The following is a 144,179-nucleotide window of genomic DNA, read 5'->3' as shown; positions in this document are numbered from 1 at the left end:
GTGCAAAATGTGAAGAGCACAGAAATACAGGAATCTGAATTATTGAGTCTAGTCCTTTGCTATTACAACCATGTAATATAATACTTCTGTATCTAAGCACCTCTGTGAATTCAAACAGAAGACAAATTGCTATTTTACCTGGGTTATTTGCAATAAAACTCAGGAACACGCTCTGAAGCTTTATCTATGGGAAGGTGTGCTACAGAAGCACTGCATTAAGAGCAATGAAACTATTCATGAGAAAAGAAGAGCCAGCAACAAAAATACCAGCATAGGTCATAAATCAGCCAAGAAATGTATCACCATACAGTGATCAGAGAATTGGCTCCATGGCCAGGCTGCATGCAATGTGCTTACCTTGAGGAGACCAGAACTCCCCTGCAGAGGTCACCTTGAATGCCTCAAGGGAAGCTGAAATTAGAATAGCATTTCAGAGTAATTATCATTGAAACACAGAATCATACAGGTTGGAAAAGACTTCAGGAGCTCTCTAGTCCAATCTCTGCTCAAAACAGGGTCAGCTGTGAGGTTAGATCAAGTTGCTCAGAGTGTTTACTCAGTTGGGTCTTGAAAACCTCCAAGGACAGAGACTGCCTAGTCTCTCTGGCCGCCTGCTCCACTGCTTGGTTGTCCTCACAGAAGAGAAGATTTTCCTTATACCCAGTCAGAACCTCTCTGGTTTCAATTTGTGCCCGTTGTCTCTCATACTCCTGCCATGCACCACTGTGGAGCCCAGCTTCACCTTCCTGATAACTTTCCTGTTGGTATTGGAAGGCTACCAGTTACTGGTCTCCTCAAAGGCAGCTCTTCTCCAGGCTGGACAAGCCTAGTTCTCTCTGCCTCTCAGCAGAGTCTTACATCCACCAAATATCTTGGTGGTCATCTGCTGAACTCAGATTTTATAAATATATATATTTTATACACACACACATATATATTATGTATATAATAATATATTTATATTTATATATTTTAATATATATCAGGTTTATTGATGTCTTTCCTGCACTGGGAGCCCCAAACTGGATGTAATCTTCTAGAAGTGGTCTAACAAGTGCCAGGGAAAGGGGACCAGTCACTTCTCATGATCTACTGACTAAGCTGTTACTACACCCCAGGATACTGTTGGCCTCCTTTGCTGCCAGAGCACATCGCTGGCTCATGTTCAGCTTACTGTCTACCAAGACTCTCAGGTCGTTTTCAGGAAAGCGATTGAAAACTAGCACTTCCAGTATCATGCTTTTCCATCAAACACAGGATTTTGCCTGAAATCAGGTAGTCTTGCTGCTTACTTGAGGGTTTTAAGAGTAGGCCATGATCACTGCCTTGATCTTTACCACTTAAAGCCCTTCCTTCCCAATAGGACTATCACTCTGGAAGAGTTGATAGCGTTGAGCCTGGCACATACCTGCTGCTTCCTTTCCTGTGGCTGCTACCAATAATTAAGTAGTTACTCTCCCTCTTGCTCCCCTTAATAGTCTATCCCAATACCACAATCACGACAATAGGTACAGTTTTCCTCACACAATAGGAAAAATAAAGGTAGAAGAGGATCTGGGGATAAATAGAAATAAAAGGATGGACTTTCTTCTTCTTAAAGGAATTCCCTTATTTCTTTTGAGAAAAAGAATAGCTGACTTTCTGCCACTGACACATGGTAGAACATATCCCGATTCTGAGCTTTTCCGAACCCTAAGCAGCAGCAGTCTGTGCTACTCACTTTTGGGTTAACATCTTGCATATACGACGTTTAGTATCATTATCCTTACTAGACAAAAGTATTAAGGTTTCTAAGACAAGGTGAATAATTTGCCATCCATAATTTATTCGGAGAGTTTTGCCTCTGTCTCTGTTTACAAAACTGTCCTCAAAAAGATGATATTTTTTGTAATGAATGCATTAGTTGAAATTGTCTGATGAATAAATTTGTGAATCATCCTCAGGCTATAGCCTCGTCTTGAAAATTCTTACCTCTCGGCTGCATAGATATCTAAGTTCTGTTTTATGAGAGATAAATTTACACTCTTGTTTTGTTTGAAAAGTGAGAGGTGAAAGGTGCTGTGAAGTTGAAATACTTTGTTTTGATGGCAGCACCGCTCCTGCCTGCAGAATGATGCTGGAATTATCTGCAAAAGCCAGAGAAACAGTAGAAGAGGATTTCAGTGTCAGCAATCAAAGGAACAGAAGGAAAAGCAGCCACAAGCTGCAAAAGTAATGAAAGTGGGATTAAATTTTTTCTCTGCGGCAATGCTAATTCCTCAAGGAGCACAAAGTGGTAGATTTACTCCAGGAGTCCTCAGCCAGTTTGCCATGTAGTCAGCTTATCACTACAGAAAAACCGTTAGTGTGCCACTTGTTATCTTCAAGGGCAGGTATTCACTTTCATTTTTCATATGAATTCAGTGCTCATGAAAGATGAAGGCACAACATGCGTGAAGAAGACAGACCTCTATTTTCCAGAACAGATATAATATTGGCTGCAGCCAGTGACCTCACTCTTCACTTCTTCCTCCTACCAGAAGTCAGGCTCTCCACAAAGTTGTTGACCTCACTGCTGAATCTGCCAACAAAGTGTCCAAACAAGGTGACCTTTTCCATGGTCAGAACCAAGCCAGCTCCAAAACACCCATATTCATGCTTGATCATGCAGAAGTAACAAGTTTCTATTATTATTGCCCCAAACAGGGCAATAGTTTCTCTCATTATCTGTCTCCCTGAGCTGCCTGTGGATGCCATGTACTAAACCAGATGTTAAGGAGAGACTGATCCACACAGCAGGGACGACAGATACCCATTATATTTTCTTTACAAATTCTACCAGTCTTTACTACAAGCTATATTCCTTCTTAGAGACAGTATTTTTTTTCTTTTCTCAGAATAAAAGTATTAGTATGTCATATTCTTATAGTAACAAACCAGTGTGCAAGTCAGCACAATGATCCTTAAGGCTGCATGCTTTTGAGAGGTTTTCTTTAAGGGTATCAAAAATATTTAATAAAGTGCAATCATCCACTGTGTATTATGCTAAGATAACTACTCTCTCCCTTCCTGTTTAACGGCCTTCCACCAGTTGGATGGAGCTGGAGAGAGATATAATAGATGGAGAAAATATGATCTGCCTATACACCAAGAATAATAAAGAATACATCCTGGTCCTTGTCCCCATTATTTTGCTGCCCTGTAAAAAGCTTACAGTCTTGAAGACCACAGGTTCTCAGTACCGAAGGAATCTCCTAACTGCATTTAAGTAAATTGCTTTTTATCCTGCCATTGATGGTTACAGAACAATTGATGGTTGTCATCTTTCTTAATGTGTTTATACATTTGAAGACTGTTGCTATGACCTGGCTCTGTGCTTTCTTCTCCAGATGAAACAATCAAATTCAGTCTTTCCTCACAGCTTATATTTCCTAAGCTTCTTAGAATTTTGGTTGCTATTCTGCTATCTTGTTTGCCTACATTTTTCTTTAAGTGTAACGCTTGAAACTGGCTAGAGTGCTTCAGCTGAGTCTGACTAGTTCTAAACAGAACAGAAATAACTCCCTCCGATGTCTTACATATGCTCCTCCTGTTACTAGCGTTCAGAACTGCACTCGACTATTTTGCAACACTGCACAGCCTGTGATCCACTATAATCTCGAGATTCGCTTCTGCAGTATTTTTGCCTAGCCAAATAGTCCTCATTTCAGAGATGATCTGCCCTCCTAAGTGCCACACTTCACACTTGCCCTTCCTGAATTTTACCTTATTGATTTTAGACTGGTTCTCCAATATATCAGGATCATGCTAAATCCCAGTCCTGCACTCCATGGTCGGAATCATTGCAAATGTTATAAAAGTAAATTCCATTCCATCACCCAAGCTGTTACCAAAAATATTGACGAAAACCTGTTCCAAGACAATCCCCGGGGAGAGCCTACTTGATGTGTCCTGCCTCTTGACAGCAACCATCAACAAATGCTTTTTAAAAACAGGTTTTCACTAACAAGCCTTACACCAGAGTCAAAACTCTTTATAAACAACTCTGGGCAACTATTAAAACCAGTTGACTCCCTTCTACAGATAAAGGCTGACAGAATCACGGTAAGAGGTTTTCTCAAAGTCACATAAAAATCGTATGCAGTATCAGAAGTAAAAAATAAGTTGCCCAGCTCACAGCCCTTGTCTCACCTGCTGTTTAGCAGCTACGGATGGAAAATATAAGCAGCCTATTCCTGTAAGCCCACACAATTCTGAATTACAGTCCAATTTTATTTAGAAATAAAAGGGGATATTTTGCTAAAATTACCATAGCATAGGTTTTTATTTTGTATTACCATAGCAACAAAGGGCCTTACTTGAAATGAGACCCCTCTCTTGTTCCTGGCACTCCTAATAAGACAGTTCCTGACCCACAGAGCTTTCAAACCGCTATCCCCAGTCTGCATCAAGGTGCAGGAGTTCATCTGCAGGAAGTTCCTTCTGAGACCAGGGCTAAACAGGTACAAAAAAATCGAAGTTTAGAAGTAGGAGCGTCTCTGGGCCAGCTGGGGGGCGACAGCACACAGGCTGCGAGCCGTTTGCCCACAAACAAGCCTGCGACTGAGCTCAAGCTGCTGGTGTCTCCGTGGGGCCAGCTCGCTGTCCGGCTCTGGAAGCACGGCTTAAATCCCTGCTTCAAAACTGAGCTCAAATGCGCACGGAGAAGCCTCCACCTAGACGGCAAACGCATGCACTGCTCGCCAGAGCGCTCACACCTAACACCAGCTTGGTAGTTGTCACCGTACTTTGCAAGGACGCCGCAGGAACGAAGCGCACCTTTGGCTCCCCTGCAGCGGGCCGTGGCCAGCGACGGGCACGGAGCGGGGGCTGCAGCTTGCACTTTAGCTGACACCTCCCATGACTATTCCTCGGAGCGCGCACGCACCACCCGGCGGGGAATGGGAAAAGCACGATAAGTTTTAGGATTGATGACCGCGGTCCTTGACGCCCCCCGTGCTGCCCGCAGCACCGCCCGGAGCGCTGCCGGGGGACGCCGCGGAGCGAGCGCGGCGCGGCGGGCTGCGCCCCGCGCAGAGCCGCTGCGCGGAAGCGCCTGCCGCGGAGGAAACCAGCGCGGGCGGCTCCTTCCCGGCCCTCGGCCAGGTCAGCCCCGGCCCGCAGACGGCGTTCGCGTGGAAAGGGCTCTGCAAAGCGGCTCGGGGCCGGGGCGGCGTGCGCGGGCCGCCGTCCCGCCCCGCGCCGCGCCGCGCCGCTCCGCCCCGCCCCGCGGAGGGCCCCGCGCGCCGCCGCAGCACGCGCCGGCTCGGGGCGCCGCCGCTCCGCCGGCAGCCGCCGCAGGGGCCCCGGCGCCCGCCGCGCCCGCCCGCTCCGCACATGCGGCCGCCGCCGCCCGCCAAGCACGGCCCCATGCCGCGGGGCCGCCGCCCGCCGCGGGGCTCTCCCGGCGGCCGGCGCCGGGGCAACTTCCAGGCAAGTTTCCAGGGAACTTTTCCCCCCTTGCTCGTACCGCGCTCCGGGAGCGGCGCGGGGCCGGGCGGCCGCGGCGCGGCGCGGCGGGGAGGAGCAGCGCGGCGCGCCCGGGCGGGGGGCCGAGCCGGGCGCCGGGGGCCGCCGCCGCCCTGGCCCGCGCCGGCGGGCGCTCGCGCGAGGCCGCGCACGGCTGCAGCAACAGGTCTTATCCTGCAGCGGGGATGCGCGGGCGCGACCGTCCCCCCGCGCGGCCCCCTCCCCGCAGCCGGGTCGCGGCAGCGGCCGCTGCTCCCCTTCCTCGGCTCCCCCCTGGCCGCTCCTTGCGAGGCGGCTGGCGGCTGCCCGGGCGGATCCTTCAGCGCGTCCTTGCTCGCTCCGCGCCTCCCCGGCTCTCGCTCGCTCTCCGCCAGCTCCGGGTCTGCACCGTGCGGGCGGCAGGCTCGCGCTTCGGATTTTTTTTCTTTGCCTGCTCCAGAGGTCTTTATAGCGCTATTTTTAAAAGAATTGCCGCTTGTCTTTTACGCCGATGTATTTATGGACTTCAGTTCATTAGCAACTAACACAAAGTTAACTATTCTGGGTAGGTAGTGGATTTCTGGCAGATATTTTTCGCTGGAAAAGACTTCGGGGGGGGGGGGAGAGAACACAGAGTAACTCATTTGTGGCTGTGTGGCTCTTTGCTTCAGCGGCAAAAGGTGTATCTACATCAATAAATTAAAAATCCTTTACTTTTAAAGAACATGTTTAAAAGATTGTTTAGGGTGTGATTTCTTAAAATTGGTGTATTTCACAGCAAGAGAACAGCTGCATTTATTAGTTATAATGAATTTCAAAATATTCTTTGGGGCATTTAAGTTTTCTAGCAAAGTTATTTCACTTTGGATTCTTACTGGCAGTATAAGGCTCAGTAACAATTGTAAATAAAACAAAAAACTTGAGTAACATTTGTCATAATTCAGTTTGTAGGTTGCTATAATATGCCAGAAAGCATAACACTGACCAGATCAAGGACAGCAGTACGCAGAGCTGAGTGTAGTTTTTTTTCAGAAATGTTTTTCAAGATAATTTTGTTTTATGTTATACATTGACCTTTATAAGTTTTATTTTGATTTGGCTAGAAGTTCACTTTGTAAGCAGAGAGTTGACGTTTGACTGTTACTGCATAAAGAGCTGCAGGAATACAGCTTGAAATATTTCAGCAAGGTGCCCAAGTGGTGATGCAGTGTGGAAGCGATGTGTCAAAAGATGGGTGAATTCAATTCTGCTTGAAAATACTGTCTTTTTAACGAAGGAAAGACTACAGGAGGAAAGATCACTAAACTGCAAGGCAGTTTCTTGTGGAAGGAAGTCTTTCAGAAAAATCACTATATTCATATTCACCCTGGACTGAAACTTGTTTTAGCAGATCTACAGACCGTAAAAAGCAATGGAGACATTCTAGGGACTAAAACTGATGCAAGAGTCTGGGGGGAGTCATGTCTCTCCCCTGCACTCTTGTTATGACCCAGGCACAACTTTGAAATGTCTGCATCACAGAACCATATCAGGACTCCTTGCGGGAGCTCTGATTACATCAGAGATGCACTGCAGAATTCAAAATACTGCAGAGGATGCTGGAGGGGGGGGAAACAACACTTGAAGTAGAATTTTAGCATGTTACTCATGATTTCTCTTTCTTTCCTTCAGAGGACATCTCTAATATTTTTTTCCCCATTGTCTAGGAGTCTGGCACTTTTCCTGAATTTCCATTGAAAGTAAGGGCAGTACAGATTTCTAATTCAGTATCTTCACCAGACATAATGAATATCATCTTGTGCAAGAGAGATTCTTGAGATGTTATTTCTTGCTTCACATGCACGCTCTGCCCTTTAGAGTCTCCAACGTACCATACCCTTGCGAAGGATCCGTTTTTCAGTATTCACTGTAGTTACTAAAAGCCAGAACAACGATCAGGATTTTATAATACGCTAAGAGACAGTTCTTGCCCCATAAGCTTACAAACAAAATAGGACAAGAGGAAAGGAAGCTCAGAGAGAAGTGATTTGCCCCAAATGAGCATACGTTATGAGCAGGAGGGCTGGGAAGAGCAGGGCTTCTCTGACTCCCACGCAAAGGGCAGAAGGGTACCTCAGACAAGGAGTAGACTTGGTAGGATTTTACCATTGGCCCTTACACAGCGCAGTTTTATTTGAGGATTTTAATGTTGCCGCACACCCTTAAAGTTTGCCTGGTGTAATTGTTGGGAAAACTGTTGCTATAGGCTAGCGCATTTGTCCGACTTTACGTTCCAAGGCAGTCTGTAATCCTTAAGGCATCGCTTGCAACTATCCACACTGTCATCAGTCTGCACTGTATGGATAAAGCAATTTGCTTGTTGTTCAAGCTCACTAGCACAAAACCCTTCCATTAATCAGGCATCTTCTGTCTTAAAGCAGTGCTGATCATCATTCTGCAGAAGTGCCTTCGAAGGGGAAACAAGAAACATGGAGAAGTACACTGCTTTATTTTTTCTCCTTCCTCCTTTCCTTCAAATCAGGCCATCTTTTTTATTGCCCTTTATTTTTTCCTCCTCTTCTTCCTGACATACGATGCTAAGTGTATCGGAGGTAAAAATATGTAAATAATGTGTATATAGCATCAAATATTGTCATTTCTATGTGGAGTCTGTTGGCTTGCCAGTTCTGATTATGGAAAAAGAAGGACCCACCTTTTGTAACTGTAGTTATTCAGTGTGTTTCATGGGATTAATTTGTCCAGTTTATTATCTTGCACAGGTTGAGAGGCTGGAAGCAAAGAAAGAAATTCCCTTTTTTCACTCTGTTATTTCACAGTTGATGCCTCAGTTACAGTGTGCATCTGACACATGCAGAACATTTACATTTCCCTCACCCTGTTTCTTCCCATCATGTCAACAACGGACATGGTAGGAGATCAAACCAGCTACAGAGAGGAGCTGCCTCTTCGTTCTTCCTGGCTGAGATTCAGGGCATGAGTTGTTGTTAACTGACATCATCTGGCATAGCAGAAGGGAAGGTGGTTAACTTAGGTCCCATTTATCCACAGTCTTCCATTAATCATAATCTTTATTCTCCCCGGGCCAGCCCTACCTTAGACATTGCTAAGGCAGAGAAGAGGAAAAGCTTGTTTCTAAATAAAACAAGTTACTCCAGGGAAAAGAGCCCTACTTAAACAAACATCAGGGAGCCCCATTTTCCCCACATCTAACATTAAACTCCCAGTGGTATTGTTTCTATAGATAACTTAGCATCCTGGGAATGCTTTAATAGAAGCCTGGCTTCGAGCTCATTAGGAATGCTTCATGTGATGGGACTATCTGCCAGGGTAATTGCCAGTTCAACCATTCTTTACTTCTGCTGTTCAGCGTGCTCTAGTTGTCACTATCTTAACTGGCTATCATCTTCCTCACATTTGTTTACGTATCCGAGTTCCGCAGCTTTACCAGTAGGCAATGGCAGAGTGCCATCATTTGTCACGAAGCTCCACTGGTAATCCCGGCGTTGGCTCGAATTTCCTGGAACGTGGCTTTTTAATACGATTACATTTCATATTAATGTTCTTTCAGAAAACAAGACTTTTGGATCCGTTCGCCTTTGCTGAGTTTATTGCCGCTATTGAAGCGAGGCATACTGAAATCGATAGGAGGTTTGAGTGTGGGTCTGCACGTTTTTGTCATTGTTCACGCTGTGTTGGGTTGGAACTGCCCATCTCCTGCTCCAAGGACTTCCAGGCCCTTAACTCCAAAGCAAGGGAAGAGCAACTCAGCTCTGTGAGCAAGCACATAGCGATAAGGCACTGAGAGTTAATTACGCTTATGATTTTGGCATAGGGAGTAGATTACTCTCCAAATAACTGCTCTAAAAATCACTGGCAACAGCAATAGAAGTCCCACTTTGGGATAGAAGCAAGACCACACAGCTAGTATTTTCTCTGCTTACCTGAGGCAAAACAATAGTTCCTTAGCACTTGGACATTATCCATTCTTGCATTTTCTAGCAGGCTTTCTTTATCCCACCACGTGCCCTAGAGGTAAGTAAATGAATGATTTCCTTTTGTACCAAGGAGTATTACAGGAGAGGAATCGTGAGATACCACTCCACAGAAAGCTCACTGGTGGCCACCTGTTTGTAAGGGCAGGAAAGGAACTGCTCTTTTAAGAGTATTCCCTCTGTGAAGTTTCAGAGCAGGACTGAGATAATATGTTATTGAAGGCAGCATTTTAAGTCCCCTTGCAGCAAAGATGGTCTGCTGCACTTCAGTTTAAATGCAGCCATGTTTTAAGTATTTTATTGTTGCATATTCATGGATTGTATTTTTTCTCTTTTGTCTGTAATAGGTATGTAACACAACTGATGTGGTTTATAAACCCCAGCTTCTGAAAACGACTGTTCTGTGTTTAAAGAAGTTACCCTAGTGGAGGCATATATCCCCAGGGTGCATATCAAAGAGGAGGTAAATACAACTATATCCTGCTCTTGAAGTCAATGAAGTAAAATTCTAATGTTTACTCACTTTTCAGTGAACTGAAGCTAGAAAGTCAGAATATTTTCATATTTATTTATTGTGCAGTCTTCTTGATAAATACTCATACCAATAAATGAAGCTCTAAGCCATAGCTGACCACACAGATGAAAGATCTGGAACCAGTACTGTACATCTCCCCATGCAGGAGCTGACTTCCAGATTGACTTTTAAAATCCAATGAGTTAGGGAGAGGAAAAAGTTCGACATTTCCAGTACCTGGCTTTTGTATCCATTTGAAGTCTGTGCTGACTTCATTCCACAGACCTTGCAGTAGTGCTGTGAAATAGTATTGCACAAGCAGAATTTGAGCCCAATTTGCAAAGCCATGTCTTAAAAATTTGTTTAGTTTTCTATAATGACAGATAGTCATCTTTGCTCTCAGCTACTATTCCACAGATCAGTAGCACAGAGATCTGTTGCTGTGTATAGGATATCATTATAATTGAAATAATATTGCAGTTTGTGTAGAAATCATGTTTTTCTTAATCTTTTGTAAATGAGTCTGTAAAAAGGAGATGCCATGCCATTAAATGTATGTACATTAAGCGTATGTACAAACATTTTATGTGCGTTTTTTTTTTCCAAAATTGTTTCCATGTGGCTTTTTAAAAAATTGTCTTGTAGTAACTGTTTTTAAAAGTGTGTATTTAGTGAATTACAACTTGATTGATACAAGTTGTAATTCATTACTGAGTATATACAGTAGTGTATATTGTACAGAAATACTCAGTTGTATTTCTGTATAGTTAATGGGTACTACAATACTTATTTTTATGTATAGTAGTTAAATAGATTTCATTTCCTTTTCTACAAAACACACAGGTTCTGTGTTTTTATGTGATACTAGCTAAATGTTTATATTTTGCTTCTGAACCAGGAGAATCCTGCCACATGCATATCATTATTTTCTCTGATAAACCTCCCTATACCCACTGGAAATCAAGACCTCTGCATCTGAGATAGGAGAAGCCTCCTGAAGTGACAGACATGCCAGGTGGAGCTTCTGGATGAGGGAGTAGCTGTTTCCAGTCACTTCTGCCCAACAGAACCAAACCAGCTTTTCTGACCATATTCAGCCACCGTTTCCCTTTCAGTTATCTCACCAACCTGAAATATTTTCAAGCTTCAGTCACTACATTTTTTTCAAAGCTGAAAAATGCCAAAAGCTCCGTAAACCCAAATATCTGTTCTTTGTTCCAGAAGACACTTGCAGAAGTGGCAAAGTGATGTGAAGTTAACTTCCAAGATGACTCTTCTACCGGGAGAAAATTCTGATTATGACTATAGTGCCCTGAGCTGTGCTTCAGATACTTCCTTCAATCATACATTCTTTCCAGAAACAGAAACCCTTAAGGGAGTCTTTTACCAAAGAGCCAGACTAATTCACCCTGAAGAGGATCTCCTGAAAGGCATTCACTCGGATGATCGGAAGCGTCATATTATTATAAATGTTGGGGGCATTAAGTATTTGCTTCCATGGACCACGCTTGATGAATTCCCATTGACACGTTTGGGCCAACTGAAATTCTGTAACAATTTTGATGACATTTTAAATATCTGTGATGATTACGATGTGACATGTAATGAATTCTTTTTCGACCGCAACCCAGGAGCATTCAGAACAATCCTGACCTTTTTGCGGGTTGGGAAACTTCGGCTCTTGCGTGAGATGTGCGCGCTGTCCTTCCAGGAGGAGCTGCTCTACTGGGGAATTGAGGAAGACAACTTGGACTGGTGCTGTAAAAGAAGATACCTGCAAAAAATGGAGGAGTTTACAGAGATAAACGAAAGGGAGGATGACCTACTAGAAAGTGAAACTCCAGGTGAAATAGTGGAGGAAACGAAATTTGGCCTGTGCATGAAAAAGTTACAAGACATGGTGGAAAGGCCCCAGTCTGGCCTCCCTGGGAAAGTGTTTGCTTGTTTATCAGTTATATTTGTAACTATTACAGCAGTGAACTTGTCCATCAGCACCATGCCTGACCTAAGGGAGGAGGAGGAAAGGGTAAGTTAGATTTTTGGGATGGAAAATAGTATGTGCTGGGAAAAGCAGAACAAACACACAGTGTGATTCTGTTAATTTGAATGAGGATTTTGCAGCTGTCCTCAGTGGGAACACCACGAGCAATACTGGAGATCTTACATGACTGTATTCAATTACTTGCAAGAGAATCAACCATATCGAGTTTTCTGTCTAAAGAAAATGTTGTTAGCATGCATTCTTCTGTACAACTGTATATTATCTTTTTAAGCTTTGTATATGCTATTAGAAAACCTGAAATAACTCAGTGATGTCTTCCGTGGAATAAGTATAGTTATTTTTTTAAGTTTTGCAATTAGCTAGCTTGTAGTTGCAGTTTGTGAGTGTGTTTTGCCACTCGTACAGTTTCAATTCCTTTAACATTTTTGTTTTTAATAAAAAGAACCTCTTCTCTTCCTGTCACTATACCAACTAAAATAGTTATTATCCAAGTGCTGATTACAAACTCCTTCTCTTTCCTGTAGGGTGAGTGTTCCCAGATGTGCTACAATATTTTCATTGTGGAGTCTGTCTGCGTGGCATGGTTTTCGCTGGAGTTCCTGCTAAGGTTCATCCAGGCAAAGAGCAAGTTTGCCTTTTTGAGGAGACCCTTAACCCTGATAGACATAATAGCCATTCTGCCGTATTACATCACTTTGCTAGTAGATACCACTTCAGTGGGCTACAAAAAGCCAAGCTCCGGGAGCATCTACCTGGACAAAGTGGGTCTGGTCCTCCGCATACTCCGTGCCTTGAGGATTCTTTACGTCATGCGGCTGGCCCGGCACTCCCTGGGCCTGCAGACGCTGGGGCTGACAGCTCGCAGGTGCACCCGCGAGTTCGGCCTCCTGCTGCTCTTCCTCTGCGTGGCCATCGCACTGTTTGCACCGCTCCTGTACGTCATTGAGAACGAGATGGCGGACTCGCAGGAGTTCACCAGCATCCCTGCGTGCTATTGGTGGGCCGTCATCACCATGACCACAGTAGGCTACGGCGACATGGTTCCCAGGAGCATTCCCGGCCAGGTGGTGGCACTAAGCAGCATACTGAGCGGCATCCTCCTCATGGCATTCCCGGTCACTTCCATTTTTCACACGTTTTCACGCTCCTACATTGAGCTAAAGCAAGAACAGGAAAGAATAATGTACAGGCGAGCACAATTCTTATTAAAATCAAAGTCACAGATAAGCAATGCATCACAAGGGAGTGATATTTTATTCCCCAGTATCTCTTCTGAGACTAGGGACAATGAATGAAATTTAAGTTACTATTTCTCCTGATGTCAAGTAATGTTTTGTTGTATCGGATTCCATCTTCTAATTTGATTTGAAAGAGTTTTACAGAGATAACCATATTAAAATGAAGAAAAGGGGCTATTAAGTAGGAACTGATGTGGTTTAAGAAGTCTGTTATTATGCTGTTTCTTCCTTTCCTCACACCCCAGCCCCCTCAAGCAAAATGTATAGTTAGGACAGCTCTTTCCGTGAGATCACAGAGTGGGATTTTGAGACTTAAAAGCCCTCTTGCAAAAATAAGAACAACATATAATTATGTTCTTGACAGGCTGCATTATCATTTGTAATACACATTTTTTCAGCCAAATCAGAATGTATGTAATCATTAAGCAGGCTGTCCCTCTTTTTGTCATTATATATAAATAATGTAAATAGAACAAAATCAATGGCTAAATTCTCTCCAAGTGTAATACCATTGAGCATAATGGAAATAACCCCATATATTTGTCCCATTGTGCTCTTAAAAAGCATTAAGCAAGATTTGTGTTGTTCAAAGGCAAATGTATCTTTCTAAGTCAGCCCTAAACGTAATAGAAAAAAAGAATTGAGCTGTTTGTATCACAAGGCAACCTTGCTAAAAATGTAAATAGTCATAGCTCACCAGCTTCAAAATTTAGATGAAGATACGGTGTTGATCCTATGTCATTGAATACAGTGTTTCCAGGAACAGAGTCTTTGAGTTTTGTATCATTTAATATGGTTATCAAGGGGTGACTAGCTGCAAATCAAATGAAATACGCCTGATAAGATGCCAGTCGTTCCCTACCATCTGTTGCCATGTTTTTTGTTTTACCTCAGATAGAAACAGAATCAAAAGAGGACTGTTTCCAGGGGACACCCTACGATTACTTGGCAAATCAGTGCTGCAGCTACCCGTTCACATTCAGCATTTGGTTCCTTAAAGGAGCGAAAAAAAAAATGGTCGTGGGAAGTTGCCAATGATGAAAAAAGAAAATATCATTTGAGTCATGGGGTGGAGGGATTGACAGCTTTACACTTTACTGGCCTCAATCATGAGGGACTTTAATTAACTGTACCTTTACCATCACTACAGACATCATAGCAACTGAGAAAATTTAGTATAAGATGCATAAAGGTAATTAAGTGCCCAAAACACAAGTCTGTATTCTTCATCCACACATGTGTCTTGGTCCAGGTTCCCCCGCTGAAGTCCGTGGGAGTACACAGCTGAGTGAGACAGTCAAGTTTGGCACCTGTTTCTAGGGAGATTAATGACAGACCTCCCATTTAGTTTAGAGGGAAAGAGCTTGGGTTGCATAACGGCTCCAGAGACAAAATCCAGAAACTTAACAGAAAAATCAAATCCATTTGTTTGAGTGCATGTGTTCTCAGAGGTAAGAAAAGCTAAACTTAAGAGGCTTTTTGTTTTTTTTTTTTTTCTTTTAAGTAGCTTTTACTCATCATTAACCTAGCTCTTAAGAGCTAGGAAAACATTGGAGCTTCCATCACATTTACCAATGCCCTAATTTGCAGAATTATTATTGTTCACTGGCATTTCTTGAGCGGGTTGCTAGAAATGCCAGAATGTGTGATAGCTCTGTGATTCACATTTTTAAAAGAGATGGGATTATTTCATCAACCTATGCTGTATGGCCAAGCCCATGGTATACTGATTTTCTTTTCAAATGTCTTTAAAATAACATTTGAAGGTATTTTGGTTTGCTTATTCTTTAAGCATCACCTCAAAACTTTTCAAAATTCATTTTACAAATACAAATAATCAGGACTCTAAGAGTCTTCACCCTGTCATAAGAGGCCTATCGAACATTAGTGCAGAGAGTTAAAATATATAGGCTGAGCTCTTGGCAATTAATTACATGCCAGAACTAGGAATGTAACCAGCTTTTCACTCTCCTTCTTCAGCTTTAATTAGAGTTGGATAAAAATCAGGAACACTGTGACAAAAAAGGGACGCATTTTTCATCCAAAATTTTCTAATTTCAAAAATGTTTGATCATCTGCAGCATTGGCTTTGACACAAGTACTACACATCCTTCTACCTTTGTGTCAGCATTCATTATAAAAAGAACTGGTAATTAGATTAGTCCTGTGATTAACAGTGAGTTATATATTTTTTATGGATTGGGCCATAAATGAGAAAATATAAGGAAAAATGAAGGGTTACTAAAGCTAATATTACTTCCATTTTATGCTGGGTAACATATGTTGAAGATTTGGCCATTTTCTCAATATCTTTTCACCAAGTTAATGCTTGTTTATTTTATAGATAATTTTTTTAATTCTAAAACTGTAGTTTGATTCTTCAGCCTTTGTCAAAACAAACAAACAAACAAAAAAATCACCCTGAAGCAGGGTGTTGGTTGAGGCCTGAAAGTATCTTGCCTCTTGGGAGCTCTGCCGAAGTCAGGAACAAATCAGCCTTTCAGGATGTACCCCTTTGTAATTTTGTACTTGGCAACACATCTCTTGTAAGAATATCAACATGTTTTACTATGAATCATTGTAACAAACTTGCCTATGTTTTACACGAGGTGATACATACTGTAGTCCTAATGCTAAATAAATCCAGCTATGTGTCTTAAGAGCACATTAGTATGAAACCCACATGCTGTGTTCCAGCTTCTACTGTGAAGGCTGAAGGTTTAAGATAATTATGTCTCTTTACAGTACATTATCTCAAATTTTAGTCAAATTCATGAAAATTATGGTTTGATTCAAAAGCTGACTGTTTCCACTGACACAATTGACAGCCACCAAGTCAGCTATCATTCCTTTCTTGTTGTTTTGCCTTTTAACAGCATGTGCAGTCAACAAGAAAGTTCTAATAAAAACAACTCTGTGCTTTTATGAAGTCAAAGGAATTGTTTGAATTGCCACTGCTAGGGAGTGATGCATGTCTCTAACAGAGATAGGATTGCATTGCTATTTATATTATCCTGCATATACTGCAGTAATATGTATAGTATGAAATCAAACAGCAGTAGCTGTATTAATTTTGATTAATAAAGTTTTAGGCCTTTCATTTTCATGTGTTTCTTATGCATGAAAAGACTGTCACCATGTTATGGGCATGCTTGACAACCTGGAGTCAATATGGAAAGTGGCCAGCAGCTGAGGGAGAACTTGGCTACGCGCATCACTAGCCAAAGCAGACTAGCTGTGAAAGAAAGCATTTATCAAAAAAAAAAAAAAAAAAAAAAAAAAAGAGAGAGAGAGAAAGAAAAAAAAGAAAGAAAAAGAAAAAAAAAAGAAAAAAAAAAAGGAAATCATCTAAGTATCCCCACTTCCTCAACAAGAATCACTTGATGAGTGTAACACTGGCAAATTGCAAAGACAGACCCACAAGGCTTCTCTTTAGCTCTACACCGAAGAGCATGTTTACAAGGTGAGTTTGACACAACCATTCACCACAGGTCTTAGAGAAAATTCTCTTCGGGGAATATATAGGGGTTGGCTCCATCTGTCCCTTTATTTTTTTTCCACTGTAATTCAGTACTCTAAGTTTTCAGAGTCAGGAGCTTTAGTAGTGTCACTGAATAGTCACAGGCTTTAGCAGTGTCCAATTAAATTAAAAAAAAAAGAAATTATGCAAAACTGAATCATGAATTTACACATCAGATATTTGTGTCTGAGAAGGAAAACTGGCATGTTCTATACATTCATGACTTGTGTGGGTAGAGTTTAACTGAGTATTCAGGCTGACGCAAATGCAAAAACTGTTGCAGTAGAAGGCACTTGTTCCTATTGCTAGTTCTCTTCTGTAATTTAAAACAGGTTTTGTAGGAACCTCTCTGTAAGGAGGACCTTCCCATCCACAGGCTCCAGAGCAAGACCTGGAGTCACCATAATTAATATTGGGTACTTACCAAAGTGCCCAATGCAGCCGTCTAGTTGTCAAAAGACCTGAATCACCACTGGGGGAGTGTATTCTTCTCTCTCTTTCCCCCTTCCACCTCCCATTTAGAGGGAGCCTAGAATGAATTACATCCTTAATTCAGGTGTCTCATTAAAAGCCCAGTGGTAGGTTAGATGAATCACAGCCATATTCTTCAACTGCACAGAACCACCAACATCTGCCACTGCTAACTCTCCTTCATTTGGCTTTTCCACATCTCATTCACTGCATACTGGGACCAAGGAATATGAAGCAGCACAAAGAGTCCTGATGCAAGGTCCAGAGAGGCCAGCTTGGCCTTGATCAGGATCACCAGTTCACACCTGACTATATAGTAGCTGTGTTCTGCACAATTACTGAATATCTTTTGCTAAGATAAGAAAAAAAAATAGATAAAACAACAGGAAAGCAACAGGTATTTTGCACAACAAAGCTACAGAACTTCATATCCCACTCTTGGCTTTGCAACAGGTTGAAAATTAGACTGGATACTCCTAAATCCATACAGATTTAACTGATTGTGTTTAATCAGAAATTAAATTTAAAAGTGACAAATGTGACTTTGAAGACCAGGACACCAGTCTGCTCACACATCAGTCAGTGGCATTAGCCAGCTGACCTGAGCAGTTGACTCTGGCCCAGGTGTCAGAGTTCACTCATCATTTTGATTTACATCAGAAGTTGCTATAATATTATATAGCCTGTCTTGTTCTGCTATTAATAGCTGCTATTAGCTTCCTTACTAGAGATTTTACAGCAACTTTAGTAACTGTTTATCCAAAAGATGGCATGGGTACCAAAACAGCGGGGGGGGGGGGGGGAGGGAACAAAACCAACCAAAACACATTGTCTGAAGCACAATGCAGATTGCGGTATGAAACGGTGGAGCGGTGGTGTGCCAGCGGCCATTCGGAGACCACAATAGAGCAGCCTGCAGAAACCAGATGGACTGAGAACGTGAAGCTCAAGTTCACCACATGGGATCAAGGGATGAAGGGCACCCTACCATGACCAAAAGTAGTCTTCAAAAGTTCTGTTGCTAGATTTACCCACTTACCCGTTTACCATTTTGTCTACGGCATTTTAACAATCCCTTTTCAGCAGTGCTAATGATCTCAGTGTTACTAACTTAGCAATGATCATATAAAAACCTAAAGAGAGAAAGGGAGAAGACTGATTTTAATCTGAAATCTGAAATTCACTAAAGCACTTTGGCTTTGTGCATGTTCATCTGTCTTGTCTTCTTACGTTAGAGTGTAAGTCTTTGGGACAGTATTTCTTGTTTGGCATCAGCCAGTAAGTGTATAGCACTATGTAAAATCGCACACCACAAAGATAAATTCATACACCGCAAAAAGTCAAGGAGAATTCTGCCTGCACTGCCAAACTGAAAAAGTTCAGAGGTTGGCTTACTGATTATTAATAAAATTATAACTTCCTCCTCTTGTGGTCAATGTTTCCTTTATCATTTCCAGTATTTCTTATCTTCTGTAACCCTCCCTAAAAATGCCAAAGATATCAAGAACACTATTAGCCGTGCTGAACGCATGGCAAAGAAAGGACCATAAGATCAGGGAAAAAGCCCAACAGGGCTTTTATTTTCTCTTTGCCCATGGGAACTATCCAGAAGCACATTCCACTTGAACTGAAATAAAGTTGTGCCATAACTGGAAACACAGAGGGCCAATTAGGATAATTAGAGAGTATTTGTTATACTTCATAAATATTCATTAATTATCCCTGTAGCCCTTTTGACATGAGCTGAACAGCCTTGTGCAATGCTGAAGTCAGCGAGGGCATGCAAACACATGTGGCACTGTCAAGCTAAAGTTTCAGCTTCTCCCTTACTGGGCATCCTTTTTTATAACTGCAGTTTTGTAGCCATACTTAATTACAATCACAATTTGATTCCTACATCCATTGTGAAGCCATAAAAAACAGGGTTGAAAACTACATTATTAGCCTGCTCGAGTGCCTGACCTGGAATACAATTACCCAACCATCATCTAGAGATTAGAACTAAACAACCAAGGTCATTTATTTCTGAAACGAGACAGCTAATTTACAGCCCTCAGTCATGCAAGTAAAATGGTCAACAAGTACAATAACGTTTATCTTTCTGCTCAATATAACAATATCATTGTTATGGGGTGTCTATCATAAGAACAAAGTTGCGTGGACTAGCATATGTTTCTATAGTTAATTATATATAGAGATAATGTTTTGACACAATTATTTCAATTCATCCTTCAGCAATGCAGCTCATTTTCATTAGTCACCTACTTTATATCACAAAAAGCCCAAATTATATCAGCCAGAAATTTCATAGTGGTAGTAGTTCTCAGGGCAAACAAGGAAATACTATCCTAAAGCAAACCAAACACCGTGGAAGTGCAGGTATCTCAAAAATTAGAGATGTTTCGGGGAAAAACTTGAGTGGGGAAGGTTCAGACTGCAAAGTCTCATGCAGCACATAACATCATCTCATGAGGGATGATGTTATTTTTTTAGCGAGGTGAAAGTAGGGAGCACAGATTCAAAACTGGCATCACGGGATGAAAAGGAACGTCCTTGACTTGGTGGAAACAAGGAAGAAGCAGCAGCACCAGCAGCACGAGTTAAAGCTGGCACCTCATCCCTATACAGTGGTATAGGCTTCTGTATGCCCCAAAATTTCATTAATACAACTTTTCTCTTAGTGAGACTTGTACAAGCCTAGACATACTTTTTCCCCCTCCCCCCCGCATTGACTCCTTCACTTCCATACACACTCTGGTCCACAGCTAAGGTAATTAAAGCACTTGCACAAGACTACAACACACATTTAAGTTTTATGCATATTACTGATATGCAAACCAAAATATTAATAAAAGTCCCTGTAAATTGAAGTTTGTGATTATTTGCTGTACTTGAATATGACTGTAATAGTTTTAGTACTCAAAATGCATGATAAATGATGGAGACTGCCTTGGTCATTTCTGCAAAAAGAGCTAAGAGTTACTGAGAAACATTGTAAATTCAAGCTGTGTTTCAGTGTTTTGGCTAAGATAATGGTTTGCAGCAATGCACAGGGGAGAAATATCCCAGATTCAAGCATCTAACATTGCCATCTATGGGCCACTCCTGGCAGTTCACTTCAGAGCCTTGGACCCTGTCCTAAAGTATCAATCCACACCAGTCAAGTCTTCAAAAAGATGTAGGAAATATTTTGAAATTTTGTTTTTAAAATATAGAGGCAAATATTGAAACCCCTGCACAACTTGGCTTCTGCATATGTGGCCTCTCATTTGCCAGGCCAGGTTGTTAGATCTGCAAATTGTTATATAGGTACTGTCTTCTTAGTTTCTGGAAAGTGTGTAGCACATATTCACACTGCATAAACACCAATAAACAATATTTACACAGCATTTATTTGCCTGGTATACTGGGAAGTGACAGTGTTCAAACTGTTAATGGGACTTTATGTGATTAAAATTAACAACCTTCAGGATCCCATGAGGAAGATGCAAACACTTAAAATGCCTGTGTAACAGCAGTCCGATCACTGACCAGTTACAATTTAATTTCTTTAGAGGAACTACAGGATTTGCTTAAAAGGAAAAGATGTCACTCAGTTAATTACATTTGTGCAACCACTTAATGTTTAAGGAGTTCAGATGTGCTTCACCTAAACTCCTCTGCTGCCACATTGCAAGGTAGCCACAGAGACAGTGGCATTAGTGATTCCCAGGGCTGCGATTCAGCTCATGTAACAGCAGTCATTCACAGATGTTTTAGGAAGCAGGACAGGTTCAGCAGTCACAGCTCCTCTTTGCCTTTCCTGTCTTTCCCCCTTCAGAGCTGCTCATTCCCACCTCACACTTCGCACCGCACAAGCACAGGCATTCCTGTTGCTGCGTGATGAACTGGACCAGGAAATTCATCCTGCTGAAAAATAAACCAGAAGAAATGATTCCCTGGCCCAGTTCACTCTGCAGTTGCACAAATACACATACCAGACCAAAGCAAAGGGCAGTGAGAGGCCAGCGAAGGCCTAAGCCAGCACTGCTAAAAAGTTGTTTGTGAAACTTCACTTAAAGTGATACATCTCACCATCAGCCAGTTGACTGGGATCCAGCAAGGCTTAGTGGTTTTCCCAGCCATCTCCAACACTCTTGGTAAGCTGGGATCAATCACCCTGCAAAGGAGAGATCTGTTTCTCTCCTGGACTACAGAGAGAACTTGAATCTGACAGCTGGTCTAACAGCTAACCTTTAAATGTTTAATACCAGAAGAAAGTAATCCCATTCAGAACATCTTTTCTAATATAACCTATGAAATTGTTGCTTGTTCATTGCCAGAGGATCAATCTATTTGTCAAACTTACAAGATATTTGTGCAAATAGTGAAGACATCACTGCATTAGGCTCAAAAGAAAAAAGAGCTGTCGCTGAACACTGATCTATAGACAGGCACAGCATTTCTGATGATGGATAGGCCAAACTCAATAGAAAGAGCAATCAAGTCTTTCTGTGCAGCGAAAGCAGCTGTAAGTAACAACAGGGCCTGCACAAAGCAAAGGGCTGCACAGTAGGTAAAAGTTAAGCCTTGTGGATCCCAAACCTCAAAACACAGGCACTACGGTGTAAATTTGTAGCTTGAGGTGCTTCTTCACTGCAGTCCAGGGTTACCTAACCCACCACCTCCGGAGTCTTACCCTGCCAGTGCCAGCCAGGAAATCCCACCCACGCTTTCTTCACAGAGGCACTGACACTCCTCAAACCCTCCAGCAATCACATCTTCAGCAGGGTAGGTTTTCTCTTTGCAAAGGCTCACGGAGGGATCCAAGTGAGAGTTGGTATCTGCAGAAGGAAAGGGTGGAAATAAGCAGCTTCAGAAGACAGGAGGGACAACGGCAGCACAAATGTAGAAAGACTTAATCTGTTGATGAATCCCCATGGATCCCCATGGATCCCCATGGACTGTGGAGAGAGAACTCTAGGACAGGAGCTGGGAGGAAATAAAAATACAGAAATCTGAGCCCCGAGTTCATGGAAGCAGCCACTGGGGTATTCTCTATGGTGAGAATTTGCCTGCCTTTCTGGAAACATGGACTTTCACGTTCTTTCCAGTAAAGAAGCAAGATGGCACCAAGGTGTCAATCCCCACTATTCCACCCAAGGATTAACAATCTTGCAAGGTTCAAGTTCTAAACTCAGCAGTGGTAAAACTGAGAATATTTGCTTGCCTGTTCTCTGGAGCCAAAAAATGAAGAAAAAAAAAAAATAAAAGAAAAAAAAGGGGGGTGGGAGGGCGAATCTATTTCCAAAAATGCACTAGAAGTTTTAAGGAAGGGACAGTATTGTAGCTCCTGCCCCCTCAGATAAAATGTTACCATGTTATATTTCTGTGATGGGTAGTTCATTTACACAGGTACATGTATGGATCCACAGTATAGATGCACACATTTCCTGTACTGTTCATTAGTTGGAAACAGACCAATCAAAAATTTCTGCATGTAATTTCTGTATGTGATTTTGGCTCTGAAGTTGTATCAGTATTATCACTTTATGATTTCAGTAGCTTTAACACTCTTTCTGTTTCCAGACCCTCAGAGCTCACTGGAATGAAAAAAAACAGGTAAAGAAGAAGCAGGTAGAAATGCTGAACAGATAGAAAGTAAACGAAAAATAAGAACAATTTTCTTGTAATGAAATTGCTTACAGTGCTACTCACCAATGCCTATCTCACCTTCTCAGCTGAAAGTCCCTGGCAGACATCACAGCAATAGTGAATCATAAGGAGAGATGGATAAGAGGGTATGATGCCTTGCAAAGTGGAAATTATAGACTTTGTGAGCAATGCTTGAACAAGAGCCTCTGCAATGTCAACACAAGCATGGGAGAAAAAGGCTGTCAACCTCTTACTTTTATTGACACTTTGGAAAGGGAAAAATTGAAAATAAACAGTCATATAGTCATCTCTAGAAAAGCATCTCCAATAAGAAAGCACCCATTCCTCCAAGAGGAAAAACACAAAGCTTCTATCTTCACTTGAGAGAGCACCAAGTGCAGATGAAGCCTGCACAGCCAAGAGACTGATTAGGGAGAAGAGAGAGAAAGAAGGCAACAGATGCTCTGTGGTCCTTTTCTCTTCCTGCTAAGACCACACTTAAGTATCCGTCCATAGCCTTCTTTAAGCCTTGCTGTCTTGTAAACAGAGCCACATTTACTGGTAAGCAATCAGAGCAGGTGCTTAATACTCCTGGTTAGGCTGGGTTAGGTAGCAATGCAAGGTATCCAGCTGGATATGGAAAAGAGGAATGTACTTGTACCTTCATCTGTTCCCCAAAATCCCAGGACTACCAGCTCAGCCCGGAACAACAAACCAATTATCAGCATTACTTGCAACAAATAACAGGAAGACTTAAAGGAAGCAGATTCAGAGCCTCTTTGCAATCTTCTGGAGTCCCAGGATAAGCCACATAACTTCTTCCTTTTGTTCAACTACCTCTAGAATTGATACAACAACATTCAACAGCACCAGGATGTTATAAAACCGCTTCTGTCAATGTCTATATTCTGAGCTCCTGCACAAAAAGTTCAAAGCATTGATATTCTTAGAAATTTTCACATGTTGTAATTATACATACATATATATATATATATATATATATATATATGGGGAGAGTTAGAAGCATTGAACATCAATACTGTCCTTTTTTAAAAAAAAAAAAAAAAAAAAAAAGATGGAGGCAAGAAAAATAGGACAGGTGATGAGAAACTATAAAATATGACGGATCAGTACTGAAAAAGGCTAAAGAGACGATGACATTACATTTAACCTTACACTATGAAAACTGAAGGGTGTGAAGATGGAAGTAAGCACATACAGGAAATAACAAGAAATTTAATCTAATTGCACTCTGAATGGACTGCAGTAGACCACTATAGACACAAAAAAATAAAAGAGGAGATTAATAATAATCAGGGCAGAAGATGAGGAGGCCCCAAAAGAATTTGGGGCAGAAGACAAAGGAGGAGAATTAAATTATTGTTTAAAAGTGTAAATAATCAGATACATCCTGGGTCAGTGACGCAAGAAAATGGATTCAAAGATGAGTGTTAAGAGTTCTGCAAGTGATTTCTATAAATTCTACCTAAAGGTGAAAAATCACTAATGGTTCTATCATATAATACCTGGAATATGCCTGTGTTCTCTGTGTGTATATGTATACACAAGCACGCGTGCACACACACACACACACACATCAAAAGACAGTTTAAATCGTTTAATGTCTTTGTTTCATACCCTTACATTGTGATACTAGAAATCTATTTCATAAATTAAGAATTTTCCTTTACTTCTCATGTGCAAGTGAATGCCCATCAGTAAATCAGCATTAATTTCCTAGTTAAACATGAGAGGAGCCATCTTAAAATTGGAAACAACCTTCTTTCCAAGCAGAGATTTGGTCTCCTAGCAACAGCATGAACACCTTGTGAATAAAACAGCTTATTTGCACAGAAGGGCCTCCTGCCAGAGGCACAGAGATCCCACAAGAATGTTCAGCTGCCTGTTTCTTCCTTCAGTGACCCATGATGAAGGATCATGTCAGCAGAACCTACAGCAGATGCACACCTCAGGGCCTCCGTGATGGAGGGATGCTCTCTCCATTGCTCCAGTATCTCAGCACCCCCCGTCAAGCAATATCAATAATCTTTTTTCCTTCCTAACTTACTAGAACTCACTAGTGTCAAGAACTTACTAGAAGGATGAAGAGAAGCCACGGATTTTGGACCACACTCCTAGAGGGGTAAAGTCCAGTCATTCTCGTTTCTTGAAACATATAGCCTTTGTTTTGCATATCATCATAGGCTGCTTCTATACCGATCAAGTTCTGCTGTTCCAGAGGACAGCAATCACCACGCCAGAGTTGGGCTGGCAGAAATCCTCTTCCCAGGACTATGGCTGAATCCATGCGCCTCAGGCTACGGTTCAGTTTCTTCAGCCTAGCAGGTCCTTCCCAGATTTTGGATCTCAGTTCTGCAATTCCACAGCTACAGCCTGATTCTAGTTGTCATTAGAAACTACAATTTTAAGTAGGCCTGATGCAGAAGAGGAGTAGGTTCTTTTCCAGCTGGAAAAATCAGCACCCAGAGTGCCACAGTAGGACCAGATTAAATTTACATGATTTTCCTTTTCTGATAAGATTCACAGATCAGATATGGTTCTGGATGGAAGCTATCTTACGTTCTATACTAGTTTTATCATAAGCATGAACTATTAGAATTGCAAATACTTTTTAAAGAGAAGGAAACAAGAGGTCAGAGCAGCACCATCACAGATGTATTTCAGTGGGCTTTAACAATCAGCTGGGTCAATGACATGAGATACATTGTGAAGAGAAGGTTAAACTAATCCATCCAACGATAAGACTAGAAAATTAAGCAAACAAGGTCCAGACGGCCTTTTTTTTCCCCTTTCCTGCTGTCTGGACCAGAATATGACACTTCCATTTCTTCACATAGCAGCAGAAAAGCAAATATACAGTTGTTTAACTCAAGCTTGTGAGTACATAAAAATGGCCATAATGTATTTGTGCTGTAAGAGATCAAACAGTTCTTACTATTTCCAGCAGAGCAGATGCAATATCCCATTCCACTGTCCAAGTCACATCATCTATGAATTTATTAATTCTTAGAACTGTTTAAGAGAAAAACTTGTATTAAAAGACTTCCATGGGATCTGATCACTCGAGTAAAATTTAAACAGCACACAGATCGGAGAAAAAGCGTCCTGCCCAGGAGCACAAGTAAAGTGAGCAGAAACTCTGGATTTCTTCTGCCTTTTGCCTTATTCATGAAATCATTACTCTTTTGGACAACACCGAGTTATTTTAGGAGACAGCTCTGAGAAATCTTTATTCCTGTCTCCTTCCTAACCACGGGTTCTAAGTATATGCTGCTTCTTTTCCTGCGCTCTATTTATTTTCCCCCAAAAGATCTCCAAGACACAGCATAAGGTAAGCAGTGGGTCTAGTATATTTAAATAACGGCAATATAAACCACAGCAGGTTAATACCACAAACCACTCTGTGTATACAGATACATTTTTTTTCCTGTGGTTTACATTAGTGTTTCCTATCTGCGTTCCAAATTTTGCCACCCTAATACACATTAATATTTTACTCTTTTAGTAGCCTGCATGTTGGAGAGAATTTATGCCTGTACGATGCCCACTAGAAATTCTGGTACTACCTCTGGTGAAAGCTAGTTAGTGTCTAGCTAGATTGATTGCAATCTTTCTTCTTCCTTCGCCCACTCTTTCTTTAGCAACGTAACTTCATCCAGTTCAAATCTGGCATTTCAAAACTACTCAAGTAGCCCTTGACTGAGGTCATGGAACGAAACCAAGCGGCACAGTTTGTACTTACCAAGTTTGTTCTACCATCACAAGCTGACTTGGCTCCACCTTTGTCATTCAACATGGGTCCAAGCTTTGAAGTAACCTGCTCAATGGGGGGAGTGACTGATCCTTCCTTCCACCTCGAAATGGATCTGCGTGAGAAGGGAAACAACAGGCCAGCATAAGAAAAGATGCTCTTGCTCTTTTTTCAGTCAACCACTTCAGAGCATTAGTGAGTCTTACAGTCACATAAGGGTTTACCTCACCTGAGCAACTATTGCAGGACTGAGTGTTAGATATGTTTATAAAGATCCACAGCTCCACCACTGTGAGGACTTTTCACCACAGCTGGGACTGTGAAGCTGCACTTTGCTTTGCATTCATTAAAATGGACCCATATTTCTGATGCCAGTAAAATAGGTAACTTTCATTGTCTGAGAAATCATCCACTCACAGGCAGCAAATTTTCACTTTACTAAATGAGTAACTGGAAACAACCTCCTAAAACTTAGCCCGTTTGCCCCCAAAACTTTCAAGGAAACAATTCATTGCCTACAGCCGAAACAAACAAGTGAAGCTGAGCAGTTTCCTTTCTAAGCTTTCTATTTAGCTTATTTTTTTTTCTAACCAGCAACATTATTTAATATCTGTGTATTTACATGACAGCCACAAGCCCGTAAGGCATTACATTTTACGAGGTAATTGTTCTTTCTGAAATACACGGAAATTCACGGTTTGTGAATGAAGATGACATTGTTCCTCTCCTAGTCTCCTCTCACTCAGATGGGAGCGCTTCTCAGACGATCTCAGATGAATGTGACCTGCTGTATAGGTCAATCCATTTGCCTTCTCCCACAAGAAACAGCTGCCACCTTTCATTAGGATTAAGTGATCACATGGGAATAAAAGACAGAAGCTTTCAGTGTCATGCAGAAAGGAATGCAGGGGTTGAATACATACTTACTCCAGAAGAAAAAGCAAATCCTTGTTCATATGCTGATCTATAGCTCTTCCAAGTGAATTGTAACTTTTCCAAAGACATCAGTGAGCCCTAGTAGGGGATCTTTAGATGAAAATTTTGTAAAAGAAAACTTCACTAGTCTTGCAACATGGACTCTGACAGGATGTTGTCAGGTCTCAACTTTTCACACTGTGAAACTGGTCAGCACAGATTCTACCAGAGTAAGAATCAATTCACGTAGTAACTACCTATTGCAAATACGTAAATTAATGGACAGCTATCTGTTACACTTGTACATTGTAAAAGAACTTCCTGAAAGAATATAATAAAAGTAATATCTGGTGCCAAAAATGCAAATATTTTTAATTTAGAGGGAATTCCTTTTATATAGCTAGCATCTACATAAATCTTTTTATAAACTTCTTTCTGCATGAACAGAAATCCTTTCTCTTAGAGAGTTCAACATTTGTCTTTTTGTTACTACCAAGTCATCCAATAGCAGCAAATTTTTTTTTTCCTGGAGTGGTAAACTATTTTACTGTGTTTTGCTCAAATGCACTGGAATGAATGCACTTTTTTTTCCCCCGATCACTTTAAAGATCATCTTCCGACATCTTATATGCAACTACTATTTTACAGACCACCAGCTGAATAACACTGCCCTAGACTACATAAATGGTTGAACCCAGCTGGCAATTTTATTAGAGCATTATAATACCCATCACTCTCTTCTCTCTCAGGTTTTTAGTTATGCTTCAAAGATAGTAAGACTAGTAACTCAGAGACACACACATAACCAAGTGACACCAATAAAGTTCATGCTAACATTGTAATGACTCAACTTTTTCTAAAATACACAGTGATAAGCAAGCCTTTAAAATTTAGTGACAGAATGAGTTAGTTTCAGGAACAACTCACCTAATCAAATAGGATATGATTTAAGCAATTTCATATCAAATATTGTGATAATCTACTACTAGAAGTAGCAAATAGGCCATTTTTTCATTTCTACTTTGAGAACAGTATCTTGATTTCAATTAAAGTTACAACTACTCAAACCAATGCAAGTGCTATGACTTCACAAGGTCTTTCGTTATTATTTATACTCTTGCACCAGGATGTTTGTTAAAAAGTATCCCATACCTGAAGGTAAAGATTTTAAAGAAACAAAAGAATTTAAAGCTGTTGTAATAAATCTGAAGTTAAAAAGAAGTTTATTATTATAGAACCTTCAGATAAATTAATGTATTTATCTCCTTGTTTCATCACATTTGTTACCCCGTTTTTCTCTGGAGTGCTAGAAGATGCATTGTAACTTTTTGCTTTTGCTTACTGAAATTTCTGTGGAGTATGTCAGTTTATTGTTAGAAGGCTCCATCATGAGATCTGCACTGAGCACACTTGCAAAATTTTTTAGGACTGAAGACAAACATCAAAAACACAGGAACACTACTGAGCTCTAAGCACAGCTATTTCTTCAGGGTTGCTCTGATGCATCAGGTCTGCCAAGTTCACTTCTTGCTTTCCAAAGACTTTCATACTTTGTTCTACGGGGATTTTTTGGCTTTGAGGACTATAATTGTTTTGGATTTAATTCCGCAAGTCCCATTTTACAAAATAATATGGACAAAAACAAAGTATCTTTGCCTTTTCAAAGGAACTGCTCTAATCAAGTTAGAAAATCTGCAGTGTTACAGAATCTATCTTTTTAGTAATGTTAAACATGTACCAGCAGGGACTCTTTGCAGATTTAGGATTTATATTGAATTTTGTGCCAGTGCTTCTAATAATCCTTTTTTGTACAGTTTTCCATTTTGGCTGCAAAAGCCCTTCAGGAAGGCAAGTGAAAGAAATATCTCAGGTTAACAATGCTTTAGAAATCCATGCTTTGAAAACTTACCATAGAAAGATCGCTTTTTCTTTTTGATTATTGTGCTTACTATTAAATTGCCCTTCTTCATTTTATTCTAATTTTCTTGTTTTTTTAAAAAAATGCACAACAATGCACTTTTATAAAGGAATCTCAGCCCTTACTGAGGTTGGATTGAATCTTTTATAACTTAGGGAACAATCTGGTTTATAAACTTGTAGTGCCACCTAGCAAACATCCTTAAAATCTTTTTTCTGATATAGTTTTAAAAAGGACAACCTACAGCTTTCATATCTTAAGAAAAAAAAAATAGACAAACTCATGCTTGCAGTATTTCAGTATGTAGTTTTGTTTTGAACAGTTTTCACTAGAAATCATACTTACAAACAGGATAATAAAGATACATTCAAGAGATCTAAAATTCTGTTGTACAAACTTGAAAACTAGTTTTAGACACATCCCATATGGACTTGTATACCAAATAGTTCTATTAAGTTTTAAAATTTATTAGGTCAGTGCAGAATTTGTTGGAATTTTCAGATGAGAGACTCCTGCCACCAAAAAAAAAAAAAGGAGGATTCTAAGCTTATCAGGGAATGTTAGTTCTTGCAGATGCCTTTTAGACTTGCATGAAAGGTAGACCTGTTCAATTTGCCTTGCTTTAAAACAATAATCTGATCCCAGAACAAAATCAGTTTAGATATTTAACTCCGTCCCTGATTTGTGATGCTATCCCATAAACCTACATGTGTGAGGCATTCAAATGCAGCAATTCAGAGTATATGATGCAATCATTTTCTATTGTCCTAAACATCAAAAAGGAAACTGTTTCCTGTTCAGTTCTGTGCCAAATCCCAGTATGCTATTTTAATTTAAGAGAATGTAACCAAACAAGCAAAAGGCAATCTCATCACATGAAATGATAAAACATTCTGCAGACTGACCTCATCCCTTCTAATAAGCACCTCAGACCACCTAGACTTAAGTTCCTTGAATAAAGGAGCATACCTTCATTTGCAACATCAGATTTCAGGCACACATATAAAAATTAATTACCAAAATTTAGATACGACTTGTTTCTCTTAGAATTTCTGACTTTTGTTATTATACTTCCTAAAGAATGAGGAAATCACCATATGTTTTATAGAATAAAAGAAATAAAGCAAGTCAAAGCAAAAGATAACTTTACAATACTAACTATTCTTTTGGCTTAGGTAGGTTGTTATAGCCCTGGATTTTTCAGAACATGTTTGAAGAGGCCAGTACTGCCTGAGGACTGTGTTTAAAGACTTATGTATTATTTCAGCAAGTTCATAAGCAGAAATAAGGAATTAATCTTTTCTGTAGTTCTCAGTGGAGATAACCACCTCAAAACAACAGTATTCTAATACGCACGTGAGCACTGAAATATGAAAAAGGCCTAGAATGTAAAGAACAGAATTCTGACAAACACTACAAACCCCATCTTTAGCTACGATACATGGCAGAGGTTTTCATGTTTGCTAAGAATTTAATCACTACCCTAAGCCAAGCAAGGGAATACTTTTCTTTTTTTTTTTTTTTTTTTTTTTTCCAAAGAAGCCTACATTTTACATGCTTCCTCCTTTAAAATCAAACAGAGCCACTTTCTTTTCAGAATAACTATCTTCAAGCTGTGTAGTCCACTATGCTTTGCATACAACTCCAGACTCCCTGTACTTTTTCAAATTCATCTCTCAGCAAAGATTAAAAAATGCATTTCAGATGCTGTTCTCCTATGGAGGAAAAAAAAAAAAAAAAAAAAAAAAGACAAATCAGGGATCTCAACACCTGCAAGTTCACAAGAATGGTCACTCCCAAAGTAGTTTTAACAGTAAAGATCTTTGCAAGTCTTTATCTCCTGTCAGCCTGCTTTGGTGTATTTGCTCTTTTTTTGTCAGTTCTGTCATCTTTCTATCTTTTTGGTCCATTTTCGTTCACCTCTAGCACTGTTTTTCCCACAGAACTCTTCTGACTCTAGAAGTGTTAACTGTTTTTACACAGCACAAAGACTATTTAAAGATCCAGTTTCCTATTTGCAAAACGTGATACAGGAAGTCCAATTATAAATGTGTTCCACACAAAAATAAATAAATAAAATAAAAAAAACCCACACACACCATGCAGGCCAAGCTTCAGCATCAGCTCCTTTTTCTCTGAAGGCATTTGTGTTCATTTGCTGCTAAAATATTACAACAAAAACTATGTTGGATTTACAGTCCCTGGAAATAACACACAGATCTAGAATCAAAAAGGCTTTCTGCTCCCCTTCTCCCTAAAAGCAATGGCAAAAAGTTCATAGATTCGGTTTGCTTTGAAATACAGAAGAGGAGTCATTCTTTCAGGTCAGATGGGCATTTGACTTTCCATCAATGGCTTAACATAAAGAGGCTGAGTGTTAAAGTCCTTTGTTTCACTCCAGGTCTCTTCTTGCTATTACAATAAATAGAGAAAAATGAAAACACAGGTCATATATTTCAGAAACCTCCCTCTGTTTTGAAATTCTCAATGACTGCAACCCATCAGAAGACAGATTTGCTGACTGAACAAAGCCTCCACAGCCTGCCTTAAAATGCTTTGACTTTGAATCTCACAATACACACTACAAAACATTAAAGCTTATTCTAAGTCATTCACATTCTGTGATTCTGTAAGTCATGACCTTGAACATTTTCACTGTCCTCCAACCTGCAAGAGATTTAACTCTGTATTTATAAATTCACTGAACTGTTTCATTCACAAGATATTATTAAGCTTAGTATTGCTAGGAGCCATGGCATGTTATAATAAAGTAGGCGGTGTAGACGTGCTCCCATTTATTCTACTAAAATATGCTTTTATGACTATAAATTATAACGGTACTATTCTTTTTCATCCTTGTACAATGCTAAGATTAGTCATGACAGGTGATGTTTCTCTCCTCAGAAAGTAAAAGAAATCCATACCTTAATTAATATAATAGAAAGAAAATTACTATGCATAAGTGATAAGGACTCGAGCAGCTCTCTGATGAGAAGCTGTTTATTTCTCTTTTTATTCAGTTCCTGCAGAATAATTGTTTAGCAGTGTATAGCTCTTCATGCCAATTAATAAAATAATGCAGCACTGTGGAGAATATGCAACTATGACAACAAACAAGAAAATTTAGAAGATGTCTTCATACTTGCAGAAGAGAAGCCACATATCTATTTGTCTTTTCTTCACCTATCAATCTGTGAAAGCTTCCAAACCTTCACAGAAGTGTTTTCTGTATGTTTTACAAACTTTCTGGGCTAAATGTTTATCCTATTAATAGTTAACCACTCTGTACACAGGTTGAAGAATATATTTGTCAGCAGTCAACCTTCAAAGGATAAATGGCTTTAAGTTCTTAACAGGTAAGACTAAAAAGTATCTCAAATATAGCTGAAACTTTATAAAACAGTCACAGATTAACATCTGCATAAAATCTGTTTTTACTCAGACATATCCTTTACGCAATTTCTTAAGACTGTGGACACTACTATCACAACTACCACAATTCAGATGAATTGAGTGTACAAAAATCACCACACAACCAATACTACACAGTCAGCTACATGCAAATTCCTTGTGCCTGTACCTTTAACAATCCTTTGGCTTTCATTTGCCTACCTAAACCAGACAGGTCAACCCAGCATAGCACCACACCACAGAAACGCCACAAAATAGGAAGTTTGGCTTTGGCTGTGCTCCAGTTTTTCTGTCACTGTAACAGTAGCACTATCTTTACTTTGCCACCAGTAGGGAACACTCCTTTTTCATAAATGCACAACACTTCCACAGAGAACAAACAGAAAAAGATGCTGATCAAAACAGTTCCTGTCAGCAGGAACTTTTTCTTGGCAATTTCCTGTCATAGCCTTAATACTGCTAGTGACTATCTTAAGACTATCAGATTTCTTTTTTCTTAATCAGTGGGCACCGTTTCAATTTTTTGTATGTTAGACAGCTAGGAGACTGAGTAAAAACTTTCAAAACGAGTCTGGTGCTTTGTCACTCTCAAGACTATAATTACTAATCAGGAGTAATTCTCAGTTTTCAAATGCACAAATTATTTCAAATCTCACTATTAAATAATAACCAAGAAACGTATTTCTTTCTATTTCCATTGATGGCTTCATATTTTTTATAAAGACAGAATTTAAAGCATCTACAAAGATACATGATTTTTTTCAAAAATTACCATTAAAAAAGCAACATGGTATTTCTATCTCCCATTTTATCCATATGATATAGTAATTACACAGAGAAGATGAAACTCTATGGCGTTTACAGTGAGTAGGCATTCTCTTTCAGCAATAGGTAAATTGCTAATACTGAGGAAATGCTGGGTCAATTTTAGTGGCCCAAGCCATAAGCCCCCCTTTAATATCTTTCGCTAACACAGAACCAAGTTCTTTAACAGTTAACTCCTGCAGAATTCTTACAGCCTTCTGGGAGTCATTTCCTAATTTGCAAACAACGTATACAGGAAAAGCTGTTTTGCCATTAGTTCCCTGCTTTTCTTCACAAATTCTCTCTTCCAAATGTTTCAGACATTCTTCATTTTTTTCTTCCAATTTACTCAAAGGAATATGGACTGCATGCACCAGGCGACAAATATCCACTTCTACCTGAGGACGAACATCTAACAACACATGAGGAATCTGCTCATCCAACACTTTTTTGTATTCCTCTACAGAGATCCTGTCTTTACTTGACAGCAGACGTAAAGTCCTACATTTGTCTGTCGCAGAAGAACCACAAAAGGCTTCATAATCCTGAAGGCAAGTGACGGTCGGACTGTCACCGCACACAGCGCAGTCTGGTTTCTTTGTTCTTAACTTGATGTTGCGAAACCTCCCCTCGCGAGCATCGAACATCAGCATGAACTGACCGAAGGAGGAGCCCATTCCTGAAGCTATCTTCAGCACTTCCAGGGCCTGGATGCAGCCCATGATGCCGGGCACAACACCCAGCACTCCCCCATCTGCACAGTTGGTCACCGTCTCCGGCGGAGGGGGCTTGGGGAAGAGACAGCGGTAGCAGGGCCCCCCCTGGTAGTTGTACACGACCAGCTGTCCCTCCAGCCGGAGGGCGCTGCCGGACACCAGCGGCTTCCCGGCCAGGACGCAGGCGTCGTTCACCAAGTACCGCGTGGGGACGTTGTCGGAGCAGTCGGCCACCACGTCGTACTGCCGCACCAGCTCCAGGGCGCTGCGAGGGCTGAGGGCCCCGCAGTAGGGCACGTACTGCACCGTGGAGTTGAGCAGCCGCAGCGCCGCGGCGGCCGAGACGGCCTTGGGGAGCCCGCGGCCGGCCTCCCCGTGCAGCACCTGCCGGTGCAGGTTGCTCGTCTCCACCACGTCGTGATCCACCAGCCCCAGGCGGCCGACGCCGGCCGCGGCCAGGTACTGCGCCAGGGGGCAGCCCAGGCCGCCGCAGCCCACCACGAGCACGGAGCAGCGGCCCAGGCGCAGCTGCCCCCGCACGCCCAGCTCGGGCAGCACCAGCTGCCGGCTGTAGCGCAGGATGGCGGCGGGGCTCAGCGAGGCCTGCGCCGCCAGAGGCGGCAGCTCGCCGGCGAAGGTGGCATCGGCGGCGGCGGGCTCGGCGGCAGGATGCTCGGCCGGCGCCGCCAGCACGGCAGCCAGCCGCTCGCGCAGCCCGCGCAGCTCCTGCTCCCGCCGCCCGATCTCGGCGCGCAGCCGCGCCGCCTCCGCGCAGCCGGCCATGGCCGCGGGCGACGGAGACTCCGCCGCTTCCGCTTCCGCCCGCGGGGCGACCCGGCGGCGCTTCCGGCCGCCCGGCGCAGGCGCGCGCGGGGATTGGCTGCCGCTGCCGCGCGCCCCGCCCCGCCCCGCCCCGCCCCGCCCCGCCGGTTCCGGGAGTCGCGGGGCGCCGCCATGGCCGCCGGTGGCGCGGACAAGGTGTCGGTGCTGCTGCCCACGTACAACGAGCGCGAGAACCTGCCGCTCGTCGTCTGGCTGCTGGCGCGCAGCTTCGAGGCGAGGTACCGAGCCGCCCCCTCGGGAGACCCGCGAGCGCCGGCCCCGCCGGGGCGGGCGGCGCCTCGGCCCCGAGGCCGCCGCCGTGCGTAGCGGGGCCGCGCCGGGAGGGAGGCCCGCGCCTGGGGAGCGGCCTGGCGTGCGGATCGGGGTCACCGGCGGGAGGCCGCGCCGCGGCCCGGCCTGGCGGGCGGAGAGCTGAGGCCCGCGGGAGGCCGCGCCGCGGCCCTGCGGGTGCGGAGCGGGCGGCTGCGCACGGGGAGGAGCCGCTTCAGCTCCCGCTTGAAGTGCCCGGCTCTGCCTGGGGTGGAGGCACGGGAGCTGCGGCAGCAAAGTGGCTACCGGAGTGTAGAGAAAAATCCGCCCCCGAAGAGCTTGATGACTCTGTTAACAAATAGGCTTAGAAGAATCTTCAAGTCTTTCTGTCCTTGAAGCGTTGATGGGTCTGAGAAGTTTACAGAAATTATTTACAGAACTGGTTAATATATATACATAAAACTGTAAAATGATGTGATAACTTAGGAAGGCAGTAAAATTATCCATGCTGTAAAATAAATAATAGTTTTCTGACAGTGATGGAGAGTATATAGGCAATTGTATCTAACCTGTAGCTGTGAAGAGCAGAACTTTTCACTGGTATTAGTTATGGAAATGAAATTCTGCTAATCAAAGTCTTACACTTGCTCTAATCCATTCTGCATCGCTGTCTCGAGAAAGCGTTGCCAGGTAACCGTGCAAAGTCAATTTTAGCTTTTCATCTCTCACAGTCGTGAGGCTAGAAATGAGCACAGTATGTGAGAATGATGTGATTTGTATTGCTGCAATTTACTGCGAGGCAAGCGCAGCTTGAGACTTGCACAAAACAGTGACACTGAAACATGTTTCAAATAACTACAGCATGTACCTCTAAGTGCCAGAAAATCACTTGGTATTTTGTTCTCCTGTTTCATGACTTACCAAATGGCATAGTCAGAAACTGTATTTTCCATGTATTCATTTAAAAATAATTCTCATTTCAGTGGATACAACTTTGAAATTATAATCATAGATGATGGAAGCCCTGATGGGACACAGGAAGTTGCTGAACAATTGGTAAAGATATATGGATCAGATAAAATAGTGAGTTACGTATTTTGTTTATTTTTATTGTACAAGAAAATACTATAAGTTTTTAGAGGACTGGAACCAGAGTCCCTAGTTTCTAGACTGAATTTCTTTACACCCTTAGGCAGGTTATTTAAGCTTTGCATACTACTTTAGCCAAATGTAAAATTATGACATTCCTGCAGCTGCTTAGCAGTATTACGAATTAATAGGAAGAATCATGAATTAACATTTTCAAAATGTTTTCAATACTTTGTGCATGTGCTGTATTCTATTGAAAAATGAATAGTGGCTATTACTGTACTTTGTGCATGCCTGAGGGAAAGATGAGGTTTTAATGAAGTTGAGTTTCATTTTCTCTGGCTGTAGGAATAGGGAATTAGAAAGATGAAAGCTAGTCTGGTCTTGTGATTTATTTTTAATATATTTGGTTGTATTTCTCAGGAACAGGACTATTTTCTTTTGTGTACATAAATGTAGAACAATCATTATATAACAAGATACTGTCATTTACTTTATGAGCTTTTAAAACTATTCTATTTGGTAATAAAACTGTTATTACAGAACAGTATGAAAAACAAAAGTTAAGTTTGACAGACATTTGTGCTTTAAGCAGTGTCAGACTTTTCTTTCTAATCCATTACTGTGTAATTGTAAGTTTTTAAAATAGTATTTGTTAATTAAGTAGTATTTATAAAGATCATTTTAAGGAACAATGAAGATATGAAGTTTTTGAGTCTTTATTTTTTTACTGGCACTAGTAATAGGGAAGTTTAAGATGGTTAGCTAAACTTTCTTTGCTGCCTAATAGCTTAATTTTGTGGTCTAATATGTGTACCAACCCCTGTAGCATTGTAGAGTCTAGCACACTTAAGTGGAATTGCATATAGGCAAGGGACATCATGTAGCCCAAAGCAATATTACTGCAAAAGTCTGAAAAAAAATCAGGTATGATTTCTGATGAGGTCAGTCTTTTCTTCTTTCCTGAAATTACCTGTAAGTAGTAAGCAAAGTCATTGCTGTGATTTGTGTTCAGGGGTCTGCATTTAAATAACTTCTGAGGTTCTTTCTTACTGTATTACACTTACTCAAAATGGTATATAGTTAACTTAGTAAGAGGCCAAAATACTGAAGGAAGTACATGAGAAGTCAAACCAGTTTTTCATAAATTTTCAAATATAGCTATTTATTAAATAAAAATCTGTGGAGGGAAGAGAACAGAAACCAAAATGACTAAACAGTAGAAGTATTAATGATTACTGGCTCTTTCACGTCCTTGTCCTTCTCTGACTTTCATTGCAGTAATTATGATCTCTCTGATAATGCAACAAAATTTTATTTAAAAATAATTAAAATTAAAATTTTAATTAAATTTTAAAATTTAAATTTAATTTACAGTCATGATGATCTAAAGCTATTTTTCTCTTTTGATGGCAGTGGTTCTCCCCAACAAGTTGGCATAGGAGCATAGTTCTGTTTGTTGCTGAGCTTTTATCTGGCCCTGTAGGAACTGCGGATACTTGGCTGAGGTTTTAAGGCCTGGGTCATTCTTATTTTGAAAAATTAGTAATATTTTTGTATGACAGTTATTCAGCTGTGTAACATCTGTACGCACATGAAAATCTTCAAATTTATATACAATGCTAATGACATGTTAAATCACTTCAGGGAACTTCTTAAAATATTTACCAATAGTATTTTTCATTCCTTAAAAATAATGATGTTGAGGAGACCTTTGCTCAGATTTATAACTGTGTATTTCAGATAGTGGAATATGAGAAAACTTTCCACTATTGAGATAATGGTTTTTTTTGTTGTTGTTTTGTTTGTTTGCTTGTTTTACCACAGGATTACTAATGTAAGCTCAGAATAAATTTGTTTCTAATATGATATGATGAAATTCATATTTAATATAATGGCTTTATTGCTCCTGTGTTTTGTCAGACAAATTTGTTTGTATGTATTATCTATGTATTTAAAAAGTATTTTCTAAAATATTTTTATACCTTGATTATATAGAATGTCACAAAAAGTAATTAAAAGCTGTATTGTAAGTAATATATGCATATTTTACAATATCCTGCAGCTTTTAAGACCTCGAGCAAAAAAGTTGGGCCTGGGTAAGTTCTTACTAACTGCTGGTGCAGTTTTTTAAAAAATCTTTTTTTTCATGTCAGTGCACAAAGTTACAGAAGAATCATTGTAAAACTGATGATTAGAAATATGTTTTCATCAAATTTTTATAAGCAAGCAAACTTATAAACCACACAAATATCACAGTGAATTTGTAACAAGTTTCCCACAACTTCAAATCTGCATATTGTGGTCACTGTGATTCTGTACAACTGTGCTTTCCTGTTAACCTCATGCTGCCTTTCCTTTCCCCTTCCCCTCCTCCCATACTGATAACAGAATCAGGGGCCTATATTAAGACAACATGCAGCTTCTGCAATTGTAACTGCTATTTTTGTGTGGAGACTACTGACATGGAGAAGATGGTGCTTTCTGTGAAATCTGCCTGTATGCAGGACTCTACAAAATTAGACCATAGGTTTTTGCAATCTTGAAGGCTGGGACTCTTTTTTGTCATTATTTGGACAAAGCTCTTTACAGTTGCCCAATTGCAACACAAATTACAAATTTAATTAAAAAAAAAAAATTCTGACAAACGTCCAGTAGTCAAAGTGCTAAGTATTGTCTCACCTATTAACTAACGTGTAAGTTGAAGGCTTTGAAGCACATTACAAAAGTTACTCATTTGTGTTCTAGAAGCTCTCACTAATTTGGGAACCAATCTTTTATCACTGAAATTGATCATAAAATTCTCATGGAATGATGCAGAACTGCAGCTCTGTTGCTGTAAATCAAGTCTGCCAATTTTTGCCCTTTTTTATAAAAGTAAGTACGAGGGCAGTCAAACATTTAAAACTTGTAGTAATTAAATTATCCTAAAATAAAGTGGGGGAGACATTTCAATGATTAAGATTTATGTCTTTTTGTCATTAATTCTCTTCTCTCACAATTGAAATGAAGGTATTATGTAATATCTTGTTTCATTTATTGGAAATCAGTATCTGCCTTCCTTACTAAATATCTTGACAACTCCCATATTTGAGGTGTCTTGTACACTGACTACTGCAGCTAACTACCTTCTCCACAGTTAACATTAACTGTATTATGCACCATTCCACTAAACAGGAATGATACTCTAATGTTGATAGTAACTGTCTATTTAAAGTCACCTTTCTGTATTTTTTTTCTGCAGCTGTCATTTGTCTAAGAAACTCTGAAAAGCTTACACTCCTCTCTTCCAAATTTTTATCCTGACCTTACTTTTGATCCTTTGTCCTAATTAAAGACTAGTGTTGCTGATTAATACTAACTTTAATTCTTCTATGCACCATATCTACTAATTATGCACAACACATGGATTTTTGACACTCATAGAATTTAATTTTACAAAAAAAAAAATGTGAAAGAAAGGAAATACAGGTTGTTCATTAACCAGTAGTTTAATTTCCTGAGTCAATGCCAGCTAACAACATCTTTTGCAAGTATTTTGTTTTTAGTGCCGTTTACTCCTTATAAAGTAAAAACTGCCATATACTCCTTAATCATTCAAATTATTTTTGAGTCTTTCTTTTAAATCTCTGTTATGCTGTCTGTGGTGTTCCTGGAAGCAGTGTTATCTTCGAATGATATGATTTGAACCAGAAATTGGTTCAAGGAAAATTTTAATAGCAAAACTTGTTCCAACTCTTTCAAGATAGCTAAACCAGTTCATGTGAGATGAATAGAAGCAAAAAGTTAAAGTAAGAAAAAAAGACACTTCAGATTAGGTGCCACAGTATTATTCACGGTGTCAAGAAAACAAACCAATGCTACTAATAGTAAATCTTGAGTCTAGAAAGCATTTTTTTTCGTAGATGTCTGTTAACATTATGGACACGTTAATTATGTCCATTATTTATAGGCATTATGTTGTTGCCCGTGTCCTATTCTTAGTTTTATTTGGCTCATAACTGCTTATGGCATTACTGAAAAGGTTGCTTCAAATAGTGACCCATTTATTAAGTCATGTTTCTCTGGTTATTCCTATTGCAGTAGGACTTGCCAAAGTTTACATTTATAAAATCCAATGCTGAAATTATAGGGGAAAGGAGAAGTAATTTTATGTTTGACAATTGCTGTATCATTTTAAAAATAAAAATATTTAGCTAATCCTTTTGTAGTATAATTTAGAGATTTTTGAATATAAGTGAAGACTAGCTAGAAGACTGCATATTTTAAAACAGTGATGGAAAACATTTCTGTACTGTTTTCATTAGGCACTGCTTATATTCATGGAATGAAGCACGCTACTGGGAATTTTATTGTTATTATGGATGCTGACCTTTCTCACCATGTACGTCTGTATCTTATGTATTGTATTTTTATACTGTTATAATTAATTTTGTATTGATTTCTCCCCCCCCCCCCCCGCTTCTCTTTTCTCATCTGTTTTCCTTCTATTTCAGCCAAAATTTATTGCAGAATTTATCAGGTAGGTGCCAGTTCTTATATATGAATGACTTATGAGCATTTATAATTTTGTAGTAATATTTGAAAGCTTTATAGTATTGTATAGCCAGTTAGCTGCAGTAAGAAAACTGACAAGGCAGGAATTCAAATAGAGGTTATTGAACCTCAATAGATTTGTCCTAAAATAATCCAGAACATACTAGTTCCTAATTTGAGCTAAGTTCCCCACCTTTAAGGAAACAAACAGTATGCGTGGCAAAGTACTTTTCTTCCTCCTTTAATGGTCTATCTGCTTTCAAAAGCATATATATAAATGGCATCTTCTAATTCTAATGCCTTCTTTATGTGTGCATGTAGGGATGTGGATTGAAGGAGTAAAGAAAATATTTTTTCTGAAATTTTTTTATTTCTGCTAATTTTTAGGATTGAAAAACAGGTTGGATTCATCTCTGTAAGCCAACATGTTTAAAGTATTTTGCAAACTAATTGAAATCAAGGAGATTTCACAGGTATAAGTGAACATGGAATTCAGTTTGAGGGTTTTTCTAGTGGACAACGATGCAAAAGAGAGAGGTTTTGATTTCTACAGGGCTAGCCATTGAAACCAACACTACACATTTCTTTATTTTTAAGATGTAAAGATTTTATAAGGAGTAAGTGAAATATAAGAGGCATGAAGCTTCACATGCAGTTACTTAAAAAGTAAGACTGTACTTTAAGGGTAATTAAGTATCATTGAAGAGCACCATCTTAAAGACAAGCACATATGCAATCATCACATAAGCTAACAGATTCAAGACTCAAGCCAGATTGTACTCAAATAATTGATTTAAAAAATTCAAATTTAGCATTAAGGAAATTAATGTTAAAGATAATACAAGTATGTAACTACAGGATAGTGCAAAATCCTTGCTTAGTGATGAAGTATTTCTCTCCTCACTGTCTATCTCTTGCCGTTCTCTCCCAGTAATATTTCAATTTGTGAGAAACAATCAAATTTGTTTCAATTACCTTGGAGGCTAAGGGTAGCAATCTACATAATTTTCAACTTTCTTGCAGCAGTACTGGAGATCTAAAATTTTTAGGTAGGGTTCTGCAGCAGTTAGGCATGGTGTGGACTAAGGATAGTTCCAGGCTTATTATTTTTCATTACTATGAGTTTGTGTAAATTAAATATTTAAATCTATATTTAAACTTACCCTTTCTTTTATATTAGAGAGACTGCTTTTTTGCTTTAAAATACTTAAGTAAGTCTATATAAATTATTTATGAAGCAGTCTTTGAAATCCTATGCCATAGTTCGTAAAAGAAAATCATAAGATATTGAAACAATTCTTCATAAGAAGAGAGGAATTACAGGTTTTAAAACACATGATGTTTATAACCATCATACCTATTACTTTCGTGCCTTCCTCTGTACTTATTGTTTAAAGGTTTGTACAATATAGATTTTTCTATTAATGCAGTGATTTTTCTTGTTGTACTGACTTCATGCAATTAATCCTTCTGTTTTTTTCAATACAATCAACTTCTTACAGAAAGCAGAAAGAAGGCAATTTTGATATTGTATCTGGAACAAGATATAAAGGAAATGGAGGAGTGTATGGCTGGGATTTGAAAAGAAAATTAATCAGGTTAGTATTTTTCTAGTTATTTGCATATAAATTTGTTGTTTAGAAGTTCTCAAGGCTTTCAAGTGAAGAATCAAACAATAAATCACAATGCCATCAATCCACCTCCAGGAGTGTTACAGACATCTGAATTAGCATTCTGTGTGAGCTAAACAGAGCCTTTAGTGAATAGTATTTGTTACTGCAAAACTATATTAAATAATAGAGTTATTGATTGCAATGAATGATTTGCAAATTCTTCAATTAAAGAAACATCAAAAAATAATGATATGACCAGTTTGGTGAAATTAGGTGTAACAGCAGGCGAATCTGCACTGCATCAGTTTGGGACAGTTCTTTGGCTTCATCATAAAAAGAATATGAGCTGAGACTGTGACACTTTTCCCAAGTTTAAAGACATATTTAGTTAGAGTTAAAAGTTGTAATGGTCTTTTTTCTCAGCTGTAAATCACTTGCAATGCCCCTTTGTTGACGCTATGATTTGTCACAAATTAAGAATTACCTGGCGTCATTAATCTCAATTAATCGTTACTTAGACGTTGCTGGAAAACATTTGCAATGAGCAGTAGGAAAAGGTTTCATTCAAAAACAAAAGAGGCAAAATGTTACATCAGGGTTATGTAAGCACATGGCGGCTGGGGTTTACGTGTATTGAGTAATTCTGACGTTCATATTTCCTTTCACAGTCGTGGTGCCAATTTTATAACTCAGGTTTTGCTGAGACCAGGTGCATCTGACTTAACTGGGAGTTTCAGGTATGGATCTGGTTTGCAAGGTATAAAGCTTGTTAGAGATCAAGAAACTTTTAAACAAAAAATAGAATAAGAGCAGACCTTCTTTACTGAGCACTATGAAATTTGTTTTAGATGAAGATGAAAAATCATAGATTATATTGCAAGAACTGTTGTTCCTACAACTTTGTTATTGAGTTTTTAAAGTAGTAATGATATAAGTGGTTACAGTTTAGATTCCTGCACGTACTATCTTGATCTCTGAAGTTCAAAAATTATGCCACATTTTTCAATTTCTTTGTAATCATTTACAGGTTATACAGAAAAGAAGTCTTACAGAAACTAATGGAAAAATGTGTTTCTAAAGGATACGTGTTCCAGATGGAGATGATTGTTCGGGCTAGACAGTTAGGATATACTGTTGGAGAGGTATAGTAGAAGTATTGATAAGTGTATTGTGTTTTCATTTAAATATACATGCAGATTGCTAGAAGCCTAGAAAATTCTGACTACTTCCAAGAGGAAGCAGGATTTTCAAAACAATGTAAAGAAATTACACATGTTGAACTTTACTTCTTCCAACTTAGCTGAATGACAAATCTGCAATTCCACTTACTTATTCCCCATGTCTAATAAGCTTCTTGGAGCTTTCCTTCTTCCTCTTGTTATTTCTTTAGCTGCATAAGATTCTAGCAGGGTCTTCAAAGGAAGAAAAAAAAAGTCAAAATATACCATGAACCTGCTCTGAGCCTTTTCTTTTAGTATCCAGACATCTCTAGTAAGTTCTTTTAAAATCATTTCACTGTTTCCAGTAACCTGACTCTGTTTCTGATTTATTCTGTCTTGTCATTCATTTTCTTGTTCTTTCCCAACTTGCCAGCTAGCACACCTTTCCACTTCTAAACTCTCTGAATTTGAATACAGTCATTAAAGAAGAACTCCAAACACTAGTTCTATCCTATACTCCCTGCAGTCTTGATTGCTGCCCTTCAGATTTCATTGAATTGCTCTTGCTGGTGTCTTTAAAGATGATTCACTAGAATTCTCTTACAGCAAAATCTCAAACAGCTGTTGTTCATCATTTTCATGACTGAATTGTCAGAGACTCTGTTGCTGGTACTTCTCTCTGTAAACCTTATTATAGCATTTCTATACCAACACTGGGTAGAATACCTCTACCCAATAAAGCAAGCTCTTTTCCTCTATCCTTTCTGCTCCTGGGGCAACATCACTATCCTGCATGTAGCTTGGGTTTGAGCTTAAATCACATCCAGTTGCATCCATGTTTTGCGGTTTTAACATTGCTGAATTAAATCTCACCTCTCTATTTATCCAGATACTGAAACCTGGAAAGAGAAAATCTTTATTTATCATACATTCTGAAAACAGTAAATCCACTTTTCTGTGTTTTTTTTTTAAAAAAATGCAGTCTTGTCTTGCTCATCTCTCTTCAGGGTGCTGCTGTGAATAACTTTTTTCTGCCTATTATTTGATCCCACCATTCCTTTCTTTGCATGCCTTCTCTAGCTGTATAGCATCAAATACAAGATACTTGTCTTCAGGTTCAAAGCCTGACAACCTTGATCTTCACAAAGATGACTGTCTCCCAGTCACTGAGACCTGACCTCTGTTCTGTAATGGGTCAGTTTTGCTGTCCTCCACAACTCATCTGTAACATTCCCAAGTAAGCACCTTATTGCTTTCTCTTCTGGTTTCTCACATGTGGCAAGAGTTATCTCCAAAATCTAAAAGGTTGCTTCATTATTTTGGTTCACTCTTGCCCTTAAGATTTCCTTTGCATTATCTGTAACAATCTTGACAGTGCTCAGACTGCTGACATGTACCTATACATAAGGCTACTGTATTCTTTCTTTTTACTTTTCCACTTAACTGTCTCCATATTGGAACTTCCTGAGGCAGAAGAGTTTTCCATTATATTTAGTCCATTGGTACTGTGGGTCCTGATCAGTAGTTACGATTCTTAGCCATTTTGTAATTACCAAAATGATAATACTGCAATTCCAGAAATATTCATGCATACAAATCTAATCCACAGTGTGCAAGTGCTGCTGTTGTAACTCTATTGCCAGAACAGGAATTTTTATGCAGATTTAAAGTGTAAATATAGTCATTTCTTAAAGAATGTTGAAATTGGTAGGTCTCAATGACTTTCAATCTAAAAGAAACAACTAGGTGATGAGATGAATGCAAACAGGCTATACCTGAACAGTATTATATGCTGTCCTTATGTACCATATGTGAAATTTACCTTAGTGTGTGGAATATAGTCTTCTAACGTAAGGCTGAAAATGCCTCTTTTAAAACTAATGATACAACGTCTTATGCAAGAAGGGCAAAGTGCAGCAACTACATAAGAGGTTAACTCCAGTACTAGGGAAGACTAGATATAAACCATTCATTCATCACTAGTCAGAAAATGTCACTTCTGACGTCCTGCACTATCTGTGTCTTCAGCGATTTCTGTCCATGCCTCTTAGATCAGCTGTCCATTGCTGTTAGGATGCTTTTTAGGATTATCAAAGGGATCCTACTAAGAAAGCCAGGGGCATTGCTAAGTCATCTGGATGCCTTTCTAGGTATTTTCTTGTTGCCAAATACCCTGGTTTCTCTTCTATCATACACCAATCTGCTTAGAGTTGCAAGAAATCCTCAGTCCTAGCACAGTTGCAAGGGTGTGGTGTTCTTATGTGTTCCACTTGCCAGCTGATGTCTGGTTGAAACTTCCAGCGGAATGCTCAGCCAATTCCTTAATGACTTTTGCAGTTTTTATTTTTTAATTGTAGTCCCTGAAGTATCTTAATTTCACAAACAAACTTACTGAAATTCTTGAATACTCGAATATAGTATTGGCATAGTGAGCTGCTAAAGTATTTCCTCAAGTTACTGAAAAGCAGTGAATCTGGACAGTATGCATACTTAATGAAATCAAAATTCTTTTGATTTTATCTTTTATCTTTTATTATCTTTTATCTTACAAATAGTCTATAAAATGATTGAAGACCAACAAAGGTAGGTATACTTGTAAAACATGCACATGCATTAACTGCCACATTCAGATGTGTTTTCTAGACAGTGGCAAGGTAGAGCAGAATGCTCTCTCATGGTGGCCGAGAACATTTTGCCTTATTAAGGCATTGACTCAAAAGTACTGAATTTAGCTAAAAAGGAAATAGGTGAAGGTTAATTTTGAACTTTAGTGCTTTTAGTGCACTTATGCTACTATTGAGAATAGTTTATTCAGATTGGTGTATTATCCAGCCACCCATTAATGGCTTTAGGTCATCTTTAGAGGTGATAAAGCAAATACTCTCAATGCTTTCCAGCTATGGAGCATCGTTAAAGCAAGTGGTTAGAAGAATGGAGACCTTGCCCTCTTCCCCTTCTAAATATGCCAAGTTCAAAGACTGTGCTTCTGTTTACAGAATTTCTCATTATTTAGGCCTTGAATCTTAAAATAGTTTTGCTTGTTTCAACAGGTTCCTATTTCATTTGTGGACCGTGTCTATGGAGAATCTAAACTGGGAGGCAATGAAATAGTCTCCTTCTTAAAGGGACTCTTGACTTTGTTTGCTACAACGTGATAGTTTATCCTAAATTAACGTTTTTAGAAAAACATTTTCTAAGATCTGTGAAGTTTTTAATATATTGTAGCGGAAGCTTGATAATTTGCCTGGTTACCAGAAGACTCACTGCAAACTAACAATTAAATGGATCAACAATAGTAGAGCAAAGATATTGTATCACAGAATACTCCTTTCAAAATAAATGAACTGTATGTTAAACTAGTCAAAATAGACTAATGCTCTATGCTATTTTTCTTTAAAAGAAAAAAAGTCTTAATAAAGAACACAAATACACCTAAATGATCTTTTGCATTTAGAAATGAATCATTATTCAGCAGGAGGTAAAGATCATTTTGAAATAAAGAAAAGCAAGGACAAAAAAAAAAATACAGAATTAGTCTTATCTTTGTACTGTGGTTTGCAGATAGGATTTTCAATACATATATACTAGTTAGTTCCCTTTCTTTCCTGAACAAATATATACATGTATCTCAATGCATATGTAAAACACTATTTCTGCAAAAAAATGATAAAAGCTTGTGTAGTTTAAGAGGCAGTACAGATGAGTACAGTGATTTATTCTTTGCTCCTAGACTGGAATGATGTAATACTCTTTTAAAGAAACAGATACATGTGTGGAATAATTCTGTGAGAATTTTTTTGTGACTAGGTACAGATGATTTTCTTTTCCTATTTTCTTTAGAATCTAAAAGTACTTAGAATATATAAAACAGGAGGATAACATCCCGCCCAACATTAGCATGATAAAAGGCCCAATTCACCTCTCTTTAAAAACATCTAAGAAATTTAACTTTCAGTAAAATACAGACTTTGCAATCTATACTTCTAGATCTTGATGAAAGAAATATGAACAATGTAATGCTATTTTTTGTCTCACTGTTTGATATCATCAGTCAGAACTTGAAAATTATGAAAACCTTGCAATCAAATAAGCATTTGGGGAAAGGGGAAGGAAGCAGAAGAATGTAATTATCCTGATAATGGTTTCATCCTCATTTTGGGGGAGAGGAGAGTACTTCTATGAATATCCATATCTCAGAAAATTAATGTTGGGAGAGGAGAAACAACAAATTATTAAGTAACAATTAATTCTACTCAGCTTTTATTTGTTTGCATTCCTTTTAGTACACTAAAGGCACTTGTTGATATAAAAAATCTAGGAAATCTATTGATAAAACACAAATTCATATTTCAGGTAGTTATTTCCAAAAATTTATTCCTATCAGTGACAAAAAAAATAGAGCTTTAAAACAAAATCCTACTCTCTAGTGGGTTATTTTAATTAGGGATATTTCCCTTTTTCTTTTTTTAGTGAAGTTGTACAGAGTCTGATATATTTTTCTTCTTTTTTTAGTACTTAGAGTATTTAACTTGCTTTAAAATAATAAAAAATGCAGCTTTAGGTTTTGAATCTGCCTGTAACTGGATTACAGAGACTTAACCATACATTTTGTGACGTTTGCCTGACTTAGTGGGCAAATTCCATCCACACTTCTAACAACAGAGACCTACACAAAATCTATTTCCTCAGACTCAGGGAACCAAGTGACTCTCCCTACTGTTCACCAGGATACTCGTTTTAGTTTTACTGAGATAGTTAAGCTATGAAGTTCATGAACAAGTTTTTGAAGCCATGAGATTACGTCATCAACATGGACTTTATAATGAACAGATGCTTAGCTCTTTTGAAGTATTATCACAATTAAATCTTAGTAATGAAAGGTTTATTTTTGAGGCCCTGCTGCTAGATCTTGGAAAGTGAGAAGGGCCAAGCAGATTGCATGGCACAGACAACCCAGCTGCTTTTACTTAAATAGCAGTTGTTTTTACCCTTTCTTGTTTCTTCATGATGTATGAAAAATGCCTCTAACGGTGAAGAGCATCATTAAAAATATTTTTCAAAATTTTTACATTAACAGAATGTCTTATTTAGCCCAAACAATAGTCTGCAAAAAATTAATAAACAAGAAAATCCAAAGAATAAAAATTGAGCAAGTGAGGTAAAATCATTTTTGTTTGGGTTTTTTGTGTATGCTAAGATATTTCTAAGTAATTTCCATTTATTTAAAAATCTTTCACAGATATTACATTGCTGCACTAGAAGTGTGGTAGGTCACAATATATATCCTTGAAACCATCCTTTCTTTCTTTCAAAAAAGACTGTTTATATCCTTCAAAAAAAGAGGATTGGGCTGCTGATAACACAGTGGACGTTAAACATAATTTCAAAAGTTCCTTTTCTGCAAGTTTTAAAAGCTTGAACTTCAGAAGTAGTTCCTATTTGTATACTGACCCCCCGCAATGCGTGTGTAGAGCAGAGACTCATAAAACAGCCTGCTGTTAATGTTGATTAAAAACTCAGAATCTGCCCCAAAACTGATGTAAATAACCTCTCCCTTCATCCTTCCCCATGGCTTAAACTGCAGTACTTACTTTCCACTCAGTTTCTCCATTAAAGTGACGAAAAATATAGGTGATTCTAACATATTCTCTGTATTTGAGAACTTAGATCCTGCACCACAGAGCCTGACCAGCACTCAGTGTGTTTTCTGCATAAGAAATCCTGCCAAAACAAGCTCAAAAACTAATTTTCTGTTTTCTCTTGCATGCATGACTGTGACAGTTCATTGAAAAAACCACAGTAGTAATTTTAACCAGTGCTCAGAGCTAATAGATGTACTTCTTTCAATAAAGCCAGTATCTTTTACCAAATAAGGGGATGAAATAGCCTTCAATAAGTGCTATTTAAACTATTTTTGCAGGTTTTTTAATTAATATAAACTCTTTGAGTTACTTGTATTTATTGTCAACTTCTTTTAAACAAGCCTCTTTGTATTTGAAGACCAAATATATAAACTCTTAGCACAAAACTAAAAATTATAGATGAATATGTATTGTAAGGAAAGAATAGCGTATAATGGAAGAAGGAAGTTGCGGAGAATGGCCATACTGCCCCTTACAGTGCTCAACAATGGGTGCAGAATGAAAGCAAGCAATAAACAGGACTAGTACGATCTTTACTCACACATACCAACAGTCAGCAAGAGCCACATCAAGAAGGTCTGGACCTTTTAATGGCTTCTGGTGTCCCTCCTTTCTAAGGATTTGTCTGATTGCTCTTTGAACCCATTTATAGTTTTGGCCTCTACAACATCCTGCAGAAATTACCTCAACAATTTAATGTATGTATTATGTGAGGCATTTTTCTTTTATTTATTTTTAATCTATTGTCTGCTTGCTCACTATTTCCTTTTTCCTATATATTATTTTTTAGACACAGGTTTTCCCCTCATCATGTTCAGTCCTGTTTTTCTAATTTCCTCAGACAGAAGCCACTCCATACACCTTGCTGTTCTCAAAATGTTAGTAGCAGAATACAATTCTGCTATATTCTATATTCTTTAGAGATCAGGTGCCTAGAACTCCATACAGTGTCTTAAATACTGGTGTATTAGGGATTTATACAGTGGCAGTTTAGTTTTCATTTTCCTTCTTAATACCATTGCAATATTCCATTTGCCTTTTCTTGGCCACCACAAAACACTGGATTGACATTTACAGGGAAATTTTCATTTTATGTCCTTGGTTTTAGTTACGCATACATCAGCTTTACTAAATTACATCCATATTCATTTCCAATGAATGCACAAATACTCTGCTAATGTATTATACTTTTTCTATTATAATTTCTTAGGAATCTGTGCCTGCAAGCATTCAGTCATTTGGCAAGAACAGGAGCTTTAATTCCTTCATGACTTAAATCAGAATATATCATAGATATGTTTGGTAGATACTTCACGAAGAAAGGGAAGAAGGTAACTTGCATTATGCATCAGTAACATTCACTTTCCCCTGAAAAGCAAACTGATTACCTTCACTGGCAGACTGCAAAGCTCTGGGAAGGAGAGCTTCTGTTCTTTAACTGTGGGCAAGAAATTCAGTGTGATGGCTGAAAAGATGCAGCAGGCTTAGTTGTGGACTTGAGTCCACTGAACAGTCAAAGAACGTGCTAAACTTCAAGCATGTAGTCCCAACAAACTTAAGTTACGGAAGTACGTGTTTGAGGAGTTAAGCGTGAGGTTTTGCATAACATGCCATAAGATTATTCTTGACCTAAGTGAGGTACTTGCGGTCTATGTAGTTTTTGAGTAATTCTGAACACACATCCCTAGTGAGAGGTGTGCTGAATGACTCAACGCTGGCCATGGAGCGTGAAGCTTTTTACCAGGCGGTCTGAAGCCCCTGCTGTGCGATGAAAGATATTATTGGGGGCTGCTGGAAGTTGATACTGCCCATTGTCCCAAGACTTGACCAACCATACCACATGGCAGCTGGTCGCCTTGCACCCCTGACATCTTTATGCAAATTGGATCCATACCCTGAGATATGGATTTTGACACACTCAGTCATACAAAGCTTTTGGTATATAAGGTCAAGCAGTTTAAACCCTCTGATCTAGATCATTATGATATTGAAGCTAGGATACCCACTTCAGACAACCAAGGCCATTTGACGCATATTCCCAGTTTACATTTCCAGCTGAAATGACTGAATGTGAAATTAGTATCATAACAAGATTCAAAGATCTCTCCTTTGGCTCTCGGGGGGGTAGAGAACTGGCTTCAATTTTGTTTTTTAAATAAAGACCTACAAAAATCCAACTACTTTTAGATGCCACAAAAATGAAAAGTTCTTTTTCTCCATCTGCTGTCTTTGTCAATCTTTTTTCGCTGACACTGACATTTCAAGTTGTTTAGAAAATAAATTCTTAATATCTATTCAAAACATAGGGGAGCAAACTCTGTTAGAAAAAAATAATATTGTTTGTTGCAAGGCTTCAGAATCCTACCTAAATAATAACTCTTAGCATTATTTAATGTCTTGAGTCTTCTTTGCAATAGAATGTTTCTATGGGACATATCCTTTTAAATGTATAGTTAAAAAAGAAATTATTTTACCTCTTTCTTGACTTTCTCTTCGTAAGTCTGTGTCAAATGCTGACCTTGTGGTTAAATATCATTAAGCTTAGAAATACAACACATGGGAGTAAATACAGATGTACTACCATAATTTTAATCTGAGCCTGCAATAAAGATATGCCTAGTTGCCAATATAAGCAATATAAAATTACTACAGTATTTACCAATGGGCTGTGTGGAAAGCCAACTGCAAGGTTGCACAACCTTCTGTATGACAACAATAAAAAATAGTGATGGCTAATCAATAATATTTAATAGTGGGTCTGTCAAGATTACCAGTGTAAGCATGGCTTAAAATCTTGGCACAATTGAATTAAATGACAGATTGCCTACTGTTCAATACATTGATGACTTCAGCAACAGCTTTTAAATGGTTACATTCCAGAGTTGTGGGCAATTTTTTACATTAGAATCAATATGAATAGAGTATATGCAAACAAGAGGATTGCTTATCAAACTTTATCTTTGTTCATGACGTATTACCTCTAAGGTACCATGCTGTAAGAGATGTAACTTAGAGAAGGTAATCATCAAACTTTTGTAAAGCATGCTAACTTTTTGAACTTTATTTCCTCCTCTCTGTCCTTGCCACATTTTACCTTTTATTTCAAGCATGGTAGCCACTTATAAGCTCTTACAGATTGTGATTATCACTGTTCACAGGGAAGTATGTTAGGACTGGAGACAGGGAAACTGAATTTCAGCTATTAATCCAAAGTGAGATCTGAAAACTCAGCCTTTCAGAGAGAGATTTCAACAAAGCAGCAGGGGGCAAAGATAAAAAAAAAAAAAAAAAGAAAAAAAAAGAAAGTTTTTTTCCCTGCTAGGCTATTTGCACCCACTGTTCAACAGAAATTCGGATTAATTATCATCCTAAAAACTTGTATTTGGCTCAGTCTTTTCCCGTTTTGACTTTTTGCAAGCCCATCACACCTCTAGGAGGTCAACCTAGACAAAATCACACTTGAAAACTTAATGTTCTCTGGGAAGCTCAGGAGGGAATGAATCCGGGTACTTAGAACAGGAAATATTTCAACCAAGCTCCTATTGGCACTGCTTGTGAATGCTCTGGGGCCCTCTGGTTCAGTGCTTCTGTGCAACAAGCAGGGGGATATTCATGAAGAAAATAACCAAACTTACCATAGCACATGCTGAACTTCATGTCAGGACTGAAATGTGTTCAGAGAGCTCTTTATCCATCTAGCTTTCCATTCTGTTTGCTTCTGCAAAGAAGGCATATGACATGAAGTCTTTTTAATGGGCTGATCCTGTCAAAGTAATTATATTACCTATTTGGTATTACAGCTTCAATGTACAGGAGGTAAAAAACAGAAAAGCTGTTTGTTTGAAAATGGTCAATTATCAAAATACTTAAAGTAGGCCTCAGGCATTTGTTTAATTAGGCTTTTTTTTAATGAACATCTTTCACTAAATAAATCCACAATCTGAATTCAGGGTTTCTGAAAGTGTTGACAACAAAGAAGACCTCAATCCTATCCACAAAAAGAATACAGTTTGTCATAGCAGTGCAGCATCACTTCCAAAGGACATAGCACTTGGCTGACCCACTTCTAAGTGGAATTTAAATGTTGGCTATAACAGACAAACTTCTAGCTGGCCTGGCTAAGGGATCAACCCTCCCTCCCAAGTTATCCTAACCTGCTAAGCAAATCTATCTGAAGCAGCTCTAAGCACAGACTGGCTCAATCCAAGTGTTTTGTTTTTTTTCTTTAAAAAAATAAGAGGAAAAGGAGGAGGGTGCTCTGTGTGAAGGGGTGTATCTTCCCTACTTTCATCTTGATAGAGACTGAATTTGGTTCCTGGTGGCTTTTGCCAAAGTCATCTTCATGGAAGAAGTTCAGGAATGGCTGAGAGATGATGAAGTGTCTAAATGACAAAGCAGCTGGATAGCTTACTGGGTTTCTGTGAGACCAGTGATCTTAATACTGCTGAGATTAACAGAAATGTATTTATTATATAATTAATTATGTTAGGTGCTTAGAGCCATTGATAGTTGTCTTGCATTATTTTGCATCTAAATGAAAAACAAATATAGTATTCTTGTTAAACTGGTACAGTTGTGAATGTGGGCACAATTTTGACCTAAATCTGTAGCACAACACACCTTCGATTATATCCATGCAATTGTCTCCCCTCAGCTGTTAAGCTTTTAGTCTCTTACAATTCTGTGATTTCACTGACTTACTAGTTGTCATAATCTGTCATGAGGAAAAAACCTCATATCCCTGGTGTAAAAGTCTATTAAGATTATTATCATACACTTTTCTTTCATTTTGTATACATCACTTTGTACATACAGCAGACAAATGGGCTCAACACTTTTTATTCCTTCTTCCCCAGCTCTCAGATTCTATCTTTAAAATCAATCTTATAAAGCAAACTGCGTTATTCTCACCCTCCTTTTGTTCTAACTGGCTACGTGTTGACACTAAACAAGAGCAAGATCTTGTCCTTCCTTTGAGGATTGCCTTCTGTGTAACACTCCCCAAAATAAATCCTCCCCAAAATCTTTTCAGCCCTGTTATTGCAGACTTCACCCCAAAGCAGGCAACAGCTCCCATTTACTCAAACTTCTGCTGCCACGTTGTCTTTCTCTCCTGTTGTTCTGCCCTTTGCTTTAAAAAAAAAAAAAAAAAAAAAAACTCTACTATGTCTGTGTCACCCATCACCCATCTTGTGCACTAAGCGTGTATTTCTGCCTTCTGGTGCTCTTCTGTTCTGTCCATATCTAATTTAATTTTCTCTTATCTCGAATTTCAACTTCTAAACTCGTCCAAAATTGTTTTGTATACTCTTTTGGCTTTAACTCTGGACTAGGTACCATCATCATATAGGGATTGGAAAGCAGTTTCCCACTGGAAATTCCCTGATATTGGCAGATGTTGAGGAAGAGGTTGGAGAACTCTTTGCCTGTTGCTGCCAGCCAAGCCTGAACACCCTTCTGGTAAGTCACAAGAAACTACACCAAGATTCAAAATTACTGTTACTCACACCCAAAATCTAGGACATGAGAAGATCTCCAAAAGCCTGTTTGGTTCTCCTATCTGTCCAGCCATTTCAGCTCGTGCTGTTGTATCCTTTGCACCTATTTGCATGTTGTGTTCATCCTCTTGAATATCTACCAAATCTGACTTCTCTTTCCAATTATTCTATCCTGCTCCATGAAACTTAGTTTTTCTAACCTTCAGACACTTCTCAGCTATTTCAGTATTCAGCCTTTAGAGTGGAAGCTCTGTGGGTCAGGGATTTGTTTCTCTGTTATTTTTTTTTACTGTAAAATCTAGATTAACTGACTGCACTACATAAAAACTAGTAACAATTTCTAAAACTTTCTGAACATTATACTATGACCTCTAGTGTTAGTCTTTTCATAGAGAGACATTTGGTTTTGTTTTTCACAACATAAACTATCACTCAGAATCCCTAGAAAGAGAGGTTTAATATTTGTACTTCAAGCCTGATGTCAACTGAGAAAGTGAGAAGTATTTTTTTTTCTATGTGTATTAAATCCAGTGTAGAGCCCTTAAGTACGGTGGTGCCAAATTCAGCCAGTTAAATGAGACACCTTTTCCAACCTTGCACCCTTCCAAATGCCCCAAGAAGATCTTGCAGTCTCAAATCTAAAGTAGTGCACGCTAACTTCAATTTCTCTTTTCTGTTACTACTATTCATTCTCTCAGTTAAGCGTTCTTCTGTACAACCAAAACCATCAGATGAACTTACAACTCACAGTAGAGTAGGCAACTGCAAGTTATCATTCTTCACTAAAGCTTTTAAAATTGTTTATCATCATGCTTTGTTTTTGTCTTTCAGCAAGAAGTTTCTGTAGAGATACTGTATTGAAAGCGTTGCAAATAGTTGTCCCTTTCTTCTAAGATTTTAATTAACTTTAAAAAAAAGCTATAGGTCAGATCAGTAAAAGAGAAGTCAGGAAAATAGAAGTACATGTTATAATGCAGTATCAGTAAGTGATCACTAAAACGCCACTGGTGGTAAAGTGTTAAAAAAGGCTTTAAAATACAAAGGCCCTAGGGTTTTTGGGGGGTTGGGTATTTTAATCCATTGCAATCAAACTGGCTTAAGTGGCCTTCAAGTTGGCTGATGGCTTCTGAATATGTTACTGATTTAACAGTTTCAGCAAAGTTTTCCAACATATTTTCATAATTGCACCCTAAAATAAAGTATCTACTCTTGCAAGGCAAACGAGCTATGTCGAAAAATCAAAGCAGCCTTCTCCACTTTCCGTAGCTGAGGCTTGTTCCACGTGTCACACAGGACAAGGGGACACAAGGGAACTTCCAGCACCAAAGCTCCAGGAGCTGTTTTCCTGCTGAAGCACAAGCGCGTTCCTCGGGTCTTGCGGTCGTCAGTAAGTTGTGCGTATGCGACGGAACGACCCGTTTCATGACTTACTGATTCTTACGACCGCCACGATGAAGCTACCACAGAAGCACATGGCGAAATGAAAGCGTGATCTGAAAGCAGGGACAAGCTCAGAGTAGCTCCAAATCCCACAGAACTAGAAAGTCTTGCAGAAATACCACAGAATTCCCCACAGAATTTGCCACTTAGGCAAACGGCGCCGAACCCCGCCGGCGCAAACCCCTGCGCAACGGGAGTCACTCGGCAACGCGAGACGCGCACGGAGGCTCCGAAGCCGCCCGGCGAGGCTCTCGGTGCCTCGGCCCGCACTCACCGCCGCCGAAGGCGCGTCCGCCGCGGCCGTTAGCCCTCAGCGCACTCGGGCAGCGCCCGGGAACGGCCCCGCGCGGGCGCCGCTCGGCCGCGCCCTCGGCCCGCCTCACGCAGCGTCCCGCCGAGCTCCGCCGTCGTTTGTACCCCACGGGGCTCCTGCAGCGGCCCCGCCGCGCGGCGGCGGCACCTCGCCCCGCGCGGGGAGCGGCCCGGCCCGGCCGCCGCCGCCTCGCCCCGCCGCCGGGCAGGCCCGGGAGCGCTGTCCATGGTGTGCGGCGGCGCCGCCGCGGGGCGGGGCGGGGCGGGCTCCCGCCGCGGGCTCCCGCCGCCGCGGGCTGGAGGCGCCGCCCCGCCCCGGGGCAGGGCCGGGCCGGGCCGGGCCGCGGCGCGCGGGCGGGGCGCGCCCCGAGGCGCCGCCGCCGCTGCCGGCTCCCGCCGCGGCACCAGACCCGCCGCTCCCGGGCGCGCGGTCACGTGCGCGCGCCGCGGTCACGTGCGCGCGCGGCTCGCCAGCCCCGCGCCCCCGCCCCGGCGGCGGCGGAGGCCCCTCAGGACAAGATGTAGTCCCGGCTGGGGGCGGCGGAGGGATAACCGGGCGGCGTCAGCTCCCTCCCCGGACCTAGCCGCAGGGCGCGGCGCCTCCTAGCGGGGCCGGGGTAGATCCCGCCGCCGCCGGCTTCCCCCCCGTCTCTCTCGCGAGACCCTCCCCCGGTCTGGCGGGGTTATGTAACCTGCCCGCACCCCCTCCCGCCCCCCCGCGCCGCTCCCGGGCGCGCCCCGCCGAGCGGGATGGGGGCCGGGTCGGCGGGAACCCACCGGGGCTGGGGCCCCCTCCCCCCCGGGGCGCGGCCCCCTCCCCTCCCGCCGGACAATAAGTCCCGTATGCTAATGAGAGTCTCGCGTCACTTCCGCTCTTTCTCGGCCGCCATCTTGGCCAGGGCAGGTTCTGGGCAGGAGGGACCCGGCTGTATTGTCTGCAGGGCGCCCAGGGAGCCCCCCCCCCCCCCCCTCCCGGAGCCCCGCGCCCCCCCGCCCCGGGGACTGCGCCCAGCGCCGCCGCCGCCCCCCGCCCCCGGGACCCGCTCGCCATAGGCCGCCCCCCGCACACTCGCCCCCCCCTTCCCCCGCCATCCAGCCCCCTTTGTCTCCCCCGCGCCGCCGCCGCCGGCTCCGCTCCGCCCGCCCGCCCAGGGACCCGGGCGGCGCCAGGGAGGCAGCTCGGCGCACCCCCACCCCCCGCCGGCGGTGCCGGGGGCGCGCCCGCCCTCGCGGCTGAGGAGAGCCCTGGTCAGGTAGGTGTGTGCGCGAGCCCGCGGTCCGCCGCCGCCGCCCGGAGCCCCCCGCCCGCCCCGCGCCCTGCCCGCCGCAGCCGGCGGCCCCCACCCCACCCCTCGCCGCGGCCGCGCGTGGGGGAGGCTCGGCTGCCCCGCGGAGGCCGGCTCCGCTCCAGCCCGCCGGGAGCGGCCGCGGGCAGCGCTGCGCTGCCGGCTTGCCTGCCTGCTGCCCGGGCCCGCGGCCGCCGCCCGCTCGGGGGGGGGGGGACCACGCGTGGACGTGTCCCGGGAGCGGCGGTACCCGCCCGCTCCGTGCCCGGTGCGCGGGAGGACGGGGCGAGCGGCGGCGCGGGCCGCCAGCCGGGCGACGGCGCCCGGGGGCAGCGTTGGCGCCGGAGCGAGGTCGGAGAGCGGCGCTGCCGCGGGGCGATGAATGGGGAGCAGCCGGCCCGCCTGCCCCCGCGGCCGTGCCCGCTGGAAGAGGCGCGATCCCGAGCGCGGCGCCGGCGCCGGCATGGAGTGGCGTTGACTCACCCGTCCCTCCCTCCCGCTCCTCGGGCTCTAGCTCCTGACACCCGCGCCGCAGACAAAGGCGGGCGCAGTCGCGCCCCGGAGGCGGCTCTGAGCTGCCCCCCAGCCGTGCACCCCCTCCGCGTAGCGCTCGGAGCGGGGCTGCAGCCCGGGGAGGGCGAGACCCGCGGTGCAGGTGATGCCGAGCCCCCCACCCCCCGCACACACCCCCCTCAGCCTTCTCGTTTGTAACCCCCCCCCCCCGGGTAAATCCGTATTGTTGCTCCCGGTTTATGGCCGTGGAAGAAAAATACCAGCCCCCACCCAAAATGCAGCGCAGCCAGGCCGGCGGCGCGGAGGTGAGCGCTGGCGGCGGCAGGGGGCGCCCCGCGCGCGCCGGGCTGCGGCGGGGGAAGGGCGGCAGCGCGGGGCCGGGCGGCGCGGGCGCGCAGCGCCGTCTGCCGCCGCCGCGGGTCCTGCCTCCCTCGCGCGCTTCTACCCCCCCCCCCCTTTTTATTTATTTATTTATTTTGGTGGCGGGTGGGGGTGTCGGCGGCCGGAGCGCGCTCTTGGCACCCGACCCGGGCTCCCTGCCGCCCCGCTCTGCTCCGCGCCGGGGGCTGGGCAGGATGCGCGCGCGCGGAGCTCGCGCTGGTTGCGCGGGGCGAGTGCGGGAGCTGGAGCACATGGAGGGTGTCTGACGCTTTTACGAGGCTCGTACGCGGAGCTCCGCGGCGGGCATTAGTTATTGTTTGGAAACTTGCCGGTGGCTTGAGGTGCCGCTTGCTTTATAAACTTGCATGGCTTTTTACACACTCTGAGTGCATGGCGGCAGCAGTAGAAACTTCAGTGGTGTGAGGCATTACTAAAGCATTGAATGCTTTGTCTGTGGCGGTAGGCAAGACCCTGGGTAACTGGACACTTTGACATTTGGATACACTTCGTGTACTGGATGTATGTAAACCATTTGATAGGTGTGAAAGAAGTCTTGATTCTTTTTAGAAAAAAAAAATAACCATTACTTTTCCAGGTTGTTTTTACTAGCTATGCTCTTACTCTTTTACTGTTATTTCATGCTTTTACTTGGAGGAAAACATGCGTTTGAGATGATGGAGATGCGTGATTCCTACCTGTGAACACAGTATGGGCTAATACTAGTGTGGCTACTGAGTAGCATTTTCTGTCATGCAGGCTACCAGCATTCAGTTTCCTTTTTCAGGACCTCAACTGAACTATTTGGAAAAACTTTCACTTGGGGAGGTTGGTAACTGTAACAATTGCAGGGGTTACAAAGCTTTGTCACAGTTACCGTCCTTCCAGGTGAGAAAGATGGGTCATTCCTTTAAAGAATCATTTTTTTTCTTTTAATAACAAAACCAGCACAATCAATGCTTAGTTCCTTTCCAGATGTGCGTTTATAAATGTTGGGCAGTAATTTGATATCAGCAGCTCTACATCAAATGTGATAGTTGTGAAAATCTTAAAGCATTAAAAAAAAAGGACAGAGGAAAAGCATACTCTTGCTAGTAAAAATTGCACATGAGGTTGACTTGTTGTAATACATGGTGGTTACATCTTTGCTGAAGATGCTTACAGTAAACACTTAAGTCAAAGAGTTGTCCTAATAACTTGCTATGCTCCAAAAATAAGTTTATTTCTTTGTACTTGTTTTAAACAGTAAACTGCCCTTTACTAAAATTATTTGTTCTTAATTTCTTTTTTTTTTTTTTTTAACTTTTTGGTATCTAATAAAAATTGGGACAACTCAGATGTTTGCAAATTGCTACATTTTTAATGCTCTTTTTTAATGCAGTTATTTTAACTTGAGGTGATGGCTCATGAGAGAGGTTTATAGAAAACATCTCATTAAGGGTGCTGCCATTTATGCTTGAAAGTAAATTGTATGGAGCTGTTAAAGTTTAATAGTCATTAAGAGCTTGTGAGATCATTTTTGTTAAGTTTTACAAGGGAGATGTCATTTGGGTATGCAAGAGATGGGGAAGGTAAAAGGTGATTGCGTTTGCTTGTAGGTAACAGAGAAGTTGTGAGCAGTGTCCGCTGCTCAGTATGCTTAGGAATGAAAAACCTTCCAAGAGAGGAACTTCTTGACTGTTTCACAAAGTGTGTTCATTACAGTGTTAAGCACTAGCTACATAAACAAAATGTAGAGAAAGACTGTATGCTCTTCAGGATGAGATCAATAACTTAATTTTTTTTCTGTATATGTAGGATAGAAGTTACCAGTTGTCAGAAGATGCCCATTAGCATTTTCAGAATTGGTATGTGTCACTTACAGTGGTATATTACAACAGCATTTTAATTAAGCGCGGAAATAATTTGGTGGTAGTGCAAAGTATCATTTGTTAGGTACTTAATAAACTGAACTCTACAGTTTCTGAATTGACCCTTAAATTAGAAGGGAATGCCAAATGAATTTCTCGATGAATGCAAGTACAAATTCTCTGCGAAAGGTAAGTTGTGCTTTTGACAGATAGTAGTGTGAATAGATAATTATTCCCAACGTAGCTTTAGTACGCCATAATAATTGTACATAAATAAAACAAGTATTAACGTTTTAAAGCAGCATTTCTGGAATACATAACCATATAAGAACCATATTGGTAGTCAAAATTCATACAGTCCAAAATGTGTATTTTACAACTTTTTATTAAGATAGCAGCTGATTTGAAGCTTTATGTGAAGAACAAAATTGGAATAAATGATTTACTGGGAAAAAAGAAAAGCACTGGCTCATGTGTTACTGCAGTTGTTTTGGGGAGGCTGTAAATAAGATTTAGTAGCTAGGCAGGGAATGTATCAATCTTTTTTTTTTTTCAGAAATAGGAAGTTATCTCTGTTTCAGTACTTGAAGTTAGGTTGAGGAAGACTAAATTTATACATCGGGGATGGACAAAACAGTATTAGGTATGATGAGAATGATCATAGCCTAAAGTCTCCAGGACTTCAGTACTAAAAGAGAAAGACATTGAATAGCTATTTGACTGAAACTATTCAACTGATTGGTGTGGTCCACAGGTAGCACTTGATTTGCTTTATCTGGAATGGCAAAGAAGTGGTATTTTTTTCGATTATTAGTTCAGCAGAAGTTGTATTTAAATAATGCTATGTTTTGTTGGGGAGTTTTGAGACACACGTAACCTGCTTATTTAAAGGAGTAACAGCTGACCGTGTCGGAGTGCATCTAAACAGGCATTAGATTGGTTTTGATTATGTTAAATTAAGATCTGCTCTATGAGCAGATTTTTTTGCTATATCAGATGCGATATGTATTAACATAATTGTTAATTGTTATGATGTACAATTGTTAATTGCAATGATTAACATAATTGTTAATCATTAATGTGGAGGTAGTTCTTATAAGTATGTTGATACAAGTATATATATTCTCATAATAGTATAAGTTGCAAAGATGAAAATGAAGTGTATTGCTGTAAAGATAATTTAATGTAAATAAGTGTATATGCATTGGAAGAAAAATATTCTGCTTATGTTAATAGAGTTAAATAATAATACTTCCTGTAGGTGTGGTAGGTTTGTTTTGACTGACTTGACATGTTTTGGGGAAATGCACTTTCTTTCCTAGTCAGGATGGCCAATTTGACTTGTTCATTTTAAGCTTTCAAGACTTACTTTAGATCTAGCATAACATAATAAGTGTTCTAGATCTGAATAAAGAAGACGTTTTTCAGAGGGGATGAAATTCTTATCTACTTGAGGGCAACATACCTCAAAGAAGAAAAAAAAACTATATTGTTCAGAGCTAATGTTGAAGGTAAATATGAGGCTCAAATTTAGTATCTTATTTGTCTTATTTCACATTAGTACTTTTCAATGTTAATGATGGTTGATGGTTTTGAATAAGAGTAGAATAAATATCATTTTTTTTCCTGCAGTGAGTCACATTCAGTTACCACCATTTATATCCTTATTTTAAAAAACTTGGCATTAAAGATGGTTTGGATGAAAACTGATACTGGCTGTTGAGTCCTAAACCTGTGTAATTATCTCTGTGAACAGATCAGACCTGCAAGTTCTTGGCTGTCTAGCTCAGGTGGCAAACTATTTCATTTAAAATGTACTTCTCAAGTAGTATCTAAAATACTTTACAAGAAATAGAAGTCACATAATTGTGCAAACAGTTTTTCCACTGAGGTAATACTCTGGAGTAGGGCCTTTAGCTCATCCAGTCATTTAAAAGTAGGAAAGGGCATGCTCTCAAGCCTAGCTTCCGTGTTTGATTGGTGTTTCTTCCCCACTCCCCATCACCCAACCATGCTTCCCTCCTTCAGGGTTCAGCTTTCAACATTCTTTCTTTTACCCTTTCCTGCCTCTTCTGAGTACTGCTTTCTGATGTGGCTTTGGATCTGTTCCTTGCTCATGCTGCAGCTTGGCTAAAAAAGTTGTTACTGATGCAGATTCATAGCAGCAACAGTAAGGGGGGCAAAATGTTTCTTAAAATCTAAGTAGGCAAAATGTTTGTCTTAAAATGTGTTTTTCTAAGTGAAACATAAGTTTGTGATTCTTTTTTTTTTTCCCCTCCATTCCTGCTGCTGCTGTTATGAAGCCTTTTGAATATCGAAGGTTCCTGAGTCAGTCCGAAGACAGCAGTAGCTGAGGTGGATTAACGCTGGAATGTAGTCAGGGACTTGGAACACTTGGGAACTATGCTTAGACAGAAAGGGAAAGAGGTAAGAAATGTGGAGTGGTAAGACTGATTTTAAGCTCATGTTCACAGACTTTACCCGATCATTTAATGCTAGCATCTGTGCATAGGGTATGTGAAGAGGTAGTGCAAAAGAAAAACAAGCAGAATCAGCCTACTTCACAAGCTATTTTTACATTTTAAATACTTAGGTGCTAGCCAGTTGGCGGGATCACTTCAACATCTAATATGTCTGCTATCTGAGAAAATGAGTATTGGCAGAGTTTTGGATGAGCTTGTAAAAGCATTTGTATGCTCTTTTGTTTTGTTGATTTGTTCTGCTACTTTAACAGCATGCAAGCAATGCATTTTACTGGTTAGGACACACTAATGATGAAGTTTCACAAGTGGTTTGTCCATGTTCATGCTTCCACTGAAAGTGGTGATACAAGCCCCACTTTACTTGCCACCTTACTTGTACCAGTCCTAGCACTTCTGCCTGGATGGGTGTAGGAACTGCTGTATCTGAAAAAGTCTTGTTTTCTGTTGGATCAGTTCTCTACTCTGGCTGCTGCACAAGTGCTATTGTGGACACAGTTGGTGGTATTGCGAAAACATGAATGGGAGAAGATAGGACTATCATTTTTGCTTGCAGTCAAGTCTTTGATTGCAGTTTCACAATCAGTGTAATCCAGTCATAAATTACATGTGTATTGATTATATGCTTTGTTCTTGCACATTTTATAGAGACTCTGTACTACTGTTTTTATGAAATTTTTGGATTGAAAATTTCAAGATGACTCTTGGTTCAATTTAAACAGTAACTGTGAATCAAGAAGTATGCTTATATTTCCAAAATAATTTTTATTCTGGAATTGTTCGTTTTTAGCTACAATCCAGATGAGGATTGCTTTGGAAATAGTAAAGTGTTTTCATGCAGCCTTCTTTCCTGATCACTGAAGTGTGGATATCATGGTGTAAGCAAATCATATGCTTTGTGCTTCAGTGATCTGTGATCTTGATTTCAAATTTCAGTAAGATGGGCAGACTTTATTACATTTCAAACAAAAGGCTTTAAGTAATGGCCCTAAGCAAGCAAGACTATCATACTGAGTATGTATATTACATATTGATTTCACTGTACATATATAGATGCATATAAATATTTATCTTTGGAGATCTTGAACAGTCACAAAAGATACTAAGATAGCAGTAGATGTGAAAGCCTACTTTTGGAGCTGCTGATGTCCCTAATTTAAAAATTCCTATGCACTGAAGTATAGCATGTTCTAGAGAATGGAGATAATTTAAAACTGCATTTCAGAATGCATTATTGATTGCCAGATTTGCTGTGATTTTTATCATGTGTGTCCAAAACCCCTTCTTTATGAAACATTCAAATTCAGTTAAGTAATCCTTGTTCCCCCCATGTTTCAGTCCATATGGTCAAATAAAATGTATAGAAAACACGACAAAGTCCCAGTAGTGTGTAAAACAGCAGATTATTCACCAAGAAATTAGGAGTTATGGTTCCCAGAGCAATCAAAATTTGTCCATCTTGTGTTTGATATTAGGGCATAAAGACTATGCAGTGCATAAAACTTGCACTTCTTTGCAAAAGTTGATATCGAAATAGTTAATTCTCTTACAGTTATGCAGTTAGTATACACACCCACCAGATGGAGCTTCTGGCACCAGTGGAAAATTCCAGAAATCAAGCAAGAATAAGTAGTATGTGAAAGACTTAGGAGATCCCAGTCTGGTGAACTGCAGAAGGTATTTTTTTAACCTTTAAAAAAAATGAATGGAAAGTAAGATCAGCCTTACTGATTCCTCTCACTGGAACCCTGGTTGTCTTCCACTGTTGTCCTTCCTCTGTGACGGGACGTTGGAGCTCTTAAAGTCACCAGGTTGAAGCTAGAGAGTAAACTCCCCCAAAAAAATCTGAGATAAAACAGAGAATTTCATAAACCCTTGCTGAAGATTACTGTTGCTGTGTGTATGTGCATATTAACTTTTCTGTTAACTTCCCTGCAAAGTGATTTTCTTAGGTGGGTTTTTTTTAGTACCAGATTTTAGATGAACTTAACATCTCCCTGCCCCCAAAGGAATATTTACATAGTATAAAAGTCAAAAAAAGGACAGCCTACTAATGTCCAGGAAGGCAGGGTGAACTGTCCTCCTTTTTTTGTTTGTTCGACGCACAAGTTTTTAAGATAGCTGACTTATCTTCAAAGTGATTTTTAAGTCCTCTTTTTAAAATCTTTTTTGATGAAGAGACTTTTCTGAGAGTTTCTCTGAGAGAGGGGAGTTGAGGGCCATTATGTACATAATGCTGTAAAAGTCATAAAATGGATTGGCCAGATGCTGAAAAACATTTATGAATTTCCTTCAGTTCCAGTTATCTTAGTTCTAAAACTAATGTCAGATTTTGGTTTTAGACGACTTGATTTTGGGGTTTCAGTTTATATCTTTCTAAAGTGCCTAGTTCTGCTCTGAATATAGTTACAAGTTAAAGGACCATCAGGCCTGGGACTTGTGCTCAATGATGTGCCACCACCTTACATGTCTCCTTAAGTGCTGCATCCAGCATGGCAGCTATGCACACAGAATTATCTAGTTGGAGTTAAATGTGCTTGGGCATAAGTTAGCTTAAGACTGTGATGTTACATGGGCAGATGCTTAGTGTTGCAGGTGCTCGGGCTGATGATGATGAGAAGGTGCTCTGCGTTTAAAATGTCGCCATGAGAATAGTGTGCGTGCTGTTACAGCCTCCATCATAGGATTATAGCAGACTTTAAAAAAAGGAAGCATTAGTTTTCTGACAGTTCAGATGTGCTGTGTAACTGTAAATCTCATTACTTTCACAGGAGATGTGGGTGCACAGCCCCTCTGAAAATTAGGCCAGAAATGCTTGAATATGGAGCAGAGACAAACAGAAGAAAGAGAAAACGCTTGATGTAAGCCCGTGCTAGTTGTGCCAGGAGTAAACTATTCAGTCAGTGTAGGGCGGGGAGAGATTCAGGTGCAGTTCTTACTATCTCAGGAGATTTTTGTCAATTTTTGGTTCTCCCAACTTCTCTGTTCTGGCTGCGTCTCCCTGATGTTTCTGCTCCTATTATTTTTGATCTACTTACTCTCCCTTGTGCCATTTTTCTGCTCCCTGACTATCACTCTTCCTTGCGCAAGTGTCTTGGAATTTTCAGGTCCCAGAGTCCCACACAGGGGTAGGCTGCTAGTTTCCTCTTGTGAATATAAAGTATTATATAGTATCATTTTATCTCCTTATGTGAGAGAGGATGTAATTTCTAATGCTGTGGGAACCATAGGGGTTTCTTTTTTTTTTTCTTATGGTTTTTAAAAACCTCACTCCTGTTGTATGAACAGACTTCTATGCAAATCTACTTTCACGGCTGACATTTTAGAGCACACTACTGAACACAATTAACCTGGCAAGTCATTAGAAGCAGAACTTACTTTAAATGCAGTTAGAACAGGGAGTCTTAAGTAAAAAACAATGTTACTTCATTGAGCTGAGGAACATGCAGCTGCTGTCATCTCTGATGCAGGTTATTATGTTGCACTTTTATATGTAAGCCAAGAACTTTAACTTAAAATACTAGCAAAATGAACATTAAGAAAAAACTTTTGGATTATACAAAGTCAGAAAAATGCCAGAAGCTGAGTGATCCTGTTCTGTAACACAATGCCAGGATAACATATTCAGTCTTTGGGAGGCCCAGAATGCGATAAAGTACTTCCTTGTGCTCAATATTCATATCTTCAGTGTGCCCTAATTGTCACTAACTTGTTATCAAGTGAGTTCGGTCATCATCTAGAAGTGTGCTCTCTGCAGTGAGGGTTTAGTGGGAGAGGGATAATTTGGACTTGACAGAGCTAGAGGGATGTGTTTTCCTTCCTATCTGGGAGATAATCCATTATGAAGGGTTCCTGCAAACATTTTTCTAACATAAGGTAACACATCATTCTTATGTACTTGAAGATATGACCAGTGGTCTTGTTAAAACATGTGCAGTGCTCATTTTTGCCTCAGAATGTGATTTTTTTTAAGGAATATTAGCTTTTTAAATTTCTTAAAACATTTTAGTATTATCTGTTAAAGCCATACTTGCTAAAGAAAAATCATCTGTACTTCAAGCTGTGGATGCTCTCAGTCTGAATGATCTATTGAGAAAAATCTTAACAATTTTAAACTAAAAATATCTATTATTTGGAAAACTAATAATAAATGACTCAAACATTGCTTTTATAAACTTTAGATTTGGTTGTTCCTGACTTCATGGTGCTGAAGTTGTTTTGTGTTTCCAATCTGTCCAAAACTGAATTTCCATCCGTGGATGATGGGAATTGAAGAGGTATCGGGCATCTTCCTCTAGAAACAATAATTTATGTGCCATTACCCCCAGCAGTTTATTTCAGATCTTCCTACTAGCTGCTACATAACTGAAAACTTTCATCCGAATACTTCCCAAATGAATCAATTTCCTTAGGGTTGTGGCTGACAGCCATGTGACCTGTTTGATCTCCCACAGTCTTGTAATTTAAGGTGGGACTGTGTTTGTACATGAACCTTCTAGGAAAAAATTACCTGTGCAAGGAAGTGCTGTTGATAGAGTGTACTTCACCTATACAGAGTGCAGCTGGGCTACAGCTGTGCTGCAGGTACTAGTAAATCAGATGAGATGTGAACTGAGGCCCTAACCATTTATGTCAAAAGATTCTATGAAATATGAGTAGGAGCACTTGTCTTGGTATCCTGCGGGATTTTTGGCTTGAGTATCAGTATGCCTCAGGCAGCATCATCTAGAGGAATCTGTTTAAACCATAAACTTGCTAAGTTTCTGCAGCACTGTTAATTTTGCTGGATTACACGTCACAGTAGCTCCGAGTCAGTAAAGGTACCGTATATGTGGTTTATAATGAGCTTTGTAGTCCTTCACAATGAAACGTACTTTATAAATGTAAGATTGCCCTTATTACATTTCTTATCTCTTGTCTTTAACACTTTGTTTTGTACAGCAGGATATGATCCTTCTTCTATGTCCGGGCTTTGGCCTCACACAGTAGGTGTAATATAATCGCTGAGGTGGGCGTTCTGGAAGGAGAATTATTTTTGGAGGCTTTTGCATGAAACTTGTCCAATGAGTCTGAGACGCCCAAGCACCATTAATTTTGGAGGTAAATGCCTCATAATATATACTGAATAGAATGGGAAGAGTTAAGATTTTCACTTGGTGAAGTATGGGCAAAAAAGTAGTTGAAAGCATAGTTCTGTTTACTTTTGACATTTACACATGGCATTTAAAGGAACACCAACTTGAACTTAGAAAAATTGGGGATGAGGGAGACATTGAGCTTCAGATCTCCCTTGCAGCTTCACTAGATTGTAATTAGTTATGTGATTTCAATTTTTTCCACTCTCTTTTGGTTTATTAAGACCAACAGAGGCAAAAGTGAAAGATAATTTTGACTACAGGAGAAATGGTAAGACTGCCTGAAGCACTGCCTCATGTTGAAATAACCTGGAAAGAAGTTGTGGCTTGTAATAAGAAAGTTAGAAGAAAAAAAGGTTATTTAAGTTGGATGTCCCTTTAAGTGTTATTCCTTGGAATTTGAAATTTCTAATTTGAATCACAATTTAAATGTTTAATTTTAGAAGTTTAACTAAAATGTTTTTATTGAGATATTTTCTATCATTTGTATATAAATTGGTCTGTCAAAGTGGGCTGGAATACCTCTAATGGAGGGGAGGGAGGAATACTGTAGTTAAACAAAAAAGCCAAAAGAAAAAAAAAACACAAATGAAAGAAAATACAACAATTATTTCCCAAAAGGATTCTAAAAAAAGACAAATTTTAAATGTCAGTACTTGCCTTAGAAAAGAATCATTTGCATGGAATATATGATTTAATTAAATTTTATTCATAATATTGTTAATGGAGCAAGAACAGATTACCAGTAAAATTGTAAAGATGATGTATGTTTAAAAGTTAATAAGTTGTTTGATACAGTAAACAACAGTAATATAGTATTGGCATACAGCCAGTAGAGAAATTAAATTATCTTAAAGATTTGCAGTGTCTTGAGTTGCACTGATAATATTGATCTCGAATTTTCATTGCTTGCTAATATCAGTGATAGCTGTTACTGAGAAATACTTAGTATTTCTAAACAAGCTGACAAGCAGAGAGATATTTTGTACTTTGTTATTTTTAGCAGAATCTGAATTTTATGCACTAACCTGTTACCAAACTGCATGCATTTTTATATGATTATGCTGTTTCACTTCATTGTAGACTTTCCCTTTTAGTGTTACCATGAATATTAAGAAATTTGGTTTTGAATTACTAGAATGAAAAATGTGTGATCATAAGACATACCTAAAAAGGCGATGGACTAGAGCAGTGGGCTTAAGTCAAAGGGGAGGGATATATTATGCAGGAAAAAGCAGGTTTTTAGAATAAGGGTTTGAAACATTGCTTTTTCTGTAGGAAAAAGATGGAGTATTGCATGCTGGGAACAAGTGCTTTCCATAAGGTAGCTAAATTTTAAAAGTACATTTGTTTCATTTTGTTTTAGGCTTTATTTAAGTATCCTATTCTAATCTAGTAATTTTGTCCTTTCTGCAGTTTTCATTTTGATTAGACATCTGCAAAACTGTCTTCTAAACAAAAACTCAAAAAAAAAAAAAAAAACCACCCTGGGCCACAACTACAGTTCAGCATACTTCTGAAACTTTGCTCAATGTGTACAGAAGAGTATTCAAATATTAGTAATAGCATAAATTTTGTCTGTGGTCTGCTTTGTTTTCCATTATTCTGGAAACGCAGGTATTAACCATGATAAGTTTAAAGATGTGAATGCATTGGTTACTAAAGAGAAATGACCAAAAGTAAAACAATTTGTTAAAAGGCAGACTTAATTGAAATGTCTTAAAAAAAAAAAAAAATCTGGATTGCTGTGGGCAGAAGCTCCCAGTAAATAGTCATTTTTTTTCCTTTGTTCTTGTGAATATTGCAAGACATAACAGAGAAAGTTGGAGTAGATGAGTCATGACTTACTTCATTAACTGCAGTTAAATGTTTTGGCCTGGTTTCCTGAAGAAACAAAGTTTATACAATTTTTCAGATTGTGGCTTGTTTCGTACTCCCCTCCCCCACCTCTGAAAAAAGTTGGCCCGTTGCATCCAAATTTGCTAGAGATGGAGGTGTGAAAATTCAAAGAAAAAAAATGAGTAAATACAGATCTTCAGTAAGAGAAGAAACTAGGATTTGAACACAACTGTTTCCTTCACAACTCTCTCCTGTCAGCCTGTTCTTTCAATTGGACCTAGCAGTGCCAAGCGGCTGCTAAAATTGTCTGTGGGAGAAGTTGTAAGGGGGAGGGGAAAGAAATCATATTGCTAAGGCCTGGGATTTTAGGAGGTTGACTTTTGAATGTTGGATGTGCGCTGACTGCTGAGGTGCCAGTTAGGTGTTGAGCAGAGAGTTGAATGTACTAACTTGCCTGTCATTATCTAATGCAGAGCTAGCAGAGGGTTATGAAGGAAAGAGAAGCAGCAGCAAATTATCTTGGCTTAGTATTTGAAGTGTTGAGCTCCAAATGAGATGTTGGTGCCTGACTGAGTGCATGTATAGTATGTTATTCCATGGAATACAATATTATTACAGGTACAGAAGCAGCTCATGATGCCCCGTAAAGCTTTTCTTTCCCAGAAAGAAAAGCAGGCTCGTGCCAGGGAAAGGGATATGTTAAAAAAGAGGAGGAGGCGACAAGACTATCTCAAAAGAAGCGTGGAGCCGCAGAGAAATACAGAAACAATAAAATGGCACAGGGATGATGAGAAGAGGAGAGAAAATGAGCAAGTTAAGGACAAAGATATCAAGAAGCGGTGGAGACAGGATGAGAGAGAACGACGAAGGAATGTGGACGCTATGAATTGGCGCAGGGAAGATGAGAAGAGGGAAAATGAGCGAGGTAAGGACCAAGACGCCAAGAACCAGCAAAGAAAGGATGAGGAGGAGAGGGGAAAAGAACGACCAAAGGATGGACCTTTTCAAGCAGCAGAGGGATGATGAGGGGGAGAGGGAAAAGGATAGAGTAAGAACAGTTCTATTTTTATAAGCGTGTGCAGAAATAACAGAAAATGTGTGTCATTTAATTACAAATGTATAAGAAATGGGCTTTCATGAATTACAGTTCTTGCAGAGCTAATTATGCACTTACAAGATCAATCTGAATATAAATGCATACAGACTCAAAGTCACAATGGGATAGCAAAGGCTGGGTTTACACATTGCTCTTAAAATTGTCTGTTTTGCACACATGCTCACACCTAATACTTTCTTGAACAATGTCGTTGGCAATACTGTGTGTCAGTTCACCAAGAAGTTCAGATTTTCTCTGTCTTTATAATATGAATAAATGACAGCATTAGGAAGGAAAGGGTCAACCAAATGTGTTTATGGGAAAAGGTAAAACAGTGAATTTCTTCATAATGTGCCCAAGAGATTGTCATATTGCATCCCCAGTTTTTATTCCAAGAGAAGTTTTATATAGAAGTGTTAATTTCAGAGTGCTTTAAGAATTACTCAGTTCAAGAAATGTGTTTTTCAGTGTGGTTAGATTTCAAAAAATCTGTAAAATTGACAAACAGGAGATGTTTACATAAAAGTAGATAGACCCATTTTAAAACTGCATTTTTATTAAATTTTATATAGGACTTCTTTTATCTGGAGTTACAAAATGTTTTGCAACAGCCATAAAACCTGAGCTGTAGGCTTATGAACTGGCAAGAGATTTATACTGGGCAACAGTCTAGTTCTTTGGAGTACTCAGACTTTCATCAGCTGGAAATCTAAACCAATTTAGAAATTGGAGCCCTTGGAGTAAAAAGGATGGTGCCCCTGTCAAACAGGATGGCAGTTTGCTCCAATCTTTACAGCTGGGATGTTGCAGCCCTTGTTCTTGAAGATTGAGCTTCTTTGCCTGCAGGGTATTTGCAATAAACATTGGAGGAAGGGATTGTCACACTTAATCATGGTGAAATAGTGCCTCTTCTAAACAGTAGTAAACCTCTTCTAGACAGTAGTAGACTTTGGTATCTGGAAATCAGAAACTGATTCAATTGTCTTCATCTTTTTATTTTTCTGTATTTAACATTTCATTTAGGACTAAAGAACTACACTAAATTTTTAACTCCACAAAGGTGGTTTGGCATTCCTGTTTTGAGTAATCAGTTGGGATGAAGCAACCTGGAAGAGCATAGCCACAATAACAAATAGCGTTGTATATAAGACTACTAGCTCCTATGTGGCTGGGTATTTCTGATTTTTTTTTTATTATTCTGCAAAAGCAAAATGTTCAGCCTATGGCATGTGCATAAAGCATGTTTTTCCAGTGCTGATTGTTCCAAATAATTCCCCCCCCCCCCAAAAAAAAAAAAAAAAAAAAAAAAAAAAAAGACTGAAATTTTTAGAGGCAAGGGCGAAGGGTAAATGTTGCTTATTTGAAGTAACTTTATGTATTGTACTGTGAAGGAAGAATGCTTTTATTAAATGAGTTACCAGCTTTCCATCCCTGTGTTCTTGTCAGTATAAGGATTTCGTTACAACCCTGGGAACCATTAGCTTGTAAAATAGAGTATCACTGTGACTTGATAAATACATATCAAGAAAAAATATACTTGCTTTCAGGAGTCTGTCTTTACTCTGTCACTTCTTTTTTTCTCTAATTTTCAGTCACTTGCTAAGAAGTTTTTGTCTTGTAGTTGTCTTTTATGATTGTGCATTCAAACTGATCTCTTCTCAGCTCTTTGAACTTAGCAAAGGAACTTGGAACTGTGTTCATAAAATTCCCAAGGGAAGTAAATGGAATAGCCATATAATGGTATTAGAGGAAGGACTGGGAAGTTACTACTTGTGTTGACATCATATGCGTTGTGGGTGTTTTGATTGTTCTTCAATCCATTGGCTTGATTTCCCCCCAAAGGACAGTTACTTTGGAAAAATCAGTGGCCAGTTTAGCATTAGGATGTTTAACCTATGCATTCATGTTTGAGATGCCTAAATAAAAATAAAATGTGTTAGGGACCAGTTTTTGTTCATAGTTTTGGGGGATTTCACAATTTTTTGAAGTGCTGTTTCACAGTGATGCTTCTTAAGCTGTGCTGAGTGAAGACACATTCTTCAATGAAGAATGTTTAGGGCCATAGATTTAGCTCATCTGCAATTCTGTGCTTGCTGGAAATAATAGTTTTCAGTTATGCATAAAAAGATAACTAGTTTAGTTCACTTGTGCTGTCTGGTTCCTCTATGCAGCAAGATTTTTCTCCAGATTATTTCTTTAGATCACTAAGCTATTTCTGGATGAAAACTACAATTTTACTAAACAGTACTGTGGCATTAGTAATTTATTATGCTTTTTGCTTGTTAGAACTGTAGTGAAGCTCAATCATCAAAGAAGTGCATTAGGCACTTTGAATAATGACCAAAACTAAAAAATTATGTGAAGGATTTGGATTATTGAAGATTTTAGTTGAGAGAAAGGCTGTTTCCTTTTAGAACTGATGCATCTTTTCCAGAATCAGAGAAGTAGTGTTACCTTGGAGGTGTTTTGAACCTATATACTAGAAGATTCTCATTTTCCTTGCTCTAGGTAAGGTTGGCAGAGCTAACATGTTACCTGATAATATTAAAGGTAGGAGGCTGCAAGGCAGTTCTCAAGCAGAGGTCCTAAATACAAAAAAATGGAGACTTAAGTTTTTAGTTACACTAAAATAGAAACAAGTTTTTGAGTTTAAAGACAAGTGGAAACTGCTGCTTATTTTCCTTTTTTACCTCTGAGAATCTGACTGATAATACTTTTTGGTGTCATCACCTCCAGTGTCTTCTTTCCTTTCTCTCCTGTTTGCATAACTTTCCGCAAGGTCATAGCTCTCGAGTTGTGAATACAACGTATTGTGTATGAGATCAGTGCTTCCCTCATGAGGGAGGACTGTTTGCACTGAAAAGAATATATAGCCTAAGAAAATGTTAACTGTTGCAATACAGAACTCTAGGAGAGGCATGCAGTATTGTACTTACATCAGCTAATTTTCTGAGTAATTGCACAGTATCCTTTTGAATCAGTTTTTCAGGTGTTTCCAGTCCCTTGGTAACTGAAACTTTAAAGGACTGAACTGTGTGGCTATATTAATCTGAATCCTAAGCTGAAGTGCTTTAAGCTATACAGTGAGGATAATTTAGTTTTATTAAACACAAAGTGGTTTACAAAACACTCAAAATGTAACATAGCAGGGGGACGTGTCAGATTTGACATTCTGGATGTCTAAAATAGTAACTGCAGTTGTTTTCATCTGGAATTTAAAGTACTAGTAAGAGTAACAAGTTGGTGAAGACATAATTTGGAGTTGAAAAAGTGAGCCTAGATGCTAAAATCTGTAAAGAAAAGATATGTTGAAGAACTTGGCATTGGCTAAAACTCTCTGTGACTATCCTGTCATTAATCTGTGTGCTAGACTGTTTTCTTTCCACTTTTTTGTCGTGTCATAAAAATGACTGGTCTTGATCTTCTGTATTTTGGATATTTGTGCTGTTAAGGTGCTAAACTAAGCAGAAATCTTTCCTAGAAATGGATTTTTTTCCTCTTGTTCCCTTAGGTTGTTTTTTTTTTCCTGAATATTGTTCACAATAGTGCTTCAGAGAGTATTTCAAGGGGTTGCACGATTTTTTCTCCTACTGTGTTTTTTGTTCCCTGACTGTGGCTAACAACCTCATAGAATTGAGAGAAAAACCTCTTTGCTGTGAAGCAATAGCAGCCTTAGAGAGATCCCTTTTCTATTATTATTATTATAGCCTTGAATCCAAGCTCTTTGCTTAAAAAAAAAAAAAAAAAAAAAAAAAAAAAAAAAAGCCTTTAATTTTGACAGAATGAGGCACAATGTTGTTGCTTCTTCTGACCTGCAGTTTTAGTTGCTCTCTTAAAACTTGGTCATAATTGCTATTTAAATCAGCCTATATTATGTTCTTGCCCATTTTCATTTCAGGATGTGTTTCTGTTGAGTGGACTGAACTGCTGGTTCGTGCAAACTTCTCATATTTTAGAAGTTGTTTTAGTAAATTTGCATCTGAATTTGAGGTTGTAAGATATACACACCAGAACTGCAATTGAGAAGAAATTCTTTCCTCCTAGGCCTTCTTTCCTGGGAATTCAGAACCTGTTAAAAGCCCAACAATAGTGCTTCAGAGCACCATGTACATACTTTAAGTTTTGTTGCGAGACTCCTGAACTCAGTTGACCTTCTCTAGGAGTGCTGCAGACTTATTTTAAGTCTGTTAACAGTTAGTTGTTCCTCCACCTAGCTAGCAAATAACTATAGGCTTAACGACCTGAAAACGCTTCCACACCTTTCCCTCTGTAGTTGTTTTTTTTAAATGCACTTCAGGCTAGGCAGACTGTTTTCTATCTCCAGCTGGTCTTTTGGATCAAGATGCTGCTCTTTTATTTTGAGAATTCTTCATTCAGGCCTTTTTTTTTGTGTGCTCTACCTAGGAAACTTTACTTTTTGTTCATGCTTTGCACAGTGGCTATTACCTGTAGCAGTGGAATAGGACTGCATGAAGTTGAACTGAAATACAGAGCAAAAGAAGATTCCAAATATTTCTTAAACAGTTATTTTGCTTATTTTACAGTTACTTTTTACTAGTACAGTTGGATCTCTTTGTGTGAAAACACACTAAAGATGAGAGAGATCTTGTTATTAAGTCAGTCCATCTAATTTTTCAGAATTTCGCAGAACTAAGTTGGTTAGTAATTCATTTTCTTAAGCACTTGAAGGTGCTACCTAGATATTTTTAGTAAGGACATCATCAGTCCTTAAATTCTTTCCACACAGCTTCTCAATGTAGACTATGTATTTCAGTTTATGAACAAGGACTTACCAATGTATTTGTAGGTGGGACCCAAGTCTAGAATTAGGAAAGAGAGTTGACAAACTGAATTCTGTTTTTGAATTACGAACCTAGAAATCAGTGGTTGACCAACAGATAGCTCTCATTGTTCCAGATGCTTAAGGATGATAAATATATATATATATTCAGGTTTTGGTGAACATGCATGTGATCACCTTGACTTCTTTGTGATTGTGTGTACAGAAGACCATTCCTTCACAAAGAATCACTGCTATACCGTAGTAAATGTCTAAGGCTTGTTATGCAGTAATAAATAGGATAGAGTAGAAATATGCAGGAAAATTAAAAAAAAAAGTTACGCTGTGGTTACAATAAAACAGAATACATGAAGATGCAGGGTGTCCCGTTAGCTAGACTGTTGAGTGGAATTGATAGATAAGTAGTGGCATAATCTCAGAATAACTCAGTTCCTCCTTTTCTTAAAAACAATTGCAGCTCCCTCTGAGATCTGAAAGTAGCTTTCAAAGGAAAATTCTGTACTGAGCCTGTAATATTAGGTAAGCAGTACTTATCCATCAGGGATCGGTAACTGATAGATGTGTGAAGCTTGGCTGCTTGTGTCCTTTACTTGTCTTCCCTGAAGTGCAGAGTATGTAAGACTGCCCACTTTTGGCATTTCATTAGAAAAATGGAAGAAACAGGATTAAAAAAAACAGCGTTATTTTACAGAAGCATCAGATGTGAGGATTTGTGACCCTTTGTAATTGGCATCTTCCCCTGTTGGGAATGCTGGAGTGGTAGTTTCAGTGCTAGATTAAAACCCAAGCAAGTTTTGCTGGTACTGAATGCTGCAATCTCTACTAGTATTTACTGTTAAAATAATTATTTGAATCTAAGGTTTGGCGCTGTAAGAAGCCCTGGCAGTGAAACAGACATGTTCCAGGTGTCTTCTCTTAAACATCAGCTCTTGGTCTGATAAAAGATACCTTGTTTCAGAAATAACATTGGCTAAACCAATGATTTGTGGGTCTTCCTAATCCTAGCTGTTTTAAGGTGTACACTTCAAGGGTGTGCCAGCAGGATGCTGTATTTCGGTTAAAATTTGAGGTACCTGGGTTGAAGAGAATGAAGATGGTAAAAGCTATTTTTGTAGTCACAGACGTTTATAATATCAAGCTGTATCTGGCTTTCTACTAACTACGATTAATTTTTTTTTTTAAGATTTGTTAAGTTGGATTCTGCTATCAAGCAGAATTTGCAAAGGTTGATCCTCCAAGTGAAATAGTTTCCACACTTGTTCAAATGATGTGTGTCCTACAAATTCATTTTTGTAAGGAACTAGTTTTGGACTCAGTTTTCCAGATGTGAAAATCTAATTAAATTCTATATCTGATCTGTTATGATAGAAGATCTTAAATACTGTCTTTTAGAGTTGCCTGTGAGGTGGGGGGAAGGGCAGAGGCAATAAGATGGTGCAGATACAATCAAGATCTTGTTTCCAGGCAGCCCTAACTAACTTGTTTTCTTTATCACTTAGTGGTTTTACATCATGGTATATTTTGCATGTCCAGGTATATTGGACGTATTAATTCAGAGGAAGTATTTAGTGGTTAGTGGTGTTTTGCCTTGAAATAAGCTATTTGTTAGTAAGTATTATTTTGAAAATTGTAGCTGACTTGCATATTTGTGAGTTCTTGTTCTCCCTAGTTAAATACTGAAGTTGCAGAGAATATAAGCTTGTTGGAAGCTTTAAAATAGAATGTTCTTGTGCACTAATGTTTTTACAGTTCATAATAAGAACTTGGATTAACACGTGATAAAATTACAAGGATTTTATCTCCCTGCATTTGAAATTCACTTGAATATGTTTGCTCATATCCTGGCCACATCCAGCTATGTTCCTTGATACAATTTTTGATGAAAATTGACCATATAGCTAGTTATGAAGAAGCTACCAAAAGCACAGATATGTGAACCAAAGCAATATGATGAGTGATGCTTATTCAAGTGTCTTTAGAGAAATTAGTGAAGCCATGGTTAACTTTGCTACATTCATATTTTTTCACTCTTGGTCTATGGACTGCAGCAACAAGAGCTTTTAATAAATGGATGTTCTTGAGTTTAAACAAAGCATATGATTACACTGTGCTTTGAAAGCAAACCTGTATTGTTTTATTTTGACTAGTGTTCAGAGCCATGCTTCCTGATTCTGTTTTGGGAAGTGAGGGAATAGAATATTAAAGCAGAATGTTTCTTTCACAAATCCAATCTATGCACTCCTGCCAGAGATGGTGGTGTCAGAATGGTATGTCTAGCCATACTTCATTAATGATGTGTGGTATTTTTTTTTCCTATTAATGCAGTTTTAGTATCACAAAGGTCAGACCTGTTTTAAATCAAGTCATGAAAAAAAAGTGACAGTGGGCTCAGCCTTGAAAGCTATTTCATATTGACTAGCCTAAGGAAAGAAACTGCAAGTTAGAGTTACTTTTTCATTTTTAAATGTTAAGATTCATTTATTACTTCAACCAAAGATAAAAATCAGAGAAAATGCTGGAAATTGCAAGTAGGACACAGCCTTACTAAACCATTTGTTTTAAGCAATAGACTAGTTAAAGGTGAAATGCTTAGGCAACAGCTTTTTTTTCCTCCTATTGTTAGTTTTTATCATCTTCCAAAGTAATTTGATACTAGCACTCCTCAAAATGGGGATTGCTGATTCTCAGCCTGGTTATTAAATATTTTCAATTAACTAGTCATGTTTTTAATGTAATATAGAATTAAATTTTGAACTATATTAGCCATTGTTTTTACAACTGAAGCAAAATTGCAAACAATAGTTTTCACTTCAGGAGACTTTAGTTCTATTTGTTGAAGTAACTAAACTAATTGTAATGTTGCCCTGAAATATGTAAACATACATACATGCTCTCTGTGGTATTAATTTTTATTAATACAGCAGTTTCTCAACACATATTCTTGCTTGTCAGGTAAATAGCCACTGCTATTTTCAAAAACTTCCTCATTGTTTCTGTGCTTGTAATTTGTCATAAATGGTATTATTTTATTTTACTTCATCCAATAACATGTATACTACAGTAGAAATAACAAGACATAGCCTCTGCCCAGAGGTGCTCACATATTGGAACCACAGGGCGGGGCAAAAAGTGGGGAGAACTTGGCACATCTGTAAATATTCATCAAAGCCTAATACACACTACGGAGATGCAAGATTTTATGTATGTTTAACTTTAAAGTGTTGTTATTAACCTCTCTTCAATGTATGACTGTAAAAATAGGTCTTAGATGAGATGAGAAATGGATCTTAATGAGATGAGAAAGAGGAAAGGGACATGTGGATAAGTATGGAACTTACTCAGAAAAACTTAATAAAAGAACCAACCATCAGCTTGGATGCAGATTATGATAAAAATAATTGGTTTGCTAAAATCAGCTTTCAAATAACAGTAAGTTAGAAACTCAGATTCAAACCTTATTTCCCAATCCTTTATCAAGATGAAGAAATATACACTGGGCAGGAGTGAGTAGTATTCTGAAAGGCTGACAAGAATCAGTCTAGTTCTGTGAATGATCACATTCACTCTTGCACGGGGAGGGAGAATGTCTTAGGAACAGGGTTTTTTGTTTGTTTTAATTTCAGATGACGTATCTGATTATAAAAGTACAGATGGAAAGAGAGTGTGTAGTGTACTGCCTTCTCTGAGATGGCAAAAATGGCCTGTACAAATGCTATTTGTAGCTTGATTAGAGTTTGTATCTCCAGTATGATGAATGAAAGTGATTTTGCCTGTAAAGTGTTTTGCCAGAAAGCTAATCCTTTTTATTTGTAAAGTGCTTTGATTTTCCCTAAAATGAAAGGAAGATTCAGAACACAGTTACTTCCCATAGGAACTTAATTATAAATTTGCTTCTGTTTCATTGAAACTATAGAGGAATGTTAGCTGAAACACCTCTATGGTTATATAAATTAATGTACTTGAATTTTGTTTTGTATGTCAAGAAATCAAGATGTCTGTGGTTATTCTAAGTTCTTCAACAAATATTACTTGTAGGAAATTAACACACAACATTGAAATACTTATTTTCTGGCCTATGTTCTTTGAAAACTACCAGTGGTAACTTTGCAGGAAGTCTCTAAGTAACTTCATCAATTGCAGAAACTATAACTGAGTAATTCTGAGATCTTTGAGATTTATAGACAAGATATGCTAAACTTTCTTTGTTCTGTTAACTACTTTTGCCTCTAGTAATCAACCAGTGGCCAGGTTGATACAAGTACTAAAATATTTAATAATCAGAGTAGCTTTAGTACTTCTGAAAGTTTCCTGTAGATCTTTAAATAAACTCCCATCTCATTTCCTCTTAATTTCTAATTTATAATTGTGCTACAAATCTTAACACTTAACGATCATCTTTCTGCTTTTGGGAGCTATTCCTGAATTCACTGAATTTGCAGGTGTTGGTGCTTAGCAACCCCTGCTAGCGGCACTATTTGTAAATTGTGAAATTGATCCAAGTGCTCTGTGTTAGCACCATTACATGCAGAACTTCTTAGTGTTTATTCCTGAAGATAAACACTGGTAATGGTGGGACTCAGGGAGTAGGTAACTTGTTAGTGACTATCTTAAACCTTTGTACGAGTATGAAACTTGGAAAGGCCACTTTGTAAACATTAAGTCATGTACTTTACGGAGTATGTATGATGGTGCTTTGTTCTTTGATCAGAGATGCACTCAGTTACTGTAGTCACAACCTACTTCCTTTGTACTTCTGAGAAAAATTTTTAGTAAGCCCCTTCTACTTTAAGGAAAAAAAATTCTAACTAAACTATTTAATGGTTGTAAACCTCCATTAATCTTTCTACATTATGGAATTGGGTGCTTGAGAGTGTTAAGGTTTCCTTTAAGCATTATCAATGCTTTAAACTACTGTCCACTTTTAGTTGATGTAGGTAGTGTTGGCCCTACAAAGGATTAATTAATTGATAAGAATCAAATCTTATTTTTCAAGCAAAGCATCATTTTTGAATTGACACACTGCAATATTAATGGCCAGAAATGCAGCATTTTATCCTCTGAGGTGATATTTTTTATGCAACAGACCATGAAAGTCCAGTAACAAGATGCAGCTCTGATACTTGCTATTTAAGAAGCTGCTTCTCCTTTTCTTTAGGAAAAACGTACCTTTTTGTTTCTAGCTCCATTTTCTTCTCACTCCCAAAATAACTTGTTTTGTCAAATATTTTTATGTTTCTGTCATTTTGCACCATCCAGAAGTTTGAGTGACATTGCCGATGGTTGTGTAGCTGGGCAAGTACCTACTGTAATGATAGCAGCATGAAGATGGAGAGATCCTGTATACACAAAAATAGGAAGGCTAGTTACTGTTAGCATTTGGAAGGAATCTTAGTCCTAGCGATAAAAGCTGAATTTGGGAATCCACGTACTCTTAAAAATTTAGACTTTCTCTTAGTTGGAGAGCCTCAGTCAATTACAGAGAGTGTAACTGGAATTAATTACCTACACGTGGAGAACTGAAAGGGAAGGGTTTATCATGTTAACTGAAAAAAACCTATCTACACTCGTAAGAGTTGTTAAGCCATCTCTTGTTTTTTTTTTTTCCAATGCTTTTTATCCTTGACGAGCACTAAGCAAGCTGTCAAGCTACATTTTAAGAAAAGAAGCATGTATGTTGAACAGTATCTTTCCTGGTATCTGTAGCTTGTTAGCCATTCAGTCATTTAAAACTATAAATCTAGGAGATGGAGGAAACTGTTAATTTCATTTCCCTGCCTCACTTTTCTCACTCCAAGGCATTCTTAAATAACAGTCCTGTTTCAGTATTTTATTCTGAGGACCTCCCATGGCATCTAAGTTGGCTTAACCAGTCTGTTGCTGTGCTATTCAGGATAGGGATGAAAAACAAAATGGGGAAAACTCTAACATAGGATATTAAAAGGTATCATAGCATATCTTAATTAAATAAAATCTTAATATTCTACGATTAAGATTTCTAGGTGACTGTAGCTGAATACAAGAAGCATCTTTCTTGCTGAAGAGATGCTGTTAAATTATTGAAAGACTGACACAAACCTTGACTCTTAACTCACCAATTTGCAAATCAGCTGGAATCTAAATGCACAAAAATAACTCTAAAGTATTTCAGTATAGGAGGTAAATTTCATGTAAATGTAAACACATTCTTAAAAAGTTATTTCCAAGTGGGGCTGATGACTTGCAATAGTTATGTCACGTTTTAAGTGTTCCTTTAAAAGTTTGGCAACATCTAGCTTCATGGCCCACCTCATTTAAGAACAGACAGAAAATGTCTGTTGCTTTCTTAGTTAATGGTACAGCGCTGGTATTCAGTAATGTGGGTAAAATGAGAGAGAAAGCTACTAATAATCAAAATGCAGCTCTTCATGAGACAAAAACATATTTGACATAAACTTTTTCTCTTACTTTCTTTTTCAATAGAAACTATGTTCCAACTTCCTGTCAACAACCTTGGCAGTTTAAGAAAGGCCCGGAAAACTGTGAAAAAAATACTTAGTGACATTGGTTTGGAATACTGTAAAGAACATATAGAAGTAAGTATGACACTTACCAAGTATTTCAGTTAAACTGCTTCAAGATTAGTAGGACTATGAGGTCTTTTTTGATTTTTTTAAAAGCTGTTTTATGAAATGTTAAATATTTACTGTAAATTCTAAAGACTGTTTCTAGAATTCCTTGTATCTTGTTCTCATACCTTATTTCTTTGTTCTAATCAGTCTCTGAGAAGGATTCTGGGATTCTACTTGAGCTTTATTGTTCAGTCATTACTACAGCTACTACTAGTAGGGATGTGTGCTACCTCTGCATTGCTTTTCAAGTCCTACACAAAGTAGAATTTAACGAAAAATTTTAGTTAGCATGTACTTGCAAGCACTTTATAAAGATTTAGTGGAGATGAGATGAACTTCAACCTATAGATGACTGGCTTGACATACATTGAAGATGGGTTGGTTTTTTGCCTATGTTGGATTCCTAAAAATTAATTCACTAACAGAACACTTACGAAGGCAGCATGAACTAGGTGTGGTAGAGGATGTGGTCATTCTCTGTCCTTGCAGGACAGAAGATGATTCTTAAGTTTTAATGAAGAGTTTTGTCAGTGCTGAACAGTAGGTCATCAAGTTGAAGAATCACTTCTGTTCTGCAGAATTTGGTTCCTAGAAGGGAAGAATATCTGTGCTACTCTCCTCTAGACAAACTCTGTACCTGTCATCCCAGAAATGGAGTTTTCTCTCTGAAATTTCTATATTGTCAACTTTACAGTCTGTAACTCTTTAGAGTACCCAACAAATTATAACTTACTAGCTTTGTGTTTTTCCATTAGTGCTCTTCAAAGAGCATTTTAAGTTAAATGCTCCAAAACAAAAAGATACCTGACCTTCAGGTTTGGAGAATTTGTGGAACAAATGTAGTTTTTAAGGATAAAATTTTGAATAGGGATAACGTTACTTTTAAGCACTCATTTCAGTGGATGTACTACTTTTGAGTTCTTATGCTGCTGATATATATGCCAAAGACTAAATGAAATGTACATCATATTTTTTTAACCGAAATTGGACTACTTAGACGACATCTTAGTCAAAAATCTTCTAAAACCTCTATCTGAATACGTCTAAAATTTTTTTAATCAAACTTTGTAGTGAAGCACCTCTGTGATGTTAAATGTTGAGCAGCAACCAGATAATACTCTTTTAATGACTGCTTCTGAAAAGGAGGCAGGTATGTAATTATGGGTTTGGGTTAATCAGGAGGATGTGTTTTGGAAGATTTTTCTTCTGGTGTTTTGTGACGTTGTTTGCAATTTTCCACCTACAAAGACTGCATCTTAAAAACTTTGCTTGAATTAATGATCTCTACTACTTGCCAGCAGCACTTGAGAACGTGGATGCTTATGAGAGTTACTTAAGGGAGCAGTTTGTCTTTGGTTTTGATTCTTTGTACTCTTTTCCCATCTTTCTCTTCTCCAGGATTTTAAGCAGTTTGAACCTAATGACTTTTATTTGAAAAACACTACATGGGAAGATGTAGGATTGTGGGACCCATCGCTTACAAAAAATCAGGTTGGTAATAGTTCATGTTGACAAATCAGATGCTGAAGATAGTTCATATTAAATGGTATATCTCAAATATGCCAGTAGCATTTCCTGTCGTTTTATCAGTTTATCAGCAGTCTGTAGTTTAAGTGACAATGAAAAGCTGTTTTTATTTAAAAAGTAGTAATATTGATCTTTATTGATTGCCAAATATTGGAGTACTGATGGTTCAAGAAACTTTACGTATCCTTTGACAACTGTGTAGTAGCAGTCCATCTGTTTTCTTGCTCAGCACAATTTCACCATCCTTCACCATTCAAAAGAACAATTTTAAAGTTTCCTCATAATGTTTTTACCTTCCCCTAAATCCATTTCATCATCTGTTTTTGTATCTCAGCAAAATGTTAACTCATTTCTAACTGCTGCTTTCTCCACTGTTGTAGCTCTGTTAGCTGTCTGTCACATCAGAGGATTCTCATAATCTAGCTGTGTCTGCAACTACTCAGTTCAGGCATATGCATTTATACACAGCAGAACGAAGTGACACAGGAAGCCTTGTTTCTTAGATGATTCCAAGCCAGTTAAAAAGCTCAAGAGATTTGAATTAAGCTAGAAATGTAGGGAGGGAATGATGCTGTAATAGAGATTTCTCCAACTTTGCTGATTAAACATATTTAAGGCAACTTGCATGGTCTGAATAGCCTCTACTGAAGGTACAGTATAAAGTAATACCACCACCAATGAAACAGTGAGAATGCAAAAACTCCCTCTGTAAAATAAGGCCTTTTTCAGCATCTGAAAGATCAGGTATTGCTTGTTACAGGAAATGGGGAGCTATGATGGATGGCTAGCATGGTGTTTGTCTAAAAAGTTCCTTTATTACTTTGTTTCGTAAAACACACTGATTTTGTCCTTTCTTTTTCTTAGTTCTTTCTGGAATAAAAATTCTAATATAAAAGGGCACAGCTTTTGTTTAGTTTGTTCTATTGTATCTTGTCTCCAGCCTACCAGATAGATCTGAGGCTTCAGACAGTAGGCAGAAGCATAAATGCTTACTTATGCAGAGGGAGAGTGCAATCTAGTTACTTTAAATGATCCCTATGTAACCTGATGCACAAGACTTGTTTGACACACACAATGAAATGTTCGTAACTGCTTTAATTTCATGTTTTATCTTATCTGAAATACCACATTGCTTGTGGCTATCTCTAAAGCCAGTGCACAATGTAATTCTAGTTTCCGTTTTAACAGTAGACAAGAATTAAATCAGCAACATCTTAAAGCTACCAAAGATCGGGGAGCAGGGAAAGTGTGCAAGGATTGAATTTTCAGATACCTCTTTTTCTGACCCAAGATTTTTTTTTTTTTTAATGGGATTGTGCTTTCATCAGGAAGAAAAGGGTTTTTATGAATCTAGTACATAACTTGGTAGGCTTAACTCCATTTGTACACCAGTATAAAACAAGTTTTGAAGAGCATCTTTTATCTTAAAGTTTATAATAGACTATGACACTGAAATAGTTGAAAGGTGTATGTCTGTCTTGTATATATGCATATTTGGCAGGTTTTGATAGGAAGCAAGTCATGTCTCTTGGACAATATATTCCAACAGTCATGCTTGTCTTTTCCCCAGAAGTGAGATTTGATGAACTTTTTCAGCTCACCTGAGAATGCAGTTTCTATTGACTGATATGGAGAAAGATGCTTATGGTTTAGTCTTGCATGCTGGGTTTATGTTTAAACTCTGAGGGACTTCTAAATTGCCACATATTATTTCACGTGGTTGTTCAGACAGTTAACTTCTAAAGCCAAAAGTTGCAGAGAAGTTATTAAAAGTTTTGAGGCTGCTGCAGTGGGTTTTAAGACTAATTTAGATATGTAACTGTTTAGAGAAGATCATGGATATTTTTCTTAACTGCTCTTCAATATTTAGTTTTTGCTTTGTTCTTTGTTTTAAGGACTATCGGACAAAGCCCTTTTGCTGCAGTGCATGTCCATTTTCCTCGAAGTTCTTTTCTGCCTACAAAAGCCACTTCCGGAATGTTCATAGTGAAGACTTTGAAAATAGGATTCTTCTTAATTGTCCTTACTGTACTTTCAATGCGGACAAAAAGACTTTGGAAACGCACATTAAAATATTTCATGCTCCAAATGCCAATACACCGAGTGGAGGCATCAGCACTTTTAAAGATAAAAACAAACATGATAGCCTTAAACCTAAGCAGGCTGACAGTGTAGAACAAGCTGTTTATTACTGTAAGAAGTGCACTTACCGAGATCCTCTGTATGAAATAGTTAGAAAGCACATTTACAGGGAACATTTTCAGCATGTTGCTGCTCCTTATGTAGCAAAGGGAGGTGAAAAGTCACTCAATGGTGCAGTTCCATTAAGTTCCAGTACCCGTGAGGAGGGTAGTATTCACTGCAAGCGATGCCTTTTTATGCCGAAATCGTATGAAGCTTTAGTACAGCACGTTATTGAAGACCATGAACGTATAGGATATCAGGTAACAGCAATGATAGGTCACACTAATGTAGTAGTTCCAAGATCTAAACCTTTGATGCTAATAGCTCCAAAACCACAGGATAAAAAGCCTATGGGACTCCCTCAGAGGATGGGTCCTCTTTCCCCTGGAAGCGTTCGATCTCTTTCATCACAGCAGATGATGAATAGACTCACTATACCAAAGCCTACATTAAATTCTGCAGGAGTGAATATGATGTCAAATGTTCACCTACAACAAAATAATTATGGGGTCAAATCAGTACCACCAAGTTATGTTGGTCAGCCAGGGGGAAGGCTGAACTTGAGTGGCAACGCGCCAGTTTCTATTCCACAACAATCCCAAACAATGAAACAGTTTTCAAGTGGAAATGGAAGGCCTTATACTCTTGGAGGGGAACAGAGATCACAGGCCTCAGCAAGATACTCTCTTCAGTCTGCCAATTCATCTTCTCTTTCATCTGCTCAGTTGAAACAAACATCGTTATCTCAGTCACAGGCAGCTTCAAGAGTATTAGGTCAGTCTGGCTCAAAATCTCCTGTAGCTGCTACAGGTCCTTCTGCAGTCAATACATCGTCCACACAAAAATGGAAGATCTGTACAATCTGTAACGAGCTGTTTCCTGAAAATGTGTATAGTGTCCACTTTGAAAAGGAACACAAGGCTGAAAAGGTGCCTGCAGTAGCTAATTATATAATGAAAATACACAATTTTACTAGCAAATGTCTATACTGTAATCGCTATTTACCTACTGACACATTGCTTAATCATATGTTAATACATGGTCTGTCTTGTCCGTATTGCCGTTCAACCTTCAATGATGTTGAAAAGATGGCTGCTCACATGCGGATGGTTCATGTTGATGAAGAAATGGGACCTAAAACTGATTCTACTCTGACCTTTGATTTGACATTGCAGCAGGGTAGCCACACAAATATACATCTTCTTGTAACCACCTACAACCTGAGAGATGCTCCTGCTGAATCTGTAGCTTATCATGCTCAGAATACTCCCCCAGTTCCTCCGAAACCACAGCCAAAAATCCAGGAGAAGTCTGATGTACCTATAAAAAGTTCTCCACAAGCCGCGGTTCCCTACAAAAAAGATGTGGGTAAAACTCTCTGTCCTCTGTGCTTTTCAATCCTAAAAGGACCCATCTCTGATGCACTCGCACATCATTTAAGGGAGAGACATCAAGTTATTCAAACAGTTCATCCAGTTGAGAAAAAGCTAACTTACAAATGTATTCATTGCCTTGGTGTATATACTAGTAACATGACTGCCTCAACTATAACACTGCACCTTGTACACTGCAGAGGTGTTGGGAAGACTCAAAATGGCCAAGACAAAGGTAATTCATCATCTCGGCTAAATCAGTCTCCAGCTATAGCACCTGTAAAACGTACTTATGAACACATGGAATTCTCACTGATGAAGAAAAGAAAAATGGATGATGATGACTCCCCCTCTGCCTTTGAGGAGAAGCCTGAAGAACCTGTAGTTTTAGCTTTGGACCCCAAGGGTCATGAAGATGATTCCTATGAAGCTAGGAAAACGTTTCTTACAAAATATTTTAATAAGCAACCATATCCCAGTAGGAGAGAAATTGAAAAGCTGGCTGCCAGTTTGTGGCTATGGAAATCTGATATTGCTTCTCATTTTAGCAACAAAAGGAAGAAATGTGTTAGAGATTGTGAAAAATACAAACCTGGTGTGCTGCTTGGTTTCAACATGAAAGAACTAAACAAAGTTAAACATGAGATGGATTTTGATGCTGAATGGCTGTTTGAAAACCACGATGAAAAGAATTCCAGAGTCAACGTTAGTAAAACTATTGATAAAAAAATAAACATAGAGAAAGACAACGAAAGTTCCTCAGACAGCTATGAGAACATAGAAGAGGAATACAATGAAAGCAGTAGTCCATTTGGTCAACAAATTTCTGATAGTGGTGGGAAAACCTCTTCTGATAGTATAGTTGAGAACCCCGAGGACAGCATATCCAAGGAGACTGGGGAGGAAAATACTTTGCAGTCTCCAGAGAAGAGTGATCAAAAACAAGAGGAAAGTTCTAAATATGAAGAGATCATTTCTGCTGAAGAACCAACAAAACTAGTAGGTGATGTTTCGGACAGTGAAGGTGATCAGGATGATCAAGATGATGCTGTTGAATGGAAGGATGGAGCTTCACAATCGGAAAGTGGGCCTGGTTCTCAGCAGGTTTCTGATTATGAAGATAATACATCGGAAGTAAAACCAGATGTGTGGACAGATGAATCCTCCCAAAGTGAAGATGCTGGCAGCAGTAAACCCCCTGTAGAAACAAAAGGGGGTGGATCTGAAAGTGATGAAGAACAGTCAAAGTGGAAGAATCGTTCCTATGGAAAAGTAGAAGAGTTTTGGTCTAAGGACCAGTCACAATGGAAAAATGCATCAGAGATTGAGGAGAGCTTGTCAAATCAGCAGATGGAATGGCAGAATAGCACAATTGACAGTGAGGATGGAGATCAGTTTGACAGTGTGACTGACGGAGTAGCAGAACCAATGCATAGCAGCTTAACTGGTGTGGAGCTGAGTAGCCAGCAAGCATAAGCTGCAGAATTCAGAACTGGCAGTAATATGATCCAATCTACAACTATCTAAACACTTTTATTTCAATATGACTGCAAAGCTTAAATTCTAACTGGTACTGCCTCTTAAGTGCTAGGTCATGGCAAGCAGTGGTTGTGGCCACTATTCCAGTGGTTATTTAAGTATGCTGTTGGCTAATCTTGCTTGAGAATATCTGCTGGGATGAGCACAGTAACTTAATGTGAAAACAGATAAGCTGGTGGCTCTAGAATGCACACAAAGAAAAGCAGAAGTTTATTTTATCTGCATTTTCAACATTTATTTCACTCTTGTACATGTTCAGTTGTATGTCTTTTTAAACATTATCCTTTTTCACATGGTAGTATAGGGCCAACATATGAGCTACCAGTTCAACGTGTATAGTAGACTATGGGGAAATTGATTTTTTTCATGTATCATTCTGAATAGTTGAAATGTATATTTGTACAGTCTTTTAGACCTATTCCAGTGAAGCTTATGAAATTGTTCTTGTGTACCCATCATAGATTTGTTTCTCTTTTTTAGTGTTGCCCTGCTGTGTAATAAATGCTGTATCTAGTTTACCTAGCAAAAGCTTGAAACTGCTATAGTATGAATTTTGACAAACTTAGTTTTTGCACATAACCTTGTACAATCTCAAAACAGAGGCCAGCAACATAAAAAAATATATCTGGACTCTATTGTATTATAGAATTTTCTTGTTCTGAATATCCTTGACATTACAACTGATGAAAAATGTATTTCAGAGCCATTTTCTGAAATCTTTTAAGCTAAAAAAGAAAAATCACATGCAAGAAACAAGTTTGCAGCTACTAATTTTGACACCTTTTAGATCTGTATAAAAGTGTATTGTGTTGAAGCAGCACACTGAAACAAAAGTGCTGTGTTTTGGATATTTAGTTTTATCTTTAGTTAACACCAACAAGGTGTTGTATTCATTTATACCATCTAATATATGACACACTGTTGTAGTATGTATAATTTTGTGATCTTTATTTCCCTTTGTATTCTTCATTTAAGCATCTAAATAAATTGCTGTATTGTGCTTAATGTAAACATTTGCTTTATTACATGCAAGTACCACATTCTTGTTTGTTAAATCCTGCTTTGCTATATTGACTCCTTTTTTTGGCAATGATCCACATCTCTCCTGGAGTGTGTACATGTAGTATTTCTTACTGGATGGAAGGACAGGAAATACTCTACAAAACTACCTTAAGCTGGGTTTAGTGTTCTAGAACACTAGTTTATAAATAGAATTGCAGAGACTTGCCAGTTCTGTATCCTGGAGAAACAGAAAGCCTATGAATGTTACTTGCATTTTTTTATCTCTTTATACTGTTATCAACGAAGATCACTTTTATAGATTAAATGATCTAGAACTATATGTCCCTCAGCAGTGTTAAGAGTAAATAAAGAAAGAGTGAAGGCATTTGAATACTTTTAAAAATGTAAGATCATGCCTTGTACAGCTATGGATTTTTTTCCTTTGGCTTTGCTTTGTAGAATAAGTATGTACAATTAGTATGTTAAAACTTGTGATTGGTTTGGTCAAACCAGTCCTGCACTGGAGCAGGTGCATAGTACAATGATCAGTTACATAAGTAAATCTCAGTGAGGTTTTGCTTAAGAGAATCTAAATGTGATGAGAACAAAACCATCCTTAATTACAGCAACAAGTTTGATTTAAGTAGATGTCTAGTAACATATGAGTAATTTAGATCTTGTTAAATTTCAGAATTGATCTGTGGAATTTCTGATAGTGTTGGAAGAAACAGTTATATTCTTAAATGTTCTAAACAGTAGAACCATTTGACAGGTATCTTGGGAAAACATGTATGCGTCTCCACAGCAGACTTGGGTAGGGGTGAAGTACACTTTCCACTAATACAGTGGACAAGCTACAATATAAGCCAAAGACCAGAATATCTGTATGCTGTTATGTTCTGCAACTAACATGCGCTGCTGGCACTCTTTGGAATGAACAGTCCTATTTTTTTGTTGAACTAACCATTTGGGTGAAGTAATAATTGAAAGCAGTTACCTTCAGCAAAAGATAGTTTAGATTTGTCTTCTCATCTTGCTTTCCCTCTTCACATGGGGATGTGTACTTTAGTTCTGCTTTTTTAACTGAGGGACGAGGGGAGTAGATCTTGGACTGGGTCCCAATTTCAAAGTGAGCATTAGAAGTTAAGTGTTTAAGAACAATACAGAAAAGATGCTGTTGACATTTCCATCAGCAAGAGTTCCTTGTGCTTCTCTGGTGGAACAGAAAACTTGGGCCTCAGATCTCATTTTGTTAGTAGGCATTTTGAACTATTTCATGGAAAGTAACTTCAAGTCAAGTGAGAGTTTCTTAGCTATCATTTGTAGATGTCAGCTGGGTGAGACTTTTTTCACACCAAAGTTAGCCACTGGAAATCCTAGAAAAGAGTGGGGGTTTTTTTTGGTTTTTTTTTTTTTTTTTGCTAAGAGAACTTGCTTGTATCTTTTTCTATGTGGGCTGCTCTGTTTCACAGTGGCTTACTGTCTGAACACATGCTACACTTACTTTAAAATTCCTGTTTTGTGTCATTTCATCTAGGCTTTAAGACATTTTTAAAATAAGGTTTAATTTTCTCCAAGCCATTTGTGCCTTCAGTTTTGTACTGAAGATAGCTCTCTTTACTGGCAATACAATAAATGTTACCAACTTATTTAATTAGTTAAAAGGTATCTGTCTATAAATCTGCATCATATTTATCTCAGTGCTGGGCAAAGTTACTTCAATATTAGGGAACTATGAGCTGAATTTAATTCTACTCTTCTAACTCTTCAGTTTCATGGAAATTTGAGCTTATCTCTGCTCCTGTTTGTAGTCAGTGAAGAGTAAGACTGAAATATGAACTGTTTAGATAGTTTTTTATGGTAAATAAAGTATTTCTATGATGGGAAATGCCATTTTATGTGATGATTAATTTAAAAGTCTTACACAAAAATGGCCCTGCTTAACAGGAATATCAGAAAGGACTGGGGACAGAGGCAGGGGTAGGGATTAAGTGTTACCACAAACTTTATAGTATTTGAGAAATGTTGCTCTGAATTTTAGGCTAGACAAGAATTCCTTTCTAGATTTGAGGCTAACCACACATTTCCTCTTTGTGACTTCCTCAAAAACAAGAAAGAGGTAAATGGCCCCATAAAACTGGAGAATGGGTAAAACCAGTCTGTGTAATCTTACCGTGCCATTATAATTATACGAGATGGAAGTTGCCCACTTTTACATATATTACTGAAGTTCTGTAGCAGAACTCTAGTAACACTGCTTGCACAGCAGCCAACTGAAGCTGAAAAATAAATTCTGCTTTGTTCAGTGGGAGACAGAAAATGCCTCTCCAGGCTGTGTCCAGCACAACAGAGCAGAAAGATTATTAACTTAAAACTAAGGAATTTGATTCAGTTTACCTGAATTGAAGCAAGGCCAAGTGTTTTCCATCTTAAACAATGCTACCTGAAATCTAAAGGTTCAACAGGTGAGAATGAAGATATTACCATACACTTTGGTTTTAGACATAAGCCAGTTTTCTATAACAAAGAGCTGGCATGACCCATATTTGAATTTTGACCTGAAACAGCTCATATTGGCAAGGACAGCCTGAGATTTTAGGAGCACTGCATTTTATATGACCCTTGTACTCTTATTTCTGTTGGTTTTCATATGGGCTTGTAATAACTGTAATTTTTAATTTGCTTTTATGAGCTGACCTTCTTTTAGTATACTTTCTTGTCTTTCTTTCCCTTCCCCCTCACTCCATGAAGCATAGTTACAGCCTGCAAGCTTTCATCCAAACCAAACAGTTAGCTACTTTCCAGCAGGGAGAGACAGCTTTTGCTAAATTCCTAGTTTTCAAACAGATGCATCGTCTACTAACGCCACACACGACCTCAGCATTTTCGTTTAGGTACTGTGAATTAACCCATTATCTAAATCAGAAATTAGAATCAATGAAAAACTTCCACAAGATATTCTACAAATAACCTGTATTCAAGTTTAATTGTACTGAAAGTTCAAGTGACATTTAATGCTGCCATATCTGCTCAGCTACAACATTTCTGTAGCAAGAATTTGCTAATTAACACCTGACTCTAACTTCTATTTCTAAGGCAAAACAGATACCTGAATACTCACACTACTTTTTATAGAAACTTTCTACCATCCTTTTTACCAAAAAAGGCAGTAGACTGTAAATATCCACTAACATTGTTACAAATTTCCTTTTCTGTAGTATGTATATTTTAAACATTATTATGGCAAAACTTAAACCAAGCTATTTCTATTTTAATTGGACAAAAAAAAAACAGATTTAAGAAGCAGAGTATGTGTACTGCCTCTTTTTTTTTTTTTTTTTTTTTGTTAATAAAGAACCTTCTTTTTTTTTAATAAACAGTTTGGTATAGTAAGAGTATTTTGTCCCTTTCATAATTAATTTGCCTCTCTCTAATACCTTCTCATTTGTAATAATCCATTACAATAAACTGCATTGCAGGGGCAGAGACAGTGGCTAGGTCTGTCCTTTATGCTTTGTATTTTAATTTGCCTTTATCTTTCATCATCAGTCTCACTAATAAATATGAAAAGGTTGAGTTAATTCACTTCTGCATCAGAAAAGCATTTGTCTCCATGGTTACTCAAAGCCATGTAGCTTTACTTTCACCGTAAGCTTGCATCTTTCTACAGAATTTGCATTGGGTCCTCCATCTTGAGTTTTTCCATGGGTATTTTTGTAACAAGGACCTTTGTTTCTCCATATTGTACTATATGCGAAGCTGATCGTTTGAAACATTGCATTTCAGAAGTGATCCACTGTCTTGACAAATACATCTTACTGTTGTCCTAGAGAGATTTTCTGTATATAAAGACAACATCTTCTAAATTAAAGATACAACATCTCTTCCTAATGTTCCTTATTCAAACAATCCTGCCCTTTCTGTTTCCCCTAGACCTGTTTCACAATTTAATAAAAAGTGGGAACACGAACTATGCTACTTCTTGGTTCTGGTGAAGTAACATCTGCATTAAAAAACTGCACCTCCAAAGGTCTGTATCAGCTTTGCAGAAAGTTTATTTATACCATTCAAGTTACCTAACACAACAGCTTTTAAACCCCTATTCCTGTTTTGAAGAAGAATGCTGGAAGCTTCAGCCATGTGCAGTTTATTGAATTTCAAAACTGACACTGATCTGATGTTCAGTTATAAAACATTTGTGAAGTATTAATACATTACATGACAGTTTTAACATGCTATACTAACAGCACTCTTCAACCTTCTGATCACTGTAGGTATAAGAAGATTCTTAAAGCGTGAAGGTAAAGTGAGTTCCTGTACATTTTCTTCACTGATTTACTAGATTTATGGAGCAAAGTAGGGTGATCAAATCACAGAATAGATGTTCTGGTCTGCACACATACCCACATTTTAAGCTTCCCTTAAAGATGCTAACCACAGATCTGAAATGTAACAGTTGTTTCTTTCAAATTTTAAAGTATAAATGGTAGGAACAAACTCAGGCAGCCTTTCCTAGAAAGCTATCGGTAATCAAATATTAATGGTTTTGATACTTTGTACCTACATAGTTTATAGGAAAAAAGTCTTCCCTTCTGTAGAGTACAGGCAGATCATACCAGTGTGCTGCTGATGGATGATGTCTCTGAAACAAAGCAGGAGAAAAAATAATCTTACTGTTAAAGAACAGGAAATAATACATCAAATTTTTCATTCTGTGCACTAAATGAGGCAGACTATGTGGAAGATGAAATGGCTAGATTAAACCTTTGGTAGCTTGCAGGCATGTCAATCAAAAAAAATGAAGAGCAGTGGGAGTCTAATGCCAGCCATTCATCCCACCACAAAGGTGTAAGGTTAGAAACTGTGCTTGAATTCAAAACTACTATTTCCTGTGTTCTGGCAAAAGATATGATAGGCTCCAAATGGAAATGCATTTTGACATGTTTTCAAATCATATATCCTAACATCCTCCTCCTATAATGTTAAAATGTTGTTTTAAGTTGCAATTCTAAAAAAAATCTGCTTTATGCTTTGGTTTATAACACAACACTGTCCACTACCAGAAAGTTGGAGTTTATCCTTTTTTGTTATTATTTACTTTCTGATTTTTTTGATGAGTGGGTTCCCCACTTACTCTGCCTCAGGATATGCTGCTTGAGTTCATACTCTGTGTCCTAGAATGGATATTTAACCACAAACTGTGGTAACATACAATTATTACATAGTTTATGGCACACAAGTAATAGCACAATAGCACATGCAAGACATGGGGAAGTTACTTTCTCAAAACACTAGCTTTAGCATATTTGTTCTTTTACTCTAGCCAAATACATTTTTTTCCAGCATCTTTCTTTGAAAACATGCTATTCTAAAACAGGTAAGAGCATCTGGAGCTGAAATAGTAAAATTACAAAGTTATCATCTTGATTTTTTTTTTAATTCCCTCTTTTGCAGTATATAATTTCCAAATACTTGGGAATATATAATGCTATGAAAAGGAGAAATAGCAAATTAACCTTAGTAGATTTTTTTTTTTTTAAGGACAACAAGATAACAAGGGTGAAAACAAAGTTTTACTCTGAAATATGGGTGATGTTGAGTGCCCAAGTCAGAATTTTAATTAGGATTAATTTTAAAGCCATTAGGAAAGCATGAGAAGAAAAGACTGAATGTAACCTGACCCAGTGTTGAAGTAAGGGAGTTCAGCCCGTACCTCACACTATTCTCTAGAATGTCAACTTGAGAAAAGAGTTTTTAAGAAGTGTTAAGTCCTAGTTAAGTAGTAACGCATGACAGTGTTCATACGAAGTGCAGTTACAACAGGCTATATACCCTTGCTGAATCTGACAGAGAAAGATACAATAGAACACCACAATAACTGCCCTGAAGACTTGCAGTGTTCATCTAGCATAGCAATGGTATCTATTTATTCACTTATATATATATATATATATATATATATATAAAAGTGATCACGTACATCTGCACGTGCACTCCACTGTGTATATGAGACATCTGTGAAAAAAAGCAGCATCTAGAACAGAAGTTACTTTCAAATGTAAGTTACTGGCTTTGTAAACAATTCTGAAAATATGAAGCTGTTTGCTTTCACACCCGATTCTATAGATTTTATAGTCATTTTAGCTGGATTGATATTGATCAGTTAAAAATGGAGCAAAACACCAGGGAAATCAGTTTTAAAACACAGAAAAGAATGCAAATTAGTTAGGAACACTACAGGAAAAGATAGAAAGAATTTTGGTTTTGTTTTTAGGGTTTTTAAGAACTCAAATAATAGATTAATCCTAAATTGAGGTGATCAGATAGTATTTCTGTAGTATAACAATTCAAACTCCTAGCTAAAACAAGGGTCTCAGTGGAAAACAAGGAGCCGATCCCTCCATATAGCTGAAGGTCTTTAGGCTCTAACAATGCATCTTCAGAGAATACTTTGCTAGTTACATGCAATCTTCACATTTATTCGCATTTAATTCTCATTCATGTGCTCAAGCTATGTGCCTGTTTACATAGCCTTCTTGATAATATCCACTGCTAACTCTCCAGAATAGATACTGTCTGTCTGTGTGTATCAAGGTACAATTGAAGCAGCAGATACACATTTATACCATTGCACAGGTACGGCTACCTAAGCTGCGTTGTTCTGCTGTCACTGTCAAGCCAGGGAGGATGAATGGGGGTTCTCCTGGCAAACTCAACTGGCAGGTCTACGAGAACAGTACTGTGTTCTCGGAGAAAGGCACTTGCTAGCTATTAGGATATACAAACTTTGCTATGAGGAAGAATGATACAGATCTTGGTATTGATAATCATCAGCAGTTGCACGTGGTTTTGAGGTTTTTATGTATACACTTAAATAAAAGGAGTTAGGCTCCTTGTAACGACTAGAATATTGGAACCTTTACTGTAGAAGGTAACTTTTATTTTTATTTTTTTTTTTTTATCTAAGACTGAAAATAGATGGTCAGTCACAACACTGAAGATGATCAGAGGAAGAATCTGAATCACTGAAGTAAATAATAGCAATAAGGGTTACCTCTGTAGAACAGAAAGGAGGATAAAACAACCAAAAAACTGTAATAGTATTCCATGTTCACAGTGGAATACTGAAGTTTTCATCACTTTCCAAAAAAACAACATGGAGAGAAAGAAATTTTTTAAAAATTACCTTGATTTTCAAAATAAAATAATCTATCCTTCATTTCGAGGGCAGTATGGTCCTAAGAGAAAACAAAGCAGGGATACTGTTATGAACAACAGTAATTAAAATTAACGTGCTGAGTAACAAACTGCTTGCAAAGAGCCCTGATCAGAGCAATCAAACTTTCTTTAAAAGTAGAGTCAGGGATTCCCCATATTTCATGAAACTACTGTCCCACTCTGTTCTGTAAATGGTTATTTTAGACCTACTTGCAGCACTACCTATCTAGAATTCCTCCAAACAGATGATGCCATGGCTGCAATGAAAATTCAGTTCGAGATCCCCACAATAATAATATGATGCTTTGACGAATAAGACCTTACTATTTACATGGTACTATGGATGCTATCATTCATAGATACACTTGGTCCCTTCTGACCTCCAGATACTGTATGTTTTCTATATGTGCAGATAATTCTTATGAGTGACTTCCTGTGTGTAACTGTAAGTGAAATACTCAAGAAAGTGACAGCTCCTGGCTTAAATCTGTCCACACCAAACTTTCATCCAGGCACAGTCTAATTACCAGCTTATATGTTAAACAAACTGCTTCAGTTTTTATTATCTTAAAGTATTGCTGCTGAATCAGTAGTAAACATAAGAAAAAGATATCAGTCCATATGACTAGACTGTATTTTAAAAGGAAGAGGTCACAGAAAAGATTTCTTTCACAGTGGTACAAATGCAATACAGGGTTAAAAGACAAGGGCGTGAGGAATCTATGAGCTCTGCACTCCAAACAAACTGAAGATGAAATAATTCCTTTTTGGTCAGGGTGCCGCAAAATGTAAATGAAAAATGATATAGCTGCCTGCCAAGAAAAAAAAGGGGGGGGGGAATGGCTTGAAATTCCAAAGCCTACCGAAGGAATCAAAAGGTAAAAGCCTTAAGTAGTAACAAATGACCTTGCACCTCTAGATCACTTGATTCATGCCTGTCACAATCTAATAAGGGCTGGATTATGCCCTCAGAAAGTAGGTGCTCTCTATTCTTATTAGGATGGCATCCATAACATAGAATATAATCTCTAGTGGCACTGACTACAGCCCTAGCTTGCTGAAGGCCAAGAGGTCATAAGACTAAACTGTGTTTATGTCTAATCTACTCTGTAAAAGCCTCTGGGCTCTATCATTTTATTGGCCTCTGTGAGCACCTACAGCAGAGAATATGTAAATCCTTATTTCTCTTCTAACTTGTCTCTCAGGTCCAGTTTGAGATGGCTGAGCACAGTATAGCAAATTTACACTGTGCCTGAATTATACCAGCATTACTAGCAGAAAGCTGTCATTCTGATACCTGTCACTAGCATTCAACTCAATCAACAATAAACCACATTTCAAAACTCAAAATTTTAGACTACGTCAAGTATTTCAAGCCAAAGCACAACAGAACGCTCCCCAGAGTTCTTGAATTCACTGGAATTCCCCCAGTATGCCAGTAAGAAACACACATACCACTCAGACAGAAGCGGGTCTTTCAATATAACCACTTAATTGTGTCTGAAAGGAAACATAACATTTAGAAAAGTCAGCAAAGCACCATTTGGAAATCCCAAACTAGGAAACTATTAATTAAAGATATCACAACAAGTGAATAAATTGGGGAAATAAGGAATAAAAAAAAATATCAAGGGACATAGCATTTGGAAGGAAGAATAACAGGTCTAGCTCAATCTAGATCAACTATTTAGTAGAAATAAAAAGATTAAAAGATTTTGAGCTTTTGCAAAATGAAGCGCAAACAACATTCTGCACTTGCAGGCAAATAAAAGAAATGGCATGTACAATCATGCCTGAAAGATTAACATTTCTGGTGGCAGTTTTAGATACTTCAGTCCTTTAGATTTTACCAGGCAGCCAAGTTATCTAGGGAGACAAGTTGTGTGACATAATTTCCAAGGCACTAAAACCACCCCTTGAGAAATACAGTTTGAAGGCCCTAAAAGCCAGGCCCCAAGCTGATAAACCGAAACACAGAAGAGCAGTAAGAATATGACCCATTTAAGAGCACAGTGGTTATCTTTGACAGCTGCAACCCAGCATTAGAACAGCAATGCTGGGTCAAAAGGTGCTCGATTACAGGTTGTATCACGTCTAGGAAACAGCTTAATTCACAGACACTTAGCTTTTACATTCTACTGAAGAAAAATAAAAGCTGGGATGCATGTGTCTGCTTGTCTAGTTTCATTTTCAGAGCCAGACTTAAGACACCTTAGCTTACTGCACACAAACATTACAATTAAGGTGAGTGCTGTAAGTATACCTGATACAGACAGGGAAAATTGTTTCCCTTCCAACTAAATACTTACAGGATGGGCCAGCTTTGGTACCTCTGCATAACACAGATGTGGGGCACTGCTCCCCAGGGGCCACCAGGCCAGCCCAGCCTGGCAATTCACCCATCTGGGCCTTTCCCAACGGGCCTCCCAGAGAGAGAGGGAGAGAGCCGGGAGCACTTCTCCTGCCCACGTATGTGGGCATCCTCCCGCGGCAGCCAGGCAAGTACAGCAGCACAGGCCTTCTCGTGGGGTAGGGACACTGGTGTGGCCATCAAGGGCTCCAGCAGAAAGGTTTGTCATCATGACAAGGATTTGTGACCCTTTTTCAGACAATTTGTTTATCCAGGCTATTTGCAGTGGCCTGATCATTACAACAACAAAAAAAAGGAGCTATTTTCACAGACCAAAAAAATAGTAATTGCCTGGGAAAAGGAGGGATACTATTTCACACAGGGAAAAAAAAACAAACAAACAAAAAACAAAAACAAACAAACAAACAAACAAAATTTCACGTGTTGCTTCTTGGAAACTTAGCTGGTAATGTCAATCTTGATGCCTGCTCTGATGAAAAGGCAGCAACTGTTCCAGATTAAACCCCACAAAGAAAATCTCTGTTGAGACTACCCAATGTAAGGCCCTGATAATTCAACATCCATGTATTGACAATAACCATATTGCTCTAGTTTTCCTTCCGATCTAAGCTCCTGATAATTCTGCAGCTTCAAAGCTAAGGAAGAAGCAATAATGAAATATGTTGTTTGCACTGCTGGACTGCAGCGCTGTCTTTGCCTGACGTAGTACTATTACTGTTCCCAGTGTTCCTGAATCCATTTATTTTACATCTGCTGCCTTTCACCTGAGGCAGCACTAATATACCTTTCCCTTGACACCAATAAGTATTTTTGCTCCAGCTGGTTTACAGTGAGAGACCTCTCAGCTTTCTGGAGTGGGTCAGCATCACTGCAGTCAGACAGGAAAAACAGTGCAGCTCAAGAGCACTTCTTCACAGACAGCTGCCACAGCCACTGGAACCCTGATATGAAGGGTACAGGTGGATTCCTGGGAAAAAAAATCCTCAATATTCATGAAGCAAAGTAGTCTTAGAACTTGGCTATCTGTCAATAATTATTTTTGAGGTTTGCTCATTCCCACGGGTATTAAAATCAATACCCAGACTGTAGATATCATTAAAACAAGGTAAAAACTGAACCTTGTTTCTCAGGCAGTTCTAAAAACAAGCAAACATTCTCATTTTAAATTAGAGGTCATCATTTTCCACAGAATTCAAACGTCAAAAATGCTGATTTGGACCCCTCTTGATTTTTTTAATACAGATTTATTTAGCAATGTTAAAATTACTATAATTTTTATTAAAATAGACTTAAAATTCAACACTAAAAATTATTTCTTAAAAACCTATCAATTTTGACTTTTCCAAATAGTCTTTTTTGATTGCTGCCAGCCCATCTAGCATGGTGCTAGGGGACTCACTGTCAGACACTTTCAGGAAAATTAATGAATTAAAGACTCAAAATGTTCTTCACATATCAGTTGCGATGCCAAACAAAACAAATCCTCACCTACATGTTCTCAGAAGATCTCTCTCAGACACTTACCAAATCCTCAGAGACAGTCTAGGTCCACTGACTACCAGAGAAAGCATGAAGAACCAGGGCTTCAATTCCAATATAGTCTGCTAAAACATGGCAGAGTTTGAAAAGGTTTCACATCACCCAGACTAGCTGCATGCACCCATCAGAAACGTCTGTTATCTACAAATTACCTGGGAGCACCAAAATTTGACCTAGAATAAATCTGATTATCTTTAAAGTAGAAAGTAATTTTGTTGCCCAATATTTCCGTTGCTTTAACCAGTTACAGTTTGCTGTAATACATTCTCCAGATCTCTCATGTTGCCTGAACAACTTGAACTTTTCTCTTCCCCATCTCCTCTGATACCATTAACTCCCAAATCAGTCACACCAATACCAAAAATTGCTTAGCCTCTTTGGAAGAGTTTCACACTTTTTTGGACTGTTAATCCACACTTACGGAATCTCAAGATGATCTACAGTCCAGTTTTCAGGCATACCATCTCTCAGCGGTTAAAATACTTGGTATATACCAAAGAAGCAATTTAATAGCTTTTTCTTAAAAAAAAAAAAAAAAAAAAAAAAAAAAAAAAAAAAAAAAGAGAGAGAGAGAGAGAGAGAGAGAGAAGAAGAAGAAGAGACGGACTTCTGGCTTCCATGACAATTCTGATCTCACATTCGTGGGGCTACCAGCTCAGCTAGGCCGAGTGAAATAGGCCATCTTCAGCTTGCACTGAAAACACCCCACCAAAGCAGTAACACAGCAAGCACATCATCTATGTAGCTGAGGAAGGAATAAGCAAGGAAACAATTCTCCTTAGCTAATTAAGATAACTTCTCAAAAGCTTATTAAGGCCTCTCAAGATGCTTTAACCAGCATCTCCTTTTAATTAGCAACTTCAAGATAGACTTAAGATTGAAGATTAATCCTAACAAAAGCTTTACAAAGTAGTCGAATACCTGGAGAAAACAAAGGCAGAGAGGTTACATGATATGTCCCAACAGACAGCAAGTCAGGGCAGAGCCCAGATTTAAATCAGGATTGACAGGGGAATTCTGGCAAATCCTGCAGCACTGGTTTAAAACTTCACTGCCTACAGCTGTCCTCCCCATTCCTCATCCAGAGGTTATTCTTCTCTCAAATTCAGCAGAAGGAAGTATGTCTCCGTATCAGGGCCACTCTGGTTCAGTCTGGCACACCAGTTTAAATTACAGATGAAGGCATGTTTGTGCAAAGGTGCCGAAACTATTAATTTCAAAAGCTATGGATGTAAGTTCCTATATTCTTTTCAAGATGGTAGCTTCTGAAAGCGAGGCAGACACAGTAAGGGCAAAGCACTCGAACTTTCAGAACACATGCCTCAGAGCCCAATTTATAGTTATGTCCAAAAGAATATACATATTTTTATCCATAATGATTTACAAGGTTTGAATTCCAGTCTCAACTTTACACATACAGCATCTTTAGACTCCCAGCAAGGAAAAGAATTCTATTCATCATTACCTACACCCAAAACGTGACTAGATCAGGAGCTTAAGCTGCAGAATTTTCTGCACAAGAAAGTATCAAAGTTCCATTCTAACTCTGGTAACTGTACCTGTGATGAGCTGCAGTAAGCCAAGCTACTGTTCTGACCTCCCCAACAGCACTTGCAAAAGTTTCCAGTACCAATCCCTGTAAATTCACTCTTTCAAGAAATCTATTCTAGGACCATCTCACATTCCCCTTTTCCCTCAAGTCTGTGGGATTACTGTAAAGGCTTTCCAGTTGGTTATTTACCTTTGCATCCATTTTCTTATCCCTAGCATAGACTTATCCACAAAAGGGCAAAACAAATCATCCTTCCTATGATCTGTTACTAGTCTCCTAATTAGAGGACAGTACAATCCTTGAGGCATACTGTTTCCAAACACAGGGCAGTCATTTCACTTTCTACTACTATTTATGCATCTCCCAAAAGCACAGTAAATACTTCACAGACTGAGTAGGTTGCATTCTTAAACAGTTTATGAAGAAAATGAAAGATCTTTCCCTCACTTTCATAACTCTTAAGGTATCTGCAGTACTCTTCTTAGCATGAACATATTATCTTCTTAATCCTAAACAACTATTGCAGGGCTCATTTTTTCTTCCTGTTGTTCAAAACCTTCCATGTCACTTCGGAGCAAGGCCACTTTCCTGCAAGCTCCAGGAAGCATCTTATATATTCTTTTGGCTAAAATGAGTCATTATTAACAATCCTTCACTTATGATGTAAGACTAGAATCTATTCAAGGGAAGGATAAATCAGGTACAGTACTTTGTGGAGTACAGTACCAAGGATCAAAAGTCAAACAGATATTTTACTCCACAGATAAAGGGGAAAAAATAGCCATGAGATGTCCAAAGTCAGGAGAATTTAAAGGGAAAAAAGAAAAGTAATGCCCCCTTTTTTTCTTACTCCCTTCAGTAAAAATCCATTCAAAAGTTGTAATTATGATCACTGCATAAGTTAAAAAACTTGCTGGAGTCTTCTGCATAGGAGAAAACAAGGAACAAGGGAAAGTAGCATTTATTACTTGTTTAGTAAGAAGAGAGAAACACAAGGATGCAACAGTGGTGCCTCTTGCCCATACAGTGTGAGATGCAGAACAGATGCAACAGTTTTGAAGATACTCACTGCAAAATGCATTATATCTCAGTGTACAGTCTAAGATTTTGTGCTTAGGCATGTTATCCATCAGGCTTTTTTCTTTTCAGTGATGGAATCTAGTTTCTCACTAATATAATCATTTTCCCGTATACTGTTGCCAGAAGGAGCATATCCTTAAGAAAGGAAAGTCTGGATTTGTTCTGTTGTTGCTATTTGTGATTGGTCTGACTATGTCTATAAAGCTTCCTAAGGCAGTTTGCTCTGGCTTCAGCACTCAGTCTCTCAATTTAGTTCTGAACAAGAAGCAGTAATATATTTGGGGCTGCTCATGTGTTAATCTTCAGGAAGGCCAAGAGGGAAGAGGAGTGAAAAAAAAAAAAAACAACAATGCAAACTAAGGTAGACAGTAATACCTAGCATTTCTATCTGCAGGAGCAAAAATGGGCAAAAACTGGCCAACTGGCTGTCTGATCTTCACAATATTCTTCTAACACAAGTATTCTCATTTTACAAATAAGATAACTCAATGCCTTCTTTGCCTTGGTCATCACTGATAAGAGCTGTTCCTGGACCTCCCAGGTCCCTGTGTCCAGCAGCAGAATCTAATGAAGTATTCTATATGACAGGAAGACCCAGTTAAGGACTATTTCAACAAATTGGTAAAAATAAACAAACAAAAAACCACCTAAGCACAGGAAACCAGACAGATGCATTTGAAAATGCTAAATGAGCTGGCTGACATCACTGTGAGGTTACTCTTGTCATCTTAAAGATCATGGCAATCAGAGGAGGTCCTTGATGACTGAAAAAAGGCAAATGTCACATTCAAATTCAAGAAGGTCAATAAGGAAGATAGAGGGAACTACAGCATGTTCAGCCTAACCTCAGGCCCAAGAAAATAAGAAAAATCCTGCTAGAACTCATTCTGAGCACTACAAAGAAAAGCAGGTGATTGAGAACAGTCAGCATGGATCTAACAAGGGCAAATAAATCATGGTTACCCAACCTAACTGAGAAGTATCTTAGCAGAAAAACTGCTGGAGGTCCTCATGGGTAAAACGTTGAACATGATTTAGCAGTGTTCACTGGAAGCGATGAAAGCTCACAGCATATTGGTAACCAACAGACTGAAGGATGTGATTACTCCCCTCTGTTTGGCACTTGTGAGACTAAATCTGGCATACTGTGTCTGATTTTGGGCTCCCCAGTACAAAGAGGATATGCTGGACTGACATACTTGGACTAAGTCCAGCAGAGGACCACCAAGATGCTAGGGGCTGGAGTGCACACCCTGTGATGAGAGGCTGAGACAGCCGGATTTGTTCAGCCCACAGAAGAGCAGTACTTACGTCTTCAAATCTACTCACAGAGAAACAGAGCTGAACTCCTCTCCGAAGCACACAGCAAAAAGACTAGAGGGAATGGATGTATGTTGCAACAAGAGAAATTCCATTCAGACATATGGGAAAAAAATTCTATGCAATGAGGTGCTGAAAGACTGGAATAGGTGCCCAAAGTGCTTGTAAAACCTCCATTCTTGGAGGTGTTCCAAATTTGACTGGACAAGACCTTGGGCAATCTAATCTAACTTCAAAGTTGGCCTTGCTTTCAGTAAGGAATTGGATCAGGTGATGTTCAAAAGTTCTAAGTTTTTTATTCAATGATTCTAACTGAGGCACAGCAGCAGTAAGTTACTTGAACAGTGCCTGTTTTCTTGATCCTGTTAACCCTGGGCTTGAAACTCAGCATTCCTGGGCTATTCATTCCGCCCCCTAACTGCTGAGGAGTCACCACGTGGTATTAGGGTTAGGTAGGTTTTGGTTAAGTAGGTTTTCTGCTTTCTTGCACAAGTTATATTATAATTTTTAAAAAATGCAGTGCTGCACTCACATTATCCAATGACACTGAAGGCTAATCAAAACATGCAAAGTCTAAGTCTGCTACCATGTCTGTTACTCCTGTATCCACTGTTAAAAAAAAATCATTATTCACTAATGCATTACTTGATGACCGTCTCAGTTCCGTTCCTAGTTACATCACCAAAGCTTCAAAGCAGATGTTCAATACCTTTTTCCACAAAGAAGCAAAGATGAAATGGCTAGAGAGCCTGAACTAGTCCTCTTATTCTAGCTTTCATTATTCCTCTAGCAATGGGTTAAAACATAAACAGCAGACTCCAAAGCTGTCAGTCCCAGATTTTTTATGAGCACTTATCTTTTTTCATTATTATTAATGCAGTGTCTGAGTCAAGCACATACAATACCAGCATAGTAATAGCCTCAAATTATAGGTCCCTTTGCAAATCAATTCATACAACACATTTTCTCATCTAAGACATTTAAACATTTGGAGTCTCTTGCATATGGAACAGCAACTGAGATCCCCAAGGAACAACCCCAACTGCTTTTGCTTTCTGGAGTAACAACACAGACAAAAAGTAAACAAAAACAATACTATCCATCTGAAGCATGAGGCAGCATTATATTCAGAGAAGAGTCTGTAATTATAATGCGAATCAGATAAGGCTAATAAGAAATTAGATTGACAAAGCATCCCTTAACTTGGTGGATGATTCACTCCAAGTTTACAGTAGTAGTTGGGTCAAGTAGAGTGCCTTCTCCCCAGCCTGGCTCCCTCTTCAATAATACTGTCGTAACACAAAACACTCTTCCAACTTCCAACTCCTTGTCTGAGACTGAGCAAGCAATTGGACAGTATGGATGCGAGACAGGACTGAGCACAAGCTCATACTAAAAAAGGCACCTGGATGTAGTCCACTTGGCCACGGAACAAGACCCTTTACAGCTTCTGTACCTCAGTTCTGTTATCTGTAAAATGGGGGCAATGCACCAGTATGAAACATTATATGTAAACTGAGCAATATTATTACACTATTTCCAGCAGCACTGAACAGGAATGGAGGACGCTATCAGAACATCCCATTTAAACTTAAAACCACTGTCTTTTGTCTCCTGCTTTGCAACTCACTGAAGAGCTTGGCTCCATCTTCTCAGTAACCTTCTTTAAGGCACCTGAAGGCTGCTGTTGGGTCCCTGTAAGATTTGTCTTCTTCTGGAGGAATAAAAGCATTCCTTTCCGTACCTCTTCATAAGTCATGTGCTCCAGCCCCAGGATCTTGGTGCCCCTCCTCTGACCTTACTCAACTTTATCAACATCTTTCTTGCACTAGGTGCCCCAAAGCTAAATGTGGTACTCCAGATGCAGTCTAACAAACGCCTTGTAAAGAATAATCACTTCCCTCAATCTACTGGTCATATTCCTGCTGGCCTTCACTGCTGGCACACTACTGATTCATATTCAGTCTATCATCTAACAGGACCCTGGGTCCTTTTTACAACAACTATGATATACCCAGTCAGTCCCAGCTTGTATCATAGCAGAGGGCTAGTCCAACCCAGATGCAGGACTTAGCTGAACTGTCGAATTTCACAAGATTTGCATCAGTGAATTCCTTTCAGCTACTGATATCCTCAGAAAGGCAGTATGGCTCTCAAGTGCACCCCCACTCTGTTCAGTGCTGTCTGCAAACTTGATGAGGCACATGCTGTCTGCTCCGCCAGGCCATTGATAAAGACACTAGACAGACCCCTGCCAAACTACACTTGTAACTGGCCTCCAGGAAGAGTACAAACCATAAACAACTACCCTTTGAGCCCAATGAGCCAATCAGATTTTCACCTACCTGGTAGTCCACCTACCCAGGTCATAACACACCAACTTGGCATTAAGGATGTTGTAGGACACCGTATCAAAAGACAAGATACTTTATATTCTCTGCTTTCCCCTCATCCACAGTCACGTCATTCCTCAAAATTCACAGTTAGAACAAACTTAATGTCCCTAAATGAGAAATAATAGAAATAGCTTCATGAAAAAAAGTATTAAAAAAAGGTATTGATCCTACTGTGTTTCTACTTAAGACAATGGGAATTGAAAACATACAGTGCCTTGGAGAATCCAGCCTCCACAGATAATTAGAAATGTAACAAGAATGGAAGTGTGTGTGTGCATGCGTGCATATGTATACTAGCAAAATATACAATATTCTAATGCTCAGTTGGAAGGTATCCAGAGAAGGAGACAAACTGACACACCCACAAGTCACAGGCGATGAGAAATTACACCCAGTTTCCCAGAGTGATACAGCAAGAAACAAAGATCAATGAGGTTTGGCTTGTATGTCAACAGTTGTGATGTTATTCTACAGTAGTACAAGAAGAAATCTGTCCACAAATACTAGAATAGCCAGGGGGCCTACACTGTCAAATCAAAGCTTAGTAACTCATCTCCAGCTGAGACCAACAGCTGATGCCTGGAGTCTAAAAACAGGCGAAGTATACAAAGTTACTGCCTTGAATACTCTCCCAGCCTACAAGAATTTGCAGCTTAGAGGATTCCAGAACTAGAAAACATAACGTTGCTAAACAACTTTGTCTCATTGAATTTAACATACAAGCATTTTTCATTTACAATCGTGACAGTAAGTTCCAAACTTCAGTGATATACTGCATGAAAAAATCTCCTTGTTTTGAGCCTACTTCTTAATGATTTCATTTGGTGTTTCAGAGTCTTTGCTCCATTAGAGAGCAAATAATTTCTGTTTAATGTCTCATGCAGTTTCAGATTTCAGAGAACTCTAAGGCATACTTCTTAACTGTGGAAAAGAAGGAATAAAAAAATCATAGTCTGTTTAACTGTTTCTCAAAGGGAAGTAGTTCCATACTTCTGGATCATCTTTGCTGCTGTTCCAGATGTTTTCTCTAGTTCTGCTGCAGTAGGACCAGAACTGCCCACAGTATTAAAGATGAAGCCATAGATTTTCACAGTGGCAAAGAGATTTTTACTTTCTTTCTTGATATTTTTCCTAATAATTTCTAACATTTACATTTCTTTTAAGCTTGCTACTGACCAGTGAGCTGATGGTTTTCATGAGGCCATCTGTGATAACTTGAGGATCTCTTTCTTTAGGTAAAAAAGCTAGTTCAGAAACCAAGAGTGTATGTATAAGGCTTACTCACATCATTCATCAGGCTTATCTTATGTTTGTTTATGTTTCATTTTAGCTACGAGTTTTTCCACTCAGTCTCTCAATGTTGCAAGGTCTGTCTACAGCTCTCTGCAGTTGGCATTCAGGCCTGCGATCTCAAAATAACTGCATCAGCAAGCTTTCTCATCTCGTTTTATACCCCCTTTCCTAAATCATCTGTGAACATGGAACAGCTTGCTAGAGAAAGAGTTAGCAGGTGAAAACCCTCCTCGGTATTTCTTCAAAGTTCCTTGCTCAGGAACAGAGGTGCTCCTCAGTACCCCAGCGGGACGAAGCAGCCGTCCATGCTTTGCAGGCCCTTTGTGGAACATCTGTGGGCAGTGACTTCTAGCAGCCTGACACAGTGCTTCACAGGGAGGAGACGCAGCCCAGCTGAAAAGTGGTGCATGGTACCACCACAGATACATGGTTCCATTTCTTTCTTCTTTTTTTAATTTAAAAAAATACATTTTTTTTGTGGGCCTGGAAAGTACTGTACTAATTTGGTTTTACTATCCCATATGTCCCTTACAAAGGCACTTTGGGAATGAAAGAGTTAAACAGGAATTTTGGGAGTGTTGGGTGGGGAGAGAGTGGCAGCATGGATTAATCAGACTTTTCTGGAAGAGACACTATCAGTGAATGGTTCCTGTTCAAAACAGTAAAGTTGTGTCAACTAATGAAGAATAAAACACACTGTGTGTCACAGTACAAAGGGAAGGTGCACCCGGGGTGCAGGCGCTGGGCAAGTGACAAGTGCACCCAGCTGACCCAAGCCATTGGGATGACTCTGGCTGGGTAGGGCTATGCCCCTGGGGTGACTGTCTGACCCTCCTGCCCCCTCCATTTTCTGCAGCCTATCTCACATTTTATTTCTTGGCAAAGCAGAGCAGTCTGGGACATACTTGCAGGTCTGAGTATTTAAGCCTGAGCAGCCTAGTGGGGAGCATCCACCAACCGCCAGAGATGGGCTTGCAGCATTACTGCTACTTGAGGAAGAAAACCATTTCCATAATAACTGTTTTACTGAGGCTGGGCTTTCTACAGAATTTCACCATCCAGCTGAATCTCAAAACCAAGGGCAAACATGTTATTTTCATACCTTTTTTTTTTTTTTTTTTTCCCCAAGACATTGACACAGGGACTCTGCGACAAAATGAATGCTAGAGAAGCCCAGAAATATCTGCACTGAATATAAATATATTATGAAATAGCTTTTAAACTCTGCCCTGAAGCACTTCCTGATTGGCTGCCAATGATGTCACACATCCCTCGAGCCCAATAAAACGCACGGGTTAACATGTCTAATTTCTGTGTACAAACTCCCTGTAGCGAGAGTACGGGGCACTGCAGGCAACGCGCGGGCTTGCTCACACCACCTCTCAGGTAGCTAGAATCCTACGGCCCCTGCATGAAGCAAGCTGCCCGCTGTCTCCCAGAAATGCGCTCACTGACTGGTCTTACCAGTGCTTAATTAAGCACAGATTACTTCTTGTGAGAGAAGCCTTCCTGAAGGGTACAGTAAATCACTGGCAATTTTAAGATATTAAATACACCTATGCAATTAGTTTGGTCTTATCTGGTAGTTAGCATGTTTCATTTCAAGTCAAAGGCAAGCTAAGTATGGCACCTTTTCGAACAGGAACTTGACCTTCAGCCCTGATCAACTCAAGCATTATTAAGGCGAGCAACGTATTTTACAAAATATGTTTTACAAAAGCCCTAACAAAACACAAATCTACAGCTTTAGAAAACTCAGAGACTAGTGCCAGAAATATCAATTCAACCTTTAAAACATACCATTTTGGCACAAGCAGTTCAAATAGTAAAATATGTTAACTCTTTCCACACTCTCCAGTTGCCAGATGAGAAACACTAGTTCGCAAGTTCAGAAGATGGGTAAGGTAGTTTTGACAAACTGAGTATTACGTGTAGCTGTGTAAAAAACTGTATCATGCTCAGTCACCAGCAACCAGTATTTATTTTTTCTTATTGTGAATATAGTTCTTGGAGCTGGCTTAGTTTCAAATGTTATTAGGTAGATATCATGCAGTGTGGTAGTAAGAAGTCTTACGCATAAAATGGAAATACTCTGAATTTGATCATACTATTCTAAGCAGTTTGGCTGCCAAATGTGGGCTTATTTATATATAGCAGCCTATTTAATAGTTTGCATTCATACTTCCAAAGCAAGCATACAGGCAGACCACACAGAAATATGGAAATGTTGCCTGATTCACTATATAAAGCTGTATTTACTTTTCAAATCCTGACTAAGGTTTATGAACATTCAATAGAAATAAAACTGCAAACTACATGGCTAGACTATGGAGCTACTAATATGGCGTGCTATTCACTGCATTATTCAAAGCAATGTCATCCATATAAGACAAAAAGCTGTATATTGCTATGTAATATTATTCATTCTGCTTCTCTTTTCAGCTTCATATTATGGCAGAAATGCTAAAATCAGTCAAAGGAAAAAAAAAACACAAGCTCTGTGTCTAAAAACCTCATGCTTTCCTCGATTACTCCTAAAAGATCCCTTTACTGCTGAATCTCAGCACATACCATCAAATATTTCAAGTGGAACAAATTCATTAACTTGTAAACACTACTTAACTAACTGAAAGCCAGTGACAGAAAGCCAGAGCACTGTTAAATCAACTTCAAGCAGGCACTGCATTTCATGTGTTAATACTTGCCATCTGCTCATGGTTCTTTTTTTTTTTTTTTTTTTTTTTTTTTTTCTTTTTTTAACCTCAAGGGGAAAAAAAAAGTGACTGCTGAGTAAAGGCACTTCGAAAAAAGAAAGAGGAGAAACCTGGCCTCACTCAGCCATAAACTGTGGGTTTAGTTTTTTCCACACGCATACTACTAGAAAACAGAACTTAAGTAAAATAGCCTTTTTAGCTATTGCTGCTTTAGAATAGCTACACTAGGAAATTTAAAAGATAAAGAAAAGTGCCTGTGCATGTTTGGTACTCCAGACAGCAAGAAATTTGCCTCAGGGAGAAACACAGTGCAAAGAGCTGGGGGAAGGGCTGGGAGACGAGTGCGCCAGAGAGCGCCAAAGCATGAGTGTGTGCGCGTGTGCGCCGCGCGTGTGCGTATTTGTGCATTGGAGGCCTTGGAAAAACTGCTAGTCGCTACAGCTCCTAGAGGCTGCAGGCCAGCAAGGCACCTTTCCTGCAGCACAACCATTACATCACAGGCAAAACTGCCTGCCAGCTGCAGCAAACAGCCCAGCCACGAAGGGATACCAGCAAACGCAATGCTTCCCCCCACTTTGTGAAACATGCAATTTCTCAGCTCGGATTAGAAACCAACCATAAAATACAAACAAACCCAAACCCCTGACTTCTTGTCCTTCTGAAAGTTAAAGATGCTCAACTTTTTACCCCAAAACCCTAGCCTATGACTTAGAGGATGCTAAGACATGAATTCAAGTTTTGTTTTAGTTTTGGCCAAAATTGTATTTCGTTTGACATACAGTGTATTTCTAGTAATATTCCTAAAAAGCACTCAAGTATTTCAGTGATGCAAGTGAAAAGAAATTTGCTGTGGAAGCGAGGTCACCAAGGAAGAAATATTTCTGAAGTTATCTGCCAAAAAGTTCTGATTAGCTGGTGCCAGCAAAAGAATTTATCAGAGCTGCTTTTTTGTCTTTTGAAGTTGGCATGTTTTAAATGGGTGCTTAAAAAGAAAGTATCTAAAGAAACTGCTTTGGTGCATGATATTTACCATTAGTAGGACACATCCGCTGAGCCGTAGCAGGGCAATGGCTGTTGGTCTTGATCTAGAAGTGCAAATTCAACAAGTTTCCATAGAGAAGCTGTCAGGGAGAGAAGCAGATACGGTGATGGTCTGAGGCAGAATCCTATTCATTGGAAACTGGACAAAACTCTTCACAAAAGTCACTGCACAGGAATTGGGCATGAACGCTAGCTCCAGTATTTGCCTGACTGAAATAAAGTTAGTGCATGAAATCTGAAATTGTGTCTGCTGGCTAAAGATCCATTTCATCCATCTTCCATTACTAGTTCCAGAAGTATTTTACCTTCCTAGAACTATAGCATAGTTTAACTTCTTTGGATGTCTCCTAAGTATACTCCCAATATTACCTAACATGATTAGCATTTGGCAAAACGTTATTAACTGTAAAGTCCTATTCCTGATGGATAATGGATATATTAAAAAAAAAAAAAAAAAAAAAAAAAAAAAAAAAAAAAGCCACAAACCCTGCTGTGGTCAAAGTGAACCAAAGTGAATAAATGTCAGTCTACGCTACACTCTACAAGAAAAGGACAGGAACAGGATATTATTCATGCCACAAATACTCAAATACAAGGCATTCTCTACAGTGCAAAAAAACCTATCTGGACCCAGATCACTCCTACTTAAACTCGCACCTTCTTACTTCCAGCTAGATCAATCTTTCTGCTCCACAAAGGAGCAGCACAGGTGTTTCTTGAATTCAGTTAGCATTTCCAACACTTCAATCATTCTTACTTTAATGAAATCCACATGTTTAAGTACTACTGTCCTCAATTCTCTCTTTATTGCCCTTTTCCTGAGATTTGTATTCATTTTCTGAGTAACCTTCTCTGTACTAAAAAGAAATTGCACAGAGTTTATTAATTTCTTTCATAATTTTGAAGACTACTATGAAATTGATTATTTTACTTGGGACAGTTTTGATGGCAGAAAAGAAGATATGCATGTCTCCTATTACAACATTCAAATTCCTATTTTCAGAAGTATATCGGACCATGACTACCCCTTGTGCAACTACCCACCTAACAGCTACTTGAAGAATGATTTTACCAGGCTGCATACGTTAACTTGGAACGCTCAAAGTAATGACTGCTTACATTAGGACAGCAGCAATGATTTTCAACCCCAGTTGAGTTTCCTGCTTCTTTTTCTAGCATCCCTCCCCACTGGAGGAGGGACTGTTAAACTGCCTCAGTTAATAGCCCAGCATATTAAAGAAAATTAAACTTGGTTTCACTTTACTTCAACATACCAATAACCAATTACTCAAGAGCTGTTTTAAGATCCAGCCAAGCTGTAATCTTCATGAGAGGAGTTTGGTACCCATTTCACCTATGGGATTTCTAGTTATGCCTATTTCTCATTACTGTCCTATAATACCAGTATTTATTCTAAATGCATGTACATTTATGTATGTTCCCGGATGAGTACAACTCTTTAAAAAAGAGGTCCTTAAAAAATACAAGTTAAGGAAGCATGAACAAACACAAAGACAAGAGCAGACACTCAGGTAAATGAGTCAGAGTAGATAATTAATATCTGAAAGACAACTTCTTATGCAATAGTCTCACAGATGGAAAAGCCAGTGGCACTGAACGTAAATTGATAAAATACTTTTAAAAGGCACTGGGTGCCCAAGTCAGAGCATCTAAGTGGCAGCACTAGGAGATGGAGGAAACAGTGGAGGGAGGGGGAAAGTTAACTGGACATCTGTGTGAAGCTGGGGGAGGGCAAACAGGAAGGTAGTAATAAACTCCATAACCAGACCACGCTGCAAGGCTAAAGTAAGATTCCAACTTTACTGGGAGCAAGGAAGTAGAATCCACATTTTTCAAAGTATGCCTGTGTAAGAATTAAAACATTTTCTAATTGGTGTTGCTTACCACAGACAATTTGGAGAACAGGCAATTCAGTAACCACTGGCTTTTTTTTTTTTTGGGGGGGGGGTATTTTTTGTTGCTCGTTTAAGAATGATTTGCAAATTCGATATTAAGGTGTGCTCCTCTGGTGGAAAAGGGGAAAGGTAACATTTATCACACAGTTTCCCAGTAGTAAGTCTCTACATTAAATTTGTTAAAAGGGATAAAAGAACAAATTTCTCCAATATCTGACTATACCTTTACCCTGTGACTTGTACACAAATTACCACAACTACTTCAGGGAAAGCTAGGATTCGGATCGATTTCACAAACAATGGCACTTTGTGGTCAACTTTGCTTATGTGTAGATAGGTTTCACACATTTATGGCTAACTCAAAAATACTTATGCAGGATCAAGATCTTTTCTTCCCAGACACTCTTCACAGTTCAACCATCTTACTCTAAAAATGCGCTTCCTGAAATGTCATAAGAATAACCTGGTTTACAGTGAAGGTTGCTCCTGTTTGACTTTAGGATAATTTGAAGATCCACAAGTTACAACATCTTTTGTATTGTAAAATCCAAGTCAGATTAGAAATTCCTTTCCAACATTACCTCTTGCCAGCTTCATCCAAACTTAGTATCAAAATTACTCTATGTGGAGTATTTGGAGCGAAGATTTTTCTATTTAAACTTTTTACTTGCTTATGGTATCTTCTTGGGTCTTCATAAGTTTATCGAAGTTATAAAATGTTTGTACACTCACTTGTTTCTGAAAAGTTGTGTATTAACCTTAATCCTTTAAAACAGGACTTCAGGCAGAAAGCGCAATATATTGTATAATGATACTTCAGCAAAGAAGTCTCATGGAGAGAAAATCTTTTAGGGTATCTTTATTCATGGTACAACCCTGAAAGAGTAATTTTATTTCTGTATGCCTCAAATTCCCATCAGTAAAATGATGCATGTGTTTCATTTTGCCTATCATTCATTTGCTTGGCGAGTTTACACAGAAAGCTGTTTGAGCCTGGAACTACTGTCAATCATGTGCTTGAAGATTATCACCCTGATCTTAGTCAATCCATCTAGACCCTGCTACGAATTCTTTTAGTAGTAAAATGTCTAGAAATAGAAAATTAGTTTAAAGGTCAAATTTTTGTGCAGAATTAAGAATATGCATAAAATAAACACAGAAAATTTTGCTTTTGTCGGAGACCACAATTTATGCAGACATTCCTCTGATGAGACACTATTACAAAAGTATACATTATGTGGTTATAGAAATAACCGGAGGAGCACACCATGCTGTGGAGACGATAATCCACAGAAATATGGTAAAAAAAAAAAAAAAAAATCCTAACAAGTTCACCCAGCCAGAGCTAACAAGAACATAATCTCTCAGTGCACTACAATCCATCTGAAATGTTTAACCCCAACATTATGTAATCTGCAGTAAGTTCCTGCATCTCAGTTTGAGTTTAAAATTTAGCCAGTAGAACATAAATTGAGAAAGGAAACATAACCCAGGAAATCCAGAAACAGGAAGAACAGACATCTTTCTTTTTGGTAAAAGAGAAGAGTTTAAGTATTTGGGGAAAACATGTGTGGTTAATTCCTCTTACCACCAGAGGTATGATACACCTCCAACAAAGAAACTAGGATGCAGTGAGAAAAATCTGCTAAAAACCTGACTCAACAATACCTTTCACAACATGCTGCTCTGCTGGCCCTAGGGCACTCATGCTAGAGACACAGCAGCCAAATTTTAGCTTGTTTGTTTTATTAGTTTGGGGATTTTTTAAGAATCTAGGGCAGCACAGCAAAGGTTTATGAATACAGAACTGAACCACTGGAATCATGAACCATACAAGTATTTCACATGTGTTGTTTTGCAATGACGAGTGCACACAGCCCATTTAACAACGGATATAACGGCATGGAGCCATGTGTGAAAGATATACACGCAAGTACCTAGACAAACAGAAAATCAGATACAACTCAAACTCAAAATATCTTTATTGCCCCAGAAGACAGGCCAGTGCAGTGCTGAAATTTGTAACATGCAAATGCTTCAATCAATAGTTCAAAGCAGTAACTACTGCTTGCTGCATTCCTTACAGCAGCCAAAGGGACCAGAAAACAAGAGGGTGAAGAGACATTTACCTTTACTTTCACCAAGCTAATCCTTTTTTTGCAGCTAATTCACTTTATCTCTGCACAGAGCAATGTTATACAAAACATTTCTAAAGTAAGATTTTTTCCTGCCTTTCAAGACCAAGCTTCAAAGCCTAGTAAACCATGTACTGCAGAATATATTTAAAGCTCAACAATACTAACCAACAGAGTCACTGAAACTGAACTCTGTAGGAGGAGCTCTTTATGTGCAGAGGTTGGGTTTCTACTTTCTGGCACAGATCATAGTAGCTTGCAGAAAGGCAGTATTTTACAAGTCCTTATGAACCTTTCCTTGGTGAGGTGCAATTATAGTCTAAAAGCAACCTCTATGATAGAAAGGAGAGAAGAGCACTTATGTAGGCAGCTTTCTGACAAAACAAGTTTTTCCTAATGGTTTCTCTTTATGCATTTTATTTCAGTATTGGAATTTTAACAGAAATTGGCTCAGTCCCTTTCAAAACATAAAGAGCTTAGTCTTTCCAATGGGGAGTCAGAATCCAATCTTAGCATCGATTAAAAAAATAACCTGAATTGTTGTTTTAACTTTTTTAAACTTTTTTGTTGCATATGAACTAGAGGAACATTTTTGCTATCATGTCAGCATAACGGCTCACTTAAAAGCTGATGTCCCCTAAGTGGCACCTGTTTAATTCAAGAGATGCTTCGCACTGGAGTGCATACTGCAGTTTCCCCCCTCCACCACTACACAAGTCCTTATTTACACACTACTATGCTGTGCTGCTTTGGACAGTCTAACAATGACATTTCCAGTGCAGACTTCTCACACCTGATGTAAGCAAATTGAAAGAAAACCAAATCTACTAGGAATAAGCCAACTCTACTTCGACTTTCATTCACTTACACTGTGCATTGCTATTGCCAGCACTGCTGTGCCTGCTGGTCCTATCCACTCAAACGCTCCACTTCTCCCTCAGCCCTCCCTAACGTTCTCAAAGCACAGATGTGTGCAAGCATGTATTTCTCTTCCTTTGTGCTGTGTTCAGGCCCCAAGCACTCCACCATCTCCAGCTCCCTTAAACCACTAGCAGTGTTTGCTGTTCCAGGACACAGTTGCAGTCTCTCTCAAGCTCTTCTGCCACACACCAGATGGCAAGCTGGAAAGCAGCTCTGTTTTCACTGCTGAAAACAGCACAGGTTCCCTCAGAGGAGGAGGGAAAGAGAATAGAAAGGTAGTTGAAATACTGACTTCTGGGTCAACTGCATCCCCTCAGTTTAGTCTTCCCATTTTCAAGTGTTATCTCTCTGAACACAGAACCAGTATGATCCTCTGGGGCTCCCAACCAGCTCATGGCTAAGTCCAAATCACAACAGATCTGAGAGAGCTTCAAGCATAGATGCAGATTAAAAAAAAGCTGAACCGAACAGAGAAGCTGACTCAGGTTCTTTGCTACTAAATCCGTGTATTTAGGTACACGTCAGATTTTTTTTAACTTCTACTAAGATTAAAAAATGTCTGGTAGTATATAGCACTTGAAAATTAATGAGCTCTTAAATATGAACATAGTCCGCCCCCAGTTTTGAAACTCTCTGCTCTATTTTCTCATCTCTCATCCTTCCCATCTGGTACATTTTAGAAATAATTTAACAAATATTTATTTTCTTCCTAGGCTGTCTCAAAAATCTCATCACATTTTGGAAACATCAAATATCTTGTGAGGTAAATTAGTACTCAAGCAAGTAGTGTGACACGCATGAGATCACATATTGTCAGTGGCAAAGGCAGTAACAGAAATCCCAATATGTGCTTCTTTGGGGCTCTTCAAGAAATAAAATCCGTAATATTTGGCAACTAGTGAAGCTAAAACATGTGTCAAGTTACATCTGAAAGATGATCTGCAAGAGTTAAAGCATGAGAAGTCTCAATATAAGACAGATTTCTTATTCCAATGCTTTATTAGTATTTTTCTAAATTTATTTATGAGAATTCAAATGCAGCTAGCTGTCTTATGCATTAAGCAAAATCTCTTTGCCAAACTCTGACATCACGCCTTAGTCCTTCTGAGCTTTCTTACCTCGGAAAAGAAACTACTGTCAATGAAGACTATGGCCAGAAGTCTAAGCCCACTGCCACACTTTGCACTAAGAGCAATTTACAAGTACTTTAAAGTATAGGTATCTAGAAGAGACCTAGTCACTTAGTCATTATAACTCAGCAATAACTTTCACTAACTAGTGAGTTCACAAGAACTAATTATGTAACATAGAGAATGCTTCACATTCCACAATCAAGCTCCCAGTGCAGACAATTTCTCCATATCTACCTCAGCTATCAGGAAATCTTTAGCTAGCATCACGGCCAAAAGAACGGGACACAGGGGAAAAATGCTCAGATAACCAATTGCTGTTCTAGAGATAACATTACAGTATTAGTAGAAAGAATGGGATAAAAAAAAAAAGAACAAAAAAAAAGCACATTATCTTCCAACATTTAGTAAGAAATTCTGAAAACCCACAAGATTATTGTTAATAATTCTGATCCTTCTAACAACTGAAATTAATACACCTTTAATATTAAACTTGAAAGCAAAGAATAGAAAGGGAATTAATTCATGCTCCTCAAAAATGTGCACTCATTGCTTGGTAGTACAAGTCTGGCTAAACCCTCATTTCTTTTCAGACCTCCTCTAACATTCCTAAGACAAAGAATGAATTCTGATTACTCAGTTTTCTCCCACAGATCTGACACCTTTCCCAGTGTTTCTCTGCATCAGAGATCTCTACGAAACTACTTCCTGAATACCCAAAAAACACAGCCAAAGATAAAAACCACAAGCATTCCAGGATTTCGCTGTGCCTTGAAACACAATGGCAAAAAAATGAGAAAGAAATTTTCCTCACATTTAAAATAGCGTGTGTGTTTAGAATTCGAAGAAAAAAATAATCTCAGGTGAAATACATATATGTGCATAGACTCTTTTTCTGCTCAGAGGAGAATTCTTAGGTTTTTATACTCAATCTGATAGTCCAGAAGGCTATGGAGAGAAGATGCACAAGTTGGATACTGTCACTTGAAAACAAGTTAAACTCACTTACAATATCCTGCCCAGAAACTATGGCCAGAATAGTCCTTCCTCATTCTCAAATAGCAAAAGATGACGAAGGCGCATCTCTGCAATCGTATGCTACTAAAAAAGAGAACGGACAGCTACAAAGAGACAGATTTGGAGACAATTCAGGAATGCAGACAGTTGGCAGAGATCTCAGCAGGTTTCAAGCAACAGTCAAACCAGAAGAATAGTAGGTGTAGGAACTCAAACTCTTTTCATGTCCTTAAATAATATAATCCTTTCCTGCATACTCCTATTAGAAGATAATCATTCCTTATCAATACATAGATCATAGTCATTCGGAGCCAGAATTTACAGTGAGAAGCAGAGTACAAGCTATTATCAGCTATACTGCATCTATCAGTCATCTATGCAATCCAACACTCCCTCTTTAATGGTCAGCAGTTGAAGGGATTGTGTAGGGAAAAGTTTAAAGGGAAAATATACAAAAGCTTTTTCCCAGCCTCCAAGTATTTGTGGCTGAAGGGCTGATATAATTTTAATATCTGCTGCTCAATTTTTCTTCCATGAATTTATCTAATTACTTTAAGAATCTGTAACATCCTGTGGTCATAAATTCCATGGGTTATCAGTGCAGAGTACCACCTTCCTTTCTGTGTTGTGAACTTGTCTCCTGATAACTTCATTGGACAACCTTGTTCTTGAATTAGGGAGTTCTTGAATGGGAGGGAGTGAATCATCATTGCCTATTCACCTGCTCCATATACAGAACGATTTCACAAAACTCCATCCTGTCCCATCTTCCCTCAGGCTAAATCTTTATCTGTTCAGAAATTCTTTTGAGGAAACTATTCCTTATCCGTGTCATCTTTGTAACCCCTCTCACTATGTTTTCTAGTTTTATTATATTTTGGGGGAAAGATGGGAGTGAGAGGACAAGATCAGTACCGCATACACCATGAAGCTACACTATTCCTTATTTATTTTTATCATTTGTTGACTAATATTATCATTTCAAGATGCCTGCAAACCTCAATACACAATTACATAATATTTTGAATTTTTCTTTGCAGTTATAAGGAAAAAAAATAAAAATAAAGCACTGGACTGTATTTGAGCCCAACTCAAACCAGCTTCTGAGCAGACAGTAAGGCCTTCTCAACATTTTTCTTAGCATCCTAGTTACACAATATTATTTGTATAGGCAGACCAACTTTGCAAAACTTCCACCTGTTTATAACTTTGCTGTATTTTCCAGACCGGGTATGCTGCAGGCTTAATGTGTTTGGAAAGTTTTAGGGAACAAAAAACAGCCTACTCAGATAACGAAGTTAAGGAAAAGTATGCGTTGTTCAGCTCTTTTGAAAAGCTCCAATGCCTTCACAAGCTACAGCAGAGATTTTAAACTGGCAGTAAACGGCCATCGTATCAAGGACATCTTTTGTCAGTCCTATGAAAACATTACCAAATTTGGCCAAGTTATAACTCTTTACTCAGCAGATATCAACTGTGGCTTTCTAAAGATTTGCTAGAATTTGACAGTTAAATTATCCAAAGGCCAAATCACTATGTGCTATCTCCTCTCAGCACCTCTGTTAACCAGACTGTATTTTCATTATTCTCTCTGAGAATTAAGGTTTTGTCCTGGATTCTGCAGAAACCAAATGGGATTTTTCCTACAACTGAAACTGCCAGATGTTGCTATGGCATCAGACAAATGTCCCCACATAATAATTGGTATCTGTGTATTGTTGTCCATCCAGTATTATGCCTACTGGCATGGAAGCCCATTGGAGGAAAACACAGAGAGAAACAATGGCTGAAATGCAGAAGGGACACAAAAGAGTAGGGAAATAGTTCAGACTAAAACAAGGAACTTGACAAAGATATGCTAAAATTAAGAACACAGTATCAGATCAAGATGAACAGGGAGGAATGGAAAGGATAAGCTCATAAAAGGCTAATTGGAGATTGGGACAAAGAGCTGGAAGAAATGACAGAGAAAGACTTGGAAGCTTAGAAAAGGATAATAGAGTGGCATATAGACACACTTGGAAGAGAACAAAGACAGAAGGGACAAAGAGTATGTAAGCTTCCTCCAGAGCCCACATTATAGCTGACTCATAACACTCTTCTCTCAGCAAATATCACTAGAATTCACTGACAAAGAGTGTGTGCCTCTTCCTCCTGTAGTGCTCATCCATGGACTACCCTATAATGTAATTTCAAAATAAACTGGCATAAAAACAAGAATAAATAGAAGGAACAATCTATGCTTTTGTCTCTCACTGTAAGATGATATAGTATAGCAAGCTTCCTATTTGCATACACACATACAGAGAAAATCTTTTCATTCACAGCAAAATGTAGAGATTAGTTGATTACTAATCAACTTTATACCAATTATAATTAGTTGATACTAATTTTAATATACTGCTTATTAAATATACTGAGGGCATCATCTTAGTGAGCTGCACTGGCTTTCCTCATTCAGGATATAGTAAACACCAAAACAAATGCTGAAGAGAGGAGTTCAGAGATCTCTCCACTACTAGGTAAGATTATTATCACTAACTTGAAGCAGTATGTCCTACACTGTATGCAAGACTTCAATTTTTAAACTTATTAACGGTTTTACAAATATTTCTTCAAGTCACAAAACATAACAACATTATTAACAAAATTAAAAATACTTTTTTTAAAAAAAAAAGCCAATGCTTTTAATCTAGCACTAGGAATTGTAGAATCCACAGCAATTAATTATTCAATAACGTTCTAAAAGCATAAGCAGTTACATGTGCTAAACTATGGGTAAACATTACATTGATCTAAAAACAAACATAAAATTTAAAACAATAGAGAGGTATAAACATCTGAGTATTCCATACATAGACAGTTAAGCGTAATAAAAATAAAAAGAAGAATGTAGATCTTGTAATGTAATTAACAAACCTCTAATTTATCAACTTTGGCATAGATGTGGTTCATCTCCATCACCTTGTCTTTAATTAGCGGAACAGTCTCATCCAGGATCTGAGATGCATCTCTTCTAATCTGCATGATCGAAGGAAAAAAAAAAAGATAAAGAAAAAAGCATCTCACATGAAGATGAATCTTGATGATAAACACTTCACATTTTATTTCACACGAACATTTCAAAGCACTTGTATTCAGAAAAGATATCACAGAGGCCCTTCTCTAAGTCTGCTATATATTAGAGACTGGGAAATTAACTTCCTCAAATGATCCATGAGAGACAACAAAACAACTAATAGTAGTTGGCAGGGTCCCCACATCAAAACCGTAACCAGCCCCCTCCTCCTGCTTTCCAAATTTAACCACTGCGCTTCAGTCATTCCCATACCACTTTTCCCAAGAGAGAGTATCATGTATACATGATGGACTTAAAAAAGCCTCTCTTCCAACATCCATGCTTTTATTTTATTGGAGAACAGCTGAATAGTACTACCGATCAATCAGTTTTTAAAAAGGATTTGAGTTAGCCTATGGCAAATACTCCTACTTCAAGGGTGACAGGAATATCACTTATCTATGAACAGGTACTGTAAGACTATTTACATCTAATACAATTCAATTTGCAATGTCAACTGGCACTAAAACAGAAATTAAAAAAAGAGCTGTCCTGGATCAGATCTTTGAGTACACCACTTTACGTATCTTGCCCTTAACAGGGGCTCAGGACTAGAGTTCTCCGGAGAACACAAATCTTTACCCAAACCTACAGCATAAGCACTTAGAGAATGTTTCTCCCTCGCTCCTCTCAGTTTCCACAATAGCAAGTATCCTACAGCAGTTAAGATTGGATTTATTTTTGATATCCATGTGAGAGCCTGAACCTTATCTGAAATCCTGCTAAGTGTGCTGCTAGCAAGAGTCACCCCATTTCCTGAATGAACTACAAGTGCTTACTTAGGCGGCAATAAGATGTACTTCCAATCACAGGACTATGTCTAACGGAATGCACCAAACAAAAACGATGGGTAAGATGAGCTGGGAAATGCTCTTCTGCTCCTGACTCAAGGTAGATGTTTCAAAACACTTTACACCAAATCTCATTCACTGCTCCTGCAGTTCTGCTCCTCCTTCCTCTGCCTCTGACTGTGTGTTTCCACTCTTGCTTTGCACTGGTGCCCATCAGACTTTTGAAGACAGGCAGTTCTGGCAGATGAATGGATAGAAGATTCCCTTTGTCTTGCTGGCTTAGTTTTCTGTTGATTAAATTCCCTGATCAAGCTGACCAGAGGATCAGTCAAATGACAGGGCCACAGGAAGAAACGGGAAGCCTACAGAGCCAAGAAGAGAAGCAGGACCACAGACAGCTGTGCCAACCTAGCCAGGCTTACACTGCTGTGGAAGCGTACCACAAGCTACAATGTACAAAAGCTGCTGCTCAGAACACAGCCAACTGCCCATTGTCCCCAGCAATGGTGTGGGTGGAACAGACTTGGACAAAGGCAACAAACACAGGAATACTACAAAACAGATACAAATTAGGCTATGAAGAATATGTTGCATGTGTACCTCAAAGCATTTGCAAATGATCTCTGACAGAGAACAGCAGCCACTTTAGCTGCAAATGGGAAGAGCAGTGCCAGGAGCAAGCGGCACGTGTTCTGTATGCTATGCATTGCTCAACTGTTCTGTAGACAGAGGTGCTTGAAGGAAGGTAATCAAGAGACAGATGCATTTTATAAAGCATTTTTGCATCCTTTTAACTTTATTTTGTTTTTTTTTTTTTTTAAAAAAGAGAAAATATTTGTACTATTATTATGATTAAGATGTCAGCTCAGCTGTCTTTGCTTAAGCAAAGTCATCAGCAACACAATACTGGCTAAGTAAGAACAGAAAAATGTGGCCAATAAAAAACAAAAACCCATAAAGATCGTGGCATAGGACTAAATGTGTTATCTTCAAATGAAACCAAACCAGCCCCACACTGTGCACTAACACAGGCTGTGGCTTGGAAAGAAAAGGAAAAAAAAAAAAAAAAAAAAAAAAAAAAGAGAGAAAAAAATAAAAAAAGGGGGAGCCCTTTCAAAAAAGGAAACAGCAGAAACCTGTAATTAGCATTGCTCTGCTTCTGTCATCATCTTTCCTCACAAACTATTAACACTGGAAACAACAGCAGAATAGAAGCAGCGGAGAAATCAAAGAAGGAAAGGAACACAAGAAACAACCACCCAACAGCTGCTGAGAATCTGCTTCAAAACAAAGCAGTAAAGCTCTGCAAAAGACAATTCACAGATCAGCTTCAAGGAGGCTAAAACTAAGTTCAGAGGAAGAGTGTCTCCTAAGACAGAAAATGTAGCATTTCTATCAAGAGAAGACAGTTCACTTCAGGCCTTGGTTTCAAGATAAAAACAAAACCAAGAAACTATCCAGCAAGATACTCAAACACACACATTCTAAGCAGTAAAACAGCCAACAGCTCATTGACAAGAGAAACAAAATACAGCTGAGCCCATTTCTATACTAGGTTTTTTTCCTCAGTTAGAATGCAGTATAGCAGCACTTGTTTTACTTCTTGACTACACCTTCTCTGCCTACAGTTTTAACAGACTTAAAGAAAAGAGGAACCATGATCCTTTTAATGCCCTCTTCAGGAGATATTTTTGTCCCAAGGACTGAGTCAAAAGATATTCTTCCCTCAACATTATGGGGAAAAGTAAGAATCTGTAGCTAGAACAATGTGAATCTGGACTAATACTGCAGAGAGCCTTCTGGACATTTTGAGATTTAATTCAGAATCTCAAACCAAGTACGAATGCCTGCTATAAAAGCAATTTAATCCAAGGACCATGCTTTATAAGATCTAATACACACTTAGTTTACTGACAGATCTTACGACTTGCTTGTTGGGTTTTTTGTTTTCTTTTCTGTTCATTTAAAGAAGCTGTATTTTTATAAGCCTACTATGAATAAAGCTTTATACATATAAAATGACACACAGTAAGACTGCATGGTATTTTTATTACTAGAATGAGAACATATGGGTCAAGTGCTTTTACACTGCTCTAATTGTTCATTAACAAGATACCACAAATAATCTATTAAAATAGCAATAACTTTCTATTGTCAACAAGCCAATAGTTTATCCTTCCTTCTGGTCTCTAGCACTAGACCCACAGACATCTCCCCCAGCAGTGACACAACTGTATATGCAGACACACACTGTAGTCCTTACAATACACATTTTACATCCAAAGAAAAATGAGCACAGACTGTCAGGCAGGATCCTTGTAAATGAAGTCAGACTTGTATTTTTATTTAACATTAGGAAATACAAAATGAATACAGAATAAAAGAGTCAGAGTAGCTAAATTCTAGGGTTGTTCTGTTCAATTCTTTTGGCTCAGAGATAGGCAAAAAATCCCTCTGTCATAAAAGGTGCATGAAATACTCATTGGTGATCTGTCTGAGGTGAAATTCATACTCTGATCAACCATGTCAGACTAAATTTCCAGCCTGTAATTTCCAAGGGTAACAAACTTGTTGCCTAATGTTGGTCTCCAAAAGGACTAGGGAAAAGCCACTCTTACATCTAAATGCTACATAGCTACTGTAAATATAAACACAATTTGGGACATAGCCAGAACAAGGGAGATGTTGTAAAGACCTAGTAAAAAAATTATGAACACAACAAGGTCAAAGTAGACATGAAACAAATCTAAACCATCTTTCTTTAACGGTAAAAGCAAACAACCAATACAAGACACAGGAGAGGAGATTTTCCAGCAAGCAGTATGTGATGAAAGGAAATGATATGCAAATATGATTCAAGAAGAGTCATTCTGCAGCAGTCTGCAGAACCACAGGGACAGAGGAGTTCAAGAGGAGTCAGCACATGACAAAGGAAAATGATTCTCTTGGTATAGCAACCTCTCACAAGCCAGAGAAAGCAGAACTGCACTGAAGCTCCACATTATAAACCTAGATTTATTTGCCTTTGTGTAATTCATTTTACTTTATCTTGCTGCAGATTTAGCTGAGTGTTCAAGCCCAAACACGAGAGCACAGCAGTGCTACAGAAAAAGCCTGTATTCCACTTAGTGGGTTTTGCTATGCTAACTGGAGAAGGAGGTGAGGAGGGAAAGTTTGAGCTTTGTCTTCTGACAATTCAAGACAGTAAGACTAAGCATAAGGAGGAAGCAGACCAAAAGCAGAAAAATCAGTTAGAAGACAGCACAACTAGAGCACAAATGATGAACACACAACCCACAAACGGCATGTTGCATGTAGGACAGTGAGACCTGATCCTTGTATACACCACAACTTAACTTGTGCCAGTTAACTCACAGATTCTGTTACTTTGTATTTTGTAAAAACTATTATTTTGTCAGAAAAAAAAGTGTAGTTGGAGTTGCAAGTCAAAGATACTATGCAAAATCTAGTTATTGCTGGGACTTGTTTGAAAGGATCTCTCTAAACTCTTTTTTGGTCACTGATCACATATGTTAGCACTAAGTAATATAAAAGAATCGCTAGTAAAACTAACCACTCAAAACTGAAGAGCTCAATGGTAAGAAAATGGAAAACTGAGGTTGGTGTGTTCCTGGGGAGTTAGCAAACCCTAGCCACAGCAAACCAAGCAAAACCACCTCTTCCTCAGTGACGAAACCAAGTTTCACACGTAGGGCATTATGAAGGATGTTCCCAAACTGTAAGTCCATGAGACAAAGAAACAGTTAGCAGCTGTTTTGTGAAACCATATCAACCCAAAATTTGCAAGCACATCATTTCCCTGGCACTAGTTCTGTGCAAAGGTTCAACGGCTTGAGAGCCATCAACATGTGGTCTTATAAACCGGTGGGTACGCTGAACATACATATTTAATGGAAAGAAAAGTATCACACATGCAGATTTCTATATACCCACACATCATCTTCAAATATTAGAAGTGAAAGAAATTGGAGTAGTGTATTTCTACATGCAACTAAGCCAGGTGTGCATCTCTGAAGAGCTATCACTTTTAATCACACTATTAGATGTACCAGACATACCAAGGATTGTATCTAAAAAGGTATGCAACTACAACCCATACAAACAATACAAGAACAGCATGAACAAGAGTCTGGCTATTGTGAAATTCTTTGCCTTTGTGTTACTGGTTCAAATCATAGCTCAGTTAAGAAACATAATTTGATAATTACACTTGAGTGGCTGTGAAGCCACTCTAAAGATATTAATTCACTGTGCAAAAATTAACACCCTAAGGAAGACATCACAAAAAGTTAAGTAATTGACATCATCATTCTCTTAACACAATATGTTCTTTGTAAGTGCTCCTTCCACAACAAATGTGATGCACACTGAAGTATATTTACTTTGTCACACTTACACACTATGCAAGTAAGTGTCCTTTTTAAGTGTTGTGCCTAGTCAGGTATAACTTATATAATCTAACACTGGAAGCAGTGACTCGTCTTCCTAGCACTGCATTATCCAAATCTATGCATTGAGAGTACTCGCAAGTGAAAAGCAGCAGCCCATTGAAAGGAGAAAACCCAAGTCCCTTTACGTGGCTACCTTACTGAATATCCGATTGAAGTAAGCAAGATTCCCCTTGCCTCTTGTTGGCATAGACAAAAGACCAATTTATTGCTAGGCGCAGAAACTGGAATCAATTCAAACGCTAGATTATATTTATCAGATTCCTAGATACCACTTGATGTGCTGCTGAAAGGAACCTCACAGTGCAGGTAATGCACAGAAAGGCAAAGAGAAAACACACTGACTGCAGTTCTTTGGTATTTACAGATAAGGTCAATAATCTGCATACTAGCTAATTATTCACAGCCCACGGGTTGTGGAAAAACGTTTTCACAGACAAAGCAAAAATAATATATTGAAACTAGATTAGCGTTTTTTGCAAAAAAAGTTGGCAAGAGAGGAAGTCTCATGGGACGTTTAAAAGCTCACTGGATCCATCTAAACAAGCTAACAATACTCTGTATGTTAGAGCCAACAATGTAAAGCACACATCTGACTGATGAGCAAAAGAATATAGTACGCACAAATTCTTAACCAAAACTCTCAAACAGAAGAACTGAGTGAATGAACTTAATAGTAAACCAGACAGAATACAATCAGCAGAGAACAGCGACTGAGTCTAACCACTTGCTTCGAGCAAGCTGATGTCATACCACCGAAGCAATCCTCATCTTGCCAGAAAGAATTCGCAAGACTTCTTAGCCCACGAAATCAATCTTTTGTAGTCTACACTTTGCACAGACTAGATGTGCCATATTAGAGAATCTAAAGCTGACAAATACAAGCCAAGGTGTATCAGAAAATAGACTGTGTGCTCTGAGGTTCGCATGCTCCTTTACAGCTATTTTTGTCAAAAGCTGAATGGAAAAGAAATGCTTAAACAGCCACTAATAACTGAACTATTCTTTCAAGGCAGACATTTCCTTTTTTAGGTCCCTGCAAATCATGTGAGACTTTCATGAGCCAAGCTTTTGTTTCTTTCCATTCTCTGTCACTTCTTCTGGAAGTAATGATGCTTCCCTTCCATAAACAAGAAATGTAAACAACACATCAAAAAAGCTCCAGCAGAAGTCAGAAGAATGAGTAACTTGCTATACTGCTGACTGGCTTACCTAGAACAAGGATGGCCCCACTTTTCTTGAGCAGGATTCACATTTAAAGCCTAAGATCTGTCCCATAACCAAGCAGTAATAGTCATTAGTTAGCTGATGGTATTTTGCATAACTCTGTCAGAAGTATTACTGTGAGCTTTCAATAGATTCTTGCAAAGCACACCAGACTGCTTTGAGGCCACCTATGACTCATGAGGTCCATCCTTGTGAATAAGCACAGAATTCCTCCAAACCAGACTGGGACAAAAAGTGGAAATATGCTTAAAAGGCAATATTGCATTTGTTCTGTGAACAGAGGATAACATGTAGAAAGGCCAGCCCATCAACACCTTTCATTTGCACTAAAGCTAGTAAAAATAGAACAAGGAAATTGCTTTTCAGATGCCTAAGTGAAATTCACTGCATAATTTTGTTAGGTATTCCATTGCTTCATTTTACATGTCCCGCTCCATTTTTCTGTGCACTTCCTAAGAATCATCTTACAAAATAGCCCTTAGGCTATAAGTCACTGTGGAGATGCTGGCTGGCCACTTCTTGCTAGTAAAATATTCAGTACTTCCGCAGTACTTTAGTGATCATTATAGTTTGGAATAACATGTACATTATACAAAATGCTTCTACAGAGAGGAGAAAAAAATGTAACTGCTAACAAAAGGAGAGATGGTCCGCACATCAGAGAAGGTCTCTAAGTAAACTTGGTCCAGGCTATCTGAACTCTCTCTGAACACTCTATGAAATGGTCAGGAAGAGTTAAATTGCAGTAATTTTAATGTAATTTTATTTTTTTCCAGCCTGAGAAGGAAAAACTGACTGCAAAAGCAACATACATTCTCACTTTTTACATGGACACCACAACCCCAACAGCCTTCAGACAGTGTATCCTCATGCAGAAAGCCTGGGGAGAGCCGAACCATAGCACCTCCTGCTCTACACGGCCTCTCTCAAACAACTAGGCGCAGACAGTGACTAAGGTGAGTGTCAGTCACAATCTCATTATTAGCTTTGCTCCTCGCTCCTTTGGTCCGGCTGTATCAACTTCTCGCTTTTATCTGGGTCGCAGGCTCGTGGGGGCAGCGACGGCTTGCTGCCCTCGTACAGCACCTAGCACAGGAGGCCTTAGCTCCTAACCACGGGTGCCGCCGCGATGCTCAGGTAGGCTGACGGACGGTGTGAGCTCTGGCTCTGTCCACATCGCCCAGTCTGGCAGCACTGCCCCAAGGCGACCCGGCTGTCCCAGCGCCGGGGTCCTCTGCCCGTAAGGCTCCGCGGCACACTGCGGCTAAGGGAGAGGACGGCGGCCAACGTTGTTCTGGAACGTACCGCTCGCATCCATCTCCGGCGTGCTGCCGAGCAGCAAAGTGGCGGGCAGCGCACGCGCTGCGAGGGCAAAGGCAGCCAGGCAGGCAGGCAGGCAGGCAGGCACCCGCGAGGCCCGCGGGCCGGGCCGGGCCGCCCGGCGCGCTCCGCCGCGGCCTCCCCGCGGGCCCGGGGGCGGCGGCCGAGCAGCCCCGCCGCGCGCCCCCTAGCGCCACCTGGCGGCCGCGCCGCCCCGCTGCGTGCGCGGCGCCGCCGCCGGGCCGCCAAGATGGCCGCCCCGCGCGCGGCCTGCCTGCCTCCTTCCTTCGCTCCCTCCCGCCGCCGCCCTGGCGGCGCCGCGGCCGCCCCCGCTCGGCGGAACTGCCCCAGCCGCCCTAACAGCTCCTCAGGGGGCTCTTCCACTTCTTTCACCTGGAGAGAGAGGGGAGAACACCAACACACAGGCGTTTGGGCGCCCTTTAGTTCGCAGCTGCATTGGTGACAGATGCGTTTTGTTTCAGACACCACCTGGGAAGGAATGGAAACATCACCAGGTCAGTGGCTGTTACAAGCCCTGATGCCTCTTTCTTCCACCCATCCACACTAGCCGAGACGGCCCTTGAAATGTTAAAGAACCACGGTATCGCCAACACCAGGAGTTCCTGACCCAGGCACACAGAGCCAACTACATTAAAAAAGAAAAAAGAAAGAAAGAAAAAAGTTTTAGAAAGTTTCCTACACATAAAATCGCAAGACTTGCAATAAAAATCATGTGGAGGTTTGAGAGAGGCACCAGATCCCGTTCGCTAGCTGGTATCTCTTAGCCATGTACTAGGAAGTATCTCACTAACATCCGCCTTTACACCTTCATACCTGCAAAGCATTTCAAGCTGTAGACCCTACAATGAGTTTTCTGCAAACGGGTTTCTAGACCTATAAAGTCAATAAGTACTTCAGCAAAAGTTCCTTTATAAACATCTAAGTTCTGAAGTAGAAAGGTTTAGCTTAATATTTGCATTTGGACACAGATAACACATGATTTATAAAAGTCAATTGGAAGTCACAACTCACTATCCACTGATAGGAAAAAAAATTTTAAAAAATCCATTAGTAAATACCTAAAAGAAAAAACTTTGACTACTCTGAAGCAAACAAAATGCTATGAAAGAAAAAAAATGTGGATGGGCTATTCTGGATAGCCACTATAATGTTTTCCCATATCAGGAAAGGAATGAATATTCAGGATTCCAGAAAGACTCTCAACAGCTGCATCTGTGTCTGAAGCCAAAAAGCCTGGCATACCTGCTGCCAACAGAGAAAAAAAAGCTAGCGGACTGTTGCTCTTACCTGAACTCTAGAATTAAAGACTGTTGTTCACAAAATCCCGGTAAAGAAATGCAAAGTAAAACACTTTTAACCTGGAAAAACAGTCAAGGAAACTTGAATGGCCTCTGAGATTCAAAATGCAAAGTTGATCAATCCAGCCCTTGGCCTCAGTCTAATTTTTGTCACTTGTAAAAGTGCCCAGTGTCATGCCAAAACAGAGAAAATTGCTCTTGCCTGAAACAGTATGACAAAGAGAGTTGCTATCATATAAAGGGCATCAGATAGAAGAAAGGGTGCAGGAAGAAGGAGAATGGGTAAGGCAAAGAATGCACTTTGTCAGCAAGGGGTAGGATAGAAAATACTAAACTGAAGATGGTTGTTATGACATGCAATTCCTCTTTTACTTTATAAAACCTATTCCATGTAAACAGAGAAAACATTATTCTCTACAAAGCCTGAATCAACTTTTCCAGCACAAAGAAAACATTCTCATATCTTGGACACATATTTGCAGCCAACTTCTGTAGCAAAACAGATTAAAATGAACAATTTCAGGTATGGAGGCAGCCCAGGAAGCAGCTTCTGCACAAGTAACAAGATGGTAACAAAGAAGGGGAAAGTTTTTTGCCAGAAAGCAGAAAGGAAAAGCAAAGGAGAAACAAAAGTTCTTAGTGGGGCCACACAGTACATGTATCACTCTAGAAAGGGTATTCTGGAGAGGCTGCTCGAAGTCATCCAGGAATGAATCACATGAACCTAGGAGACAAAATCCACCATGTAAAATATGAGTACTATTTCAGGTCTGCATATTATACAGCTTGAGGATCAACTCAACTCCAAAGACCTTTATGCCTCCAGGAAAGGATAGCTGCATAAGAACCTCAGTGAACAAATAAGATTCTTGCTACCTAACATAACTGTGACTGAACAGGTTTAGCAGTAGCCAATTTGGCATAATAAACTTCTGCTTATCAGTAGAATGACAGTTCATATTTAGGTAGCAATAGCAGATAAACATACAGGTACATAAGGCAGTTGTAGAAGTCTAACAGAAGTAATGTGGGTTAAACATTTTGAACTAATTCTCTCTGAAGATGTTAACATATCTTAAAATATCATCTTCAACATATATCAAATACTTCTGCTATAATTCTCCATCTTCTCTGCAAAGAGCTTTTATTCACATAAGAGCAGCACAGTTATTACCAGCAACCTGAGAATACAGGAATTTGTACATTTACAGCAACAAAAGGACTGTGAGAGGCCGCAACGGACAACTGTCACTGCTGTAGCCTTCTTGGTTAACAGAGGAGAAGATAGCAATTACAAAGCAGGGACAGTCACATCGAAGAACAGCGCAGTCAGATTCAGGAGAATCATTCAAAAATTAGGACAAATTATGATACCACAAAGAGGAAGGGAAGGGCAATAGAAACATTTCAAGCATAGGGATAAAAATAGTGCCTGTTTTCACAAGGGCAGCAATGCACTACAGGCTACACAAATAAGATCAGATTTATACATCTTTTGTAGATTCAATTACACTCAATTGATTCTCGATCTTGCCTGGCATTTCATCTTCTACAAGTTGAAATTATCAATTTCATTTTACAGATAGTCAAATTGAGTCACAAAAAAGTGTCTTAGGTCACGCCAAGTCAACAGCACTAAATTAAGAGGAGACACCTCAGGCAAATGCTTAGGCTTACAGAAGGGATCCATCCGTCAACCCATCTACTCAGATGAGGACAAAAAGCTTCAGTGAAAAATGTCCCCCCTCAGAAACACCCAAATCCATAGATATTACAGTTTTATCACAGAAGGTGCTTGCTGTAAGCTTTCTGCATAGGCAACATGCAATATAACATATGGCGAGTAGCACAAACTTCAAGGTAGATGCTGTATATGAAATAAAGTGAAAAGTATTTTAGGTTTCTGCTAGCTAAAAAGGTTATTGTTCATATAACATTAGAAAAGCACATAGCAAAGAAGAGATGGAATCATCATTTTAACTTACGTTATGAGAGACTCCCATCCGACTGACAACAGCAGCTTAAAAAGAAGCAAGGGCAGGCCCTGTTGTATTATATGAACTGTATGAAAAAAGTGAGGTAAATAGTAATCAGGCAAAAAGTAAGTGCCATAAGCAAGAATATATGCTGCCTTAAGACATTTCAAAATTACTTTACTTTTTATTTTATGGCTTTGATAGGAAAGCTAAAGTTTAATAAGGCGTCATTATGCAGGTTGCACACTATTCATAAACAACTCTTTTTTAATATATTTTCTCTATTGCACGACAATAACATTTTCTGGTATTAACACTGCTCATGAGTGTAACAAAAAAGAGCAAGAAGAAACTTAGGTTTTCTCTGAAAAACTTAAGTAACATCAAAAGAGGGACTGTGCAAAGGTAATGAGCATCCAAGCAGACAATGTCAGGAATAGTACAAGATGTTAACTTTCTTTGGAGCCTGACATAAATGTTGCCTCTGTGCGTGCAGAGCACCTGAACAACAGAATATTAATTCTGGTTAAACTTGGAGTATTAGCACAATATGGATATATGATAAAACAGTATATTAATAAAGAACAGCTTTTTGACATATCTAAGATGTTTTTTCTTCCCTAACTGATCAGCTGATTCAGCTTCACTCAGTTTAGAAATAAAGGGAGAAATTTACTAAAGCACAACATTTGTAGGCCAAGTCCAGTTCCATTTCCATTTGGACATCCCTAGAAAAGACCGTGCAAGCCAAAATCAGCGGGGAATTTTGAAGATACACCACACCACTGCTTGAAGTTTCATCTTTCAGCACTAGCAGTAGAAAAAGTAACATTTATAGTTTCAGAATACAGCAGGGATTCGTGTTTATGATCCCCCTTAGTATCACACAACTACTCGTATGAATTCAAAGTCTCAGAACTGCATTAACAGACTCATGTGTTCAGTTTAAATGTCTTCATCTGTCATTTCCTAATTATTCTAGGCCTTCAGTGGGAACTCACCAAAAGCAAGTATCTTGGACTTGAAAGAGTCAGGGCTTTGGCTAAGAGTTCACACTTTGGTTTCACAATGACACCTCCATAACTGTAAGGGACTTTAAATCCACATGCAGCAGACCTGTACATATGTTCATAGCAAACAAGTATATATAGGATATAATTGTGGGCTAAGGATATATATCTATACAGTGTGATGCAGATACAAGCTTTGGTCATGTTCTAAGTAGCATGGATGTGACCTAACTTGACCTAAAAGCTGTATATGTTAGAGCAGCACTGAACTGAAACTAACATGTATTGCCTCAGAAAAATTGTTAGCAGAAACCTGGCAGTTTTGGGTCAGCTTAGGGACCACACCTGTGAGCCTATTAAGGTTATTTCCTTAGGTGCCTGTGTCTCACCCAAACTCTGTGCAACATCTCCATGGTGGCATAAACTGTCATACCATATTGGTATTTTAAGACCTATCCATAAAAGTTTCGTGGTCCCTTTTTTTGTGTACACATCTGAACAGAAGAATACACCTCAAAACACATTACACTCCACAGCTTTATCAGAAGAGACCCCCAGATGCCATTGTTCAAGGCATGGATTTCACTGGTGCTACATGAATTGACATGTCCTAACAATCTGTTCCATGTCTATCTGTGGTAAAGACGTCTGCATGGAAGAACAGTTTTCCTTCTGCATCTTCTTTGCATGTTGAAATAAAGGAACAGAATTTCTCTGTCTACTTCCTCCTCAGAAAAAAACAGCACTCTTTCACCTCACTGCACATCGGTTAGCTCTAGAAAGACTACTGCTAAACAATCAAAAAAAATGCATTCTTTTCAAATAAGAGTTCTCAGTGACTTTATGTTGCTAATGGCCACATATAATTTATGAGTAACTTGTAAGCATTCAGTCTGAGAATATGATTTCTTGAAACCTTCATAAAGCAGAAAAACATAACTCTCAGCTTTTCTGTTAAGTGTATTTTGTAGCAGAACAATCCCAATCAGTGGTGCGGTCATCAGATGGCCTGCAGAACAATTCTATCAAACTCCCAGGCATTTGTGGCAAGTCTGTACATAGTCACATTCACAGACCTGAAACCACTACTACAGTCACACCTTCAGGACAAGCACATTTGAAACAAACAGATGATCCAAAATTGACACCAAATTCACAACTTGGAGAAGACTGGGAAATAGCAGCAATCATGAAACGCATGACTGTAAAGTGAACGTAAATTCCATTAATTTAATAGACTGTGCATTAAAAAGAAAATCCATCTAAAGAAGTTGCATTAGCCCCATAGATTACTATTGTTTTCTGACTAAAACTGCAGACATGCAGGTAGGTAGCTTGTTGATAATATTAACTCTTCTAATACAATACCATGAGTATCTTGCATTCATAGCATTCATTAAAAAAAAAATCAATTGTTAGCATAGCGAGTGTTACAGAACAAAAGTAGAGTTTATTGACACCATCAAAAATAAGTCAATCCCAAACAGATATACAGTCTTTTTATCTTTACTCTAGAAAGGGTCGTTTAGCCTGAACGTAACACAAGTCAACAACAACAACAACAAAAAACTAAGAGAAAATAGATGCAAAAAAACAAGTTAACATTCTTTCTTTAAAAACATCCTGCTATAAAAGATATAAACAAAGCCAAAATATTAAGTTTTAAAAAGGACTTAGTTGCAAAACTTCAGTAGATTCACATCATTTATGAAAGAGGGAAAAATACATACTCAGGGGCTCAGTGTATTTACCACACCTTCAGAAATAGCTGAGAGGCTCGTTAGCAAACAGCAATATAAACAACATGTATTTACCATCATCTGTAATTAGGTATTTACTAAGCAGACCATAACCAGCTTCTTCCAGGTGATTACAGAACTGACTGTATCATTAAGATATGAATTAAAACCTACTGAACACATTTCAAAGTTATGATGAAAATATGGGGTGACGAGTGTTCCTTAGATAAGACTGTAATTTCACAATCACTTTAAAATGATATAAACTGGCGTTGACAACAAAAGTAGCCTACCTTCTCCCATCACTCGCTTACGCCCCCTCAAGCCAACCTTTTGTATGCTAGGGCACAAATGTTCACACAGTGAAATGAATCGGGAAACTCATCTTTTATAAGAACTAACCACTGATTTCTTTGCCAAATCATTATAGCTCAGATGAGTTCTCCAATTCAATTCATTACATAGCAATGTTAAGGTTAGTGCTGAAGAAAAGCATATAGCTAGGGGAGAAGTGATGTTGGGTCTTTCAAAAGTAGTGTTAATCTTATTGTGAAACTTAGCCAAACACATAACAGTGCCACTTCCAGCTGGCATTTTAACACTCCCTTCCTCCACTGTTGATTCTCCTGTTTATTTAATAATAGAAAAGAAAAGAAAGACATTAAAACCACATCATCATTTTGTAACCTAAAGGGGAAAAGCATGCAGTCTAGCTTTAAGGTTAGCTTTCCTTTCAGACTTTCTTTTATGTAGTATATACTATACCATAGTAATATCCCCTTCTCACCGCTTTCCTTTAAACATCTTTGTTTCTGACACCAATCTCCACCCGCTTTTTTCCAAGCCCTAGGTAAATCTCTGTATCTCCCCTCAGCACTGCTTCTTTGGTTTTGCCTCATCCTCAGTATTATGCTTCCATTAAACATTGGAAATACTTATCTGCTTTTCCTCAGGAAATTTTATTTATATTCCAAGCTAACCTTTATATAACAATGTGGCTCAAGTATTCTACACTGTCAGCCCTTCAGGGCCACAATACATTAAGACAGTGCTGTAACTTACCGTACCTTGTTAAGGAACATAGAAAAAAGAATGAGTATTAGGTCCCTTCTACAAAGTTTTCCAAAAGACCTTCAGCTTCCACTCAAAAAGTTAACTGCCTTTGTCAGAGCTTGAAGTACTCTCCTGGCATGTATCCCACCTGAAAAGGTAGATATAGAAAATTTTAAAAATAGTCAGAACAGAGAACCACAAATCCCTTTATAATTCTGTAAGGTCAAGCTTCCTTATAGATCAACATTTCAGTATTTTTGAAAACTAACATTCTTCAGTAAGATGTCCAACTATGCCAGCTTCAGAACACTGAAAAAAAAAACTGTAAGGGGAAAATAACAATCAGTATAGAAGAAGAAACAAAAAGAACAGAACAGTACTTACAAGACAGCTATATATTTCAAGGTGAAAACTAAACCTGAGAAAGTCCTTCACAACTATTTTAGGATACAGTCAAATCAGGCAGAATGATATATCATGCAGCATATGCCTGAAAGCTTCCATTTGGCAAAATCTACTACTAGACTATGCAATACCTTATTTTGCATTCTTCATTGTTGTGGTTTTGTGTGCTGTAACTGCTACACAAAATTAAAAATCATAATGAATACTAGGAATTATCTGCTAGAGGAAACTGCTGTTGCAATTCTCTCCATGAAAAGGAACTGAAAGTCCTCATTCTGATTTCTGCAATGCTATTTGTGATATGCGACACAGCTGAGCTAGCAAGGCCAGGCCTGTAGGAAGAGACACTTAAGAACATTCCACAAATGCTGTGATTAATTCACGAGTATCCATTTTATATTTTAAAATATAAAATTTATATCGTTGCTTTGACCAAGCTATCAATATCAACGCAAGAATCAAGAGAGAATAGTATGAAAGCAAGTGCTTATTTCAGCTGAAGAAGCCCGAAGGAAACAGAATGACTTGCAAGTAATGAATAGCTCAAGTTGTTTCTGTATTCCTTGTAAGAACTAACAGGCTTGATCCTCAGTTACAAAAAAGAGATAATCTGCTACACCGTGCTATAAAGTAAACTTGTTTATTAATTGGCAGGTCATCTTTATTTCTTATTTAACACCAACATAAATGTCACTTTATAAAACGAACAGAATCAAAACAACTAACCAGTACTTTAACGAAACTTCTTCCCTGCTAAGTAGTTCACTTTCCACTATCATGTCAATTGAGCTTCAAATTTAATTTTTGTAATTGTTAATAGGATTAAGAATACTTGTTTCCAGCACATTACTGTTATGTAGATTACTAATAAAGTGGATCTGAAAGCCAGAAGCAAGACAAAAGCTGCCAGCGGTTTAACCACATGAAAACTATGTGGGCATCAAGGACTAAGCATTGTATCATCTTCTTGAAAATGCTAAACAGAGAAACAAGACAAAGATCTAAAGATTTGGACATATGCAAGCAGTCTGATTTATTGCCAACCGCAGATAACCACATATGGGAAGATGACATTGATGGAGTGACAACATAAAGGGAGAGGTGTAAGGAAAAAAAAATACTCTGAATAGGTCACCTGAAAGAAAGTCTTCCTGCTCACCCTCATCTCTTGGAGGTAAACAACATTAACATTTTACTGCCAAAATGAAGGGGGGAGGAATCTGTATTAACGACAATGATCTATGACTATTTTTTCTGTTGACAAGAGGAAGCTTTCGCTAACCTGCCCAAAGAGAGTGTCATTCACCTTATCACCACCTTCAAGCTCAAGTCAAGAGCCTGCCGGCAGGACAGAAAGGGGTTTACTCACAATTGCACTGAACTCCTCTCGGCTTTCACACAGACGTCGTCTCTTCTTTTTCTTTTTTTTTTTCTTTTCTTTTTTTTTTTTTTTTTTTTTGGGGGGGGGGGGAGGGGGGAGGGGGCAGAGGGGAGGTCTCAGCCCAAAGCACACCTCGAAAAGCTCCCTCTTCGCTCTCGAGGATCTCAGCCGTCCCCTACCCCCCAACACCCTTGCAGCTGGGCACGAGCAGCACCGTCACCGCCCTGACGGCGCCAAGCCGCCCGGCACCGCGTCCTTCGGTAACCAAACCCAACCCGGTCCCTCACACCAGGCATCGCCCCGCCGAGGTCCCTTCAGCGCTCGGGGCCCGACCTCAGCGGACTCGGTCTCCACAAAACCAGACAGCAGCAGCAAGCACAGCCATCTTCACTCAAAAAACCACGCAAACGGTTATTCCAGAGCTCAGCTGCAGCTCAGCTCTATCCAGCGCTGCAGCCTAGACACGGGAGACCTGAGACTAGGCCCTCCTCGGGCAGAGGGAACATAGACAAAAAATAAAACGAAAAAATAAAAGAGCGAAAGAAAACAAAAATAGAAGGGCGCAGGGGTGGGGGGAGGAGACGGGTCTGGGACCGCGGGGAGCTCCCGGCACAGCGAGGCAACTCCGCTCGGGAGGAGCGGCCTCGGCGAGCGCCTCCGCAGCCGGCGAGGAAGGCAGAGCCGCCGGGAGCGGGGCCCGGCCCGCTCGGCGGGGCTGAGCGGCACCTGGCCGCTGCCCTCAACCGTCGCCCGCGACCGTTACACCCGGCGCCGCGCGCGCCCCCTCCCCCCCCCCCCCCCCCCGGCCCGCCCTGGGGCGGGCGCGGCCCCGCGCCTACCTCCTCCGCGGGCGCCCAGCCCCGCTCCGCGCCGCGCCGCGCCGCGCCGCGGCATCCCCTCGGCGGCAGCGCGCCGCCGCTCCCCGGCCGAGCTCCCGGCGCCCCCGGCCCGCCCCCGGCCGCCGCTCCGCCTCCCCGCCGCGGCGGAGCGCGGGCTCGGGCGCCGCGCCGCGGCCGCGCAGGGCGGCGCGGGGCCGCCGGCCGGGAGCAGCGGGCGCGGTTTGCTCGCGGATTGCGGCGGGGTTTCGGCGGCGAGGAGAGGGCGCGCTGGGGCCGCACGGCGCGCCCCGGCCCCGGCCCCGGCCCCGGCCCCGGCCCCGGCCCCGGCCCCGGCCCCGGCCCCGCTGGGGAGCGTGGCTGCAAGGACGGGGCTTGCCCCGGCCTGCACTGCTGCCTAGAGGACGCGGTGCCTACCGGCCGAGGGGGCGCGGGCTGCAGCTGGAAGCGCAGCTGTATGGCGCAGACCTTGCCTGTGCCCCAGCCCGCCGCGTTTGTAAAACGGGCACAGGAGTACCTTACCCGAGTTAGAGACAGTTTGTGCTAGGCAGTGGAGTGCCGATCCTCTGCTCTCCTGCCTGTTCTAGGCCATGAAAACATCCTTCCCTTCCCCCGAGGACAGAGCTGCAAGAGGCTCTCTGGCAGCCTGCAGCTCGCTGGGGACCGTCCTAGGCCTTCTGGATGCTTCTCCGCTACAGAAGATGCTCTTCCTTGTATTAGGCCCCCTTAAAACAATCTAAATTTTAGAGCATTTTAGAGAAAGACACAACCAAGACAGCAGTTAGAGCTGAGGCAAAAAAGCCGTCTGTCCTCCTGTTAGCGGTTCTTCCTGCCCTGAGCACAAGCTGGGCCTGTTTGCGCAGAAAGGTGGAAGCTTTCGGGGGCAGGCAGGCAGGCTCCGCGGCGGCAGGGACGGAAAGCAGCGTGCGGTATGTCCCACCAGTCTGAGACGTTGCCTGATTCGAGAAGTTGTGTTTGCAGACAGCCCCAGCTGAGGGAGAGGGAAATCCAGTAAGAATTGGAACATGCTCAAATTCTGTTACATATCATAGAGTCACTGTTACGGCACAAAAAGTTATCTACAACAGGAAGTACAGCTTGACTTCTAAACATATGTACATTCAGAAAAACACAAGAAGTCAGGGAGAGTATCAAGAAATGGCTTATTGATAAGATCTACTAGGCTAGAAATATTCCCAAGAGAAATTAGAAAAAAAATCTTAATGCCATTGTTATATGACAACACTGAACAGATAGGAATAGTAGGAAACCTTGACTGGTAAGTTCTGTTATGTCAATATATTATCTTCATTATAAAATTAATCAGTAGTATATTTTAATTAAAAAAAAAAAAAAAACAAGCCCTGGTTGCAATTTAGCTTTGTACATGTTTTGATTAATACACTAATGAGCAGTTCTAGATTTTTTTTTCCCCACACAACAAGCTATTTTAAGTGCTTTAGAAGTCACACACTAAATTAGATCCCTCCTGATTATTTCAGGTTGGCTACACTATCTGTGAGCTTTACCATTGACATAAATGAATTATATACTGAAAAAAAACTTCCCTTTGAGAAAACAACATAGAACAAGACACATGTTTTTCTATTTCTGTGACTGAATGGCTTCATGACCTCTGTGTCTCAGGGTTATCTTTATTTTGCATAGAGAAACTATCCTCACTCTCCTAACAAATAATTTATCTGTATAAAGCACAGCCAAAATACTAGGACAGCCATTTGCTGAATCACTGTGATTTTTTTCAAGTTACCAGCTGTGCATGACATGACCCACGAAATCTTAACCAATTTTTCTATGTTATACAAATCCAGTGCAGTAACCACTGGAAGTATTTTCAAAAGACAGTTATCTCAATTTGTCTTTTATAGATAAGTTTCTGCATTAAAATTTAACTCATGTATTAAGTTCGCAGGAAGGTATCTATTTCCCCTCTCCTTTTATAGCATAAAATAGAGCATGAATAGCACAGTTAACAAGGTACAACAATTTAAAACTTCTGGATCATAATTTTCAATCATTTATGTAACCTCATGTAATATTCATAAAGTCACACAAAATCTATATTTATATATTCAACAATCTGTCCTCAGCATTATAGAAATTCAAAATCCTTTGCATCCTCCAGTAGAAGGATATGAGAGCACCACAAATCTTTACTGAGATTATAAAGCAAAGTAACAAAAACTCTGGAAAAGACTTACAAAGAGATCCTTCATCCAGGCCAGTTTCTCACAACAGAAACACTCTTACTCATGCCTAGAAGTAGCATTGTTATAGCCACGAGGGCCTAAAGAGAGAGGCAAGGATTGCAGATAGTGTATTTTATTCAGCTGGCTAATATAGCCTAATATCACAGTCAAACTCTGGCTACTGCAAAATTCAGTATTCCCCTTTGCAGTATGCTAGGGCAATTATATCCTTCATTAGCATATCTATTTGCTTCCTCCTTTTTGCTTTCTTATTTACTTAGCTCCATTTTGTTTCACAGCTGTGAATAACTAGGCCACTTATTTTCAGAACTGATTTAGGCATGCCAGATTATGACACACAGGATTTGTCTGTTGTATAAAAACATTTTACTGGCATGACTACAAGCATGAACCCCTGAACTGGGTGAAATCCCTACCTTCTCCAGCTCCTTTCACATTTTCTGTTATTCTCATCTGCCCCTTGAACTCTGTTTCTTATTTCTGAACATTTCCAACAATTTTCTGTGCCAAAAGGGGGAAAAAATATCAATAACTAGGTATTACCAAATGCTCAGAAGAAAACACTCTGAAGAAGTCATTGCATCATAAATGCTTTCTATGGAAAGCAGAGATGTGTGCAATAAACTCTTACATACTTTTTTACATATAACATCACATAAGGCCTGATGCAAGTCTTTCTCATTGATGAAATGCAGTTTTTTTAGTACTTTCAGATAATAGATAATAGAGTAATGAGTCAAATAGACAGGAGTTAGAAGGACTGTCTTGGAAATTATCTTATTAACGGCACTCCTAGATTGCTGTAATAAAGGTTATATAAGGCTGGTAAAATAACACAGCACTTCAAATCAGTTTGTGCGCCATGTTTCTAAAGCACTTCTAAAAATCAAATACACTGCATTTAGTCCTCAGACAAGTTTATCTCCCATTTAAGAGGGAAAGTACACAAGTGATCTATCATAGCTACACAAGGAATCTGAGTTCTTAAATCTCGACTAAATCTCACCTCTCCAAGAACCACAGCTATACCATTTCTTGCATACTTCTACAGCATCTGAGAACAATACTGTTACTGTGCAATGGATTTTTTCCTTTATGCTAGTATTGGAAACTATTTATGAAGCCACCTTAAAGCTAGTTATTCCACTTAGGCATTACTACATGCAATATTACATAATAGCATCTGATTATTGATAGCTGTATTGCAAGGAACATGTAGACATTCATCAGAAGCAATGCAGGCAAGTCTGATACTACAGTATCTCAGGTAGTTTTAAGATAAGAATAAAATTTCA

At 39.4% G+C, this 144,179-nt stretch overlaps 4 protein-coding genes and 1 long non-coding RNA gene across 18 annotated transcripts in view; 3 read left to right on the top strand and 2 right to left on the bottom strand.

The window, feature by feature from the left end:
- The window catches only part of MOCS3 (molybdenum cofactor synthesis 3), a 36,182-nt gene extending 1,026 nt beyond the window's left edge, over nucleotides 1-35,156 (bottom strand). Inside the window, exons 1-7 of one of the 4 annotated variants that reach the window (XM_062589520.1) lie at nucleotides 31,542-35,156; nucleotides 26,601-26,724; nucleotides 25,794-25,870; nucleotides 21,882-22,026; nucleotides 12,727-13,131; nucleotides 11,101-11,746; nucleotides 358-411 (exon numbers count right to left, since the gene is read on the bottom strand). In XM_062589520.1, coding sequence (XP_062445504.1) covers nucleotides 33,753-35,156 — 1,404 coding nt within the window. In that variant the 3' untranslated portion in view covers nucleotides 358-411; nucleotides 11,101-11,746; nucleotides 12,727-13,131; ... (2 more) ...; nucleotides 26,601-26,724; nucleotides 31,542-33,752. Of the gene's footprint in view, nucleotides 1-357; nucleotides 412-10,738; nucleotides 11,747-12,726; nucleotides 13,132-20,659; nucleotides 21,113-21,881; nucleotides 22,027-25,793; nucleotides 25,871-26,600; nucleotides 26,725-27,331; nucleotides 27,445-31,541 lie in introns of those variants that run through there. The other 3 variants (XM_062589519.1, XM_062589521.1, XM_062589522.1) reach the window with 3 other exon arrangements.
- On the top strand, nucleotides 9,819-16,401 carry KCNG1 (potassium voltage-gated channel modifier subfamily G member 1). The gene is made up of 3 exons (XM_062589518.1): nucleotides 9,819-9,921; nucleotides 10,871-11,998; nucleotides 12,499-16,401. The coding sequence occupies exons 2-3, from the start codon at nucleotides 11,240-11,242 to the stop codon at nucleotides 13,267-13,269; spliced, it is 1,530 nt and encodes a 509-aa protein (XP_062445502.1). The 5' UTR covers nucleotides 9,819-9,921; nucleotides 10,871-11,239; the 3' UTR covers nucleotides 13,270-16,401.
- Nucleotides 35,157-35,303: 147 nt separating the features above from the next.
- DPM1 (dolichyl-phosphate mannosyltransferase subunit 1, catalytic) lies at nucleotides 35,304-47,644 on the top strand. Of its 2 annotated transcripts, XR_009960115.1 has the most exons (10): nucleotides 35,304-35,434; nucleotides 36,449-36,548; nucleotides 38,620-38,653; nucleotides 40,862-40,938; nucleotides 41,051-41,076; nucleotides 42,593-42,688; nucleotides 43,372-43,440; nucleotides 43,731-43,845; nucleotides 44,944-45,100; nucleotides 46,914-46,995. XR_009960115.1 is itself a non-coding variant. In XM_062589524.1 (9 exons), the coding sequence occupies exons 1-9, from the start codon at nucleotides 35,328-35,330 to the stop codon at nucleotides 47,016-47,018; spliced, it is 729 nt and encodes a 242-aa protein (XP_062445508.1). In that variant the 5' UTR covers nucleotides 35,304-35,327; the 3' UTR covers nucleotides 47,019-47,644. The 2 variants fall into 2 exon arrangements, 1 of the variants encoding a protein (XP_062445508.1); XM_062589524.1 differs by lacking the exon at nucleotides 44,944-45,100 and having other exon boundaries at nucleotides 46,914-47,644.
- Nucleotides 47,645-57,737: 10,093 nt separating this feature from the next.
- ADNP (activity dependent neuroprotector homeobox) lies at nucleotides 57,738-90,363 on the top strand. 8 transcript variants are annotated; one of them, XM_062588989.1, is made up of 8 exons: nucleotides 57,738-58,008; nucleotides 63,086-63,209; nucleotides 68,207-68,362; nucleotides 69,676-69,721; nucleotides 70,855-71,161; nucleotides 82,593-82,705; nucleotides 84,140-84,232; nucleotides 86,164-90,363. In XM_062588989.1, exons 4-8 carry the CDS (start codon nucleotides 69,683-69,685, stop codon nucleotides 89,299-89,301), a joined length of 3,690 nt encoding a protein of 1,229 aa, XP_062444973.1. In that variant the 5' UTR covers nucleotides 57,738-58,008; nucleotides 63,086-63,209; nucleotides 68,207-68,362; nucleotides 69,676-69,682; the 3' UTR covers nucleotides 89,302-90,363. The 8 variants fall into 8 exon arrangements, with proteins under 8 accessions (XP_062444973.1, XP_062444971.1, XP_062444977.1 ...); XM_062588987.1 differs by having other exon boundaries at nucleotides 68,204-68,362; XM_062588993.1 differs by lacking the exon at nucleotides 63,086-63,209 and adding an exon at nucleotides 60,730-60,779.
- A 4,134-nt stretch (nucleotides 90,364-94,497) lies between these two features.
- Nucleotides 94,498-140,731, bottom strand: LOC134147913 (uncharacterized). Of its 3 annotated transcripts, XR_009960102.1 has the most exons (9): nucleotides 140,657-140,731; nucleotides 138,046-138,179; nucleotides 134,239-134,314; nucleotides 122,929-123,030; nucleotides 112,880-112,970; nucleotides 101,480-101,559; nucleotides 99,040-99,084; nucleotides 97,553-97,604; nucleotides 94,498-95,008 (listed from the first exon to the last, which is right to left on the bottom strand). It is a non-coding gene; the product is annotated as an uncharacterized LOC134147913 (long non-coding RNA). The 3 variants fall into 3 exon arrangements; XR_009960104.1 differs by lacking the exon at nucleotides 134,239-134,314; XR_009960103.1 differs by lacking the exons at nucleotides 99,040-99,084; nucleotides 101,480-101,559.
- Between the last annotated feature and the right edge of the window lie 3,448 nt (nucleotides 140,732-144,179).

Source organism: Rhea pennata, chromosome 16 (assembly GCF_028389875.1).
Source record: "Rhea pennata isolate bPtePen1 chromosome 16, bPtePen1.pri, whole genome shotgun sequence".
NCBI classification, from domain to species: Eukaryota; Metazoa; Chordata; class Aves; order Rheiformes; family Rheidae; genus Rhea; species Rhea pennata.
The sequence above is the reverse complement of the archived record's forward strand: the minus strand, read 5'-3'. Positions and strand labels throughout refer to the sequence as shown.

Coding starts and splice junctions, on each gene's coding strand:
- DPM1 (XM_062589524.1), top strand. CDS start 35,328: ATGGCCGCCGGTGGCGCGGACAAGGTGTCGGTGCTGCTGCCCACGTAC. Junction 35,435..36,448: donor GCGCGCAGCTTCGAGGCGAG/GTACCGAGCCGC, acceptor TTCTCATTTCAG/TGGATACAACTTTGAAATTA. Junction 40,939..41,050: donor ATGCTGACCTTTCTCACCAT/GTACGTCTGTAT, acceptor CTTCTATTTCAG/CCAAAATTTATTGCAGAATT.
- ADNP (XM_062588994.1), top strand. CDS start 69,683: ATGGAGTATTGCATGCTGGGAACAAGTGCTTTCCATAAG. Junction 71,162..82,592: donor GAAGAGGGAAAATGAGCGAG/GTAAGGACCAAG, acceptor CTTTTTCAATAG/AAACTATGTTCCAACTTCCT. Junction 82,706..84,139: donor ACTGTAAAGAACATATAGAA/GTAAGTATGACA, acceptor TCTCTTCTCCAG/GATTTTAAGCAGTTTGAACC.
- KCNG1 (XM_062589518.1), top strand. CDS start 11,240: ATGACTCTTCTACCGGGAGAAAATTCTGATTATGACTATAGTGCCCTG. Junction 11,999..12,498: donor TAAGGGAGGAGGAGGAAAGG/GTAAGTTAGATT, acceptor TCTTTCCTGTAG/GGTGAGTGTTCCCAGATGTG.